Source organism: Thermobia domestica, chromosome 1, assembly GCF_964235325.1.
Source record: "Thermobia domestica chromosome 1, izTheDome1.hap1.1, whole genome shotgun sequence".
Classification (NCBI taxonomy): domain Eukaryota; kingdom Metazoa; phylum Arthropoda; class Insecta; order Zygentoma; family Lepismatidae; genus Thermobia; species Thermobia domestica.
Window position 1 is genome coordinate 137,592,372 of NC_137454.1, and position 135,087 is coordinate 137,727,458.

The 135,087-nt window shown below is 35.9% G+C and overlaps 2 protein-coding genes across 3 annotated transcripts in view; one reads left to right on the plus strand and one right to left on the minus strand.

The window, feature by feature from the left end:
• The window catches only part of LOC145689489 (A-type potassium channel modulatory protein KCNIP1), a 398,897-nt gene extending 394,776 nt beyond the window's left edge, over window positions 1-4,121 (minus strand). The window contains exon 1 of the mRNA XM_081763662.1: window positions 3,368-4,121. Coding sequence (XP_081619788.1) covers window positions 3,368-3,523 — 156 coding nt within the window. The 5' untranslated portion in view covers window positions 3,524-4,121. The remainder of the gene's footprint in view (window positions 1-3,367) is intronic.
• Window positions 4,122-46,717: 42,596 nt separating this feature from the next.
• Window positions 46,718-115,353, plus strand: Noc3 (Nucleolar complex protein 3). Of its 2 annotated transcripts, none has more exons than XM_081763666.1 (14): window positions 46,718-46,931; window positions 63,336-63,625; window positions 66,669-66,844; window positions 67,959-68,161; window positions 69,284-69,440; window positions 72,744-72,877; window positions 75,050-75,250; window positions 78,507-78,695; window positions 85,766-85,947; window positions 90,941-91,149; window positions 95,973-96,154; window positions 104,900-105,031; window positions 105,449-105,546; window positions 115,054-115,353. In XM_081763666.1, exons 1-14 carry the CDS (start codon window positions 46,923-46,925, stop codon window positions 115,274-115,276), a joined length of 2,385 nt encoding a protein of 794 aa, XP_081619792.1. In that variant the 5' UTR covers window positions 46,718-46,922; the 3' UTR covers window positions 115,277-115,353. The 2 variants fall into 2 exon arrangements, with proteins under 2 accessions (XP_081619792.1, XP_081619789.1); XM_081763663.1 differs by having other exon boundaries at window positions 46,719-46,931; window positions 67,956-68,161.
• The last annotated feature ends 19,734 nt before the right edge of the window (window positions 115,354-135,087 follow it).

The window sequence follows — 135,087 nt, forward strand, 5'->3', positions numbered from 1 at the left end:
TGAAGGAAGTATGTTATATCTTACATAATCAGTTAAGATAGCAATACTGTTGTTATCTCAGTAATATTTCTGGTGTATCTCAGATATTGCTCAATATAATACAATAGGATACTGTCAAATTTACTAGACGACAAATTAGATATGTAGAAGTATTCCCAATACTTCCTTTTAAACAAGCTGATATTCTATTGTTATTTTAGATGTTAAATTATTGCCATTAAAGAAATGTTACATTCATTTTAGAATAATCTTTTCTTACTTTTATCAATTTCTTGAAAACATCAATTTGATCACTTTTCTGTGTATTTATTACTGCAAGTGTATTTTTTATCGTATCTCCAAGAGCAATGGTATATGATATGGCAAAGACAATTATTCATAACAGAGACAGCAAAGGATCAGATGACCTAGAGAAGAGTAGGGCAAAAGCATTTGTGAGTAAAATCAACTATTTGGCCAAAAGCCAATCTATTACAGCTACGAGTAAACTGAAGCTATGAATGCGTGAAATTATATTTAACAGTGAGTAGGTTACAATTCTATGCAGAGTATTATAATCCAAGAATTCAAACATTCAGTATACACTCATCAGTGTTTTACCATCAACACTAACATGTTCGTCATTGTCAATTGAGAAGTTTCCACACATTTCGCTCTTCTGTCAATATTTTGGTTTCGCTTTTTTTTGCTTTGCTTTCTTTGAAATACATTATACGAGATTATTTTTAAAGTAAAGTACATTTATGAATAGCTTGGGTTGGGAATGAGTGCGCGCACAGGCTCCCGGCATCCCTTGGATACAATCAGATACAATTTACATTTACAGTCTCACTTCGTACTGTGAGATTAGTATATTTATGAAAACCGAGAGGCCTGCCCACTGTGAAATATGGTCGGTCATCCTATTCCTAACACCAAGAAACATGGTAGCTGCGAACATTCCTTGCCATATTATGTGAGGTATGCGGTGATAATACAATGAGTGACACTAAAGTGTGAAAATGGGTGAGATTGATCAAAGAAGGTCGAGAAATGTTCAAGGAAACTCTGATCAACTATTTTGACTGGGACAAATTGGAACATCTGCCATATAGTGCAGTGCTTGCAAATAGCGACTAGTCTTCGCTTCTTTCGCCTTCTAAAGATCTTCCTGGGTGCAGCAAACGTTTAAACACTGATGATATCACCATAGGTCGCAGAGTTCAATGAAGAAGGTATTCCAAACCTCTTCCTTCGACAATAAATGTTTAAGTCGGCAAGGAAATTACGTAGAAAAATTAAGAATTGTATGGAAATTCAGAAAATGAATGTTTTTTTTAATACGTAATAGACGAAAGACACTGAAATTTTGCATCATGCCAATATCGTCAAAGGAACATGTATGGCATAGTCTGTAATACAACAAATTTAACAGTGTTTCCAATCCAACACAAAGTTGTATTTTTTTTTAAAAATCGAACTACGTCAGGTTATTACATACTCCAAACCTACATATTAAACAAAATCTGCATATTATAATGTTACATTTTTATTCAGTGTTGCAAACAAAGGCCGCTACAGTACCTCAAACATCTAAAATTTGGTGACCTCCACAGCGGCAATAACACAAATGAGACCTTTGTAGTATTCAACCTTAAAGTACTTTTGATGTGTATTACCCCGTTCCTCTCACTTGCATGGTTGTTGTAGAATCCTCCAAAATTTAGTTGATTTTCGATGTTTGTGATACTGTAGTGTTCTGAGTTTTCAACACTGCATGATAAGTGTTGTATTGTAAGTTTTCATTTATATGTGATTTGAAAAATGTAATAACCTAACGTAGTACCATTTAGAAAAATAATTCTTTATGTTAGGTTGGCACCACACTGTTGATTTTGTGGTATTACAGAATATGCCAAACAATTTCCCTTGACGATATTTGCATGGTAAAAAAATTTAATATTTGTTACCCATTAGTTTAAAAGTTATATACATATTTTATATACATATATTATATAACTTTTAAAGTAAGAAGAAGAGTGTATCAAGATAAATGGTCCACCCTATATATATATATATATATATATATATATATATATATGTGTGTGTGTGTGTGTGTGTGTGTGTGTGTGTGTGTGTGTTTCAAAACAACACCGACAACGTTTGGGAGGTAATTTCTGACACCAAAATAAGACAAAAAGTATAGAGCAACTTGGGTGCACAAATGTTTCCTTTCGGAGTTATAGGCTGCCGGAAACATGAAAAAATGAACTTCAAAGATTCATAGCTCCAAAACTATGGGACCTACCGTAGTCAGGTCAAGACTTCACTCAGGAACTAGTATGTGTCCTATCCAAAATACATATTTCAGAATTCTAAGGTACTTACACAACATTTTTTATAGAGTGAGTTTGGCTACAAGCATAACGGGCATATAATTTGAAGTGCTCTCCAACTACCTGTACAAAATTTTTGCAGAAGTACAGAGGATTCTGAAACTTGGATATTTTGATAGGGCACATACTAGTTCCTATGTAGTCTTGACCTGACTACGGTAGGTCCTATAGTTTTGGAGCTATGGACCTTCAAAGTTCATTTTTTCATGTTTTCGGCAGCCGTTAACTCCAAAAGAAACCATTTGAGCACCCAGGTTCGCTTATATATTTTGCCTTATCTTGGTGTCAGGAATGACCTCCCAAACGTTGTCGGTGTTGTTTTGAAACACGCTATATATGTTCAACATGCTCAATCTTTTAATTCGCTACATACTTACTTTTGCCTTCTCTTAGAGTCTATTCTAATAGACGCTTGTAATTAGCACATGCCATTTCTAACTCCTGATTGCGATCCTGTCTATAAGTAAGTTTTTCCAATGGGAAGATCCCATAGATTTGAATTGAATTGAATTGATTTTGAGTTTAACGTCCCGTTCAGCAGCGAGGCTATATGAGACGTGGACCTACTGATTAAGGTGGAATCCGAACCACATGAACTCCCGCTGGGAATCGAACCCGGGTCTCGCACGCCAAAGGTGTAAATTTGTATTTGTGTGTGTAATCATTTTGCTATTGCAGTATTTCTTGTAATACTTATTTCTATTGGGATTGGACGTTAGAATAATTTTATATTAAAACAAATACTTAATTTTCTCTATGGAACTTTCAGCATTCTTTACTAAAAAGAGAATTCTACGATAAAAATATCCTTGTTTAAATAGACGTTCAGTGTTAAAAAAGGTAATAAATAAGAATAAATATAGTTCTAAATTACATGTATTAAGTCAACATTTCAAACCGAACATTTCCAATTTACAAGTGCGGATAACTATAACAGAAAATTGCTTGTTCCTATAGCAGAAATGTCAGTAATGTATAAACTATTTTCTTACCTGCTTGAAGCCACGATACATCACCCGAATCTCTTGTCGAGTAAATTTTGTCTGTCGACAAAGATCTTCCAACGCTACAGGTCGGTGTTTCGGAACCCGGCTGGGTTCAATTTCAAATACCATCTCATCGATGGGGCTGTCCGGAGGAGTAGCCATGGTTGAAGCTTATGGGTACACTTCTCACCAAAGAAAGAGGACACTAAACTAAGGAGAACTTCGCAACACTTTATCCGATTATTGGAGGGACAGTGAGAGAAAAGAAATAACCTAATGGATCACCAGATGATGCAGGATAATGCCACAGCACACGAAGGAACGTTAATGAGAGACAAACAGCACTCACGCACACACATACAAACACACTAAGCAAAATTTTCTGCTGATAATGCGGCGAAACTAGCATTCAATACAACAAATATTTTTTTTTACAGATAATGATCGGTCATCTCTCAGCATCTGGGGTCATTTACCGACTTGTTTCAGGATAAGGTAAGATTACAATACACGCTAAAGATGTAATCCATTCGCTTTTTTATCTCACGTGAACAAATGATACGTAGATACGTCCCATCGTGACGAAAAATTAAGAACTATCCCCTGTCCCCTCCACTCTCTTTTCTAGTTCAATAGTAAAAACCCGCCTTTTCTCCCCCGTTTCTCTCTCTCTCTTTCTATGTAGAAAGCTCCTCTCGATAAGCGAGTTGCGACGACCGTGCGACTGCCTTGCTTCTGCTCGCTCGCTGCAGACAGCGACTAAAACCAATCCTGCTCTCTTCCTAGCAATATTTCGTCCGGGCTTTTCACAGAGTTTTTCGTAACCGTCGCTAGATGTCACAGAGCTTCAGAGTGCTCAGAGCACACAGCTCGTAGTTGGTCGGTCTGTCCTCGGTGTTCTCAACTAGCGTAAAATTTAATTCCATATTTGTATCTCACTCTTTCAAGTAATAAAGCTTGACCTGATAAATTTCCTATTCAGTATTTTCTCGAATTGTTTTATATTTATTTATTTTATTTATATTTAGTTTCACATTGATTATTACATGGAAACACAATACAACTACATTAAAACTGCAAGTTTGATGTATATACAGGGTGTTTCAAAACAACACCGACAAGATTTGGGAAGTGATTGCTGACACCAAGATAAGACAGAAAGTAGGGCCTATAGACCATCCTGGACCTGGGCCATCCAAATGCTTCCTTCCGGAGTTATAGGCAGACGAAAACATGAAAAAATTAACTTTAAAGGTTTGTAATTCTAAAACTATGGGACCTACTGCAGTCGGATTAAGACCACTTAGGAACTAGTATGTGTCCTATACAAATACCCAAGTTTCAGAATCCTGCGGTATTTCAGCAAGAATTTTTATAGAGGTAGTTTGAGAGTACTTCAAATTATATGCCCGTAACCAAACTTCCTCTATAAAAATTGCTTCGTGAGTACCTTAGGATTCTGAAACATGGATTTTTGGATAGCGTACATATTAGTTCCTAAGTGAAGTCTTGACCTGACTACGGTAGGTCCCATAGTAGTTATTGGAGCTATTTACCTTTAAAGTTCATTTTTTTATGTTCCCAGCAGCCTATAAGTCCAAAAGGAAGCATTTGAGCACTTAGGTTGGTCTATACCTTTTGCCTTATCTTGGTGTCAGCAATCACCTTCCAAACGTTATCGGTGTTGTTTTGAAACACCTTGTATATTGAGGAGCGAACACGTAATATATTACATTTGCTCTAGCGTTTACAAAAATCAGAAGAAGTTACGTGTCTTCAATCTGTATTAGAAAAATGTCTGTGCCGAAGCTTTTTTCTAGAATAATTTCTTCTTTTCGCTTTGTGCTTTACAAATGGAAAACAAACAGAAATAAAGCTTAAATTAATTTATAAAAAGTACGGGCCACCGCACTAAACTTTCTCGCTCCAATTCCTTACACTAAATCATGTTGTGCTGCAGTTATTAATAAAATACCGGTATTTTCTTGTGCAATACGAATAAAATTATAAGGCGTTTTCGGCGAAGAAAGCTCATTATCAAAAGTAAACTATCCCTTGTAGGTTTTCCATACGAAATAACTTATACCATATGTTAAGGTTATTAATGAAATATTTGTGTATAAAATAACAACAAAATTGCATAAATGTTATTTACAAAATTGTCGAAAAAAGATCTCACATCACTTTTATGAGATTTCAAACCCCTTTTGGATAATCTCATGAAACTGACGTAGGCAACATTATAAAAATCATAATGAAATACTTATTTATGAAATATGACCAAAACCACTTTTTTTTTTTTTTTTTTTTTGGAAAGTGCTTTAAAAACGAACTCATCTCCAAGAGGAAACTATCCCTCGTCAATTTTTCCTAAAAAGAAACAATTTACATGGCATTATAATGTTATTAATGAATTATCTGTTTATGAAATACAAACAAAACAGCCTGAATCATGTTTGAGTACCGAGCTTGATTATGAGCCTCGTTCAACAGTTAAACTTCGTTGGTGCACACGGCCGAAAATCGTTTGAAAAAACTGACCCCCAAGAACAAAATACACCTCGTAGATTTTTTCAGGACAAATAAGTGATGCCATATTGTCAAGTTGTTAATTAAATATTTATTTATGAAATATGAACAAAATAGCCTAAATTGTTTTTGAGAAAATCATCGGGAAAAACTCACTCCAAAAAATAAACTACCCCTTCTCAATTTTTCCGAGAGAAATAACTTATACGACTTATACCACATGATGGGATTACTTTTGAAAAAATGATTTAAAAAATATATACAAAATCCTTAGAGCTGCTTTTGAGGATATCGTAATTTTTAAATGTTTATCTTTAAATAAGCTTCCCTTTTTTAGGAAGTAGGAAGAAATTCGAAAAACTCCTCTAAATAATCAGATAAAAACCTTAAATCCAAAATTTGGTCGAGATACGTTAAACAGTATGGCCTATAGGTGAGTGTACATCAGGACGAACGAACGAGCGGACGAACACACATATAAATGTCGAAAAATTACTTTTTCGGTATCTATGGGCCATGAAATATATAAATCTGTTGAAATATTTTATTCGATTTTTTTAAGGACCATACCTTCTTCTCTGCTTTCTTCGTTTGAAAGTAATGAAAATTAGTACATCAGTATTATCAGTATAGTACTTTCTGTGAAACAGGACCAAAAATACAAATCCTCAGAATATTTCGATGCAGAAGCGCCGGTTTTTGTAAATTAGTAGGGGACCTTTAATTAACTGTTCAAGACCGGGAATCTACGGGTACGGAAACCACTCAGGCTTATAGGAGTGCCCTTTCCCAGATAATTCTGGAAATTGACTCTCCTAAAACTGCAATTTTAGGTATTTTGAACGAATGTATTCTTTTCGTGTTTCTCCTTTTTTCTACAGTGGAAAATATGTATTCTTGGATGAGAGTATTGCGGGATATTCTAACTAGGGATATTCTAAGATTCTATCCCCCAACCTTAGTTCTCCCCACGCCATTTGCAACGTCTGTGGTTTGTGATATATGAATCATAAAAATTATAGTTCAATCTGTCATTTAAAGAAATCGCAAAAGAAAGACTTCGTTGAGAAAATACAGTGAAGATGTTTTTTGCTGTCTTTCATTATCAACACCACAATTTCGGACTTTCCATTCCTGCTTAAATTTCAGCACAAATTTTATATATCTTTTGTCACCCTTAGAAAACGTCGGTTCCTACTATCATTTGGAGTGTTCAGAGCACAAAGGATTCGTTCAATTATCAAAGCTGTGAGAAAAAATGACAAAGTTTGTATACATGAAAAAAGGAGCACTGTTTTCTATAATATAAGAAGTATTTACAATACCTGGATATGAATTTTTCAAGCACTGAAAGAAGCTTCATATAAAGATCTTAACATAAAATATCACCAAACCAGTAGCGTAGAGTGCTATGAGACATTGAGAAACTGTCTACCCTTTCACATTAAAAGAACATAGCTTTAGAATGTCCTTATTAATAAGAACTAATATACATTTCATGTTGAAGAAGAATATAAAAATACTAGGGCCTGCGATAGCTTGGTTAATAAGATTAGTAGTAGAGTCAAATTTCTAAATAATTTTACTTTTCAAAACTCGGGAAGAAAAATTCTATCTCCGTCAAACTGGCTGCACAGAGACAACAAGAAATATGTCTCAAACGCGGCTGCAACAAAGGGTTACATGCACAGGACCGACACGGCGTAGGGCCGACACGGCATAGGATCGACACGGCGTAGGATCGACACGGCATAGGATCGACACGGCACAGAACCGAAACGGCATAGGATCGACACGGCACAGAACCGAAACGGCACAGGATCGACACGGCATAGGATCGACAGCAGAACTTTCATACGATCGAAATAATAAAAAATACATTATTTTATAATTACGCAATATTAAGTAACAATTATTTTCTTAAGGATATATAGGAGAGAACCGTCATACGATCGAAACGGCATAGGAACGAAACGGCGTAGGATCGACACGGCATAGGACCGAAACGGCACAGGGCCGACACGGCATAGGACCGAAACGGCACAGGATCGACACGGCACAGGACCGAAACGGCACAGGATCGACACGGCACAGGACCGAAACGGCATAGGATCGACATTCTGTAGGGTGGTCAACACTTTCTGAATATATCAATATCGCATATCCCTCACCTTGAATTTGTGGATATTTATTTATTTATTTATTTATTTCGGAAAAACAACAGGCAAATGCCTAATTACAGTTTTCCCTTATTGTGAAGTGTATTTAATACACTTTAAAATACACATATAATATTATACTAATATGACCTCAATTCTATCGTAATACACACTAAAATACACATATAATAAAATAATAATATGAAAGCAAAATATACGTTAAAATACAAATAGCACGATATATAGAATACAACAAATTTATGTAAAATGAAAATTTTGTTTGCAACTAAAAATATCTATATCTGGGTGTTCTTGTGACATCTTATTATACAATATACACATTTTTCTGACAGGCGATACATCTAATGCATTAGTCCTTTGCGCTGAGAGAATTTTTATTTCTGATAACAAATATTCTGATCTATTGCACCATGAATTATTTTATGTAAGAAAGATAATATGAAATGACTTCTTCTGCTTTCAAGAGATTGTAATGAATATTTCTTTCGAAGACCTTCGTAGTTCTCAAATTTTGGATATATACCTGTTTCTTTATATGTCAAAAAGCGCACAAATTTATTTTGAATGTTTTTGATTTTATTTATATATTTCTTACTATTAGAACCCCATATTATCGCTGCATATTCCACCTTAGACCGTACATAGGCAGTGTATAATGTTTTGAGAGCATTAGTATTAGAAAAATCACCTCCTAATCTTATCACAAAGCCAAGATTCCTAAAGGCCTCACCAATTACTCTGTTGACATGAATATCGAATGATACGTTTGACTGCAGAGTGACTCCAAGATCAGTAACATTATCCACTCTCTCAATTGGCGTTTGATTAATAGTATACATATTGCGTACATAGTTTATTTTCCTGGTGTATGATACTACTTTACATTTTCTAATATTTAGTAGCAACTTGTTTGATTCACACCATTGGGAAATAGCATTAATGTCATTTTGCAAAGAAATTGCGTCCAATTCCGTGGAGATACTGCGATAGATTTTTAGATCGTCAGCAAACAAAAGTTTGTGGGAAGATGTTATTACAGATGGTAAATCGTTAACAAATAGTATAAATAACAGAGGTCCTAAGTTCGATCCCTGAGGCACACCAGAGTCTACGACATACTCCTTAGTTAAAATATTCTTGTATCGAACGCGATGTTTCCGTTGGTAAAGATAGGATGCTATAAGTTGTTGAAGATTTTGTGAAAAATTGAAAGTCACAAGTTTGCTTAGAAGTATATCGTGATTAATTACGTCGAACGCCTTGGAGAAATCTGTATAAATTACATCTACTTGTTCCTTTTTATCAACTTGATTAGCTATAAAATGTGTAAGCTCTGAGAGATTAGTTACGGTTGACCTCTTTGGCATGAAACCATGTTGAAAGGGAGATATTACTGACCGTACATGTGAGTAAATTTTTTCGATATAAAAAATTGTAAGGATAAATAATTCTAAATGGTCTATTTTTAAAAAATTATGTATATATATATATATATATATATATATATATATATATATATATATATATATATATATATATATACAAATTGTATAAAAATACTGTTCGTAATATATCCATGTCCCACACCTTTAATTTTGTGATATTAAAAAAAATGACGCTAAATAACTCCAATAGTTGATTCGAGGTTTTCAATACCGAATAAATAATATTATTTGTCAGATATTTTTATAATGTTGTAATTTTTTATGTATACTAAGTTGAAGTATGTACATGTAACTGCAATTTTAAAACTGTAGGCTTAGAATTTGCGTTTGGAAATTTGGAATTTTTTAAGGGAATCAATGCACCTATGTGAAGTTGCCTCCTTTCAAATTTCAAATTGAAATCGGAAGCCAATCGTTTGTTTTTCGTTTGTTATTGACTTTTTTAAAAAAAATAGTAAAAATCGTATCTTTCTTAAAACATAAAGAGATGTTTACAAAATAAAGTTGGTATATGGCCAAATTTACCCTTGTTCCTCCACTTAAAATTTTGATTGAAAATCAAAATCAATTGTTTGATATGCGTATGCTATTAATTATTTTGAAAAAGAATAGTCTGTTTCGAAAAACATAAAGAGTCTTTTCAAGAGAAATGGGTGATGGAATTTCATATTGGCTCCACTTTAAAGTCTCGAATCAAAACCGAAGCCAAGCATTTCTTATTGGTTGTTTTTAAGAGCAAATCGCTTGTTTCGAAAAAATAGAGAAAGAGATTTACAAAATAAATTTAGAATGTGATCAAATTCAATCTGATTCCTTTACTTACAAATTTCGATTCAAGATCAAAATCAATCGTTTGATATTGATTTGTTGTTGCTTGTTTGGAAGAAAAGTAATTTGATTCGAAAAACATAAGAATATAATTAAGAAATAATGTTGATGAAGGTGATTTGTTTCGGGGCGGGTTGCGTATTTTGAAGAAAAAATCACTTGTTTCAAAACAACCAGTAAAATATATCTATTTGCAGGATACATTTGGTGGTCAACTTCATACTGTTTTCTCTGCTCTTAAATATCGATTCAATACTCAAGCTAATAACGTGCTTTCCTTTCTTATTGATTGGTTTGAAGAGAAAATAGTTTGTTTTGAAAATTATTAAGAGGCATTTACAAAATAAGGTTGGGTGGGCCAACTTTTTGGTGGTATTTCAAATTTCGATTCAAAATCAAACTCAATCATTTATTTTTCGTTCTTTACTGATTGTTTTGAAGAAAAACTGAGAACCATTAAAGAAATTTTGATAGTAAAGGTGGTAACCTTCACAGGGTCCCTGCACTTCAAATTTCGTTCAAAGCATAAAACGGTTAAAATAATAAGAAAAACACAATCAGTACTCTACGCAAATGTTTAGGGGGTTCAGGGGCTTTAGGAACACAAGTTTATATAATATCAAGTGTTTATATATATAAACGTGCTAATATGATAAACATGCTTAATTTTGCATAATACCTTACTCAAGGGGGGTTTCAAAGTCCTTAATCCCTTTCCTTCAGTACGCCACTAAACATCAATTATAAATCATTCGTTATCCAAATTGTACTTGTACTGATTCAATTCTTAATTTCAAAGTTTAAAATTATATGAGCACTTATTATGCTATTGGAAAAGAGCACATATTTTATGACAGTGCAAGGAAGTTTCTTGTTTTAACAATTGAAAGAAAGGAAAACACCAATAAAAGTAATAATAATACCTGACACGAATTCCGATAGTAAATCATATTTCATTATCTTATTTGAAACTTTGAGAAAATCGAAGCTCTACACCGAATACAAATTGGATAATAAGCAATGCTTTATAATTGCTTGATACATTTCAAATTGAGAACAAAGAGAGTGATACTGTTTAAAAGAAAGATTGGATAAAAACAAGAATTTTAGGAATGATCTAAAAAATAGATCAAAATATTATGATCTTGGCTAATATTAATTTTTGGATCAGTTACCATAAAATATTCGAACGGTCTCTAAATCGAGTTTTCTCCAGATATGTAGTTCTCCAGGTATATGGAGTACAAGAAAAATTTCAATTAATGAAATATTTTGGATTTTTTTTTTATAACGGGCCACAAAATTTTGGGACGGTCCCTAAATCGACTTTTCATATTTTTTACGCAATAAGCATATCACACTGAGTTAAGTGATATCTTGGGTTGGGTTACAGTATATGTAGTTCTCCATATATAAGACATACAATAAAATTATTGATTGAATGAAATATATTGGACTTTTTGGATCAGGGGCTACAAACGTTTGGACGGTCCCTAAATCAAGGTTTCGTATTTCTTTCGGAATAAGCACATCATGCTGAGTTAAGTGATAGTTTTGGTTTGGCTGCACTATATGTAGTTCTTCAGATATAAGACGTACAAGATTTATTTTTTATTGAATGAAATATATTAGATTTTTTGGATCAAGGGCAACAGAATTTTTGAATGACCCCTAAATCGAGTTTTCATATTTTTCAGGCACTAAGCACATCATACTGACAAGGAAGGGTCACGCACTGGCTCCGCTCAGATCCGAACGAGACAATTGTGTTTGCATTTGAAATGCTATAACTATATGAATCCCAAAGTTATACGTGCCACCGGGAGGAATATCGTGAGTTACAACATATTTTGTAATGTAAGAACTACAAAAAAAAATTACATGGCAGAATAGTTTGAACCGAGTCATTTGTTCGGAAACGGTTGGGTAAGTGGAAAACTCGACCAACACATATCACATCATTTTCAACAACCTTTTTGGGGTAAAAAAACTTTGTCCCAGGGTCCCCCGCAGGGTGCCAGACGGGGTCCAACTCAAAATTTTCAAATGGCAAGGGGGGTTAAGTGGCACATCATTTGAAAGCTGTTGTAAAATGAAAGAAAATGCAGCAAGTCTCAACTCTCTACAACAACCCTGTGCAAAATGACGGAGGGTCAAAATGTAAACAAAAACTTAATTGAAAAGTCCATGGTCACACCTATAAATCGGAAATGGTGAGACTTGAAAATAGGAAGGGAGTCTGGCATTATGTTCAAAGTACAACAATTTAAGTGAAAACGTCTTGTCCCAGGGTACCCACTGGGTCCCAGGTGGGGTCCAACTAAAAAGTTTCAAATGGCAAGAGAGGTTAAGAAGCTCATCGTTTGCAAGATCTTGTTAAATGAAAGTAGATGGAGCAAGTCTTGACTTTCTACGACAACCCTGTCCAAAATTGTGGCGGGTCAAAATGTAAATAAAAGCTTAATTGAAAAACTATGGCCACCTTGAATCCAAGATGGCCGCTTAAAACCTATGCCATTCATAACAGTACAAATCTAAATCTTTATTTTTCTCTATTATGTATTTAGAAATACTAGGAAGACTAAAGAACAATTGAATTTCGATTCACTTCAACTATTATTTCATTCGGTAACAACATATATATGGTTTCTTCTTAATGCACGTTCGTCACGGTTCTCTCGGCATTATTTACTTGAATATAACGATGCGATGAACACACAACTATGACTTCCTACTCATAGTAAAAAAAAAAAAAAAAAGTTGAATACCTTCGGGTATTTTTCTAATTTTGTCATACGTAGTTCATACAGAAAGAACTTGCTGCCAGTAAGTTGGGGGCTCTATTGTAACGTATTCGTGATGGTTACATTTGTATGTCATTCGTTGGTTTGATCTCAATACTTCAAACAGTACCAAATAATAATAATAATAATAATAATAATAATAATAATAATAATAATAATAATAATAATCATTTGCAAGATTGGCAAGTAGTACCAAATATATGTAAGTCATTTCAGTACATCGAACTGCGTCAGACTTTGTTGGCTTGGTCACAGTATTCCAAGAAATAACATGTTTATATACAAGCTCATTTTTCACGCTGGCAGCCATATTGGATTACAGATTATACTCTTTGATATTTTGTGGACTATTAACCATAAACGTTCACTTCTCCAACACCAGTGGTGTGAGCTGGATATGCGTTCGATACATAGTGCAGCATTTTGAACTCAAGATGTCGCGATTTTGAACATTTTGCATATTTTAGTCACTTACTAATCAACATTAATGCCAAATTTGTTTTCCTAGCTTCAGCAGTTTGGTATGCTTATCCTTTCGATACAGGTTTTAAGCGGCCATCTTGGATTGTTTTCCAATTTGTTTACATTTTGACCCACCGCAATTTTGGACAGAGTTGTCGTAGAAAATCGAGACGTGCTCCATCTTCTTTCACTTAACAAGAGCTTTCAAACGATGTCCTACCTCTCTTGCCATTTGAATTTTTTTAGTTGGACCCCACCTGGGACCATGTGGGGACCCTGGGACAAGACGTTTTCACTTAAATCGTTATACTTTGAAAATAATACCACACATCCTTTTCTGTTTTCACATTTGTCTCACCATTTCCGATTTATAGGTGTGACCATGGACTTTTCAATTAAGTTTTTGTTTACACTTTGACCCGTCGCAATTTTGCACAGGGTTGTAGAGAGTCGAGACCTGCTGTATTTTCTTTCATTTTACAACAGCTTTCTAATGATGTGCCACTTAACCCCCTTTGCTATTTAAGAAATTTTGAGTTGGACCCCGTCTGGGACCCTGCGGGGGACCCTGGGACAAAGTTTTTTACCCCAAAAAGTTTGTCGTTGAAAATGATGGAAACGTGTTGGCCGAGTTTTCCACTTACCCAACCGTTTCCGAACAAATGACTCGGTTCAAACTATTCTGCCATGTAATTTTTTTGTAGTTCTTACATTACAAAATATGTTGTAACTCACGATATTCCTCCCGGTGGCACGTATAACTTTGGGATTCATCTAGTTATAGCATTTCAAATGCAAACACAATTGTCTCGTTCGGATCTCAGCGGAGCCATTGCGTGAGCCTTCCTTGTGAGTTCAGTCAAAGTTTAGGTTTGGGTACACTATATGTTGTTCTCCAGATATAAAGCCTACAAGAAATTATTTGTCTGAAATATATTGGATCTTTTGATCCAATAATAGTCCTTCATCCTCCATTTATACATTAAGCAAGTAACAGTATAACGTGTACATTATGTGATACACTTTGTATTTTATGGTATGATGTTTAATAATAAGTTATTAACAGAATACCCGTTCTTCGCACGGGGAGAATAGTTTCATTTTGAGCATAAAGGGCAATGGTATCTGAGTATGGATTTAAATTGCATCGGAAGTGTTACTGTTCGTCTGAGTGACTCCAAATACTATTTCATCGACACTAATATCGGTATTATTTTTTATCATTATATATATAGGGTGTAACTTAATTAATGTAATGAACGTCTGGAGGTGATTCCTGGACTCGGAAGAAGAATTTAAATGAAACGAAGTCTTTAGCTTATCACAATTATAACTTCTATGCTAATGGTAACGGATGATCAATGAACGGCTTCCTGTTCAACTTAAGAGTGTGTAAAAATGGAAAAAATAACTTTGATCCAGAGTAGGTTTATAACGACTGTGCATAAGACAGTCAGGGGCAAAAGATCATGTATGATGAACTAGAGTATAAGGGATTCTTCACATAACAACAGTGATTCCCACAAATTATGTGAATATAATTTGAGCCAAAGTAAGCTGCATTAAAAGATTTCCTCCCCGTAATGCGTAAATCCGTGGAAGATAATAACTACGAGTACAGAAGGAATGAAATTCGACGATACTCAAGGTGTTGCGCGTGTTGCACAAGGAAAGAAAGAAATACAATTTCAAATTATCGATTTATTCTGTTTCGTACAAGGTAGGATAACTGTGAAATACTCAGAGGTACCTTGTACAGTATTTGTGCAATGCAGTATGTGTACACGAGACAGCTATGAAGAATAACAGTTCACAGTCTGATATTGTCGACCGTTGACCGCATTGCAAAGATGACATCGGCGAAGCAAATTTTTCCGCGTGTGGTCAAGCACATCTGAAATTTCGTAGATGATTGCCGCAGCTATATTAAATGCAGCTACAAGTTCTTCGACTGTCGTGGCCGGAGTTTCATACGTATCCCCGAAATAAAAAATCAAGCAGCGTGAGGTAGAATGAACGAGGTTGTCATAACACAGGTTTTTCTCTTCCAATCAAGCGATCTGGGAATGTTTCATTTAGGTAAGTCTGCATATTCCTGTCAAAATGTGCAGGTGTACTGTCATACTGAAATCACATCTGCTGTCTTATGTTCAAGGGCACATGTTCTATCAATTTTGGGAGAAAATTACGTAAAAATAAAAGATACGTACTCCCACACAGGCAGGCCGGTAATAAATAAGATCCTACCACAAAATTATCCACCATACTACACCAAATTTCTGTTGCTGATCGTTTACTAGAGCTGCATTTGGATTTTTACGCCATACACATGATAGTTTCAAGACGGTCTCTGATCATTCGACGTACGCTGTCTTCAAGTTCAGCTGTCCATATGGGGCTATTTCCTCCGATTTCAGGTACGAGAAACTGAAGGGACCCCTCTCTCGAAGTCGAATATGGAGCCGTGGAAAAATACAAGGAAAGTTACTCTCTTTTCAGGGCGACGGTCACGATATAAACGCCTCGCCTCTGGGCTATTGTCCCTTGCTACTCCATAAATGAGTTACATATCTGCCAGCTCGTGGACAGGGTAATCTTCCATTGCGCAGGCGTGTACAGGTTAACACAATCAATTTTACTTAAACACCAACGTCTACACTTTTACACGACCTTAAATACCTGGACACAACCCTCTACCGTTGAACGCAACACTTCCCATTCTGTTATACAGCAATTACACGTGTAACCGTAGAGCATCTGACTACGTATATCACTCACAAGTTGCGTAGATGCTTATTACAACTCAGCCATGCTAATTGATGCCATTCCACAATAAAACTGCAAGACAGCCTTCTGCAAGCCACTCGCAATTGACACACAAGGGACGATAGTTCCGTAGGTATTCCTCCGTGTAGGTATTCCATACAGCTCTAAGGTACAAATGGTGATCAGAAAAATGGAATCACCTGAACGAAATTGCAACTTACCAGATTAAAATGGTGTCAGGCCACCTTTCGCCTTCAGAACAGCCTTGATGCGACGTGGGATGGAGGCATAGAGGTCGTGAATGGTAGCAAGTGGAATTTTACACCATTCCTCGTGCAGGGCATCAGTCAGTTCTGTGAGAGAGGATGGAGCGGAAATCGCTGGAGTCGTGTTTCCAAGACGGACCACAGATGTTCAATTATGTTGAGATCTGGGGATTGGACGGGCCAGGGGAGGTGTTGAACTTCATCCCGATGTTCCTTAAACCACGCTGCAACAACGCCAGCTGAGTGAATGGGTGCATTATCATCCTGGAAGATGGCGTCATTGTCCGGGAACAACATCCGGACCATAGGATGCAAGTGGTCTCCTAAAATTGCGACATAATTGTTGGCAGTGATTCGTCCGCTAAGTGTGACCACAGGACCCAATGAAAACCATGATATGGCAGCCTACAGCATCACCGAGCCTCCGCCATGTTTCACAGTTGGGCGGAGACACTGCAGATCATAAGCTTCTTTGGGCGTTCTCCACACACAAACACGGCCCGTGGTTGGGAATAGGGTGAAGGATGACTCATCCGACCATATCACACGTTTCCAGTCCTCAACGGTCCGAGTTGCATGGTCGCGGCACCATTTGCGGCGTGCGAAAGCGTTATGGTCCCTGATGAGCGGTTTGGCCCGTGCAACACGACCCCGTAAGTTCATCTCATGTAATTCGCGGCGGACTGTGATTGTCGAAACAGGGTGGGGAAGATGCTGATTGAGTTCATCCGTCACTTGCTCCGCAGTGGCACGACGGTTCTGCGTGACAATGCGCTTTAATACCCGGCGTGACCTGTCACTCATGATTTTCTTCCGCCCACTGTACCGCTTCCCCGATGTTAGGGATGGTACCGAGACCGAGACGGACTTTTATTTACCGAGACGAGACCGAGACCGAGACGGACTTTTACATACCGAGACGAGACCGAGATCGAGACAGACCTCTATAAATCGAGACGAGACGTTGGTCAGTCTCGAAAGTATCGGTCTCTTCTCTAATATTGATAGTTATTTTGCCTTTACTCAAAATTTGTTTCGTTGCTGTGTGAGCTAATATGGGAACGGTTGACTGATGTACAGTGGCGTATTTAGGGTTTAGGTATGGGGCTCAAGCCCCTCCCGAAATATATTTATGATCATTTTTTCGCATTACACGTACAACACAAAGGTTTCTTACCCGTTCCTCAAGCCTCTCCCGAAACAAAATCCACTGCTGTTGTACATAATCTCCTCTCTCTCTCTCTCTCTCTCTCTCTCTATATATATATATATATATATATATATATATATATATATATAGGCGCAGATCTAGGATATGATAAAGGGAGAGGCTTGAGAGTCGGGAGGGGAGAGAAAGGGACCATACTTTGCCTCTTTATCCAGTGTAAAGCAGGAATGAAGCTCATTTTATTCAGTGTATACCTGAGCGTTAAGGGGGAATATAGCCCCTTGGATCCACGTATGTATATATATATTTAAAATGCTGAAATTTTGTACCATGTTGTGTGAAATATTGAAGGAAAAATTCTTCTAGATGCCCTTCAATACCACTAGATGAAGAAGCAGTGTTGCTAACGCAAAATAAAGTTTTATTTTCTCAAATTGCATTATGTAAAGTATTACCTATTTCTAATTTAGATATTAAATAAAACCACAATACCACATACATTATTCCGTGTAACAAAGGACAATACAGTATCACTAACATCAACATTTTGGAGATGACTAATAACTCAAATGGAATGGTGCAATGCTCATTATTTGTATCTTAGCGTCAAATACTATGATCATGGCATAATGCATTTCGATTGAATGAAGGAACAAAGTTATAAGAAATGAAAAAAATAAAATAACTTTTTCTGAAGATTTTACTTCGAAAACGTGCTGACATATCACGTCTCATCATGTAGATTCTTCCAAAAGACTTAAGTGATCATAATGTAATTTACAACAATTGTTATTTCAAACCGTTTCAGAGATACCAAACACTTGGATAGTGGTTGTTATACTGCTTAAAATATCGTATTTATGTTAAATTTTTATAATGATTGGTGCTTTAGTTTGCTTCTATAACATTACAACAATAGTTTCTGGTGGTTTTAATTACAAGTCGCAGTTCCATTATTTTAAGCAGTGTTGCCATCTTAAATAAATGCTAGATATTATTCTAAATACAGTGAAAATAACGTAGCTAAACTGCAAAATATTTTTAAATTACACGTAATTTGTTTTATGGTACAAGAATGTTTTCAAAAGACGATGTTTTTCAGTCTTTATAATGTTAATGTTAATGTCAAAGTTTTGGTTCCAGCAATACATGTAAATGCAAATTGTAACTGAAATTAAATGTAACTGATAACTTTCTAGTAACACTAGTTGTTCCCCTTAGCCTTAGGCCTGATATACACAAAACCATACTTAATTAAAAGTTCTAATTACACCCTACTTACATTTCACTTGTTTTTTTGTTTGACTACCGACCACCTCAAACTCGATCCATACCATACAGCTATATGCAAATTATTTAAGGACTTACAGTTAGTAATACACACTGTGTTGATTTTTGCTTTGGTTTGTTTTAGTTTAACGTCCCACGATTATGCTAGAGCGTCTAAAGCAGACGTGGAGCTAATGATTATAATGGAATCCGAACCACTTCGGTCGTTCAACTGTACCCCCACCGGAAATCGAATTCGGGACCACGCGAAACGAAGTCAAGCGTGTTAGCCGCTAGACCAAATGGAGGTCCTCATATTGTGTTGATTTAAATCATTGAGTCAGTGTTGTCAGATTCAACACAAAGATCTAAAACTAGCGTTTCAGTGCTCCAAGAGTAGCGGATTTGAACTATTTGTAGGAAAAATGTATAAAATAGAAAGAATTATTTGGCAATTAATGACTGGTACTAATAAAATTATTTTTAGCATGGGCTGGAAAATGTGCTGGACATATTGCAAGAAATTATTATCGATGGACAAAAACAATTCTAGACAGGATACCATGAGATAGAAACAGCTTAGGAAACGTCCTTATACAAGAAGGTTTGACGAAATCAAGACCAACTGGGGAGTGACCTGAAAAAGAATTGGTCAAGATAGATAGTTGTAGAGAAGACTTGGAAAGACCTTCATCCAACAGTGGATTGATAATGGTTGATTATGATTATGGCTATGACTTTATTATATCTGGACCTCAGAAGTAAACTAAACCAAGTCACTATTTCGCAATTTTACAGGAGAAGCGAAAATCCGGTTCCTTAACTAAGACCTATAGTACTGTTTTCAGACTATACTAAGCAGTTACAAAGTAATAGGTTGCTTTTAGGCTTACATTATTACACCACTGGAAAGAACATAATATATTTAAAAAAAAAAAGTATAGTTATCTCAATTTCGACCAAAAAGTGACTTAGCATAGTCTACCTCTAAAATTTAAAATTCATATATATATATATATATATATATATATATATATATATATATATATATATATATATATATATATATATATATATATATATATATATATATATATATATATATATAACTTTTACTAGGTAAGGTAGGGTAAAAACGGATCCAAAATTTAACGAAATTCGTACAGCGAAAAAAAAAATATTGTTGATCCTTCATATTGCAGCAAAACGACGAAAATTAATAGAAAAGAAAACTAGAAAGTTAAGAATCACTTCTTTTGCCGGGACAGAGAAAATAGATACAGATAGCTCGAATTACCTATATACTTATATAATATGTGAGTCCATGTTTCGCAAGTAATTTTCAATCAATATAAAATTTCAGCGTAATGAACGCATGATTAGTTTTCTCTAATAAAGATAACATGCAGCGCTGAGAGCTCAGGAATAAGCTTAATCTATGTTACGACACTGAATATATGCTTATGTAATACATTACGACATTATGAACTTGTATAAGAAATAGAATGTACTTAAAGTGAGACGCATACTATACGAAGCATCGGACTTTGAATCTAACTTGTTTGGTTATCCAACCAGAAACAACAGACAGCAAAGATGAGTGTAGTAGCTTCCACCACAAGGTTAAGGAAGTGCCTGTTTTAAAGTGTCAATTAAACACTGAGATATGAAACGGTAATAAAGCAGTTGATCAATTTGAAACAAAATATATTGTAGTAATAATTTACTCTATTTGTTAAGATAATGACCGTTATATTCTGTTTTTAAAATGACAGTCAAAGCAGAATGTATTGGATAGTAAATGAGAAATTGTAAAATTTCAATTTCGGTACGATTAAATACATTCGTGTTGCTATGTGTAGCGTTATCCGTTAGGAGGTATTGAACAACTCTGTTTCAAAGGAAGGAAATAAACTACTGTATAGTACTGGCGTTAATTTAATTATTTTAATTGTATAGGCAGTACTGAGGCTATATGAGACAAGGTCTATTACTGAAATTGAAATATGGGTTACGGGTTACTATTAGGGTTTTATCCCAGGTATATTATACCCACACTGATGATTGAACTTGGAACACACGCATGGAAAGCATTAGCGATAGCAAATTAGCTACGAAGAGGTACATCATACCATAATTCTAAATCAAGAATGAAGGCAAAAAATAAGAAGCGAAAACGACAGACTGTACGATAATAATACTTTCACAATTTTAATTTCACACTATTTATTTCGAGACTTTCGAGACGAGACCCGAGACGAGACCCGAGACGAGACCGAGACTTGGCCTTCGAGACCGAGACCGAGATCGAGACAAGCATCTGCTGACCGAGACGAGACCGAGACGGCGATTTTTGACTCGAGACGAGATCGAGACCGAGACCGCTACTTATGTACCGAGACGAGACCGAGACTGTACAAAGTCTCGTCTCGTCTCGTCTCGATACCATCCTTACCCGATGTAGTTTTCCCGTGTGTTGTGTAGGCCGTCATCAACTTCGACACTGTCCCACGCGACACACCTAACACAGTAGCCACTGCCGTCATACTCACTCCACATAACCACGCACGAATAATTTGCCCTCTTTGAAAATCTCACATTTTACACTACCTCCGTCTGCTATAGCCACTGGACACTGCTGTTCCACTGCGCCTGACGTAGTATGGAGACCGACCTAACACACCACCACCAGCGGTCCGGCGCTGCGGGCGCACGACACCACTGCCAACCCATACATCTGACGTGTTGCCAACTACAGGTGTTTCCATTTTCCTGATCACCATCTGTACATTAGAATGTCGAAAAAAGACTATCCTTTTTTTTTAATGTACTTTCAACGAGCTTTCTTTTAGAAAATTTCTCCAGCAATGACAAAATCAAAATGTAAGTGGTCTACACTAGGATAGTATTTTGGTATATTCACAATAGCAATGAAGTTTTTCATAGCTCAGGAAAAAGTTGAGGTCTGCCAACTCGAAGGAAGGGGAAAACGCCATCAAAAGTATTCCTGGGAGAAGATTAACCTAACGAATAAATCAAGGATACTGTTCCAGCGCACTTCTTGGTATCCTTATGCAACGTGTACAACATCCCTTGTTTCTCCACTTTTGTTGCTTCTGTGCACAGAAGTACCATATTCCACGGAATTACATATTACGAGGAGGAAACCGTTTAATGCAGCTTACTTTTGTCCCATATGTATTCACACAATATTTGGAATCCCTGGGTCATGTGGAGAATTCTTTATAATCAAGTGTGCAGGCGGGACATAGAGCCCGGTTCCTCTATTTACACCTAAAATTCTTTTCCTTTGCTTCAAGAGAGCTTGGTTTCTCCTTTATACCAGCGTTAGGGTCGAGTCGAGCCAAATCTGATGTGTAGTTTCGAGTATTCTCTTCAAGTATCTTGCATAGACAATATAGGTTATCAATGATACTAGTACTACTACTAGTACAACTTTTATTATTATTAATAATAATAATAATAAATACTAATTATAATTATAATTATAACAACACTGTGATTAAACATGAATGATACGCGGTCTGTATTTGAATACTAAAAAACTAGTTGATTGCTAACCTCGGTAGTCGTGAATTCTAGGAGTCAAGGATATTGTTCACGAGCTTGTGAATTTGGGTTGAGGGTTTAGGTTGAGTATTCGGGCTCAAGCCAAACATTGTTAAAAGTTATAGGGCACTGGGCAAATATCTTCAAAACTGTTCGCCCCGAGTTTACAATTGAGGGGCTTAGTGGAAAAGGGGCGTATCCCACATTTGAATGTTTTAGAGAAACAGAAGGTTTTGCGTTGCAACTGACAAAAGTTTTACTATGGAAGAAAAGTACATAAATATAACAATACATATTAGAAGAAGGTCTGATATGTTTCAGAAAAATCACCATGTATCTTACTTCTTATCTTTAAGAAGAAATAAACATAATATATGCACATGATCATGGTTGCCAAACCAATACGAGCTTTCTATATTAGTGAATCAAAATGAAAGTTCCAATACGCGAATATTGATGTAACACACAGAATAACAAAACAGTTAGACCATGTTCGTCTCTGCCAATAATGTTCACGTACTCCACTCAGTAAAACAAAAATCACACATGTTCGTATTGCCACTCAAATAACATAGTTTCGAGAACAAAAATTTTTCCTTCGTATGGCAGCACTCTAATATGCTAGAACCGAACACACTGTAAACACAACATTGCAGACGAGTATAATACACATTATATTTCACAATAAACCATTACTCAGGGCACAGTACTCGCGTCTTTGAAGAGACACTTCACTTTATACAATCACTCGATATCGCTACTGTCAATATCATCTACCCCTGCGTGGTTTGCGTTGTCATTGTTCCATTTTAGAGATATATAATATTCGTGGTGGATGGGTGGAATGTAGTTTAACATGATCATTAGATTATCATACTTAGGTTTCTGAATAGGCCTCCCTTCCGGATACTTAGATACGAAAACCATATCTTGCAGAGAGCGCGGTCGTCCTCTTTCTCGCTGCAAACTTAGAGTAGTCCAAGGCTCACATGTCGAGTATAGTGTATTTTACCTGGACTAGTTGGCTGCCTTTCAGAAATTTCATGCTAGTCGCTGCTCTCATATTAAAGACTTTTCCATCTTCTGTTTTCTTGATAATGTCAGAACAGATGTCAACGCTGATACAACCTTCATGTCTTCTGTTGTCATTTCGATGACTTGAAATGATTTCTTTTTGCGTACTGTCTTTATCAGAGTGGCCCATTGAGCGGGGGTGTACACAGATTGTGTTTTCCTTTTCGCTCTCTCAATAATACCGAAATCAGCATCGCAGGGGAGAAATGTGTGGCCAGGAACCAAAAATCTATGTTCTATTGTCTGGAGGTCAGTGACGGCTAACAAATACAGCCAGAGCCCCATAATGACAGAATTTTTATTTTGCCCGACGCACGAATCACTATACACTATTAAATTACGTCTGTTGCGAATATCCTCTGGTAGGTGCATTATCACTCGAAGAATACAGCTTCCAATTTCATCACTACCACGAGAAGCTACAGATTCTGGCCAGACACACATAACTGCAGAATCGTCATGACATAAATGGAACCCAAAACAATATGTCCACAACTGCCGCAAATAGAAAACAGTTTCCGTGCTTATCATCGGTGTTGGAAGTGCTTGTTCCAGATCCATAGCAACAACTATAGTGCTGCTATTAATATATTTGCATTCCTGTTTTGATTTTCTCAAAGATTGGTAGGCTGCTTCGGCTTTACGAATGTGTATATGATATTCAGATGGTCTAGGTTCTACATGTAGCATAGAATCACAAGTTTTGCATGTGTCGGTGCTTGGCATTTTAAATGCCATGTTAAATTCATTATTGAACACATATCGATATGTATGTAATTTCACTGGGCCGATTTCTCTTTCTTCACATTGTTTTACATACAAATCGTACATTTGTTGCACAGAATCCACCGAAACTATATATGAACGTTCAGGGTTTGCATCTCTGCTGTAGTGAGAACGGTATCTTGGAAACGACCTAATATGATTCCTGACAATATCTAGTTTTTCTTCCGAAATAGCATGGGGGCGGTTGTGATGTTTACCTCGACAGTCTTCTTTGGGAGAATGCAACGGTTTGGTAGGCATATCATTTGTATGTGTTCTAGATTCACCACGGGCTGTACGCAGTCTACGTTCTGTGATACCATGGGCATTGCAGAATGCTTGCTTGCATACATTAACTTCCATTCCTGATGATGAACGAAGAACATAATGAAAAGTATTGGCGCGCCTGGAGACATTTACATTTTTCCTGTCTTTAATGTACACACGTTCACATTCTGACCTCTTGATTAGTCCAAATAGATAGGCATTTTGAGTGTTGAAATCATGCACGTTGTAAAACGAAATGAAAATATTATCTTTGGTTTCAGAATCGATATCCTTCATATATCTACACCACTCGGTTTTACAACACCTCACATCACTTCGCATTTTATCCGGTACTTCCTTACCTGTGCGTCCAACGTAACTCTTTCCTGCGTTTCTCTTACGCTTACGTTCATTATCCTTCCATTTGTCTTCGTTTCGTTGTCTCTTTCGTGGTTTAACAGGGGAATTTCCCAGACTAGACTTACTTTCAACGTCCTGCACACAGCCATTATTACTTTCAACAGCAACATGTATTTGGTCTAGGAATTAATTCGTGCGGGTGGACAAGAGATGGCGCAACGAACGGAGCGTCCCACAGTTCCGTGTATCCACACATGTGTTGCAAACCCCTGTCATCGCGTATCGTTCGTAGTATAGGGCAGTGGATTAAAGCGTCAACAACACCAGTTTGTAGTTAAGTGAACATGGCGCAATTTGTGCCTCATAAAGTGTTTTTGAGGGGTGTCCTGCTGCATTACTTTAACATGCAGAAAAGTGCGACTGAAAGTCATCGTATTTTGGTGGAAGTGTATGGTGACCATGCTCTAGCTGAGCGAACGTGTCAGAAGTGGTTTGCACGGTTTAGAAGTGGTGATTTCGGCTTGGCAGACCAAGAGCGAGCTGGACAGCCAAAAAAAAATTCAAGACGAAGAATTGACAGCATTGCTCGAGCAGGATTCGTGTCAAACGCAGGAACAACTTGCAGCAGCATTAGGCGTTGATCAAACAACAGTCTCCAAACGCTTGAAAGCCATGGGAATGATTCAAAAGATGTCACATTGGGTTCCACATGAATTGAAAGACAGAGACGTTGAAAGACGAAAAACCATTTGCGAATTGCTGCTTCAACGACAGAGCAGAAAGGGGTTTCTGCATCGAATTATTACGGGTGATGAGAAGTGGATCCATTACGAGAACCCTAAACGAAAAAAGGCCTGGGTGAAACCAGGTGAACCAGGTCCATCACAACCAAAACGAGATATTCACTGTGCAAAGGTTATGCTGTGCATATGGTGGGATATGAAAGGTGTGGTGTACTATGAGCTGCTGCAACCGGGTGAAACTATGAATGGAGAACGTTATCGACGACAATTAATGCATTTGAAGCAAGCTCTGGCCAGAACACGACCAGAATGGGAGAACAGACATGATAAACTTATTGTTCAACATGATAACGCTCGCCCACATGTCGCAAAACCCATCAAAACCTATTTAGAAAATGTCGGATGGGAAGTTTTACCCCACCCGCCGTATTCACCAGACGTTGCTCCTTCGGACTACTACTTGTTCGATTGCATGAACAACGATTTGATTGGACAGCGGTTTACTTCTTCAGAAGATATCGAAACATGGGTCTCTGACTGGATCGCTTCCAAGGATGAGGACTTCTTTCGCCACGGAATCCGTACATTGCCTGACAGATGGGCGAAAGTGGTGGCTAGCGATGGACAATATTTTTCTTAAGGTATTTATGTATTTTGTGTTTGTACTACAGCTTCAATGTGTGCGTACCAACCGCACGAATTAATTCCTAGACCAAATATCAGCGGTCACACTTGGCTGATTTCTAGACTTACAATCAATGACAGATAGTGTTATATCACCACAAACTCACAATATAGCTGGAAGCGGGATACGTCATTTTTCCACTCAAGAGTTGCAGCTGAAAGGGGATACGTCATTTTTCCACTAACATTTTTGACACAAAAAGTTCCTCATTTTCGTCCTACGCTTATGGGATCCACAGTATACGGAGCTGAGTCATAACACTTCTTCTCAATATACCGGATAGTTCCATGTATCCAAATATGTAAATATCTCGATTTTCCAAATTTTGTGGGATACGCCCCTTTTCCACTAAGCCCCTCAATTGTCAACAACTTGAACAGCTCGGCTCACAGCGCACTCACTATCGACCCGAACCGAGAAGTGAGCCGAGCCAACAGCTTGCCGAACCGAGTCAGCTAGAGCCTTCGGCCCAGATGAGCCGAACCGAGCAGATGGCTCATCCCAACCACGCCAGCTCGAGCCGATGGTTCACCCCAAGCGAGCCGACTCGAGCCATCGGCTCAGTTATTACTTCCCAACTGAGCTTCTTATTAAAAAATCTCTTGTGGTCTCGATATCGAGACGAGAAGACATGCGAGCAGTGTTTCCTCTAGTGAGCAACATTAAAAGTATTCCATATTACTACTTAGCTTACATTTCTCATGGCTTTCGCTTTCTAGTGTAATCAGGCCATGATTTCAAAACGAGTTAAAACGTAATAATAATAATAATAATAATAATAATAATAATAATAATAATAATAATAATAATAATAATAATAATAATAATAATAATAAAAAATGTAAGTATTCCAAACATATAGAATTGCTTTTGATCAAGCACACAAGAAATTATATTTAGTCCATTTAGCACTATCATTCTTTTGTCACTCACAATTATTAATATTCATATAGTAAATATTTTATAATTCTTATATTTTAAAATCAATTGACAGGGCTCTGATTGCTTTTATGAGAAATAAATCTTTGGTTTTATAGATCCTACGCAGTGGCGATGATCGTGCGTCGTTTCGGTCCTGCGCCGCGTCGATCCTGTGCCGTGTCGATCCTGTGCCGTTTCGTTCCTATGCCGTGTCGATCCTGTGCCGTTTCGGTCCTATGCCGTGTCGATCCTGTGCCGTTTCGGTCCTATGCCGTGTCGGCTCTATGCCGTTTCGATCGTACGTATTCTATGCATATAACTTGCACAGGCATAGAATCGACAGGAGTTTATAATTTGTAAGAGCAAAGATTAAACAGATAATAAAAATATTATTTTTTAGGCACGTGATTAAATGTTAAATTATTTCAGAGCAGCGGCGTGAGAGCAAAACGGCACAGGACCGAAACGGCATAGGATCGACACGGCATAGGACCGAAACGGCACAGGATCGACACGGCACAGGACCGAAACAGGTTTCTGAGCTGAATTGTCGGTCGTATGCCGTGTCGATCCTGTGCCGCATCCCCCCGCAACAAATACAGTTGAAAGCTGCGCGCGCATGTGGCTGCAGGCTTCTCACTCGCTGAAACAACCTAGCACCAGTGTTGCCACAGTCCTAGCTCTGAAGTGGGCTGAAAAATAGTACCAAATTGAAGCAAAAGGGCTGAATTTTATACCAGTGTAATATACGGCTTTATAACAGTAAACTGAAAGAGGTAATGTTCTAACCCCCCTCTTCCAAGAGCACAAATCAACGTGTCAATATAGATCTATAAAACGCAAAAATGCTCGGATATCTTTATATTCGTCAATATGGCGTCACTAATAAACAACTTAGCCCTCTAAGCCAGCAATTATGTCAATGTATTTTTTGTGCTATTATCTTTTGGTGTAGAATCTTTGCAATGGCCAGCGGCTTATCCAGGAGGGCGATCGGGGCAATCGCCCTCCCCAGAAGGGGAGACTTTCTTATTTCATATATAAATAGAAAAAAACTAATCCCAGAGTTTGGAGCTCTTAAAAGTAGCTCTAAGTAGCAGCATTACAATCCATCGCCCCCCCCCAGAAGTCCGTCCTGGATCCGCCCCTGGTAATGACATAAATTATAGACTTACTTGAGCACACGCTGGTCTTCTTCAGAATATTCAACACTTGATTCAATGTGTTTGTGCGGTTCTATTTCTTTTTAAGGTTTGAAGATAATATCTCCACCATACTGCTACCTTCTCGTCTCCTTCATGCGTGGCGCGCATGCGCCCACCTAGCGTCATTTGTATCCCAGTATAGTTCGAATTACAAATTTCTACACAAAGTTCCTAAGGGTTAAGCGGTGCAACGCCACAGGATACAAGTTCAACAGCATTTTTTAAGTCCAACACACAGTATAAGTAACGTGAGATGCAGGAGAAATCTTACCGACACTTTAGAAAATGTGACAAGTATTTGATAAATGATGCTGAATTGGGTAGAATTGTACCAACTTTGTCACAAAAGGGGCTGAAAATGCCAGCGTGGTACCAACGGGCCGATGAATGACAAAAAGGGCTGAATTTGGTACAATTGTACCAAGTGTGGCAACACTGCCTAGCACAGAGACATCGGGCAAATTGTCTCAGTAGCAGTGATACCAATTTAGCGAAATTATACCATTTTAAATCCAAGGTACTTTTCATTCTTCCTTTTAGATGTTCAATGATATTTCAAGGAAAATTATTAAGAAATAGAAAGAAATAAAAACTTAAATTAATAATTACCTTAAGAAAGTTTTATGCATACAGTAATTCATATAAATCTTTCACGATCTAGGTTCAGCTTCTGTTTAATCGCAATACCAGAGTGTATCAACACTGGGAAAGGCAAAAGCAAGGGCAGAAGGTTTTGTAGTCTGCTATTTTGTTGTTGCTTTTAAAATCGTTAGGTAAATTTGTATTTGGGTCTATCTGAGTTAGTAATTTATTATGTGCAAATCAAATGATTGGAAATAGATTTATTGCACCAGTTGTTATTAAATGACATATAAAAGCTCTCATATAAAAATTAGTATTAACTTTCAAAATAGCCAATTTATGAGTTTACTTTTTGAATCAGGAATCGTGCAAATCTAATCGGAAGATTATACATAAAAGTAAATTATTAATTCACTTTAATGTATTTAGTGTATATACCAAGATTTGTCATAATAAATTTATATCGATATACTGGTTTAATTTAATCGTTAAGGAATGTGTTTATCGAAATTAGTTTTCTGTATATTATATATAGTAGTGCAACCTCGCGAAAATTAGTTGCTTACGAAATTTTGTTAAAAATTGTTACATTGAAAATGTTCCTTTCGGAAATTATTATTAAAACAGAGCTCCTATAATTTTATTCACTCAGAGGTTTCCATCAGGATGTAAATACCTTAAACTCAGGATTTTATTAGGTTCTGGATATCGATGCGATATTTTGAACCATGTGTCTGCTCTTTCTAATAATAGACTAAAAATGGAATGAAATCTTTGAGTTTTACGTCCCACGGTTATGTCGGCTGGGCTAAAGGAGACGGTGATAATGAGAAATGAATGAAATGGTGGAATGAACAAAATGGGAGGAAACTGCAGAACCCCAAGAAAACCCTACACACGATGTTTGTCCACCACAAAATTCACTTGGCGCGAACGGGGATCGAACCAAAGATCCCATGCACCACTGAGCCACCGCGGCCCCGAATAATAGATTATATAATTGATAATTTTCATATATATTTGGATATATGTGAAGTATAATCATGTGGCTTTTAGGTTACAGGACTCATCAAACTATCTCAATACTGATATGAGGTATTAAACTGCAATTAATTCCAAAAGAAATAAAGAAATGGTCGGGTTAAATCGAAAAGTCTAAAGCTATTGCTATTATGGGATAATGTAAATGGAACTTTTTTTAACAAGTATTTAAAGAGATACCTCTATAGCTCCGTGGTAGAGCAGTCACCTCTGACGCATAGGGTTCCTGGTTAGATTCCAAATCCCACCAAGTTGGTTTTATGCGGGACAAACACTGTGTGTGTAGATTTTCTCGAGATTCTCTCCCCTTCACTCCCAGTGTCATCATTTCACCACTATCATTCAACTCATCACCATTTGCCTTAGTCTCGGAGCATAATTGTGGACCATTGAACTCTCTCTCTCTCTCTGTGTGTATCTATATCTATATCTATCTATCTATCTATCTATCTATCTATATATATATATATATATATATATATATATATATATATATATATATATATATATATATATATATATATATATATATATATACAGGGTGTTTAATAAGTAATTGCAATTAAAAATAAATATTGTATCTATAAAAGAATTGAATGATCATATCTTTAATACACATTCATTTGCACACATCAGTTAATAAGACATTAATTATGTAAGGGAAACATATACTGGATATAATAAGAAGTGATATTATAGTAAAAAACGTTAAAGAAAGACGTCAATTTCCTTTCTCACCAAGGCCATGCAAAAAAAAAAAACGCAGACTGTACCAGGGGCGGATCCAGGGCGGATCGGGGCGATCGCCCCCTCACCAGAAGAGGAAACTTTCTTATTTTATATATATAAATAAAACGATCCCAAAGTTTGGAGCCCTTAAAAGTAGCAGTATGACAACCCACCGCCCCCCCCCAGAAGTCGGTCCTGGATCCGCCCCTGGACTGTACCCATAACATACACGTATGCATTATAACAAATGTCCTGCTCGTCAGCATTTATCTGGATTATGTATAGTCAGGATATGATTCTTTTGCCGTTATTCCTAAATTTCCCCACTGTAGCTAAGTCTTATAGGTTTAATTCCAGTAGATCTCCAATTATCTCAAGTTTCTGGATTAACGACGAACAATTTTGTGACTCATACTGGGAAACGAAGCTAGAATTACGCTTACCTAAGACAAACTACAAAATACCATGATGTAATAGACTATGCATAAAAACAAGTAGGCTAAGAGTGTTACGTGTACATCCCGTGAAGAAATTTATTTATATAACATTATATATGTTTTCAATTAATATTGAAATCGGAAGTGGTAGTAGATTTCTAAAACTTCCAGCCTTCCTAGAGATATTAGTGCTTTTAAGTTATAATATGAGTAGCTACTGTAGTTTCCAAAGGATCTTCGTTTGCGCTTATATTCACTGTCGCTTTGCGCCTACACCTTACAGGTTCAACGCTGCACAGGCCCATAAATTTCATCCAGCCATGCAGGAGTCTATTTATACAATTATTGTACAGTTGCTTCATGTTTTTTACATTAATATTTTTAAGGCATATCAGTTAGCAGCCATATTATTGATCTGTACATAGGGTTGCCATATTTCATAAATGAAAATCCGGGACGTTACTAAAGTACGAGAATCTTTGAAATGCTTAAAATAAAAAGAAGTGTTATATGCTAATTTACTAGAGTTGTTCAAGTATTACGTAATCACATTTTTAGTCATTTTAATAGACTTCTCCCTAGTTAAGCGAACGTAAGCAGATGATTTACCCCCCCCCCTACTGGTAAGCAAATTTCTTTTTTTTTTATTTCTCAGGGTCTGTTATGTTTCAGAGTCCGTTACCCCCCTACCTCATAAGCTTCTATTAAAAAAATACTCCACTATTTTCTCATTGTTGTCTGTTCAGTTTTATTAATTAAAACTTCTTGTCCTTGAACCTCCAGCGGAAAGTTACCAAAAATATAATTCAGGGATTATTGATTAGCATATATCATAAAGGAAGATGCAGATTGAAACAGAGTACTAAAGATAAGAATAAAACTAAGCAGTAAAACCTTTAGTCCCTGGTTCAATGAAACGAATGCTTCGTCCAATGTCAAAATAGTTAAATCCATATTTTTAACTTAATTAAATCCATGTTTTTTCAACTTTTGAATTGCCATACTCAGAAGTTGAAGAGAATTATTATATACTTAATCCTGTGAAGAAAGCAAACTATAATTTCCATGCCTTTCTTTTTTTGTAAAATCCAGGACATTTAAGTGTCCCGAGAAATATTTTCGGGACGCCGGGACGCAGATCTCGATTCCGTGACGGTCCTAGATTTTCCGGGACGAATGGCACCCCTATCTGTACAATTATTTGGACATATACCAAGATAATAACACTCTAGAATGAATTAAGGGGTGCTGGTGTAGTTTTGGTGCCCCCCCCCCATTTGGGAAGATTTACAAGCAAAATTGAATACATGAGAAGACATATTTGTAAGGAACAAATTTCTGCAGGCGACAGAATTAATTACAAAGTAATACAACTGTATTTTAGGTTTATAGGTAGGGTTAGTAGTGTAAAATCATTAGTAGTGCTTTATTGAGGATAAAATAAGTGAGTACATATGAAAGATGATTCTGTTAGATGCTATTTCACACCGGCGGTATATTTCTACATAGTGTACGGAAGCTGTATTTTATCTGTACAAGTGGAACGTTACTAGTATGAAACCATGGCAAATGCATTGAAACTAGTATCATTGCCAAAACCTACTTCTTTTCACTTCACTCGCTTATGAGTATACCTACTATCGCTGACGCGCCTGAGCGCGGGCACACCAGCTTCGCTCTGCTCTGAAGCGATTATATAGCATTCGTGCTTTTTAGTTCCCAACTAGCACAGGTTGGCTTGTGTTTTTTGCAGTGTAGTTTTTATGCCATATATTTAGATGCTGTATTCATACGTAAATCGTAAAAAAATTATAATTTATTTAGCAATTACTTTTGGTGCCCCCCTTGAAATTTATCAATTCTAAGTGAGATATTTTCATGTCGCCCACCGCAAATCTTTTAGGGAACAATAGAAGGAAGTTAGTGAAAGAATTATGTTTTTTCTACAATTATTTCGAATGGTACGCCAAAAGTAAACCTACACGGATTAAGATATTAAGAAAGGAAAATGAAATTAAAGATCATAAAGTAGACGACAGCTCATAAAACTGCACTCCATTATACTTAAAAAGTAATGATTAAACAAAAATGATACTTTCATATTATTCTTGAAACTGTAAATAAATAAAGAAAATACAATTTGAAAATTTGGTATCAGTTTCCTGCACTTAGTTTTAGACGGAAGCATTTATCGTAGCATTTCTCGTAGCAAAAATCGTATCATCGATATCCTGCCGTGTAAAGTAGCAAATGGTATAGCCAGTGGCGTATTTAGGGGGGCTTCAGGGCTTAAGCCCCCCACGAAATCTTACTTACTATAGTAAAGTATATGAAATATCTTGCAGAATTTTCATATTTTCAGGCAAAGCCCCCCCGAAAGTTAGCAAAGCCCCTTTCGAAACAAAATCGTAAATACGCCACTGGGTATAGCATCTCCCATGCCATGGCATATGCTATAGCATTTTTTGTCGATAGAACCTGCTCTATTTCGTAGCATTTTCCCCAGCATTTCTGCTCCGATTGCAGCGCCGTGGTATTTTGTGTCAAATATCCATGCTCTTTGGTTTGTGTGGGAAATTGATTTGTAGTAAAGAAAACGAGTTGGAGTAGGGATTATGTTGATTAAAAAATATGAGGAACATCCTTGTTTGTACAAAGTTAAAAGCGTGCAGTTTCACTATACGGATCCACACAGAAATTCATTTAAAAAAAAATACTTTTCGTTTCATTTATTGTACCTTCAGCAATCATTTATGAGGTGTACTCTTGCATTCTCCGGTGCAGGTTCACTTTAACAGGTGGCAACGTGTAGTTTTACTATACGGATCCATAGTATAAGTAGTAGTAGTAGTAGAAGGAGGAGTAAGTAGTAGTAGGTGTATTAGTAGTAGTAGTTGTTGTTGTAACAGTAATAATAGTAGAAGTAGGTAGTATTTGTAGGAGGAGAAGTAAGTAGTAGTAAGAGTAGAAGTAGGAGTACTTAGTAATAATAACAGTAGCAGTAGGTGTAGTAATAGTAAGAGTAGTAGTAGTAGTAGTAGCAGTAGTAGGCGGTTGCCAAACCTTAGTAAATTCAAGCCCCATTGAAGATACATATTTCAAGATGCCTTGTGGGGAAAAGTCAAGTTGTTCTTTAGCTTACTGAGCACAACTTAGTGAACGGATTATATCCGTACAATCCTGAAATAATTCTAAGTCATCCAGGTCATTCGGGTAGAACAAAGCCAAATCAGAGCAACATGCTTTTAGCCTTTCCTCGCTCTTATCATCTAGCTGCTGCACAAAGTTGGCCATAGAACACAGGAATCCAAATCTGTCGTTCAGGTCGTGCATCTGAGTAAAATGATCATATATTTGTTGTCTCATCTCATCTACAATTTCATTGATAGAGCGCTTTACTTCGGCCTGTGCAGTCAGGGGTTCATTCTTTGCTTCTCCAGGCATACATCTCCTCCTATTGTGTGTACCCACAGTTATGTTCCATGCCCTGCAATTCTTTCAGCTGCGGATATGATTTCCTTGCCCAGCTCATGTCTCCAGGTATCAATGGTGTCAACCATACTCTGTAACAGAATAAGAGTTTGATTGAAACTCATATCTTGAGATAGAAGGCATTTTTGGATCCGATCAATATATGAGAGATCTGCAGACCAGAAATATACTAAAGCGATGAAGTTAAATGACTGGATGTTTGCAAGAAGAAGACCAGCATCTCCTCTAGTATCAAGTGTTTCAATCGTACTGTCACGCAGATCTTCCAACAGATCAATTACTTCATCCAATTGACTAGAATTGCCTTTGAAGCTTCTGATTTTGAACTCCATCTAGTGTTACTTTCACGTTTCAGATCAATTTTTACATGATTTTGCAGCACATTCCATCGGTGAATAGATCTAGAGAAGAATACCAACCAACCAACCAAGAAGACTCTAGAGAAGAGTTCCATTGCTCCAAGGTGACCGCCAGAACGTTAACGTGCGCAGCATGAAAGCCACAAGGTTCAATGAATTATTGTTACAAGGAACGAAAATGGCCGAAGGACTTGTATTCCGTATCAAAATTTCAACTCCAGAATATTGCCCGGCCATTGTAGCCTGATTAGCACAAGACTAGCCTCTGCAATCTCGTTGATGTTTCTTCAGTATTTCAGCAGAAATACTCTCAGCAGTCTTTTCTTCGACATAGATGAAATCAATAAATGCTTCCCGAACTTAAACAGAATCATGTTGTATGTGAACAAATCGAATGATTTGTGACAACTGTTCCACATGAGAACAATCAGGAGTTGAATTAAATATAATGCTGAAGTATTTTAAATATTTAAACATTTGTTTTCTTATTGAACATTTTCTTCACTCTAAATTTGTGGGCTGAAAGTAAATTCATATGCCAAAAGCAAGAGCAGAAATGGGGAAACTAGCTAAGCAAAAGGGTTTCGCTCGCTGAAAATTCGACTTGTAAAGGAGAAAAGAAAAAAGACAGAAGGAAAACAAGTGAATCAGCGACTATGGCGTCTGCACTAAAGAACTTTTAGCTAGCAAAGATTGCTAGTACCCTAATAAAGCATTATGTACGTTGATCCCTTCTTACTACCCTTCTCTTGAACTGATATATGAATAAATAAATAAATAAATAAATAAATAAATAAACAGTGATATTTTAGGAAGCAGGTTAGCAGACGGGTCCCAATTACTTGCATCATAAGACCGTAGAATGTAAACAACACAATATACTTTGACTTTCTTTTATACATTTTAATCTACACTCAGCTTTTTCCTTTAAACTTCTCTGAGATTATTAGAGTGAAACTTTTATTCTATTCATATTTTAATCCACATACATTTTTGCTTTAAATTTCATTGGAGCCCCAAGAGAGTAAAACTTTTATTTTATTTATTTTTCATCTATATTCAAATTTTTCTTTAATTTTCTTGGGGGCCCTAAGAAGTGAAACGTTTATTATTATTATTATTATTATTATTATTATTATTATTATTATTATTATTATTATTATTATTATTATTATTATTATTATTATTATTATTATTTATCTGCATTCAGCCTTTTTCTTAGGCCCCCCAAGAGTATGAAGCGTTTACTTTATTTTTCACCTATATTCAAAGCTTTTTCCTTTAAATTTCTTTCGGGTCCCCAAGAGAGTGAGATCCGAAGCTCATAGCTTGTTTAGTTTATACGGAAATCCACCACAGTAGTATGGGCCCCACTTGAGGAAAATTTGGACTTTGACCCCGACCTTTGTGACGTCATAGGTCAAAGGTCAATGACCTTGGCCCGGGGTCAATGACCTAGGGGTACCTAGGACCACCCCCTCTAAATTTCGGTAGGGGTACCTTGGCCCACCCCCTAAATTTTGGCAGGGGTACATAGGACCACCCCCCTTAAATTTTGGAAATTGCCAAATCTAAAAATTTGGTATGGTAGCCTAGGACCATAGTATGTACCTCTATCAGTATTGGGTGTCTATGTCGTTCCCTTTCATGGGTAAAAAATTGCCAAAAAGTCAAATTTCGGGGGTTTTTGACCTAATTTATCCCCTTTGATGAGGTATTATTACCCTATATGGTTATATGGACGTATACAGGGGTTCATTACCTATCATAAGACATGGGTATATTAATGCACCCCTTGAAAAATTTGGGAGGGGTACCTTGGCCCACCCCTTAAATTTTGGAAATTGTCCAATTTAAACATTTGGTATTATAGTATAGGACCCTAATATGTATTATGATAAATTTGGGTGGTCCACCTCGTTCCCTTTTAGGGGTACAAAATTGCCAAAATATAAACGTAAGCAATACGTTGTACCACGTGTTTGGTTTTGACCTAATTTATTTCCTTGGATGAGATCCTATTATCTTATATGGTTATATGGTCATGTATAGGGGTCCATCCCCTATTATAAGACATAGGTACATTTGTGCACCCCCGGGAATGGTATCTTGGCCCGCCCCTTAAGTTTTAGAAATTGCCAAATTTAAACATTTGGTATCATAGTACTGGACCCTAATATATATTACTATAAATTTGGGTGGTCCACCTCGTTCTTTTTAGGGGCCATTTTGTTCAGCTTTAGGGGTGAACATGGATACCTTGGAATCGTCCCGAGTTCAATTCTTGGAAATGTTGAATTTAATGTCCCCGCGAAAACGATGGTGATGAAAAATGGTGAAAACATGAACTTCCTTGACTGAGGATTGAAGCAGGGACCTCATACACTAGAGACAAACGCTAAGCGACCGTACACGTGTGTTGATTACTATGCAATGGTCCCGAGTTTGATTCTTGGTGTTAGTTTCAGGAAATGTTACCGTTCCCTTAAAACGATGATGAAAATGAGAAAACATCATAAACTTACTTGCTTGCGGATTGAAGCAGAGACCTCAAACATCAGATATAAGAGCTGAGTTACCATACTCCATTGAGAAGTTCAGTTTGTTGATTACTATGTAATGGTTCCGAGTTTGATTTTTTGTATTAGTTTCAGGAAATGTTGAGTTTAACGTCCCCTTGAAACGATGATGAAAAATGATAGGAGGAAACATGAACTTACTTCGTTGTGGATTGAAGCAGGAACCTCACTCGTTAGAGACAAGCGCTGAGCCGCCGTACTCCATTTAGTGCGAACAGTTTCGCGTATGAAAAGAAGACGAACAGATTATGTTACATTACACATTTCAGTGCGAGCAGTTTACACTAGGTTTATGTTTCATATAGAAAGATAGAAGATCTGTGTTGTCATCTTTTTACTTCGTGTGCAACTTTGACCTTGAAGAAAAAACCTTTGCTGACTCAGTGCTAAGCATTGGCGTATACACACAATCTTATTGTTTAGTTGGCTGTATTTAGAGATGAATCAGACATTTAAGGTTGTTGGTTCGAATCTAGTTGTGTTCGCTGTAACTCAGTGCCTGAGCGATACTTACCGAAATTTTCCAGTGTTGCCAACACTATCAGAATGAATCGATTCATTTAGTCGGAGCAGTTTCGTGACGAAAACTGATTTTTGTTTTGTACACAAAATTTTTTTCTGAAACAGAATTTTGTTTGTACATAAAATTTTTTCTGAAACAGAATTTTGTTTGTACATAAAAATTTTTCTGAAACAGTTTTTGTTTTGTACACAAAAAATTTCTGAAACAGAATTTTGTTTTCGTACACAAAAATTTTTTCTGAAAACATTTTTTTCGTACACAAAAATTTTCTGAATCATTTTTTTTTTCGTACACAAAAAATTTTCTGAAACAAAAATTTAGTTTGATTTTTTTCCGCAAAACATTGATTTATTTTATCGGTAAACTGATTCAGAAAAAAAGAAATTGAAATCGCAGTACAGGAAAAGAATTTGATTTTAGGATGTGAAATAAAACACAGAATCATGTTTTTGTACATTTATTTTAGCATGTGAAACAGAATACAGAATTTCTTTTTCTTCAAAGGAAGACGTGTCCGTGACGGGTACAAATTCTGTAAAGAGAAAATAAAAACATATGAATATGCATGATAATATTTATTTTGTTTCCTGTGAAAGAAGAAAAACAGATTATTAACATAAACTAACTGATCAAGAGAGTAATGTGAGAAAAAGAAAAGCAAATGTGACGTACCTGAATACTTTTTTTTTCCACTGGTTTCTGCAAGGTGATGTCATCTGAGTTTGTCTCCGCTCTTGTATCGTTGAAGCATGTCCCGTGCACCGTCTTGATTCTTTGCCATCTTTGAGAGGTGATGTTGGTGGGATTAGGGAAAAATATGGCTGTTATTCTGTTCTGGCTTTTTTATACCCATAGGGCAATGTCTCGTATGTGTCTGGTATTAATCGGCGTTTTTTATAGTTGAAACTGTACTTCTTTTCTTCAGGTTTTGTGACAAGATGATGATCGTGGGTTCTGTAAATTTTGTGCGGCGTGCTAATGGAGATTTTTTCACTCGATTGATTTATGATCATTTGCTCCAGACTATTAAAATTTAACTTTTGACTTGCAGTATAATTGAGTGTAAACCCACGAATTTTGCATACATAACTGTTTGATTTCGTTTCGGGGTTGTAGATTTCCAAGGCGTATTGTTTTGGGCCACCAGACACGAATTTTTTAATGTATGCTTTTGGTCCAATTGATTCCAGTTCATTTGACATTGAACCAAGAAATACTTCTGGTTCTATTGTGGGCTGTGATGGTCGCTGCGTGAATATCACGGAATCTGTATCGAAATATAGTAATCTTTCTTGCAGCAATTCTAAATATTTGTAGAGTTCCAGACGAGCTTGACACGTTGTAAATGCTCCAAGGACAACATTAGCATTGTGATTTTGTACTGGAACATCATCTTCATACTGCCAATAAAGGTATAACAACGAATCGTTAACAGGTAAAATTTGGTTGACTTTTATATCTGGAGCAGTTAATTTCTGATACAGTTCTTTGGGATCATTAATGATGGTCGTTTGGCTGAAATTGTCTCTTATAGCGAGTCGTCCCGAGAAGGCATTCAAACAGAGTTTTGCAAGACTACGACGTGCTGAATTTGTCGCTATATTTGCTGCATCCAAAGTTATGCCTTCCCGTTGTTGTACCACTTGAATATACTGCTGCTTTTCTTCTTCGGTGACGCAATTGACAGGCCAACCAGAAGCTTCCAGCTTCGATTTCAAAAATGTGTTAATGTATTCGCTGAATAATCCGCCAGTCTTGGTTTCTGGATCATATACGGTGATGTCGTAATCCCAAATTTCGTAAATTTCAATGACTTGATACCCAAGTGCAATGGCTTTTTGAATTTCATAGGACACCCACGTTCCTGTTAGACTTCGTTCACTGTCCGAATGTGTACATTCAGAATCTTGATTTAATGCTGTGGCACAGGCAGCACAAAGTGGAAACAACAACTTCTTATTTGAGCGAAATGGCAGCACTGGATGAAACACATTTCTGCTAGGCAAAATCTTCAACTTGACCAATCCGTTGACATCTTGAATGTCGGGCATTTCTGTATCTCCCTGTAGATATATTCGTGGATGCCCTATTGGATACCGTCCACATTTATTCACATAAGGATACAGGGAAACGATATCCAAGAATTTTATTTCTTCGCCTTCATTTTCATTTGCGACGTGGTACAATTTAATGGCATTTACACGACCACCATAGAAGCTGTCTCTTGGATTTAATGGTGTCATATTAGTATAAGGATGTGTGCTTAAAGAAGAGGCCAATGCTGGATTGGATTTTAACACTTGACGAAATTCACATTCCCACATTTCATGTACTTTATATCCCATGGATCGTAATAACTTCATTTTACGCTGTGTTCTCTCGTAGCGATAGTTCATCGTTTCTTCGGAGTTCTCATAAATGGGCTGATCACGGCCTGTAGGGACACATAGAGGACAGCCATGGAATCTACAGTCATCAAATTCATACACGTGTTCCTCTTTAGTGTTGGGATCTTGGTAGTAGCCGTCCAGATGAAAACCAGCAACATAAACTTCTTTTCCTCTCGCAGCGTGCAGAATTGGATGACCCTCTTTTTCTTCCATGTAGGCAAGCCACTGCAAAGCAATCCGTGACTGATTGTTTCTGTGACGGTATCCTCGTGCAGGAAGAATGCTAATAGTATTAGGTTTTAAGAAATTTCGTCGAAATACTAAATTGCACGCACTCGCCAAAGTGATAGTCTCCAGGAAAGGATTGACGTGAGTTTCTTGTTCAAAAGTGGTCATGAAAGATATACAAGCCAATCGAAGTACGTTGACGTCCTGGACACAATAGTTCACCAATTCTTCTTGGAAAATAAACGTATCGTTCTGGTGTTCGTTGTACCATGTCATGAATTTTTCTCGTTCATCCACTTTCATTTCATCTGCACCATAATAATGGATGTCCGGTAATTTTCCCACATACGTTTGATTTGCAGCAGTATTTAAAAAGTGTGGAAAATATCCCTTGGTCGCTGGTAAATGAAATGCCTTGGATAATTTACTTAAAGCCATTGGCATGAAATTTAAGGAGTCAATAAACGATAAGTGATTCACTTTCATGCTTAAAATTTTTGCTCCGTTCAAGATCAAGGTAGGTTTCAATTCATGTTCTTCCACTAAAGATTTAAGAATAAAATGACCATCATATCCCTTACAGTTATGTGCCAAAGATACAATAAGTTTGATGTTGGGTCGTGGTTGACGTAAATACGCAAGAAAGGCACTGATCGGATCATCTTGAAAAATATGTTCTCGCTGTCCACAAACTTCACACGGATGATGTATATCTTCATCTTGAACACAGTTGTAACATACTTGTTGGGCCACCAGTAAATTGGGCTTATGAATGAACGTGTCTTCATCGAAGAAAGTATCCTGTGTGGCTTCGATATCATAGAAGACAATCATAGCCTTCTTGGCATGTAACACTGATGGAACTCCAGGTTTTAATTGAGTCGTATCAGGCTTCATGTAGCATTGGTGGGTAGACGTAACGTGTTTACGACACACATTACAAAAATAATCTGTACAATCATGTTTTCTTTCCCCTGTACGGACAAACGAATAAATGCGTAGACATTTGGCACACTGTTTCACCATCTTGCATATTGGCTGGCCCTTATGATATGGTACAGTCAGATGATTTGTATAGCATGTTTCACCATAAAATCCACGATTGCATTCTGGGCACTGCTTCTCCGTATTGGTCTTACTGCATGGCGGTTTCTGCAAACATTTCTCACACATGGCCGAACAGTTCTTGACGTGTCTATTAAGATGATCATATTTTTTGTGGCATGCAACACAGTAGTACTTAGTAGAAAAAACAGACGTTAATGACGTGATGATGTCATAATGAGAATTGATGCACATTAAATTGATTGGAATCTTGTCTTCGCCACCCGGCCCTTCATACAGAATATCTTCTTCTGAAAAGCTGGTGTATACGGTAAGTTTATAATTTGTCAAGTAGCGTTGCAATTGTCGCAATTCTTCCACGGATCCCCCATGATCTAAATTCACTGATGAACGAGACAAAAGTTCATGTACCTCAGGGAGAACAACACACTTGCACTGTTTGCGATATTGATCGTAAACTTTTTTATTTGTATCCTTATATTTCTTTAGGCCAATAGCAATCACAATCGCATAAGCCAAACATTTCTTGTCGGTGTTTTTCATTCGTAGAATGCCTTTCTTGCACTTTAATAATTCGTCGTTTGATAAAAGACCTCGACGCATTCTCCCAAATCCACGGGGCACATCCACATGATGAAAATGTACAATGAACGGTTCGTTCATGAGAAAACTATCGTTACTTTGAAGGATGCGATCAAAGGAAGCCCATAAAGTTTCCAGTGTCAAATTACTTGCACGCCGAAAAGATAAATAAAACGGTTTGTTCTTCTCATCATGAGATAAAATCGATAATCCAACCATCGATAATTCGTCGACATTTTCCAATAAGTAATCCAACATCTGTTGAAAGGAGGCCTGAACCCACTCAACAATATCGGTGCCACTGGCCGGAGCATTAATTTGAATTTCCAGCATTCGTCCTTCAAGATTAAAACGCCGATAATGTCTATTGATTTCTCGCAAGACAGTAAAGCCAGAAGTAGCCATATTCAAATAGGTAAAAGGTAAGGTAAGCAAAAAGGAATAGGCAAAGAAAACAAATATCTAAAACGAAAAAAAAGCACGAATTAAAATTGAATTCAGAGATCACTACGTTATCAAAATGACTACACGATCAATCCTAAAAGAATTATCATATCTCAAATAGTTCTACTACTGAAACGTTTTATTGTCGTCACACTGGAAATCAAACCCGGGACCAACATGTAACTGACCTAACTTTCTGTAGTGATAAAAAGAATGAATGAAATTGTTTTTCTAACTGTGTTAAGAGAATCATTGTAGTAAGCATTTTTCCTCTGACACTGAACTTTAAAACGTATAACGAACATGAAACGAAAACAAAATCTCATGCGCTTGCTTTTCTCGAGCTAAGGCAAGAAAGACTCGAATTCGTTTCTCGGCGGGAGATCAGATCCCACATTAAACTGCAAGTCCACGTCTCACGTTGTAGGGAACAAATTCGTGCGTAGTTTCTTTGTTTACGTTAATGGTAACTTTCAGAAACTGAGCTAAGTGGTTAGCGTTACGCAACTCTGGCCCGGGTTCAACACCCAGTATGCGATCAGATTCAACATTAAGCTGTATTCCTAGCCCCCCACTACTGAAGGGACGCTAAAACCAAAATCAACAAATTTCTCGTGCTTACTTCTAATGTGTGGGATGTGGCCCGGGTTCAACACCCAGTATGCGCTCAAATTCAACATTAAGCTGTATTCCTAGCCTCACTACTGAAGGGACGCTAAACCAAAATCAATAAATTTCTCGTGCCTACTTCTAATGTGTAGGATTCCCGGTCAAGTAAGTAAGGGTTATTCTTCCATTTGCTAAATATTTCATGTTAAAAATAAAAAAACAGTGATAACAATGTTATCCTCATGCAAAAACACTCCATTGATATTAAGAAACGCGGTTGATACTTACCTCAAATTCAAGGAACGGAGTAAAGTCACGCTGTCACTAGAGGTACACCTACGTTCATTCACGATCTTCGTGGAAGTAGGATTTGAAAATGAAATTAAGAATTTTATTTAGGTCTGAAACGGTTCAACTATAAAGTGACAACACTATCAGCTAATCAGAAACGAGGAAAATGAATCAATGACATCACGGAGAACCAATGAAAACACAGCTTTCATCATGTATCATGAGCCGAAACGTGATGTAAGAAACAATCTGATTGGTTGTGACATTATTCACGTTTTCTCCTTACACATCAATTGTTACGACATCTAGTATCGCAATTTTGATCATGACATCATACCGTTGACTCGTTAGTTTAATACGACATTCAAATTACCACATCTAAAAATGTGATTCATTTTCCTTAAACTTGATTGAAAAAATGTAACACTCATCGATATGTTATGAAACTGTCTTTGACATAAATGTAAAGTTGAGCTTTAAAAGTCCGTCAGCTGAGAAAAATGCTGATGTAGTAAAAGCAGATTCTGCGATTTCACAATAACAAACTTCTATGCGTAACAACGAGCAGAATATGTAGTAATGTAACATAATCTCTCCATGTTCTTTTTTCATACGCAAAACTGCTCGCACTGAATGGAGTACGGTGACTCAGCGTTTTTTTTCTGATGTGTGAGGTCTCTGCTTCAATCCGCAAGCAAGTAAGTTTATGATGTTTTCTCATTTTCATCATCGTTTCAAGGGAACGGTAACATTTCCTGAAACTAACACCAAGAATCAAACTCGGGACCATTGCATAGTAATCAACACACGTGTACGGTCGCTTAGCGTTTGTCTCTAGTGTATGAGGTCCCTGCTTCAATCCTCAGTCAAGGAAGTTCATGTTTTCACCATTTTTCATCACCATCGTTTTCGCGGGGACATTAAATTCAACATTTCCAAGAATTGAACTCGGGACGATTCCAAGGTATCCATGTTCACCCCTAAAGCTGAACAAAATGGCCCCTAAAAAGAACGAGGTGGACCACCCAAATTTATAGTAATATATATTAGGGTCCAGTACTATGATACCAAATGTTTAAATTTGGCAATTTCTAAAACTTAAGGGGCGGGCCAAGATACCATTCCCGGGGGTGCACAAATGTACCTATGTCTTATAATAGGGGATGGACCCCTATACATGACCATATAACCATATAAGATAATAGGATCTCATCCAAGGAAATAAATTAGGTCAAAACCAAACACGTGGTACAACGTATTGCTTACGTTTATATTTTGGCAATTTTGTACCCCTAAAAGGGAACGAGGTGGACCACCCAAATTTATCATAATACATATTAGGGTCCTATACTATAATACCAAATGTTTAAATTGGACAATTTCCAAAATTTAAGGGGTGGGCCAAGGTACCCCTCCCAAATTTTTCAAGGGGTGCATTAATATACCCATGTCTTATGATAGGTAATGAACCCCTGTATACGTCCATATAACCATATAGGGTAATAATACCTCATCAAAGGGGATAAATTAGGTCAAAAACCCCCGAAATTTGACTTTTTGGCAATTTTTTACCCATGAAAGGGAACGACATAGACACCCAATACTGATAGAGGTACATACTATGGTCCTAGGCTACCATACCAAATTTTTAGATTTGGCAATTTCCAAAATTTAAGGGGGGTGGTCCTATGTACCCCTGCCAAAATTTAGGGGGTGGGCCAAGGTACCCCTACCGAAATTTAGAGGGGGTGGTCCTAGGTACCCCTAGGTCATTGACCCCGGGCCAAGGTCATTGACCTTTGACCTATGACGTCACAAAGGTCGGGGTCAAAGTCCAAATTTTCCTCAAGTGGGGCCCATACTACTACCACTCTTTAGATTTATTAGACAGATATTTGTTGTTTTATCCGTTATTTGGTGTAATATTGATTGACAATTAATTGCGTTTACTTTTAGGGAAGGTGTAGATTATAAACCTTGATGCCCCTTGTACGGCTCATGCTAACAAGGTTCCTTAGTAATTATATTTTACCTACCGTCGGAGGCCCCTCACAAAATGGGGCCCTCACCCCACCCTTACGCCGCCACTGCATGTATGGTCAATGTTTTCTTTTTTCTTGCATGCAGTATGTAATAAGCAAATTAATTGAATACACAATTAATTATAATATCAGTGAAATAAGGTGTTCATTGGGCAAAACACTCCAAGCAATAAATATTCATCTTAGATTGGTTATCCTTCGTTTTTCATTATCATTTAGCCGTGAAACAAACGCCTGAGGGACATGCAACCCTTATACATAAATGTGTAGTATTTGAATGCATAACTCGTAGGACATGACGCTTTACTTTTTAAAAATTTCAACACTTCTAGTATACAACTAAAAATGTAATAAAGAAATAATTGTCATGTTTTTTTCAAGTATTCAATTAGAACTGGACAATCTACAAAAAAAATAGAAAACGGTACGTTTCTAGCACTTATGGTTTTATAGATCTCATTGTCGAAAGGATTGGAGACAAACGTATAAACTTTTTTTTGGAGACAAACATATAAACGTAGCATTTTAATATAAAGATTATACTTTTTGTTCTTTGGCAAGTTGATACCATAAATGCGTAACTTCCCCACATGCTTGGTAACACTTTGCTACACAATATAGTACTTCTAATAAAAAGAAGAAAACATTTGAAGAAAAGGAAGAAGTAAACTCTCAGAACATGCTCTCAACGCGCTGTTTAAACCGTTGTGATGGTAGATCTTGGAGTTTGGTTGTGTAAGGAGAACAGTATACGCATAAGGAACCCAAGTCCAACACTTAAATATATGTTTGAGCAGTGGCTGTAGTGCAAAGATAAAAGTTTAATATATAAGCTGAAATATTCTTCTGAAGTAATCAAATATGGGAGGGGTAAGTTTTATGTTTGAAGTATGTTTTCTAATTTTCCTATTCACCGTTAATTTGATTATTATTATTATTGTTTTAACGTCAGAGGAATATTGAAAGATCTCATGCAATAAGAATACAGTTCTGTGGAATTAATACGTAATACATTCCATTAGTTTGAACTTTCCCTTGTACTCAAACGCGTGCAGAATAAGAATACGGGGTCAAATGCATAGAAACTTGACACGTATTTCTTCGTGGAAATACTGATTCCACGAGAAGACTCTTATTTGTTAGCACCTGTGCACATATTGGTACAATTGGGCACTACTTGGTATAATTGGATCGGGTTTGAACTTTTGTACAGATTTAAAAGTTTTACTAGTGAACTCCTTGCACTTCTATGGTCGATACTAAGAGCACAAGAGGCCTATGTTTAGTGGAAGGGGTCCAGCCATTTTTTCTAGAACAAATTACGATTGCGTTATTTCTATTTACATAAGGTTACTCTACGTAGGTTAGGTTAGATTACGTTAGTTTAAAAAATGTTACAATTCCGATACACGAGTCCGCCATTTCTCAGGCTACCGTGTGCGAATCATCGTATTCATATTTCTTTGTCGTCTTCCAGTAAGCAGATGCAAAATGTACTTTTATTACGTTCCTAAAGAAGCGTAAATTATTTATGCTTCCTTATTTCAACTAATTTCTGTAAATCTTTTTTTGGACAATGTTTAGGAGACGGGGTCCAATTTTTTTTTTTCTGTAAGAAGTTACAATTTCTGTAGTTTCTGTTCACGTAACTTCGGTCAGTTTATGTTGGGTTATATTAGTGTAAGAGTACACAATAATTTCCAAAAAAAATATAGAATTTCGCTTATTTCTGTTAATATTATGTTAGTCTAGGTTATTTCAGGTTACTTTAAATTAGTTTAGTTTAGGTTAGGTTAGATTTGGTTAGGTCTAAGTACTTGCATCGGGGTATGTTTAGTACAAGGGGTCCAGAAGCTCGTAAAAAACACAAAATTTACAGAAGTGAGTGATGCAAGTACTTAGAAGTAACATAACGTACCCAAATCTAACCTAACCTAACATAAACTAACGTAAGCTAACCTGAACTAACCTAAACTAACGTAATATTAGTAGAAATAAACGAAATTCTATAATTTTTTGGACAATTATGCGGGACTCCTACACTAATATAACATAAACTAAACTAACCGAATGTGAACAGAAATTACCAAAATTGTAACATTTTTTTGAGAAAAGAGCTGGACCCCTTCTGCTAAACATAGGCCCTTGCATCTTCCATTTCTGCCATAAATTTTGTATTTTTTACGTACTTCTGACGCCCTCTGCTAAACATTTACTAATAATTTGCTCGTTTGTGTGTTTGATAATATGAAAGGAGAGTGGAAGTTATGTTTAATTTTCTTTATAAGCAGTATAAATGGAACTGTTTGGCAAGCGGAGGGAACTACTTCGCGCAAGGTTACCACATGGTTAAATTGTGAGAAAGTAACGAGCATTTGTATTCTGAATATAGCTACAGGTATACAGAGACGATCCAGATGGTATCCTTACGAAGATACGAGAAATTGCACTCTATTAATTTTAACAAAATGGGTCCAAACTTCCCTAACCCTGAGTTAACCCGACTTTACCCTACCTACCCAGGGTTGGCAAAAATCATGGTTTTTATTGAAAAAACCAGAAAACCCAGTTTTTTGGTTTAAACCAGTTTTTTTTTTTTTTTTTTTTTTTTTTTTTGTTTAAATAATTTGCTCTATGTATTTACATCACATATGGACAGAAATAAGTTTGTTTCACTTTGGTGTTATTATGCAACAACCGGGTTATGCTGGAAGGGGTCACATAAGCTTAAAGCGGGGTCCATATCCTTTCTCGACTTACATTCCAAACAAATTATCCTCCATTTAAACTTGAAACCGGGACTAATTGGCCACAAATGCGATACGTCTGCCGACTCACTCACGAAGGACTCCTGATAAAAATACGTTTTACTGATCTTTACATACTTGTTAATATAATTGTTAAGAGTCATTTCAGAAAGACAAAAAGGTAAACAATTGTACAAGTGTAACCATTATACAGAATTACATATGGACAATTTTCAAGTACTGTAGAGTACAAAAGAACGAATTTACTCCAAGTGAGTTCACTACGACTTTTATTAGTCCAAGTTAAAGAAATACAATGACTTACCTTGCATATCAGTACGAAAAGTGAATAAAGATACGAATTATTTGAGTCCACATGGGCTCTGACCCATTTATACATAAATAGATACCAAAGATACTTCTGATTTCAATAAATGCCTCTCGTAGGATTTGTATGACCCCCCCCCCCCTTTCCAAAAAAGTAGGGCATTTCGATGTATTTTATCAATAGTAAACATTGTTAAAACGAAAAAATATTTAGAATTTTCCTTTGATTGGAACTGCATAACAATAATAATAAATTATTTAAAAAATCACAAAAGAAACATTCATAAACTTATTTAAAAAAAGGTTGCTTTTGTAAAATAATCCCTTTGAGTAATGAATGGGGAATTTAGGTCTGAATATAATCCGAATAATATACGGGAGTGAAACATGATAACCCACAAATGTGTGTTCATTGAGATTTTACGAATAGTTACACTTTTACGAATATTTATCGTTTTTGGTTTAAAACATTTTTTTTTTAACGGTTTAAACCAGCCAACCCTAACCCTACCTCAATCTACTCGACCCTACTTTATTCTATTACACCCTTTTAAAGCGGTCCTAAATTGACGATCTATAAATTTACGTAGTGAATAGTACGCTTTTTTGTCGAAAGCCAAGCGGACGATCAACTTCGGAATAAATGCCGATTCTAGACCCCTTCTGCTAAACATAGCCCACACAAAATGCGCTTTTTAAACACGCTGAGAGCTCTAGTTTCATTTTAAAAAGGCAAGGTGCTCGTTTTCGTTTGAAAATAAAATTGGCCCCATTTTCTTAAGGTTTGCACAGATGGTATTGGTATTAGAACCTATCTTGTATTTCCTTCTTACATGAGGTTTATTTTTGGCATGTATGCATAATCTTTCACTGATTATGTTCTTGTTCTCCAAAAGATTTAGGCTGGCGGCATGATTTTACCCAGTTTAGCGTAGATAATATTCAAGAGGATACCATAAATAAGTTTTAAATACAATTCTTTTACGAGACATAGACCAACCTGTGCTGCGTTACACTAAGAGATATTTAACGTAGTCAGGGCATGGCGGAGTTAGTGGCGTGCGCGATAGCTAGCACGTCAGTGACGGTGGGAATATGCGTAACTGCGGGTAGTAAATGTATGATTTTCAATAGCACACATCATGATTTCACACTCACAACTCTCCACTTGAAAACATAAAATACAGCTTCTGCATACTGTGCAGAAATACACCGCTGAGGGAAAATAGTTTCTATTACAGTCATCTTTCATACGCACCCACGTATTTTATTGTTGTAAAGCACTTGTAATGATTTTACACTAGTGACCCTACACTTGTAAACCTAAAACACAGCTATATTACTTTGTATTTACTTCTGTCACCTGCAGAAATGTATTCCTTATAAATATGTGTTTTCATACAAAGTATTAAATTTTACTTGTAAATTTTCCAAAATGTAGTGTGCTAAAACTGAGCCATAATAACTTCATGTTTCACTCATGGAACATTTATCCCTCTTAGACACTACACTTGTTTTTTGTACCTTCATTTCACAGAAGGGATATAAAACGTCGATATTGATTAAGAACAGTCCATCATAAAAATGGTAATTTTACGGTTAAAATGAGTTAGAACATATGAAAGAAGATTGTGTAATATATTAAGTTTCACTATCGGGGGAATTTTTCACAATGTAGGAGACCAATATTTCATGTTTAGAAGTGTAATGGCATAAAAGTGAAACCAATACAATGTCTACAGGGTACCCCAAAAGTAGGTATACACCCGTGCAGTGATCAAATATAGCATTCTAGTTTATGGATTTATTTGCTTCGACTGTTCTGGGCTTAAGTTATAAGTAAAAAGACGTTAAGAACAAATAACAAAGAAACTAAGTCTACCTGTTTGATAACAATAAGAAATGGTATAAAATACGGGACGCCAGTGTATACCTACTTTTGGGCTACACTGTATATTAGGGTTAAAATAAATGAGTGCACATCAAAAACAACTGTGTCACAAACTAGTTTCTACCACCGGTGTATTTTATGTTTACATGTGTAGAGTTGCAAGTTTGAAATCATCACAAGTGGTTTTAACCCATGTAATATTACCCGATATCCAGTGTTTTGTAGTATCTCATTTATGCGCATATCTTCCGTCACTGACGCGCATGTTCCCTGTATTCACATGTTCCCATGTGAGCTGCATTCCCGCGCTGGCACTCAGGTCCTCCTGCTGTACTCCCTTCTGACTCGGTTAGATAGCATACTTGCTTTTAGTGGCCAGCTAGCACAAGTTGTGTTGTGTTTTTTGCACTGTGTATTTATCAGGGTTGACTGGTTTAAGCCACCTGTTAAAAAAAAAAAAAAAACTGGTTTAAGCCAAAAAAAAAAAAAATCGGAAAAGTGTAAGTGTTCGTAAAATCTTGATGAACACACATTTGTGGGTTATCGCGTGTCACTCCCGCATATTATTCGTATTATATTCAGACCTAAATTCCTCATTCATTACTCAAAGAGATTATACTACAAAAGCAACTTTTTTTTTTATAAGTTTATTAATGTTTCTTTTGTGATTTTTTTTATAGTTTATTATTATTGTTATGCAACTGCCATCGAAGAAAAATTCTAAATATTGTTTCGTTTTAATAATGTTCACTATTGATAAAATACATCGAAATATCGTACCTATTTTGGGAATCATGCAAACCACACGAGAGGCATTTTCTGAAATCAGCAGTATCTTTGGTATCTGTTTATATGTAAATGGGTCAGAGCCAAAGTGGACTCAAATAATTCCTATCTTTATTCACTTTTCGTACTGATATGCAAGGTAAGTCGTTGTATTTCTTTAACTTGGACTAATAAAAGTCGTAGTGACGTAACTTGGACTTAATTAATTCTTCTGTACTCTGCAGTATTTTGAAATTGTCCATATGTAATTCTGTATAATGGTTTCACTTGTGCAACTTTTGTCCTTCTCAAATGACTCTTGACAATTAGACAATTATATTAAAAGTATGTAAAGATCAGTAAAACGTATTTTTATCAGGAGTCCTTCGTGAGTGAGTCGGCAGACGTATCGCATTTGTGGCCAATTAGTCCCGGTTTCGAGTTCAAATGAAGGACAATTTGTTTCGGATGTAAGTCGAGAAACGGTTTGGACTCCGCTTTAAGGTTATGTGACCCCTTCCAGCATAACCCGGTTTTTGCATAATAACACCAAAGTGAAACAAACTTATTTCTGTCCATATGTGATGTAAATACATAGAGCAAATTATTTAAACAAAAAAAAAAAAAAAAAAAAAAAAAAAAAAAAAAAAAAAAACTGGTTTAAAGAAAAAAAACAGGTTTCTTGGTTTTTTCAATGAAAAGCGTGGTTTTTGCCAACCCTGGTATTTATGCACACTGTCCGACACGTATTTATACCCCTTAGGAGTTGTCCTCGTAAAGTTAATTTTCGTCAATGAATGCAACTCCTATCCTAAGAAACAATTTTTAAGACACTACAAGCGAATTTTGTGGGGAGATAATCAGGGTTTGCCCAAGTGGGCCCGGCCCGAAAAAAAACACTTTAAAACCCACCTGGGTTTTTGACCTATTTGTTAGTATATTATTGATACAACTAAGGTGATCACATTGTAAGTGATTTTTATCAGATTTTAGACTTTCCTTGGGCGTATTAGAGGCTTTCACGTTAAGGTATACAACAACATTCAACATAAGACCTTTATAAAGTTCTGAATGCACTAAATGAACTTAAAAAAAAAACTTACCTTAGCTTAAGATAGTTATAGAACAAATTAATGTATGGCTTATGCTTATAGCCTATTTGAAGTAAAATAAGCAATTTTGTACTTTAGAAAATATTTTCCGTGAATAGTATGCTCGTCGACTTGGCGACACCGAGGGACATTATCACTCATACGTTTGACGGGTTTAAGGTCATAGGTGCCGGTACTAATAGTACATATATAAATAAATTAAACTCCCAGCCCAGCACCCTGTTTGACTTGATAATGCTACTTTTTCCATTGCACTTGATGGAAACTCGAATAATCTCCAGAACAACAACAACAACAACAACAAAAAAAAAAAAAAAAAAAGGACAGCAACACGTTAGATAAGTTAACAAGAATTATAATCTTTTTCAGAGGCTAGGGGCACAGAATTGTGCTTTGGTCCAAGTCTTAGAAAAATGTAAATCTGGTCTCCTGATACACACGACACAAGGAGAAAAATCAGCTTTTCATCAGATTAAACTGACGAACGTAATTTTGGCAGATACAGCCATGTAAATAAATATTGCTAAACGCGCGAAAAATATTGAAAGTAGATTGTACCACTGATTTAAATAATTTGCATATTGTTTTCCTGTAAAGCATTTTTATAGCACATCTTAAGTTTTTAGGCATCTTCAGTCTATACAATTAATTGCAGGGTACGAACAGAGAAAAGCAGCTGCTGCTTAGTGAACTTTCACCTATTATTTTATTGAAAAAAAATTAAATAAAATGAAATATTTTAGTTTTAGTCTCACGGTTATGCCTGCTATGCTCAAGGTGGCGGTGACGATGAGAAATGAATGAAATGACAGAATGAAGAAAGTGGGAGGAAACGTGAGAATCTCGAGAAAACCCACCCACAAGGTGTTTGTCCATCACAAAGCTCACTTGGCGCTAGCTAGGATCGAACTAGGAACCCCATGCACTAGAGGTGAACGCTCTACCACTGAGCCACCGCGGCCTATTATACTTTTGTTCATAACCAGACTACAGTTCATTGCGTTGGGTTGGAAAGTTGAGGAATGGGGGATCTGAGGTGTCCCGTATTCTCATGGAGAAAATATGGCAGGTTTATTTACGCTGGAAGATGTTAATTTCATATAAGACATTTTAAAACATCTATTTATTTCATACAACAGGAATTGTACCGTTGTTTTAAATTAATACACCCCTTTTGGTATTCATATTTGGCGAACGGCAGTCAGGCTTCTGGATGTCTTGATCTACATTTGTTCGTTTGTCTGCCGAGCTCCTTCATGGCTATGCGGTTAGTGTACGTGTTTTCGGCGTGGGACCAGAGTTTGCCTCCCGGAGGGAGCTCATGTGGTTCGGATTCCACGTTAATCAGTAGGCCCCGTCTCATATAGCTTAGCTGCTGAAAGAGACGTTAAACATAAAATCAACTCAACTCGTTTGTCTGCCTCTACCACACACACTACAGGTACAACTTTTGGTCTTTTAAGTTAAAATTTTCAGAATACAAGCACGAGACACTCCTGTATAGATTTTGGCGGCATACCAACGTAAAATGTCAAAATGGCGGCCATTTTTTCAAAACAGCGAGTATCCACGCTACGAAGCGCAATTTTCAGTCTTTTAAGTTGAAACTTTGACGGTGAAAGCACGAGATATGCTAAATTTGCTGTATAGATTTTCTCGGCGATCGAATGTAAACTTTCAAAATGGTGGCCATTTTTTTCAAAACAGCAGTAAGTAGAAAATTGTTGCAAGTTGTGACAATGGTAATCTTGAAATATAAATCACACTTTAATACTTTTACCCCAAAGATATTGAAATATTTCGAAAAATCCGATTAAACCCGAAAATACCCGAAAAACCCATATGGGCCCAGGTGGGTTGGGCTTTTTCAAAAAAGCCCGGGTTTTTTCAAACCCTGGAGATAATATGATGACACGTTATCATTTCCAGGGCACATCAGTTTGCACGCATATTATCAATCTGTACCAATTGTATGGTATGCGCCAAGGTGATAATCGTAGAACGTCTTAGGTAATTATTTAAGGAAAGAAAAACCATTCTTAATCTGCACCGAAACGTTAATGATTGCATAAAATGTCAGTGTGAACTTTACGTTGCCCGCTCCACATGGTTGATTATTTTTTTAAAAATGGGTTCAAACTTCCCTACAGATAAGCTAACCCGATTTCACTCCACTCAACATTTTAAAGCGGTCCTACTTATCGATGCGCAGCTGGAGCGTGTATTGTGAAGTTTACCCTTATGTCGATAGCCTAAAATAGAAAGGTTAGGTAAGGATATGTTAGGATGGTTACTACTCTAATTGCATAAAGTGTCAATTCTGGATTCTTATGGATCACTGCTGTGAAACTTAACCCTAGTTTTTTTTCAAGATGGTACAAATGTGAATTAAAATTAAACGTTACCATTAAACATGTAACTTCTGTAAAATATAACTTGTTGGTGCTGTTTATGATAGAAATCTTTATTTCCTCGGAAATCAGCACATGCGTATATTTCATGTGTTGTTTGCTAACGTTTATTTGTGTGTCAGTGAGAAAAGCTTCTTTGCGCTGATCCTGTGTTCACACATTATGTATGTTTGCCACTTACACAAATAACTCCATTAACGCTTTCCATATTATGTGTACCAAGTGAACTTTGTGGTGGACAAACGCCGTATGCGTGGGTTTTCTCGGGGTTCTCCCGTTTCCTCCCACTTTCTTCATTCCACCATTTCCATTACTCATAATCACCGTCTCCTTTAGCTTAACCGGCATAACGTGGGACGTAAAACTCAAAGATTTCATTTCATTTTTTCCAAATCATGTGTAATACAAAATTTCAATAAACGAAATTGTAGACTCAGCTGCTACTCTTATCTTAGGTTAATGGTTCATACATCATTGTCTTTGAAATGAGCCAGTTTCTTCGACAATTTTCCCGAAAAAGCCTTTTTTAATGTTCGCTCGTAGCGGGGCTCAGGATGCAGATGCTTCCACGAAAGATACCCAAAAAATAACACATACCCGTACCTCAAGATGTTTGTCGAATTATTGAAATACGAGCAATAGATGTGAATATAAACATATTTTCAAACTATGAGTGTAGTGTAAAATTGGTGAAAAATAAAAATACTTATACTGTAGGAAGTCCTGCTCGTTCTCTGATTACCCTAAGATTCATGGCTCGTACTGCAGTGTTTCAGAAGTGAAGCAAGCTTTCGAGTGATACTACACAAACATCCTTCACGATAGAAAATTCGGAAAATTAATTAAAAAATATGTTCAGATATTTCGAATTTCACGGTCGGACATTTTAACAAATATATATATATATATAAGTTTTCTTTTTCACAGTTTCACAGGGTAAATACCAGAAATCCAGGATAATACAATCAGATGAGTTCCTGGCATCTCCTTTGCACATTGTGACGAGATCTTAAAAGTGACATATATTACCGTTTGATATTCATTGGATGACGATAATAACTGTGAATCGGGTAGTTCAACCTCAATTTGGAAATTCACCCATTAAAGGAAAGTAATTTATATTCTACTCCTATCGGTTGACAATTCGTATTATAAAAGAAAATATAACTGATTTTAATAAAAAAAAAAAAAAAAAAAAAGCGTTCGATCCTAACTTCCACCAACTGAGCTTTGTGGTGGATGAAAACAAAATTGGTTTTTCTCGTGATTCTCCTGTTTCCTACCACTTCTGACTTCCCACCATTATCATGAATCTCATCATCACTGTCTCCCTTATCCTCGGTCATAATCGTGGGACGTTAAACTAAAAAATAATTGAATAAATAAAACATTATTTTTATCCACCCTGTCTTGAATAGATTTATTATATTGACGAGTTTACATTTTGCTAGGTGTGCTTGCACAGAGATACTTTCGTGACTCACTGGGAAATGTAGGACTCTGAGCGAAAATAGCTGAACAATAGGGGCGCGCACTATTTAAAATCAGTAAATTATAAAATGCCTGAGACAAATGTGTACATACAATGCTTCTGTTACTGAAGACTATATGGTTGTCGCTAGTATATGATTTATGTTATTTTGCCTTGTTATAATAGTTCTATGTTTGCTACTTGCATAAATTATTTGTTAATCAATATTTTTTTTTTTCTTTGTGAAGCAGTAGATTTTATCCATAAAATTTCCCCTCTTGCTCTAGGTTATTTGGTCATTGTATCGAAAATCGCTCGATGGTGGTTGCACGACTATTGTTGAAAATCATAATATTTTGCACATATGTTGGTGCGTGTTTTTGAAACACAATGGTATGACTAGAAATATGGGATTCCTCTCTGTATGCCAACAGCGGCCATATTTCCAGCATGACGAGTACCAAAACATGAGAAAAATCAGGGTGCACGCGAAATGCAATATCTCAGAAACCCTCGAAAATAGTACAGACATGAGACAAATATCACTGGAAACGGAATGAAGTTACCTATAAAGCAGTACTAAAAGCTTTTTACAATCTCTGTTCCAAATGCTGCAAATAATGTCTACTAAGTCATGAATGACCATAAGCCAAATAACCTTTTTGAAGCCGTGAAAGTTTGCGAAATAGTTGAGCAAAGAATGTCCTATATGCTCTTTAATCTCCACGTAATCTGTAGTTGTACAAAATACGAGATCATAGAAATTAATAATGATTTTATAGACCATCAAATATGGAATTTTACAAATATTGGCACTTGAATATTTTTGGTGAGGAAAGTGCGAAAATTCTGAAACGTACGCTTAATGACCTTTATTTCATATTGTTATGTATAACATAAAAAGTTGACTTTTAGAGTTCGCAGTTATATATACTGTAATATTGAAAATTTATCTATAAACTAAGGTCAAGATACAGTACAATTGCATGTATTTTGTGCAGTATATAACACGTAATAAGAGAAAATTGAACTAAACATAATAGTAAGATACAATACTACAAACTAAATATTATAGAAACAAGTCTTGACAAGCACGTGTTATCAGTCTAATTACGTGCACATCATTGGAAGTCTAAACATGTAACTGTACTTCATACACTTGCATGAAGCAAGGGCCATGGTGGCCCAGTGATAGAGCGTTCACCATTGGTGCATGGTGTCCTTGGTTCGATCCCAGCTCACGCCAAGTGAACTTTGTGGTGGACAAACCGTGTGCGTGGGTTTTCTCGGGGTTCTCCCGTTTCCTCCCAGTTCCTTCATTTCAATCATTTTTCATCATCACCGTCTCCTTCAGCCTAGCCGGCATAAGTGTGGGACGTAAAACTTAAAGACTTCATTCAGGGTTTGAAAAAACCCAACCCACCTGGGCTCATATGAGTTTTTTCGGGTTTAATTGTTTTTTCGGATTTAATTGGGTTTTTTCGAAACATTTCAGTGTCTTTTGGCTAAAAATGTTAAAATGTGATTCATATTTCAAGATTGTCATTGTCACAACTTGGAACAGTTTTCTATTTACTGCTGATTTGAGAAAATGGCCACTATTTTAAAATTTTACATTGAATCACCGAGAAAATGTATACAGCAGATTTAGGATGTCTCAAAATTTCGTGCTTCTAGCCTCAAGATTTCAACTTAAACGTCCGAAAATTGCACGCTGTAGCGTGGATACCCCCTATTTCCTAAAATGGCCGCCATTTTGAAATTTTACGTTTCATCGCCGACAAAATATATACAGCTAATTTAGTGTGTCTCGTGCTTCTACTCTGGAAATTAAAACTTATAAGACCAAAAATTGCCCTTTGTAGCGTGAATACCCGCTATTTTTTAAAAAAATGACCACCATTTTGAAATTCTACGTTGGTATGCCGCCAAAATCTATACAGGAAATTTAGTGTGTCTCATGCTTGTACGCACTGAAAATTTAAACTTAACGAAAGTTGTACCCTATAGTGTGTGTGGTACAGGCAGATAAACGAACAAATGTAGACCGAGTCATCCCAGAAGCCTGAGTGACGTTCTGCAAATATGAATACCAAATATCATCACTGCGCCTCGAAGAATCGCTGTGTGTTAAAACCACAACTTTTCAGGAGAAACAAAAATCATTCTGAACTCTCAAAATTTTGTCAAATACATGGAAACACTTGAAAAATGTAACAAAATTGGTTCTGCGTATATTATGCACTGGACATTGATGCAGCTTGCTTCAACAGTATCATATTACTATTTGTGTGTTTACGCAGCACCTTTTGAGTTTTTATAAGCACATAACCGATTTGTATACATTAATCAATGCGTACGTGATGAGAACCAGAACCTTTAATTTCAATCTATAATTTTTCATTGTTATGACGAAACAATTCAATATTAACTTATGATATTATAAAGGACGCTGCCTCTGGTTTATTTGCACGACATTACTCATTTTCGACAAAAATGTCACATAACGGTTCTTCGAGGCGCAGCGACGATATATTAATTTAAAACGAAGTTATAATTCATATTTTATAAAATAAATGTTTCAAGATATCTTATATGAAATATATATTTTTCAGTGTAAGTAATCGTTTTATTATCGAAGTTCACTTCGGATACTTTGTGCGTTCAATTACGGCAGTTCCCGGGCACTTGTTGCAAGACGGTTCTTTCCCGAAAATTAATTTAAAACAATTAACAAATATATATTTATAAAGTTAATGTTTCAAAATGTCTTAAATGAAATTAAATATCTTCCTGTGTAAAATAAATAGTTTTATTGTTTAAGTTTTCACTTCATATGCTTTGTGCGTTTAATTGCGGGAATTTCCCGAGCACTTCTTACATGACAGTTTTTTGCTGAAAATGCAGCTTTCTTTACTGTACATCGAAACTTCCAGTAGTACGCACATTTGAAGTCAGCACTTGAAATAGTAAGCCTTATGTTGTCTTCGAAACTCCGAACATTAAGCTTCTTAAATTTGACAAGAATGTTTACGTTATTGCTGGTGTTGATTCTACAGAATGTTTATTTGAAGAGCAGCAACAAATAACTAAATTATTATTGTTGGAAAACCAAATTTTACTGAAGAATACTTATATTACCATCAAAAATAGGAAATAATCCGAATAGTTTTACTAATGTATTTACATATTTACTAGTAGTACCGGCTCCTATGGCCTTAAGCCCGTCAAACGTATGAAGTATATAACGTTCCTCGGCGTTGCCGAGTTGGCGAGCACACTATTCACAGAAAGTATTCCCCAAAATATAAAATTACATATTTTACTTCAAATAGGCTATAAGCATAATCCATACATTATTTTTCTCTCCCTCTCTCTCTTTCTTTCTTTCTCTCTCTCTCTCTCTCTCTCTCTCTCTCTCTCTCTCTATATATATATATATATATATATATATATATATATATATATATATATATTCATTCAGTGCATTCAGAATTTTATAAAGGTCTTATGTTGAATGTTGTTGTATACTTTAACGTGAAAGCATTTAATTTGCTCAAAATCTGATAAAAATCATTTTTAATGTGATCACCTTATTTGTACCAATAATATACTAACAAAAAGCTGAAAAACCCAAGTGGGTTTTTTCAGGTGGGTTCAACCCTAAAAAAATTACCGGGTTGTTTCGGGCTGGGCCCACTTGCGCAAACCCTCATTTCATTTCATTTCACTTGTATGAAGCAACATTGTCAATCATGAGTTTAATTTTTATGTTTATGCACATTATGGATAATAAAGAAAATAAATGCTTTTATGTACCTTGCACATTTTATTTGTATATTGGTTCTAATATTTCACTCACTTTATTTCTGCCATTATCTTCGGGGAAAATAGCCTTATGAAAATTAAATCTAGTAGAAATTTACATGTCTGTTTATTATTTCACTTCCTCATTCCTGAAAGTTCATTGCAAAAAGATATATTTACAAGTAATTAACAAAATAACGATTTTTGACTTCCGCTATTATAAATTATAGTACCCAAACCTTGAAGTGTATTCGTTTTTATGGAATTTTTTTGTACTTTTTTAATTTAGAACGTAACAAAGTAAGAACTTAACGGATGTTTCTTAGGCTTATAGTTCCAACAATTTTTTTATCTGGAGATCCGTGATCAATTTCATTTCCACTCCATGGTCCTAATAGAGTAGGATTCATACGTTGAGTTTTCTATTTGTGAAGACCAGTGTTTGTAGTGGGGGGGAAAAGCAGAGGCGGTATGTTTTATTACAATTTTGACTCGACATACCGGCTATCTAAGTGTTCAAATACAGTGAGGGTATTTTGGGTAAAAGATTGCATTTTTATTTACACAATGACTTAAAACCAATTATACACAAAAATGCTCAAAAACCTAGTTTTTGTAAGAACAATTTTTTAAATAATTTCTCGTGGGACAACTCCCGGACCTAGGGGTGTTCCAGATCCCTAAAAGGTCCCTCCTCCTACACCAGACAACTCTTAAATTTACTCATGCTCAAATTTTCAGATTTGAATGTACCCAAAGTTTCGTTCGCACTTGTACATATAGAACAAGCAAATTCTCCATTATTGTACATCAGCTACGTATATCCATTAAATTTGGTCTCGCTTTGTGCTTTAGTAAGATAATCAGGAAATGCTGCGAAATTTACGTTATGAGGATTAACTTCCTGAATGAAATTATTGGGGAAGTTTGTAAGAGTTGCTTTTGCATTTCTATTAAGAACTTCTCCATATTGAAAATATTTAACTTCCATTTACTAACAATATAAAATTGAATTAAAAGCAATCGCACAAAGATCTAAATATTAGAGATACATTCACGCACACGGGTAATCACTGCACACGCATTCACAGTGTTATCCAATTATTAGAAAAACGCAAAAATACTTCTTAATGAAAACAACAGATTTTTTTATTACATAAACTATATTATTTTGTTCGTAAATACCGGACTCAGTTATGTATTTCTTTATCATTGTAGGCACAAAAGGCCCGACGAACTCATAACATTACTTTCAGATTTCAGTTTCAGTGAGTCGCCCTAATACACTACATTTTGTTTGGATTGGGTTCATCATTCATTCCTTTCTGTCATGTGACCCTTATCTGCAACCAACACGAGTTCTTGCGTAGGAGCAAGGGGTGAACTTCTTCGTATACACTTCACTTTGAAAACAAAAGGAAGGAAAACTAACAAAAATATCTATGTTCGTGACGTAGAAATTATTTCTAAATAAATCAAATCTTTAACGTGCAGAGCTATCCAATGTGCATAAAAATGGATTTATTAAAGGTATATTAGCATCCACTTTCGAGTCACGGTAGTCTTCATCACTGAAAAACCAGACGCGGTATGGCATACCACCGCATACCGTCTCACTTCGACCACTAGCTGTATCTTTCCATTGTATGCTTTCAGGCAGGCAAATGTTTAGAGAGACCTGAGATAAAGTGATCTTGATTTGTCGAGTCCCTTATGTGTTCTTTTATTCGTGTTTTCACATTTCTGTTTGTCATACCGATAAAAGTTTGATTATAATTTTACTTTGCTTAATGTGTACAGGAAGCACTAAGATTGTTCATATAGTAAGTTTGTGTGAAGTTACTTCTGATTTCATCGGTGGCTTAAGTGTCGCATTGAACCCATGCTTGCCACTTTTCTCAATTTGTATGGGAGTTAGTGAACGAAGTCTATTTAGCATTTTTACCTACTTCCTTTACTGGACCTATGTTAAGCTTTTATAAATTTATTTACAAAATTATATAATAAATTTGTTATAAATTATTTAGTATTTATAAAATATAACTTAGCTTCAGTAAAGGATCAAAACAGCAATTGATTACGTTCCCTTTGTGGTCTAAACTCTTACACAAATTGCAAAAAGAGACAAATAAGTGAGTTTAATGTACCATTTAAATCACTGATTGATTACCTGAAGGATTGATGAACTTTCGTGTCACAAAATGCGTCTCCTATTTTCGTTTGTATTTAAATAATTCGTGGATAAGAAACCCACTATTTTAATTCTGTGCTAATAATCAAAAATGCTTACTCGGGCTCGTTCGATCTTCAATGACTGTACTTCAATGGAATAGACTAATTTATTTAAATATTAAGTTTGTACTCATATCAGCTTCAATAGTGATTCTTAAACCAACATTTTGATAACTTTTCTCTGTAATAGCGTTTTCATTCTATTTTTTTACGTACAAATAAAGTTATAAAACTAAACTGCTGAAACGTATACGAATAAATTGATAAGTACAGATGCTCAAGTGTAGTTCAAGGTCAGTAGTTCGATATTAAAATCATTTAAAAAAATAAAGTAATATTATCAGTCATGCAAATATAAAAATGAAATGCTTTAATGAAAGGTTTACGCAAGTAGCATTTACTGATTCAGAATATATTTGGTTGTTCTTGGCGTATATCTGTTCTTTTTGTTTATTATATCATGTTTCCTTTTGACTCAAGTTATGTATGTTATCTACTTTATAATTTGCAGAAAGCGAAAACGAAGACACGGAAGCTACGCATTAGTAAAGCAAAGAGGAGCAACCAAATTAGGACCAAATTAATTAAACAAGGAAAGATCAAGCCGAAAACTAAACCAAGAATTTTCCACCGTCGAAAGCCAAAAACAAATGAAAATGTGCCTCCACCGAACAAAGATTCAGAGGAGACTGTGGATGGAGAAAGGTTTCTCGAGATGATAGACCCAGATGATTTGGCCTTCCTTGAGAAAGCTGTCTCACAAAGATCCTACTCGTTGCTCAAACATATTAGATTCACAGGGTAAGAGTTTTATTATTATTTTCTATTACTATTGCGTGCTCAACTGAAGTTCGAATTTCTCTATTTAAAAAAATGGCTTCCCTTTTAGTTTCTCTAACAAGTTCTTAATATTTTATAGCAAGTAGGATTTTATTTTGTAAATTTACCAAATATTACAAGTAACTATTATGGTGTGGTCTTTCTTGCATCCAAGGTTTGGAATCAAACTTTTCTTTCAATCATAAAAGGACTTAGATCCGTCATAACGCTTTAACGTTGACCAGTAGACACTTGTCGAAAGTTTCCAAAATACAGTTACGGGTAATTCCATATCAAATCACCTAATTTTAAAACATGACCGTACTTCAGTGTCTCAGATTCCCTTCAAAAATTTTCATACATAAATACCAATGAAATTATGCTAAATTAATATTTTCCGATTTTGTGGATAAGAAATGGGCCGGGGAGAAATTTTTGAAAAATATGAATCCGGCACTCAGCATCATGGAACTAAAATTACCATAACTTCCTTCTTTTTCAAGTTATTAGGCTCATCCAGGTGTCAAATGAATGCTAAATTTTTGCTCTTTCAGAAGATCCTAAAAAACCTTGCAAAAGGTTACACTAATGGACATACAAAGCAAATTTTAGGTTTTTTTTTACAAATTGTGCCATTGCTCAAAAGCTACAACCATGAAAGTTTGGAAACTTTTGTAATAGATTCATCTTAGCACGACATGGTAATATGTAATAAGAACCAGGTTGATAATATAGAAGCAGAGAATGTATAGCATTTTTTAAAGATTATAAAAGCAGAGAAAAAGAAATATTCGGAATTTGTAATCTGATGTCAAGAGAATCGTGATAAAGAGTTTTTGCAGAGGGTTAAGGCTTCGTTAGCAAAAATCAAATAAAATATATGAGAACTGTCACTGCAGCAACCACATTTTAGAACACAAGGTAGAAATTCACGGATCTGACTCAAAGTTGGTATACAAGAAGTGATAGTAGGTGATACTGTTCCCAACATGGCATCCATGGCATATCCTAAACATATTACAAAACATGATGCGGTACTCGTTTTAATAGAGGAGGGCAGGATGAGTCAGTGGTAGAGCTCTTACCTCTAGTGCGTGTGGTCCCTGGTTCGATCTCCGGCCAAGTAAGTTTGTGGTGGACATCCTTGTATCCGTGGGTTTTCATGAGGTACTCCCGTTTCCTCCCAGATTCTCATTCCACCAATTCTTTCATCTTATTCACTTCATTTAATCATCTCTCCCTTAGCCTAAAGGGGCGTTAAGCTGAAATATTTCATTTCATTTCATTTTCGTTCTAATAGAACATGTAAAATGTTGAAGAAATGATAATGCCTGGTCACGGAATGTTGGAAAACCTTTTCTACTTTGAACCACATCCCCAACAGTTTAGAAATGAAACACTTCATTATACTTTAGGTAAAGTAGTTGCTTTGAATTATTGGAATACAGACAAAATCCCTGTCAGATTTGAACACGATTTTCCTTTAGATGTGAAACTCGTTGGTTTCTCTGGATTAGAATGGTTTTTGCGACCGCAGTCCTGACATCGCTTGACATTCACACTCATATTAGGCCATTCCTTATAAACACGTTCGACTGTTCGAATACATCAACAAATCAGACAACTTGATTCGAATATTGAAATAAGAAAATTTGTATTATTCTGTACTGCACATGAAGTTTATTTTTAAATTACTTGATAATTTCAAAACTGTAGGAATGCGTTATTCTGCGCATTCAACAATTTTTTGCACGTTAACTGTGATAGCTTATTCTGGACGTGTGTGTACTGTTCTTACACTCATCAATTCATTCACTGTGCACTACGAAATACAATGGCTCCCTACTCTCATTCTGTTGCATCTTTGCATTACTCATTTTGACAAGTTGTTTTCATACAACCAACGAACACATTCACTCCAGTTAACTGGAATGATTGTGCGCTAGTAGTGGTGGGTCATTTAGTCATTTGTGACCAGTGAAATATCATCTATACCAATGTTAGTTTTAGAACACTTGATCTTGTCCGATGAGCAGTTTCTTATTCAGGTATGATTTTTCTGTTCTTACCTGTAAAATATTCTTACACAAAGCTAACATATGGCATGTAGCTGCCTGAGAAATTTCAGACGCCACATGCTGTCGTAGAATTATAAAATATACACACCATTTTCCTCATCAGGCAGGTAGATTCTTACTTGGAGCCCTAAGCAAGCCTCTGAACGATACTTCCACCTTTATGCAGAGCTCATGAGTGTCGTGTTATACCTAAATTTCCCTTTAGGTCTTGTTTATATTTTCGAATATCTTTTTTTCTTATTGCACGACTGCACCGATAATCGAATCCAAGTTTCCGGCTTACCGTGTGTATGCGTTAATCAGTATGCTATCCAGTTCGCTCAGTGAACAGCCATTCCGTCACCTTTGAAGTTGGTGCTCAACCATTCAGACCACATGGACTGCACTACAACTCTTGATGTGCTTGGACACTGTGTCTACATTACAGAACAGAATTTTGGTGATATAAAGTAGACTATTTCCTTTATTTATCATACATAATATGCAATTCAATCGTATGAAATGTTGTGTAATATACATACTGGGCTGTCAAAGAACAACAGGAGATGTGGTAGAGTCCATGAGGTCTTGTGTGGCAGAGCACCGACTTCAAGGCGATAGAATGTATTGCTGTTCAGGGAGCGAACTGGTTAACGTGTCGGCACCTGGGTTCTTTTGTAGGTTCAGTCGTGCGTTTTTTCACTCTGTATATCATGTAAAAGGATTGTAGTATATTTTGTGTAAAATAATAATGTGAATTCTTTTTCATAGTGCAATTCTTTTTATGTTCAGCCATTATTATTTTATTCCGTTTACATCGTACAGTTGTTACTGCAAAATACGTTATCGGTATTTTGCAGTAACCACTGTATCAACAGTGAAAAATACACTGTTAATTTGTATTTTTCAGTACGTCTGCTCATTTGTTGGTAGAATGAGTTGCTTTTAATTATTTCATTATTTTTAAGACGAGAAGATCGAGGAGAGAATGTAAGAAAACGAAAATTCGATCAAATGGAGAATTCTGTAGAGAAGAAGTACGAAGAGAGTGGTCTTGGAGAAGCGAATAAGAAAGTGAAGCTTTTGTTGCCTATTAAGACTAAACATGGCATAATTGAAAGGGAAATGGAACAAGCGGAAAAAGGTAAAATTTGTATTTTATTTAACGTACAGGCTTGTTCAAAAGAAAGAAAAAAATTCTTCCGAAAGTTCTGTAAATGAAATAAAATATACAGTTTGTCACTCAAAACTAAGGAGAGAGGTGTAAGATCCAATCAGTGGCAGCACCTGAAAGAAGTCAGATTGGTAAAAATTAAACTGCTATCGCTACAAGCTACGGGAAGGAAACTTACCGAATGTTCTAATTCTTGTTTGCATAAATGTTTAGCTGTATCGATAAAAGCTTAATTTTTACCGATATGACTTCCCTCAGGAGCTGCCACTAGATCCAGTTATATGAATATATGAGAGTTGATTAGAGTGAATGTAATTTAAAGATAAAACGTCCTAAACTTGTGTCCAGGGAGCAAATATTTTTTTCCATTTCATTTCGCTGTTCTGTTCTTTGACGTCTTTTTCAATGTCTTCAACTTCGATTTTAACTGGTAGCATGTAGGTAGATGCTTTCTTTATATGAAGACCTATTTTTAAAAATAATAATAGTAATAATGATGATAGGACGTAAGTAAGTTCATAACTACTAATAAATACTCTGGGTTATATATTTAATACAAAAAAGAGCTGCAATGTTTTGATAGTTGTGTTAAAGATGGTTAGGATGGAATTAAAGGAGTGAAGATAAAAAAAAAAAAAAAAAAAGGATTAAAATTAGAATAGGAGAAATTTACAGAAATGTAATTAAAAGAGACGTTCGACAGGACAGTGACCAACGTATCTATTTAAAAGAAATATCAAGAATCCTCTAGATAGGGAACATTGTATTTCAGAAGTTAGACGAGTTAAATTATTCGTTTTACAGATGTTATGCTCCTGAACCGAAAATTAACAGGATGTCAGAAAAATTGAGAGAAAGATTTGAAGGCATTGATGGAAACGGAGGAAATTGTGTCACTATATAAGTCGGATTGAAAAGAAGGAGAACAGGTTACTAGTTGGAGGTGCATAAGTAGTATTATCAGTGAAGATCTGAAAAATCTTTTGTTTACTTGTCGCACATTATTTCTAATTTTTGATATGAAATTTTCAAATTAAACATGTCTTTCTTTAATATATTTATTAACTTTTTTTTTTTTCAGAAGAAAGCGATAATGAAGAGAAAAATAAGCAAGAACTAGAGGAAAATGACAGTGAAAATGATAGTATTGTGGATACAGGAGGTGAAATTGAAAAGAAACCTGTGAGCATGGCAGAATTGTTTGCTTGCCGTGAAGAAATTTTGCGTCAGAAGAAGTTTCAGATAGGAAATCTGGCCAGCAGTATCGTTGAAAATCCAGAAGAAAAGGTAATATGAAATAGTTTTGTAATATACTTGTAGTTCAAGACTGTTTTCAACAGTAGACATTATCTTTGTAATCGACAGTCGGCAATGTCAAATAAGCCATTCTAACACTTTCACTATAGTTTTTCATACAAATTTTTCTGTGTAGAAAAAAAGAAAAAAAAAACTTTCTGTCTAACTTTTAATGAAACGGAAAAAGTAAGATGTTTCACATCCCTTTGCAGTATTTAGGCTATATAGGATACACAGTTTAAGGGGGAATACAATAGAAGCTCTGAGAAGTGAACCCAGATCTCATATTGGTATATGCAAATAGACATATTCGTAAAGAATACACCTAAGCACATCAAGGTTGAATACTAAACTTTCAATGTGTAAAATAACGAGAGTATTCCCTTATTTTATTTTTCGACTGTAGATTTTCTCGGAAAAATGTTTGGAAGTAACATATCATGTGAATACAACTGGCCTTTTGTGCTTCCACACATGGAAAGATAGGACATTTGCCTGTATTATGAGTGCATGACAGTTAACTAGCATATTTTCCATGTAAGACAAGTTTTTGCCCCGTGAAAGGACAAAGTAACAAGGTTTTATCTTTTTCAATGGGTACCGTGACGGCTAACTGCGTACATCACACAAAGTATCTAGGGCATTATGCATTGAAAACTCGCGTTTGAGTACACTTACTGTATCTACGCTTCTTTATTTTGTAAGTTATACAAACACACAAAACACTAATAAAATAAACTAAAGCACGTACCTCTGGTGCATGGGGTCCCTGATTCGATCCCCGGCCAAATAAGTTTGTGGTGAACATCATGATGTCTGTGGGTTTACTCGGGTCTGTACTTCCTTTTCCTCCCACTTTCTCATTCTACCCATTCTTCTACCATCGTTCACTTGCTTTAATCATCGTCTTCTGTAGCCTAACCTGCATGATTGTGGGTCGTTAAACTGAAAGATTCATTTCATTTTATACTAATAAAATAAGCTTATAAATATATCGTTCGCCAATAGATTATTTAGTTACTATACAAACGAAAGAAGGAGGAAACAGAGAGAGGTAATGGCTGATAACCTGCACTATTTTGTACGATTTATTGATTTTCGTTTACTTTGCAGAGTAAGAACTTTACGTCGTTATTGGAACTGATGGAGGAAAGCAATCCTGAAATAAAAATTACAGTACGAAAACTTGCAACAGTATCTATACTGGAAATATTCAAGGATATTCTTCCCAATTACCAGATAAAACACCCAGAAAATCCAGGAGTAAAATGTAAGTTAGTGTTGTAACTTGCTTTACTTGTTTTGTTCTTCATTGTAACTTATTTTTTGCTTAGTGTTCCGCTATTATAAAATTAGGAAAACTAGACCTTTGTATGTTTAAATTATCTTTGATTTTGTTTATTTAAACCTATTCACAGCAGTTTGAAGAAGTACCTCAGAAACTGCTGCTTGGAATGCGTCAGCAGCTGCTTCAGTCTACACAAATTGCTCATCACGATCTTATTTTTCATATGTGAGGAAAAAGTAGTTATTAGGTTTTAAGTCAAGTGAATACGAACAATGAGTCATTTGTTCGACATTTTTACTGGACAAAAAAGATGGAAGCCGGCATTGTGATGGTGAAGAGCGATGCGACGATTTGGGTTTGTTTTACGCAATTCATTGATGACCTCTGGCATACAAATTGTTGTACACCGGTCAGCATTTCTAGTCCTTCGACCTTCTGAACCTATGGTTGTCCATGTCCGGTATAACCGAAGTAACAAGCTATCATTTACTTGGCATCACTCCTCGAATAAACAACTTCCGTTGGTTTTAGCTTACTTTGACACCTAAATAGTGGATTGTTGTTTACATTTGTATAAATATGTCCAGTTTTCAATGAATGGAAAGTTTCCAGTTATGAATATGACAAGTTTCGTCTCTTGTAACGATGTACAGAGGTTGTTCAGTCTACATTTGGCCAATTTCGACTTATCTAAAAATTTAGAAGAATCCATGGCGCCAGGTCTGTAAGTGCTCGATGTGTTTCCCTTGGATCCTAACAATAGCCCGACAGCGTGATTTCCACTGTAATAGACTTCTCTGAAGAACTGAGAGGGAAATCTTGTTTCATTCCCTTTGCACAGCTTTCCAAAGTCCTTCCACAGTTGTCACACGCCGTTTTCCTAAAGCCTGCTTCAGCAATCCAAATCCACATTAGTCCATAGGACTTGCATCTGGAGATTTAACAGGTACCTCATTGAAAGATATTACCTGTATACCACTTGCCTCCTCCATCTCCCTGTAGAATGCGAGGGACGATCGTGAGGTATGTGATGAGGCCTTGTCCATGTGAATGCGCACCAGATTGGCGTCATTTCCTTACATTGTTGGAATCTCATGCTCGTAGATCGGCCGCATGATCTGATCCTGAAAATACTGAGAATTTATTTTGCAGTTCTTCGCCACCCTACGAATCTTCAGTTTACCTCGGTAACAGTAGCCAGTAACGACCATGAACCCTTTTGAGAAGGGTTCTTTACAGACACGGACCCACCTTCTGAAGTTCTTGGCGCCTTTCTCTCGGTACATGATGGCTCTCGGTTTGCCGCAGTCGGAAAGGTAAATCCATGCTTCATCGAGCGTTACGACGTACAGTACATCCACCTTTGTTTTGCCAGATGCCGTTCGTACAGCTTCCGGGCGTTACACTTTCGTTCTTTTTGGTGGGCATCCGTGAGAAGATGGCCGCGAGATTTCGTGACTTTTTCCAGCTTGAATTGATAGTGTAACGTCTGGCTCACAGTCCCAAAGACACATCAAAACGATTATCCATTTACCTTTGTGTTGGCGGATTTTCTTGCATTGCCATTTTGCGAAGTTTCCTCTGCATGGTGGAGGTGGCCTTGGTGCATTCCCGCTTACTAGGCAACTTCGTTGGTGATCCAAATGGTGGAGCTTCGTTGCCCTTGTACTTTTTAATAACATTTTTTATACCACTTAAACTGATGTTGCAAGCATTCTTCTTGCACTGTTTTCTAATGACAGAAACACTAAACTGGGCGTCATAAAGAGCCGTAACATAGCCTTCCTAAACCCGGCTTAGTTTGGGCTGCATTTTGGTCACAGAGCGGAAACCCACACACTTAGAACCAAATTTAACACAACACTCACATCAATGGTCCTGTTTTGTGAGTTATTGTCGTCCGCTCGGAAAAAGAACTCCTTTCCCAGGAAGCCACTGCACAACACTGCAGGACGCCACGAGCCAGGTCGGGTGAGTCCATTCTGCCCGGGAGGGGAAAGAAACGAAATCGGTCCAACGTAGTCTGAACAACCTCTGTAGTACACAGAATTTGACTTTCCTCGGTTGAATTTTTTGAGCAATTCTCTACATCAGTTGACACGAACCTGTTTTTGGGCTTCTGTCAAGTTTTATGGAATTTAACTGTTTGAAAGTTTCCGTCAGTTCAGGTGACCGTGCACAATCATATATTACTCTCATGTCAATGTCCAGAGATGCCTGAAACTCACGATATGTCACATGCCGATCTCCCTCAATCATTTCACGAATAGCATCAACATTACTGGCACCAATAGATGTGCATGAGCAACCTTAATGAAATTCATCACTGATAAAAGTGTGACCACTCTGGAATTCGAAAAAGCAATTGTACACTGTCCTATTGAATAGTGCTTTATCCGTAAAAGCCAAACAGTCGTTCGATACATTGTTTTGGTTCAAACTACGTAGATACATTTAAAATAATTTTAAAATCATTACCTGAAAGTGTTCACGAGAAATTTCCAGTTCTCTCAGTAAACTGCTTCTTCAAACTATGTGAGAAATGAATGAATAGAGTTAAATAATCAATCAAAGATAATTTAAACAAGAAATGTTTATTCTTCCGAATTTTATAATAGCGGAACACTAGCACCACTGTTAGAAGTTTGTAGAAACTTTTCCAGCAGCCCTCATATATGATCTTGAGTTTGAGTAACTCGAAGAACTTTTCTCGCATTTCTAATAAGTTTACTTAAATAAAACTCTTAACAAAGCATTATAATTCAGTAAGTATATTCTTAATCTGTAACAAGTTTAGTTCAACTATTATTCAAATGTAGTGCTTTGTTCGGAGTTTCATTTAACTGAATATTAATTCAAACTGAAATAAAATATTAATTTTCTAGAAAGTTGACTTTTTTTTACTTCGAAAAGAACAGATGACTACAAGAAAGGAGAGGGAGTCATTTCATCCGGACACGATATATAATTTACGGTTACAGTTTAGTCTGAAATTTCTTTTCAATTTTGTTTATCTAAAAGTAATAATAGAAATAAATGCTCTAAAAATCATATGCTTGGAGAAAAAGGATACTGAATTGAAAGTTACTTTTAAATCAGTCTTTCGTTTGAGGGAGTAACTGATAAAATGGTATTTGGTTTTCATATACAAAAAAAAATAAATAAATAAATAAATAAAATAAAATAAAATAATAAATAAATAAAATAAAATAAATCAGTACCTTAGCTGAATGTTCATTTGTTTTCTAATTTTATGACATCACCACTTGTTTCGCCTCTTTTCAGTGAAAAAGGAAACGAAAAAGCTTCAGGAATTTGAAAAGAGTATTTTAAGGCACTACAAAAATTATCTTCAAAAACTGGAATCAATGGTATCTGTTGTTCAGAGGAAAAAAAGTGATAATAGGGAAATATCTCAGGTATTTTTCGTTTTATATTATTTTTACTGTTAGTAGTATTATCTTGTGCACATATTTCTTTAGTAAATGCTCTAACAAGTCAAGAATATAATTCTAGTTCACGCTTTGGACGGTATGCAGTCACGCTCAGGAATATTACCAATCATTTCATATACCTCAAATTTTAGAATGAATTGGAGAGGTTCCTATTCACTGATATTGTGTTTGCACTTTTCCATGCCGATAAGTAGGCCTTTTTATACTTCCTAGATGTCTTCATTTCTTTAACTTGTATTTTTTTTTTTTTTCGTGAACAAGGCACTAAAGGACAACCGAAAGATTGATTATTCAGAAATCAAAATTTGATGTAAATGAAATCATGGCTGTGTAAGTGGTCAAGAAAAACAGTAACTATATATTAGAACTATATTATTTTGTAGTGCAGTGGTTCTCACCCTAATTCCTGTCACGACCCCCATTTTTTATCACATCCTCTTGCCAGCGACCCCCTTATAATTTCTGGTTTGATTTTTAAACAACTCTGCACTTGTTGAAAATGTTTAAGTGGACCTATTTGTATTGCTCTTAACAGCATGTATAAAAATAAAAAATATACCTATCAGAACAAAATTCAAAATATTTAATCATCACAGTTTTCTTTAGCCTAATCGGCATAACCGTGGGACGTAAAACTTAGATTTCATTTTTTTCAAAATATTTAAAAATATTTTCCGGTATTAGACTCTAACTATATTTATCTCTTCCGCTTATCTTCGCGATACCATGAAACACTCGCGACCCCCCAGTTTGGGAAACCCTGTTGTAGTGTAATTGATGTAAAGAGAAATTTTAAATTTTATTTACTAGCCTTGTTAGTTGACGATTAGCGAACGTATTGACCAATTTATATACGGTCAGAACTGTTGAGCTAACTTAGATATCTAATTTTGATATTAGAACATAAAGATGTGTTCTTGTGTTTTTGTTTACGTTTCTACGAACTTCGAGATGATAACGGTAGGGACTTATGTTGAAGTTGGATCCGATCTCGGGCTATTATCCGAGGCGTTATGTTTCCAACAGAGTTTGAACCTGTGACTATGTGTATTTAAAATGAGCGCCACATCCATGATCTATGAGAGGAACTATTTTCTTTTAGTTATTAGGTAACTGAAGAATTCTTACAATTCTGTGTTTTCACTTTAACTAGTAGTTTGTAGTTCAGATTTCCAAAAGATATGAACTGGCTTCGCGTCTTAAGTTAGGTGATACTAGTGTTCTATCTTTTTTTTCCCCCCCTAATGTGAAAATCTTGTTTCACCTATCTTTTTTTTTTTCCGTAATATGAAAATCTTATTTCACCTACAACTTAATGAAGCTTATGTTTTAATTTTGTAATTAATGTAAATTATATTGCACTAAATTACCTGTCTTTTATATTAAGGTAAAACACAATTCAAATATAATCTCGTGACAACTAAAATCAGACATATTCTGCAAGAAGAATCGTTTCAGATTTACTCAGCATATGTAAATTCGAATGATAATCAGATCTAATTGGTCCATTTCACAAAATTGCATAATTGAGATAAGGACATGAATAACCGTAGAACGGTTGATATTCAATTTTTATCAAAAGCCAAGTCATTTAGACGTCAGTGTTGAGTTTGGCTGTATAGTTCCATTCTGCGTTACGTCCTGGAGAGAAAGAAACCAAATGGCATGTTTGGAAATAACTAATCCAAAATGTAGAACGATTATAATGTTTAGAAATTAAAAATTCTTAGTGATTTGGAAATACAGATTTACTCGAACACAATTTTCTTCTTTATGTCGATTGATTTCTAACTATATAATATCTACTTATCATCTGTTGAATAATTGCCTTAAGTTTGGATGACGTCAAGTCGTATCATCTAGTGGGTTGCAGAATATTACCTTTATGGGTTAAGGAACCCAAAGGTCTGTTTCCACAGAAGGAAAGCCCATCAGCGAATCCCACCTCGTGCCAGTTTTATCCGGGTATGATTGTTCTTTGCATTACCTTAAGAGTGTGCTTTATATCATTTCGGCCTATTCTTCGTGTTTGCAAAAAACAAATTATTTTTTATTCTTTCATGATAAAAGTAATTCTTTTTTACTTTTGAATGTATTTTTGTTCGTCTAGAATTTATGTTTATTTTTTTATTTCAGCAAGAAAAAAAGTTGGGAGAATTGGCAGTACGCACTCTGTGTGATCTGTTAGTTGCGAATCCGTATTTTAATTTTTCCCGAAATATTGTTCAACTGTTGACTCCATTTCTTAATAACAAAGATCCAGAAATTAGGAAAATATGTATGTCAGCTTTCAAGAACTTATTCAAAGATGATAAACGTGGTGAAATTACGTTAGAGGTAAGTTTATATAGTCGCTTTGTTATGTTGTATTATTTTTCTTGCTTGGAAAAGGCAGCAAAAATTAAACATTATGATAATAACAAACTTCAACATCCTGTGACGAATTGTGATCTGCTAGATAGCATACGTTCAGCTGAGTGATTCGTGGACAGTACGTCGATGTAAAGCGCCATTATTATAGGGAAATCTGTCTAAGTTGGCTACCATCGGCTCCATTGAAAAATGGCCAACTTAAAGAAAATGTGATTGATGTATTTTTAGGGTAGGATTTCTAGTATTACTTGATTGTAAAATTTTAATAAGCAATGGCACAGCAGCTGCTTTTAAGTAATATATAGAGTATATAGAGTAATCGTAACAATATACTGTACAGTGCTAGAGAAAAATTACGTATTTTATTATGGTTCATTCTAGACGTATTTCTTCTATTCTTTTTGGCACATATGCACATTCTAATTTTGTAATTCTTGTATAGTATCGTTTACTTCTTGTTAATGACCTACAAGTATTTCCCTCGGAGCAAAAGATGCTTTGAGAAAATCTTAAGGGAATTCATATCTCCAAACTTCCACTACCTTTCGACAAGACATCAGGTGCCTATAGTTCACAGTTGAGGTGGTTAGCTTTAACCTTGAGAATTTTCCGGAATTACTGAAACTACTCACTGACGAAAGGAGCCGATATAGTTAATGGTTTTACCAAAACAGACAGGGTGAACAAATACGTACAACCATTTCCTGAATTTCTGTACGTGCATTTTCTTATTCACATCTTCGTTAACCACCCCTTTCTCAGTGTAGTGTTCTGGGTCTTGACCGCCAAGAACAAACCGTGGGAATCTATGCTTCTTTGTCTCCAGTTACAAAAACAGAACATCTGGCTCCCATATGGGAATACGAAAGAGTTAAGGAAAATAACAAAACGATACTTTGCGTTGTCAAGATACACAGGTAAATTTATCATCATCATATGGTAAACATTTCTTCAATGCGGCCAACTTCCAAGATAAACAGATGGCCAACTTACAGAGTGATAAGTAACGAATATCTTATGGAAAAATGCACGTTGAAGACGAACCAGGCCAAGATGAGCAGGTGGCCGTCTTAGAGAGGTGGCCAAGTTGACAGGTTTTACTGTACTTCCTTCCGTGACCCTATCTTCTAGACGATGTTACTTATATTGCTATATATTGAAGTTGGTCCCGACTTGTTTTTGCGACCCTGGATTAAAACGAAAGAAGTTACATAAACGAAGGAGTACGTACCGAAATTGGACTTACAGCAGTAAATTCATAAACCAAGTGTAACAATACATAATTGTTATTTTTTTATGTGCATACCTAAGACTATTTCAAAATAACGTGAAAATTGGTTGAAGTTTAACTTTGAAGTAAAGATTTGGAAAGGTTGTATATTATAGTGGTTCCTAACATTTTTTGACTGACGACACATTTACTGAACACCCAGGAGATCGAGGCAAACTTGTTTATTATTTATTAATAATAATATAAATTATAATAGTGTAAGCCTGCAAGTTTGTATAAATTAGTGACTCTGTCAATTTGAGCGATGTTGCTGCCGCTGAAGGCGTTGACGGATACAGCCTGTCTCAAAATTTAACTATTATTGAATGCTCCCAAAATTAATTAGTTTAGTCGATAAATAACATAATTCATATTCTAATTCTTGTTTCGTGGACTCAGTGACATAATTACACGATGCACTTTTTCTTCAGTATTCTCGTTTTTGTCTTGTAAGCTACTGGACCCCGAGAATTGATCTTAGACCACTTACATTGTAGACAAATGTGGTAAATATTCGACTATTGCGAAATTCTGTATTGAGTTAATTTCTGTGCTTCAGATAGGCTGTTATCTTCAAGTCAAGGATGGTCATTTATTTCTGTTACAAAATAATGAGTAGTTAGTGTTAATTATCGAATTTAGAAAGAGAGCTCAAACTCAAAGTATATTTCATATCGTGAAGGTTGTATGAGCAAAGTCCAAAATTTTGAAGAATTAAAAGAAAAATCAATGGTTTGACTTCCGAACCAGAAAGCTTATTTCATGTACATTTTTCAACATAATTTGCACCGATTTTGTTACATATTTCATGTATTGCTGCTCCGACTTAAACAATATTGACAATCTTGGACACAGTTTTCTTTATCTTGAGAAAATCCTAAGTCACTGTTGCAGTGGTCTCGTGCTGGTCATGAAACTGCTTTCCATGCAGTGACTGACTTTAGGAAACACTATGAATCGCAGTTTATAAGGTTCTTGAATATATACGATCAATAACTACACTGATGCTTTTAGAAATTCCTGCTTCGTCTTGGAGCGTTGCAGGTATGTTGTACTGATAGAAGAAGCAGATAATGGTGGTGTGATTTCTGTAGACGTACTTTAGACTGTGTTCAGTAGATGCGTGTTGTGAGGTTCGTCTCTTCTTGAAGAGAACTTTATCAGCAAGGCCATTATGAACAAACGCGTCAGAAAACTTGAAAGTTGACATTCTCCACTAATCTAAGTTTTAGATCTAATAGAAAGTGATTCGCCTTTGCAGCTTCTCACTATGAACTGTTGCTTTGTGTTTTGAGTTTCATCTTTCTCATCTTCCGTTAAGTTCTTTAAACTTCCAACTATTGTCTGTTCTCAAAATTCTTGAGAAACTTTCAAAGATCAGTTTGGTGTTACGGGTATTTTCCTTATTGGTGTGTATGTGGAACGCGCAATTGGAGATTGTGTATATGTGTGTGTGAGGGAGGGGGAGTATTTTAATTAATTACAGAAATTTTCAAAATTGACGAAGTCTAGGTATTTTACTCAGCCTCTTTACGTTGATTTGGGACTTTCTACTGCATTCTTGACAGCAAGAACTTTTCCTCCTTGTTGTATGTTCGTGAATGCTCAGTACGAGTATTAAACCTTAACCAACTTGTTGTATGTCTTCTGAAATGACTACTTATCTGTGTTCTTCAAAAGAAGATAGCAAAGAATGACAAACTTCTATTCCGTAAAAAGAAACGTAATTATCTACGTGATTTACCTGTATGAAGAAAACACAAGTAGAAATTTATGCGTAACAGTTTTACAGGACAGAAATATGCGTAACAATTGATCAGTGTATTTTACAATCTTCAATCATTCACCTACACGCAAACAATCAAATCTTTCGAATTTTTGGCAACGTTTCTTATAGTAAATTTTCTTTTTAAAAATATGTTAATAATGTTCTGGTCTTATTTGTTGTAGGTTGTGAAGAAGATAAATCAAATAGTGAAAAAGAGATCCAACAATGTCCATAGAGAAATTCTTGACGTGCTATTAGCTCTAAGAATTAAAGACGTTAATTTGGACAAAGAAAAGGAAGATGAGATTAAAAAGAAGAAATTTATGACTCGCAGAGAGAAAATTATTCATATGTCTCGAAGGGAAAGAAAGGTAAATATAGTGTAATCATATAACTTTACATTTGATTTTCTTTGTTGTTTCTTCTTGGTGTAGAGTAAAGACATGCTACTTCTAAAGAGGCGTCAAAAATATACTACTTCAATCCCTCCATGTAACGGACCGTCATCGTCGGAGAGGGGGTGGAGTTGAGAGGGCGGCTTAATTTTTCATTTATATATCACCCTTCATCCGTATATTCTTGCATGCCCTCTCAGCCACGAATACCACTACTGGACTCGCTGGTGGTTGGTAAGAATATTGGCAAATGGGTGGTCTGTCTACTTCTTCCTCCATCTGGAGTTGACGTGCACCCATTTCGGCGTTCAGTATTTGTGTTCTTCGGTGTCCAAGTCTTTAAAATCACAAAAAATATCCTTAAATATATATATATATATATATATATATATATATATATATATATATATATATATATTAAAACTTAAAAAAAGTAAAAAAATAAAAGTACAAAAAGATAAAAGATCCACGTCTTTTGTTTTGTGCTGGTAAAGGTTTATTCTTTTGGTTTGACAGTTTTGTTCCGTTTAGTTCCAATTTTTGCTTTTCCGGTGCCATACGTTTTTGTCGATGGGAATGGTTTTCTTAAATACCCATTCCCCTTGACCATGGCGGCCCCACGCTGATCCTACAGTGAGGTTATGCTTATGGGATAGCGAGGGGAGTAGCGTGAGTTCTCCTCGCAAACGCCTCAGTGTGAAGTTGCGACGTTCACACGCATTTTCTGTTTATCAGTGTATATTTAATATCAACATTTCATGGGTACTAAAACAATAAAATCGGGTCCGGGCTCACTCGTAAGAAGCCCAAACCAAACTAGAGCGAGACAAAATCTCAAGTCTTCGATAGCGGAGAAAAGACAAGTATCGTAATGCTTGTAATCCGATCATGTAATTAAAGATAAAGACGCAGGGGAACGTGTCGGTAGAATCCCATCGTTTACTGGACGTCTCTAGTGGTGTAATACCATGTTGGGATCTCCTAAACGTCCTCGAGAAGGAGATTAAATCAGAGCTGGCTGATCAACATGTTGTAGAGGTAGCTCGTATCAAAAGTAAGAAAGCAAGTGAACTCATTACTGCTCAGTCACTGATTCTTACTTTCAGTTTGCCTACACTTCCGGACTACATGAGAGTTGGTTATTATCGACTTAAGGCGCTCCCCTATATTCCCAGTTCCCTGCGCTGTTTCAAATGTCAACACTTCGGGCATACCATCACGCCGTGTAAGGCGAGTTCTGTTCTTTGTGCTACTTGTGGCCAGGGTAATCATGGTGCGGGACCCTGTACAGCGATCAAGCTATTTTGTGTTAATTGCAAGGGCAAGCATTTTACTTGATCTCGAGACTGCCCAGCCTTTCAACGTAAGAAATATATCCGAGAGCTAATGGTTATTGAAAAGATCTCTGCTGACGATGCTAAGTGTCGTTTAAAAGTAAGCGTTCCTTCCTTGCTTTCTGTGTCCTTTGCTACTGTTGCAGCTACTTCTTGTAAATTTGTGGCAACCTAGACATCCGACGTTTCCACCAAAACAGATCTTGTTCCAACAGTAGTCCAGAAATTCCGACCCCAGTTGCATCGACTAGTGAACCTCCCAAAACCCCACGTGTTTTTTCTTAGTGTTGGTCTTCGGTGAACTCCAGCTCATCGCCACTCACCTTATATGGCCGGTCTGTAACTTAGCCAGTATATACGCCAACTCAATGATGCGGTCCTTTCCCCGAAAAGAACCAAATGTCCACTTGTTCGTAAGTCACTTGCAGTTTCTTTGAGATGGAAGACGACCGAATGGATACTGAGTGGACGGTAATTGGCCCACGTGGAAAGGTTCGCCTCAAATGTTGATTTTGATGCTTTTATTGTTTTTTTTTTACTATTGTTATTGTTATATATTTGGTATTCTCATATCATTATTTTATCTCCTCTTTTAGATTTTTACTTCTCTTTTGCAGCAATAATTTTTGTTGTATTTTTATATGTTGGTTTTTAAATTTTATTAAGGCACCCATGTTTGTGACGGAGACAAATAGCCTCGATGTTGACGTCCCCCATTAAACTTCAATCAATCAATCAATCAACATACTACTACTAAAAGGGCGTCATATTTGATCAAGGAAAAGTATTATTTTTCTTATATATCAAGTGGATCAAAAACGGACACTTACTACAAACCTCTTTGGATCCAAATATCACCCAATCTTTGGTCCCTTCACCGTCTCTTAATTTCACGTAATCTCATGACTTGACCGAAAAAAAGAAAGAAAGAAAAAAAAGAAAATCTCAGGTAACAACCTAATAAACAATATCAAATAAGATATAAACAACAATGGTGTTTTTTGTTTGTTTTTTTCGACGATTTTCGTGAAAACGACTCAGGCAATTTTGTTCATATTTCATAAATGAATGTTCCGTTAGTTTATTCGTGGATGAATTTTTTTCCAGACGAAGTTCTCGAAAACGACTGAAGCATTTTGTTGATATTTTATAAGTATATATTTCGTTAATAACCCTAACAAATGATGTAAGTTACTTCTTATGAAAAGTCTACAACGGGTAGTTTGCTTCTGGACGTGAGCTTTCTTTGGGCCAAGTTTTCCGAAAACTCCTTATAAAGTTACTCGTATTGGTCTGTATCTTTTATTAGCGCATGTGATTGTTTTCATTATTTCTATTTAGTAACTAATACAAATGGGCGTGTTGAAATTGAAGCACATTACAGGTTGCAATGGTATATTACCTTTCAGTGTCATGTTGGTACGCTCAACTAAGATGTATCTTTTAAAATAGCGATAATTGTTTTCGCCTTATTAACAAAATATATTTTTCCCGTAAGTATCTAGGATGAGCAATTCCTTTTCCAAACCGTACTCAACCTCAAGTTAGTGTTCGAAGTGAAAAAAAAAAAAAAAGCAGAGGCGGTATGTTTTATTACGATTTTGACTCGACATACCGGTTATCTAAATATTGAAATACAGTGAGGGTATATTGCCTAAAAGATCGCGTTTCCATTTATATAATGACTAAAAATCATTGGAGAGCTTCTCCGTAGTTACGGAGACGGACATGAAGAGACTTTGATTCCCTGTCAACAATTTTCTGTTAAAAAAAAAAAAAAAAAAAAAAAAACTAATTATAGAGGATTATACACGAAAACCCTCAAATATCACGTTTTTGTATTAACAATTTTCTGCGGGGAAACTCAGGGATCCCCACTCAACTGAGAGGTATTCCAAACCCCTGGAAGATCTGCCACCACAGCCGAGAATCCTTAAATCCGCACATGCTCAAAACATTTATATGCATTAAGGCACGAAGACACACACATACATAAGAAACAATTCAATATAGTAATTCAAACATAAACAAGATGAACTTATTTGAAGACATCTCATTTTTAAAAACAAAGGTAGGAAAAAGATAAAAATGTCAGTGTTGTCAACTTAGCAATTATTTCTACATAAGAAATAAAATCTTTCCACGAGCTAAGCTTTTCGTCAATTACTGTGTGTAAAAATGGATTTATTAAAGGTCTTTCCAGTGACGGTATGTCTTGATCATTGAAAAACCAGAGGCGGTATGCCTTCATCACTGAAACACCAGAGGCGGTATGGCATACCACCGCATCTTACCGACTGCAAAGGTGAATGAAATTACTCTTGAGCGAGTGGACATTGATTAATTTTGTGGTTTAGAAATCTAGAATTGAATGCTACTATTTTAAGGATGACCAGAAAATTTTGGATCCGAATTGCCCTAGATTTCTCTCCTATATAAAAAATGTGGAAACAGTTAACAGCATGTATGTATCTGTGTTTGCTGCGTACAGTGTGTTAAGTCCGAAAACTTGATTTGGAGAAAAATGGATTTAAAGATTTAGTGCTGACACCCGAAAACGATATTGTCAGAAAAATATTTACGTGCACAATAAGCCAAAATTATTTATTAACCAATAAAAGTAGCATGTAAGTAAGTTTCAAACTAATGACAAAGGACTAATATGCAACCAATGTTGTTATGAATAAATAGATTTAAAAAAAAAAAAAAAAGTTACACTAAACAATAATGCACTTAAGACTGTTTACACACACATTACACATTTCAAGTTGGAGTGCAGATAGAATAATTTGCAAAATAAATTATGTTTTCACTTTATTGCATTTTGAGCAGAAAATAACATGGAAATAAGACCGAATTCTTCGTAAGTTAGACAAAACAGTCTTTCTAGTCACAAACAAATGAACAACATACACTCTTGATCGCAAAGTTTCTAGGTTTCAGTCACTTCCAATTCTTTCTCCCCTTTGCCCTGTTGCTAGCTATAGTCTTAACTCTAACAAAATTATTTTTTTCTGCTGGTCCCTTTCTTATTTGTTTTGTTTGTTGCATCTTCTTCCTCATATTCTTCACAATCAGTATGGTCTGGTATACATACACGACGTCATGGGACGTTTCCGAACTCTCATAGAAGAGGTGAAAAACAGGTGAGATGAATTGAAGGAGATCTGGAAGATCAGTTTTCTTCTTATCAGAAATCAGATTAGGTTCTTTGTACCTTAATTGTGGATTCAAACATTCAGCATTCTTCCCTCTTCTTTTAAAACGGATAGTTCTGAATGGCTCCTCTTCATCCAGTGATGTTTTATAAAATATCATACCAGGCTTTTCTTTACTGTACTGAAGCCACTTCACGTGTTTCCAAACGAAAAGATTACCATCTCAACCTTCTTTGTGCTGCTGCAGATCGCTCGTGCAGACGACGTAGAGCAACTGAGCCGTTCTGTTGCAATCTCATCAAAATTATTTCAGACTACAATAATGTTAGTCACAGCTAAACCTTACTTCAACTTATTTTGGAATATTTCCGGTTTTATTCAAAATAACAATGTAAACGAAAGATCGAAAAACGAAAAGGTCGGCGTTGTTTGAAAGTGGTTCACGTAATAATGATCTTGACTTTTAATTATAATACCGATCAGAGTTAAAAATAATTTTATGAAAGCACAACAATTGCGATCTCTGTGTTTACAAGTGTTAACTATCAAAATCAATTATAGATGTCAGTTGTGAAAAAGGGGTTAAGTCATAGAAAATGTAGTGTAACACATTCTTCACTGTCGTCTTGGAATTCAAAGAAGTTTGTGTACAGTGGGATAAGTACCAAAGAAGGACTTAACACATTTTACCCTGCAGACTAAGGACTTATTACTTTTTTTTTTCAACGCCTGAGGACACAATGTTATAACTTGGCTTAGGGAGAGAATGTGACTTATCCTCTTAAACCTACATGTAGCTCTTTGAATTTTAAACCTGACTACAGTGATAACTCATTTTCCCACTTTTTGGACTTAACACACTGTACGCAGCGAACACAGATATTATGTGACGTACTTTGTAATTTTTTACTATTTTCATTAAAGTTATTCACGAAAAAGTATAGAGTATAGTGATCTTAAGTTCTGAGTTTGCCACATATACTCTCGTTCCCATAAGTGACGCTAAACTTCGAAACAATTCCTGTCTGATAAATAAAGTCAGCTGTTCAATAGGAATTTTTAAAGATATACAAAGCTCTCATGAGAAATCTGCGATGTACTACCCAACTACTTCCATGCTTATTATACAAGCATTGTGTGTAATCAGGGTGTCTACTGGTACTGGAAATATTGAAAATGTACTGGAATTTTGATCCACATACTGGAAAAATTATGAAATATACAAATTTCATTCTTTTTGTAATCTACCCTGTATTTTTGAACTCCAAAAGTCCAGGGTAATAACAATTTTGTATTATAACTAGAATAGAATAATACACAATTATTTATACAAGTTATAACATAACTTAATAATACATTTATATAATACAAATAATGCTTTTGGCTCACTGTATCAGGCGTCCGAGCAGGGTGTCGGCGGGCCATGAAAGTCATGAATTGAGGTTGTTGGTCAAAGGAAAGTAGTGAAATTGAGCTTCAGATCATGAAAAAAGTGATTTTATAGAACAACAATACTTATGTAATACAGTATAGTTACTGAAATGATAAATTGTGATTTTCACTAATGATCCGGTATTAAGAGGTGACACCATCTCTCTTAGGGTTACAGATAGTCACTAACTTCCCCCTTTCTACTAATACTGTTTTCAGTTTCCGCTTTTTTTCTTTCTTTTTTCTTTTCTTTTCTTTTTTTCTTTTTTTTTCAATACCTCACGTATAATAACAGTGGATGCATTATATTATATGCAATCCTTCAAGTACAGCGTACAAGCTGCAAACTAGTCAGTAAAGTCAGTAAAACTATTTCCAATGATGGGAAACTGAGGGCCAGTTTTAATGCTTCATATGGATGTATAACATTGCATGTGTAAAGATTTCAGCGCTTTCATGAGCAGCTACATATACCTAATCATTTGTATTTAAAACAATTCAAGGCTGACTAAATCTATTAAAAATAAAATATTTATTTGATGGTAAAACATTACGAAACCTGAAATTGTTAAGAGTATGATTATTCCTAAAGAACTTTAAAAAAAATCATTGTATTAGGTACTGGAATTTTGCTGATGGTTATACTGAATATACTGGAATTTTTAAATTGAAACTCAGTAGACACCCTGGTGATACACTGGTATTTTTTATGTCGAGAAAAATAGGAGGTTAGGAAGTGCCTGAAGATCTTTCTGAAAGTCTTTTAATAATGAAAACAACTCAGATAGCTATGACTGGTGAAAGTTGTGAAACTGACCTAAAAGTTCCTTATAATATACTTTTAACCTTGGCTGCTCGGTTTACAGGCCTTCAAATCACTCGCTGCTGAAGGTATTTAGTTAGTGTGCGTTATCCTATGTATCTTGAATTTTTCTTTCCAACATTTGTGAAACATAACTCGTTTTTCATTTTGTTGAAGAGACACGAACAGGCAGATTTTATAAATTCATTATATTGAACTTAAGATAAAAAAAGTAGTTTAAAAAAAAAGAGAGAGAAAGATGATAATTTTAATAATGTTATTTTCATAGAAAATAATATTTAAATATGTTTTGTTTTCTAGAAAAGTAAAATGTTGGAAGAACTGGAGCGAGAGCTTCTTGAAACCAAAGCTGAAGAAAATAAGCAGACTAAGTTTAAATACTTAACTGAAGTTACTAAATATGTGTTCACTATCTACTTCCGAATTCTCAAAAGAAACCCGTCTTCTTCCCTGATGAGTTGCGTTCTAGAAGGACTTGCAAAGTAAGTGGTTTATTATTATTATTATTATTATTATTATTATTATTATTATTATTATTAGTAGTAGTAGTAGTAGTAGTAGTAGTAGTAGTAGTAGTAGTAGTAGTAGTAGTAGTAGTAGTAGTAGTAGTAGTAGTAGTAGTAGTAGTAGTAGTAGTAGTAGTAGTAGTAGTAGTAGTAGTAGTAGTAGTAGTAGTAGTAGTAGTAGTAGTAGTAGTAGTAGTAGTAGTAGTAGTAGTAGTAGTAGTAGTAGTAGTAGTAGTAGTAGTAGTAGTAGTAGTAGTAGTAGTAGTAGTAGTAGTAGTAGTAGTAGTAGTAGTAGTAGTAGTAGTAGTATTATTATTATTATTATTATTATTATTATTATTATTATTATTATTATTATTATTATTATTATTAAATTTCAAGCGATCAGTCGGCATTTTTTAACCATTATTTATTCAACATTTTATTGATCTATATATTCGGTGGACTTCAATTTTGTCTGTGTACATCTTCTAAGCTTTTTCTTCTTGATGGATTTTTTTTTTTTTTTATTGTGTAAATAAAAGTCATATGAAAGAAGATTCAAGTTGTTTGGCTAATGAAGAAAAATATAATTGTTGTAGAAAGATCACAACTTTTGTAACTGACTGCAAATATTCTTTTAGTATACTCGCTTAATAATTTCGTTTTTACTTATCGTATTTGCTATATTCAGTTGTGAGAAAAAAATATTTTTATTGCCGTATTATAAAGCTTTAATTCTTGTTTTGCATCGTTTTTAACAGTGACATTTTAGCAAGAAACATAAGTGAAATTAACATAGTTTAACTTAGGTAGAATTTCACGCGCGTCTGGGAATGTGTATAGCTTATATGCGTCCAGGGAAAAGCATAAATACTATGCAATTGTAAATAAAGCAACTATATCCAAACTAAGTCATAGAGCTGCACGTAGCTGGAATGCTGTTATACACCATGAGGAAACAAGGAAGACATAAAGGAATACAAAACCGGAAATAGTTGTTGAAATCGAAATAATCAAAATATCTGTATCAGCGTATAAGACATACTATATTTTGGACATATTCTCACAAGTAAAGGTCCGTATAGTTGTGGCGCAAATCCGATGCAAATATACGGCGTCTAATTGAGCATGAAAAGAAATTGAGTCCACCAAGTGCTAAGGAAGAAAAAGCTTGAAATATCGCCGAAATGAAAGAAAGCCAGTAATGACGGTGAAAAGGCAGAAAGTACATATCTTGCAAAGAGTGAAAATAAAGAAATCAAAAGTAACCTACCGAGTATATGAAGGACACCAAGGATTATGAAAGACCATAAACACGGTTGCCATTTAAAAGACAGTGTTGCCACTCATAACTTTGATATGTCAGAAATAGCACAGTAAAATTGCAATCGGGAAAATGTATAAGTAACAAAAAACAATAAGAAAGGCTGATTACACATACGGGAATAGGGTGGACGGTATTCGTGCGTGAATGTCGAACGTGAGGGAAGACAAATGGAAATAAAGAATAGAAAACAATACTCATCCGTTGTAGTTTAGCTGCAGTTGACGTGAAGGTCGATAATGAATGTGTGGTCAACACAAACATTTCTCCCAGTGAGCACAGCAGGTGAAAGGAAGCTGTTCACACGCATCCCTGCAGCATTCTTACGTAAGTCATGTTTCGAAATAATATTAAAAGGTGTTTGGCATGTTCCGGGATGTTCACTGGAACCGCTACATTTGGAGAACGCGAAGTTGATTTTTTTTTTTTTTTTAAATTACAGAAAACTGGTACTGAATAAATGACTGAAAGTGGAGAAAAGTCTCACGTTGCAACTTTTTAATGCTGGATGATAAGAGCAATGTATTGGTGATGAACTTAACCATGTTTTGACACTGCGCTCCAAAACAAGAACGTACAAGTGTGGAAGCAGTGTGCTATCCATTCCAATCACTGACATAATCATATATGAATGCATCATGGCAAAGATTGAATCCATGGCACAAAAGATCGTGAATAATATTAAATTAGTTTCAGAAGAGGCTTGTGAAAACCACTTGTGATACTATTTTAACCAGAAAGAACAGTTCTACAGCGACGGGATTTTGATGTTGCCGGAAAAAAGATGTCAATACATAAAATGGTGCATATCTGGTTCCGTAATGTTACTTTCAAATCACATTAAATGTATTCTCAATTTTGACCTCCTAGGGCTCAATACTTTTTAGACAACCAGTAGTTGTGTATCTACTTGCCTTAGTAGATGTATATTACTCTATTTATAACTTATCTATAAATTACGTATAAATAATGACTAGAGTAATTTACATTTGTTGGGCAACAACTAGTATCGACAAAGTATAATGCACGGTATTCATTATTTTATAATTGTCAAGATACATGAACAATGTGAAGCCGTGCATTAAAAAAAAGAAACTACTTAGCCGCGTGGTCCTGATGAAAAATGTCCGAGCGAAGCATTGGAAATATTTGAAATAAATATAATTGAAAGGAACATTATTTAGGCGAATAGTCAATCAACATCCCTAGAAATACAGTAGGGAGATGGGATCAGTTTAAACAACAACAACAACAACAACAACAACAACAACAACAACAACAACAACAACAACAACAACAACAACAACAACAACAACAACAACAACAACAACAACAACAACAACAACAACAACAACAACAACAACAACAACAACAACAACAACAACAACAACAACAACAACAACAACAACAACAACAACAACAACAACAACAACAACAACAACAACAACAACAACAACAACAACAACAACAACAACAACAACAACAACAACAACAACAACAACAACAACAACAACTACTACTACTACTACTACTACTACTACTACTACTACTACTACTACTACTACTACTACTACTACTACTACTACTACTACTACTACTACTACTACTACTACTACTACTACTACTATTATTATTATTATTATTATTATTATTATTATTATCTATTCCGAGTAGTGTGAGAGTTACGATGGACAAACCAAACCATCGTAAATCGTAAAACTGTAGATTTTGTTGTTTATCATAGCTACAATGTGTTGGTTGGATAATTGCAAAAATAGTGTATTATTTTGTGCTTAGGCGCTATACGCGTAAGAAATATTAAAGCATACACAGCAATAATGGGGAATGCAAATATGCAAAGCACATAAAATAAACAACAAAATCTACATAAAATATATAAATAGTACATGCAAATATTGAACAAGGATTTTAAGTAGTAAATAGATATTGACGCGCACACACAAAAGTATTTTTAAAGCTAGAATTATTAGAAACGGTTCCAGCTCGAATCAACCACTACGAGTTATCACGCAAGATTATTTATATAAATAAAGAGCCTTATAGTAACTAAAGCAAATAAAGAACGTAAAGAATTTTGAAAACCTGTTCTGAATAATCTTTTCAAATGCTTATGGTTAGACAAACATCAATTTAGTATTTCATTTTTATGTAAACATTGGTGGAAATTTATAATGAACTGCAGGCTAGAATTAAATAAGAACCTGTATTGTATTCAATGACAATGTTGAAGCTCACGCGATGTAGGATTTAGTCTAATACGGAGTCACCACTGGAAAAGAATCCTCCAAAATATGTAATAGTTAGTTCAAGTCCAAATCCAAGTTCGTAGATTGGAAGCCAGGTATACGAAGAAAGAAACTACGCTGCCAAAATATCGATCCAGGTAAAACGAAAGTTGTTAATCTGTCATCATAATCCGAGAAGTTTCCGGAATATAAAACAAATTAAAGTCAAATTGAAATTAAGACTTATCAAATGTTACTTAACATTGGAAAATGTATTATAATGCCTTAGCATAATAGAATTGAACTTTTATATCATATACAAGTTTATATAGGACCAGTGAACAAATCAGAAGTTATAGCACAAGAAGAAAATGAAATATTGAATGTCACGTCGTAAATATCCTGAAGTAATTGAAATTAAGGCAGCATGCACATAGATAAATATAAACCCAATATACTTAAACATCAAATAGTACAATAAATTAAATACACATAGAAAATATTGTATAGACATGTATCACGTCATCAGGATAACAAACGTACAGAATTTGATATACACGGCACATATATCAGATTATATTTCGTAGCAACGAGAGAGATTTATTCTTTTCTGAATATTTATAGGAGCTAATCTTATTTTTTCTAGTTGCCAATAAAAGAGCATATAACACACACACTACACAAAAAGTAGCATAAATGAGACATTAATAGGAACACAGAAATGTCATAAATAAAACAATAAACAGTTAGAACAATTATCAAACGAAAATAACAAAACAACGTGAAACGCAAAGTGGAGCGAAGCATAAAAACTATATATTTGGTCGTTTTCCATCCCCCCCCCCCCCCTCCTGTAGCACCAGTTCACTGAGTGCGCTTAAGTCATACATTTGCGAATCTTTGTTCTGTTCTGGGTACCCTGTTTCTTGTTTCGTGCGTCTAGATTGATTAGGGTCTGATCTATGAACATTTGAAAATAACGATATGAAATTGTATTTTTCGAAAAATCGACCTGGTATCAACGGTCTTACCGTGCAGAATCTGGGTTAGTTAGCCAGAAGGTTAAAAGATTTTCACAGTTAAAAGTGAAGTATCGATTCACGTATATTATGATTGACAAGCAACACTCTTCCTATTACAGAAGGAGTAAGAAACAAATCAAAATCACACTTTTTTTTTTTTTTTCATTCTTATTTGCCCCTCGAATAAAACATACTCGCGAGGATTTTTTTTTTTTTTTTTATTTATCGATCACTGATCTAAAACAGCAGATTTTACCTGGAAACTCAAATCTGTTAAGTCCATAGGATATGGATTTTTTTTTTTTAAATCTTTCAACACTAAATTATTGTATAATATAGAAGAAAAGTTGATTCTTAAACTATGTAGCTTGTAACTTATTTTTTAATTTTTCTAGGTTTGCTCATTGCATTAATCTGGACTTCTTCCATGACTTGGTACAAATAATGGATAATCTCGTAGAGGAGGGTGTTCTTGGATATCGAGAACAATTGCATTGTGTTCAGACAGTGTTCACTATTCTTTCTGGTCAAGGTGAAGCTCTCAACATCGATCCACTGAAGTTTTATAGTCATTTGTATAAAAATCTCTTCAATGTGCACGCAGGTAATGCTTTTAGCTTTCAACATTTAATAATTTAAAATATCTTTTAATTCAAACTCTAGTAGTAAAATGGCACTTCTTATTAGTAAATCAGATCATCAGAGGAAAGTCAGGGAATTTTTATTTGTCACTGCATTCTGCGCTTTTACTCAAGTAGTAAAAGTGATAGCCTATTTTACACTATCCAAAAGTGGCGAGACGCAGAAATGAAAATGCCTGAAGAAGTATTCTGGTTTTATAGCCTAATGAAATCTACTTTGATAGCATAACTTGTATCAGGAATAGCATACAGTATGTTCTTAGAGATCGTGAAAATAAATTAAGTTAAATCCAATGTTGGTGCTCACGAACCCGGTAGTGAAACGAATTCGAATACTTTTGAAGCTGTTTAAGCATGATTTTCCAGAATTCTTCCATTGCTTAAGGAAAATAACTAGAAAAGAAGTAGAAGCTCGAGCCTTTCCTTCGTCGTCACTAGTGATTATTTCAATTTTCCCCGGGAGAATTTCAACATACTGGGGTGAAGAGTAGTATTACGAAAATCTAGGAATCTACATTAAGCACGATAAAATACAGATGGTGATCAGAAAAATGGAAACACCTGAACGAAATTGCAACTTACCAGATTAATATGGTGTCGGGCCACCTTTCGCCTTCAGAACAGTCTTGATGCGACGTGGGATGGAGGCATAGAGGTCGTGAATGGTAGCAAGTGGAATTTTACACCATTCCTCGTGCAGGTCATCGGCCAGTTCTGTGAGAGAGGATGGAGGTGGAAATCGTCGCGGGAGTCGTGTTTCCAAGACTGACCACAGATGTTCAATTATGTTGAGATCTGAGGATTGGGCGGGCCAGGAGAGGTATTGAACTTCATCCCGATGTTCCTCAAACCACGCTGCAACAACTCCAGCTGTGTGAATGGGTGCATTATTATCCTGCAAGATGGCGTCATTGTCCGGGAACAACATCCGAACCATAGGATGCAAGTGGTCTCCTAAAATTGCGACATAATCGTTGGCAGTGATTCGTCCGCTAAGTGTGACCACAGGATCCAATGAAAACCATGATATGGCGGCCCACAGCATCACCGAACCGCCGCTATGTTTCACAGTTGGGCAGAGACACTGCAGATCATAAGCTTCTTTGGGCGTTCTCCACACATAAACACGGCCCGTGGTTGGGAATAGGGTGAAGGGTGACTCATCCGACCATATCACACGTTTCCAGTCCTCAACGGTCCAAGTTGCATGGTCGCGGCACCATTTGCGGCGTGCGAAAGCGTTATGGTTCCTGATGAGCGGTTTGGCCCGTGCAACACGACCCCGTAAGCTCATGTCATGTAATTCGCGGCGGACTGTGATTGTCGAAACAGGGTGGGGGAGGTGCTGATTGAGTTCCTCCGTCACTTGCTCCGCAGTGGCACGACTTTTCTGCGTGACAATGCGCTTTAATACCCGGCGTGACCTGTCACTCATGATTTTCTTCCGCCCACTGTTCCGCATCCCCGATGTGGCTTTCCCGTGTGTTGTGTAGGCCGTCATCACCTTCGACTGTCCCACGCGACACACACACTCCACATAACCGCGCACCAACAATTTGCCCTCTGAAAATCTGAGAGGTCTCCCATTTTACACTATCTCCGTCTGCTGCAGCCACTGGACACTGCTGTTCCACTGCGCCTGACGTAGTATGGAGACCAACCTAACACACCACTACCAGCGGTCCGGCGCTGCGGGCGCCACGACACCACTGCCATCCCATACATTGACGTGTTGCCAACTACAGGTGTTTCCATTTTTCTGATCACCATCTGTATATAGTCCCAGGGGGAAGGAACTTCGTGGCCACTCCCTCAAATTATCAACGTCACCTTTTCCGGCCAAAGGCGTATTCCTAAGCTTGAAACAGGTAAAATATAGATGGTTATCAAAACAATAGAAACACTTTATATAAAGTTAAAAATACGTCGGATGTCTGGATTGACAACGGTTAGGAGAAGTCTGCAACGTCAGACTGTTATAGGTGATGTGTTAGGGCAAACTCCGTACTGCGTGAGGAACAGTACAATGGTAGTGTTCAGTGAACTCAGATCTGGCTTATCTTTCCGACCTGTCTGGAAATTACTCTTCCATTGCATGATAGTATTATAAAATGTGCAGTCACCATCATACACAAGCTTCATATGATGATGAATTTGCCGGCTACTGTAACTATTCAGATGCAGACACACTGCGTGCTCCTATTTTCTCCATCTTGCACTTACTGACACGAACAAAAGTAAATGACATACACGAATAGTTTTCACTAAATCGTACATATAAGGTCTAGTGTCTACACAGGTCAAGTTACATCAAAATCACTCAATAATTTTAGAGGATAAAAGTTTCCGATGCCCCCTCGTATATTTTAGTGTAAAATAGTGTCTTTACCTCTCTTAGAGGCTTTATTATATAGAAAAAATATTAAGTGATAAATTATTGCAAATAATAATTGTACCTACTTGAATCTGAAATTGGCGTATATAAGCATATATCGTAAATTAAATAGCGTACATTAAAGTTAAATTAATAAATTTCTAATGTCAGATTACTTTAATTTGTTTGTTGAAATGTATAATGCGTGTTGCTTAAAATTGATTTCTTTAATATAAAACAAATAAAACTTGTTCTCTAAAGTTTATATAGTTGATAATATCTGACATATGTACTTTCAAATGAAAATTTCCAATCTTTTTTCGCTCCTTCCCGGTCTCATCCGGAAATAGAATTAAAAACCCAACGGCTTTCTTAAACAAAGCTACACAAGGAATAAAAGATATGGAGACTACTCAATTTTTCGGAAAGTATTTTTCTTTTACATATATATTTGTTTAATTAAACGTAAAAAGAAAAAAAATATTTGTTCGTATTAATTTTGTAATAAGTTCTCTTAAGTAAATTACAACTTTGATACAAACTTTATAGATTTGATTGTATTAAATTATACTCCTCAATCTACTTTTGTTAGACTGTCAGTTCATTTAGCCAAGCGATCAATACCTATTCCGGAAGTGGACTTATTCGATCCCCGACCGAAGCAAAACCTAGTATTCTATCTGTCGCCAGCTTACTCGACTAGACGACTTTTTTAAAATTGCACCTAGAAGAGGACTTATTCGATCCTCTACAGATTAAAATTGAAATTTCTCTTCCATCTCTAATATGCTGTTCCTACCTAAGGTTTCTTTAAATAATAAAAATCCACAGCTGTGCATTACTCAAGATAGCTTAAAAAAAAAAAAAAAAAAAGTATCGAATGTCCCATCATTCAAGAGCCATTCAAAAATTCATATCTAAATGCGCCCTCATTTAAGAGGCAATAAGAAATACGCAGTGAATACCCCCTCATTGAAGAGACGATCAAAAAATTTAAAATAATCTCCACAGTCGACATCATTTAGCCAACTGGGTATTAAAAGAAAAAGATAAAAAACAGCACCTCCTTATTCTGAAAGCGGTTTTAAAAGAAAATCTCTATCTGGTTCGTCATATTACGGCCGCCATCACCTATATTTTTTTTTAAATAAAAAAGCTAAAGTTTCTGTATCAACTCCCTTCCAGGCTCACTTATCCCGAAAGAAGAGTTATCATTATTAGATGAAAAGAAACAGTCTCTATCACTCAAAAGAAGTGCCCAAAAAAAATTTAACAGAAAAGTTATTAATACTAAGTCTCACAAAAAAGTAGACTTCCTTATAGTAGGAATCTACAAAAAATCTTTTATATTTTATCCTAACTAAAATTGTCTTAATTTTGTAAGATTAAAAAAAAATGATAGGATATGTCTTAGAGCCGGCAACTCATTCTGTAAGTCCGGATGAGAGGTATAAAAACTTCATCTCTGCATCCCTTCATTATAGGAGGCTCAGAGGCGTAAGAATCTTTTGGAGATATGTATCATACTACTTTAGACTAAAAAGATCTTTGGCTGCTACTTCTGACTTTTAGGAAAGCAACTAAAGCACAAAATACTGTGTACGAAAAATACTAAAAAAAATATAAGAAATTAAAATTTTGAAGACTTAATAAAACCTATATGCTAGCATTACTTATGTAAATATGAAAAAAAAAATGAATGTGTGATTTTTTTTAATCAACACAAATGTTTGAAATTTATATTTGAATGAGACATTTATTTATTATAATTTAATTGTTCTTCTGTATTTAATTTTGATCTTTGGTTACGAAAACTGACAATGTTACAATGAATACATGTTTTCGTGTATTGTATCAAATGTTTAGAGAACTATACAGAATGTGTTAAGAAACCAAAAGTCACTCACACAGCACTGACACTTCCGATCACACACGCCATCCATCTGAATGAATTTTGAAATGTTATTCATAATTTCAAGAAAATAACCGAAAATCTAGTAATATATGTAGTCATTGATTTACTATCACCAAAGTACTATGGTTAACTGAAGTGGAGATTTTTGTTTGTTTGTTTTAGAAATCTAAAGAGAAAGGGAACAGTTAAGAAAGTGAGATGATGCCTTTATATATTACAAACTATATCGAATTATATTTTCTTGCTGAAACATGTCTTCGTTAGACACATTGAAAATACGTAGGACATTAGTCTTACATATGTCTTCAGTATAGGTTATTTTGCTACTGAACCCTTTGACAGACAATTTAGATTTCCTACTACATTCTTGTAATTTTATCAGATGGGAATGACTCTCGAGTACATTCAAAATATTGAAATAATAATTTTTATAAACGCAGATGCAGGTAAAATATGTTTTTTCCATTGTTTTTTAGTAATTATGTTGTTTCTTGCAGGGAAGACTCATGACGATGTTTCAATCGTAGTTCAGACTTTAGATAAAGTTTTAGTCAAACGAAGGAAAAAGATATCAATGCAGAGGTTATTGGCTTTTACCAAAAGACTAGGTACTCTAACCTTGCAGTTGCTTCCAAATGGAGTACTTGCGTGCCTTAGTATTATCAAAATTGTTATGCAGGTACGTAACTATGGAATAATAGTATAAGTAAAAGTAAATAAAATTATATGCACAGTAGTGTTGAAAAAAAGCATAGTTGTTTCTTAAGTTATAGATGTTCTTGTTCCGTTAATTACATATATCAGGTTGTTGTACATGCAATATTGGATTTAACAGTGAAACGTCAAATAAACAGAGACTCGGTGGAAAGAATCTTCTTTAATTAAAACAGGCCCTCTTAAGACTTCCCTCAAGATGATATTAGTGCATCTTTCATAGATGTTCGATAACACTGTAGTCCAGTCAATTTACACCGAAAAAAGGGTCAACCTAGAACAAATTGCAACAGAAATGTTTACTGTGGTATCGAGCTCTATGAAGTATCCTAACTAACATATCAAAAGTCTACCAAAATCCGACCAGGCAAAATCCGCCATTTTGGGCCGCTATCTTGGATATTGCTGCAAACAGTTATGATATACTTTTCTCTCAATATCTTCCCAAGGAATTGAGCTAGAAACATCGTGTTTGTGTCAAATTAAAGCTAATGAACAGTATAATCAAGGAAATGTAGAAAACCATTTACGTAATGCAGTCTTATTTAAATACGGGCGTTGAAATTTTGAAAATTTTGTTGCACATATGTATTATTGTACAGAACTTTTGTAAATTTAGCCGTTTTCAACATGTTACCATTGGCAAATAGAAATAAAATGGAAAGAAAATTTAACAGTGAAGATTTGAAATGTTTAATAAAGTATGACTACAAAGTTCGTGTAACTATTTAGTTTACTTATGGTAATGAAAAAAAATGTTAAAAAGTTCTAACATATTATTAAAGACTCTAGACTCTATTATTAAAACACAATTTTCACCTGACTTAAGCAAATACAAGAGCAGTAGTTTTACATAAAATGTTATACAATATACATGCAAAAGTATATTGTATTGTCAACAGCACAACAAAGAAAAATTATTAACCATATTAAGGAAAGGAAATAAACAGTAATCAATACAAAACAAGACATTTTCACTATCTTCATTACCGATACAGGTCATTCATGATTTTGGGCACATCTTTCTCATTCTAATTAACTCTTAACTCTAGTACTCTCCCTGACTTTTCATCATCATCATCATCATCTCCATCAGGCACTACATTTTCAGCGATACAGTTTGTACATTATATGCCTTAGCATTCTTTGCACGCTACAGAACATTCGACATCATGTTTATGACATGAACATCGTGTCGACGAACAGTCGGTTCTACAACTACAGCGAAAAAAGGAAAAAATGGCGTCTGGTGCAGACTGCATGTCTGTGAGAACCGGAAGATATTGATCACTTTGTATTTGCCAGCCCCCGTGTTTCGGTGCCAAAACTGAGCTTCCGTTCCATTCTTATACTTGAAAATAGACTGTAAGACTGTGAAACTTCGCTGAAGCAAATGTTGGTGGTAATGATCGTGGGTGTAGGGAAAACATATTTCTTGCAATTTTAGAGGAAAATCACATATCGCAGTTTATCTAATGAATCCGAGATAGTGTCATTATAAACAGCTACCAGACTTTTCTCTCCAGCTGAAATTATACTTTGCATATTAGATGTGGTGCTATTGAAAATTTTAGCGTAACATACTAGCTCAGGATACTGTTTCAATAGCTTTACTGTATTGCCTTTCCCGACGTTGAACAGTTGCGGCGTTGTGTCACAACCTAACAAAGCATGCATAAAGACTTCAAGCATGGAAGACTTGAATATACATCTTTTCCGAGGGTTATTTTTACTGTTTTGATATTCCATAACTGATGTTCATGCGTATTGGACTTTGGATCTGGATGTAAAAACACAGTATGGTTATTGACATTGACATGGTAACAAAGAAGCACCAAGATGTCTGTGTCATATGCAATAACAGTAACATTGCGATGTGTAGCTGCTTTTACAGCGGATTTCACAATTAAAATATCAGCATCACCTCTGAAGTGGAGGGCGTCGTAATCTGCTCCTTCAAATTTATTATTAAGTAGATGTAAAAACTTTTGTTTATTACTGTGGTTTGGTAAAAGTTTTCTTTCTTCAGTTGGAGTTTAATCTCTGACTTAAGATAAATATCAGGTGACTCACGTCCTTTACATCTTCTCATACAAGCCGCATCTTTCGTTGATGGTTTTCCAGAATATCCATCGAACACTACAATTTCTTGCTTATAACGTCGCTGAACATACTAAACGTAAGAACTCCAAATGTCAGAAAATATATCTCCTCGACACCATGGAATACAATATAGAAGAGAACCTCCATCAAGGATGTATAATGTATTTGATTCATGTACTTCCATTTCTCTCTGTCCAGACATTATACTTTATATGACCAAAATCCATCTGCCATGGCTGCTTTGTTAGCGACTCTAGGGAGGAGTGAATCATCAAACAAGCAAACTTGTTAGCTGCAAAGTTCATATTTGAATAGATCTTCAGAGATGATCCCCTGTGATGAAACTAGAATGGTCAAGCTTTGAAATAGAATATGGAGATCGAAGAGAATTACATCTGTTGTACAGAAATACTTGTTTTCACGCCCATTGTGACAGATGGTTGTTTTCGTTTAAATGAATATTCCCAGACGATTTCCCCTTGCATTGATATTATTATTGAATCTTCAATTTCTGCAGATTTATAAACTTCACGGAATCAAGTGCAATCATACCTGATGTTAAGCTTCTTAGTGACTCATCCATCACAAACGGGTTCATATTCTGGATGAAATGCTAAAGTTTTTCAAAGCCTAAAGTGTCCCGTATTTGTCTTGCAGTCGAAGTCTCCTTATTTGGTCACTTTATGATACTTCACGTCTGTAAAATCCTGCATTACGCTGTCCACTTCACTGCATGGCATCATGGATTGTACCCACAGTTGTCGCTGCGCTTCTGTCATTCGTCTTCCTCTTGTGAAACCTCCTGTTTCTTTAATGCTTCTCATTAGCACTTCCACAATAACCAAATCAGTAGACAATCCAGCTCAGCATTGATTCGTTCAACGTACAACACGAATCCTTTCATAAATTTCGTATGAACATGGGGATGAGTGTCCTTAAGATTCTGCATTTTTGAAGAAATGGGTAAACACTTTTTTGCGTACAGATAATGGCCAGAAGCAGCAAAGTACGGAAGCGTTTGTTTTAGGCTATGGAGGTGCAGAAGCCAATCTCCAGTTCTTTCAGTTAATGTTGAAAAGATGCAAGTTATGTCAGTTGCGTCCATGTCCACCATTGGCAGGAAAATATGGAGGATCTTGCAGGATGGTCTCCTTTATGAAGCATGTGCATGAATGCAGATCATCCTGGTCTGGGACATTTTAGAAATGATGAACATTTCCAGAGCACTGCTGGTGGGGAGTTACTGTGGCAATCATTTCTATTCCATGAAATGTGCCATGCCCATCAAGAGTCCTTATATTGTGATCGATATTATCAGCAACGTATTGTAAGAACTGGCCAGGGAGGACAGAGACGTCACACTGAGTAACCGATGAACTTCTCTCATATTTTTGGATTTCAGCATAAGAAGAACAAAACCTCTGTCTTAATTGCTTGTCCGATCGAAGCCACCTTTTGACTTTCTTTTAGCCCAATGACTGTTCCTAGAAATTCTTTCAGTGTTTCTGGAAGGTATTCAAGACACTTATCAAGAGATGACATTTCTTCTGTTGATGGGTATGCCATAACATCTATTGGGAGTTGATCGTATGTCATTTCTTATTAGTTTTACAGCTGTGACAATAACCTTCATCTTCTCTGAAACTGGGTTATCTTCTTTTGAAGTATTGTAATTGCTCTTGAAGGATAGAATCTAGAATTCTTCTAAATGTTACATTTGCTTTTCCCAGCAGATCTATAATAATATTTTCTTCACCATAATGATCCATCACGAGCTGCTTCAATTATTTCTCTGAATATGGTTCTTCTTCAGATCGTTCTTGTTCCAGATACTTTTTCATTATTTTGACTAGAACAGAGATAGTAATTTGTTCATCATTTTCTCTTAAATATCGCATAGCATTCAAAAATCCTTGTTTTCTATTTTCTCGGGGAGGTCTTCTTGTGTTCTTTGACATGATTCTTGTCTTTCCTTCGTATAACGCTAAGGCATATGCTTTCCAATCCGAAAATTAACACTGCAATTGCTGATGATATACTGCATATGCAACCGGTAAATCTGTAAATGCCAACCTACCCCTAACAGTATGGCTCCAGTAATGATTTCTTTCCTTACATACAGCTATAATTCTCTCGTAAAATCTATGCGTTGGAACTACGAAAACTTCTTTCAATTTTTCTTTGCAGTTTGTCTTTCCTACTTGCCCACATAATAAACAGAGTTCTGAAATGGAAAAATGCTTCTGAAACCTCCGCTTTGCAGAGGAATATAACGATAGTTTTACATTATTGTTGCGTTCTGACGATGAAATGTACTTTGAGTTACTCCACACTTTCCTACTATTATCATGTAGTTTTCAAATACAGTAGTTTTATTATTAAATTTTATCCATTTGAATGGTTATATGAGCCTTATTTTTTACAAAGCGTTTTTGAAAGAGGTAAATATTTCATTTCCATTCAATCTTCTCTATTTTGACACTACATTTGTGAAGATTGACTTTGTGGAAGTTGAGTTATAATAAGTTTTGTGTTCAAACACACTTTCTTGCCACTATCCAAGATGGCAGCCAAAAATGGCGGATTTTGCCTGGTCAGATTTTGGTAGACTTTTTATATGTTATTCAGAGTACTTGATAGAAACTGAAACAGCAAAAATAATTTCTGTTACAATTTGTCCTAGGTCATTCGGTATTTTGACTGCATTACTGAAGAAGCTGTTGAAATACTTAAAAAGTGGTAGCGGTTGGCGAGAGATCTGATAAGTATGGTGAATGTAGAAAATTTCGTAGTACAAGCTGTATAGGTTGTGTATTGTTGTTTTTGTGGCATCGCGTTGTCGTGAAGCAACAAAACTTCATTCCCGTTGACCAACTGAGGCCATTTCACTCATAATATTTGATACATTTCATCCAGCTGAGTACACTACTTTTAAGCATTTCCGTGTTTCACAAGTTTTGAAGAAAAGATAGACCAGTGAACAGTCAGGTTACACGATGGCTCAGTGATAGAGCACTCCCCTCCGATGTATCGGATCCCTGGTTCGATCTAACTCGCCAAGAGAGCTTTATGATGGACAAGCACATCCGAGTGCATGAGTTTTCCCGCGCTTTTTTCATTCCACAATTTCATTCGTTAAGGTAGCGGCGGAAGTATAAACCTGGTTAATGAAGAAAAATGGGAGAAGAAATCGAAAATGAAACTTAGAGCGACTAAGAAGTATGGACAGTGATGTGAAAGAACAGATTGAAGAAAAATTCCGTTCAATAGGCGGTATGATAGGCAATGTAGAAAATAGTTGGGGGAAAGTTAAGCAGATTCTACTTGACACACTCCATAACAATATTGACAGGATGGAGGAACGCAGAAGAGCGAAAACCACGGACATCAAAGAATACAGAAGGCGGAATAATAAACTGAGAAGAGAGACGGACAAAGCCAAAGAAAAGTACATGGAATAGATATGTGAAGAAATAATGGAACTTCAACGGCGCGGTAGATACGATCTGATATACCAGAAAGCACAAGGATTAGAAGGGAAAGCTAACAAAAGTGTGCTTACGTTTGAAATCGAAGATCAACAAGGTCATGTAGTCACTGACCAGCAAAGAATCCTTAAAATTTGGAATACTCAAAAAATCTGTATGATCAGAAAAACCACCCCAGAGATATTGCGATCGAAGCAGAGGAAGAGGTAGATGAAGAAGAAAAAGTATCCAGCATATTGAAAATTGAAGTAGTACAAGCCATCAAAGACATGTGGAGTAGGAAGGCCACTGGGGACGACGACATATCAGCAGATTTGCGAAAGAGATTAGGAGATAATGTAATGAAAGTACTGACTTCACTTATTAACAATATCTGTCTGAGTGGAGAATGACCAAAGGATTTTCTTTATGCTACAATGGTTGCATTACTTAAGTAAAAGCAAGCAAAGAAGTGCAGCGATCACAGAACCATTAGCCTTATTACCCACACGGGAAAGATTATTGCGCGCATTCTGAACAGGCGGCTGGAAAGTAAGATAGAAGGGATGTTGGAGGAAAATCAAATTGAATTCCGAAAAGGAAAAGGCACCAGAGATGCTGTTGAATTGATGCGAACTATATCAGAACGGGTTCTTGACGTAAAGAAAGAGTTGTGTTTGTGCTTTATCGATTAGCAGAAAGCTTTAAATTGAACCAAACTCCTGAAAATACTTAAATAAATCGAGGTCAACCGTAGAGACCGACGACTCATTCGCAATCTATACATAATAAGACCACGAGTGAAAGAAGGGGATGCCAATAGTGTGGAAATTGGAAGAGGAGTCAGGCAAGGATGTAGTATGTCGCTTCAATTATTCAACATTTGCATTGAATGTTTAATGAATTAAGCATTAATGAGAATTGGAGGTTTCAAGATTGGACGACAAATCATTAACAAAATCAGGTATGCAGATGATACGTTTACTATAGCTATAACCGAAGAAGGACTACAGGAGATGATTGACAAAATAGTTTACACTGGGAAACATGAAATGAAAATCAACATCGAAAAATCGAAAGTCATATGAATATCTCTTGGAAATGCGCCCTTACGGGTCAGAGTAGAACGAAGAAAACTTGAAGAGGTAGATAATTTCAAGTATCAAGTAGCTACCTGGGAAGTATTTTGACGAGAAACACTTACTGCACCAAAGGGACCAGGTCAAGAATTGTCATAGTCAAAGAAATATTCAACAAAGAAAATCACTTTTAACTAGCAGGCTTAATATTGGACTAAGGAAGAAGTTAGCGAGGTGCTATATATGGAGTAGTGGACTATATGGTTCAGAGACTTGGACATTACGGAAGTTAGAGAAGAAATATTTAGAGAGCTTCTAAATGTAGTGTTGGAGGAAGATGGAAAAGGTAAAATAGACAGAAAAAGTAACAAACGAAGATGTTTTAAAACAAATATGAGAGAAGAGTACGCTTTTAGCCAGCATCCTTCGTAGGAAGGCCAATTAGATTGGACACATCTTGCGAAGAAATTGTCTGCCAAAAAAGAAAAGTAAAGAATATGGGACATGGAGGTGTAACGTATATCCTGTTTCTAAATATATATATATATATATATATACTACAATTATTTTGGAAGGATATTAACACGTTACACGCACACCTGCCTCCGAAAAGACAACTTAAACGTGTACGCTGGAAGGAAGGAGAATTTAATTCCCCCACTAAAAAAATAAATTATGGTTATGTTGGTATAGTTCAATTAACTGAACTAAAGTGGGAACTTATTAAATCCAATATCTATCAGTTAAAATGCTCTCATAGCACACCAGGTAATCTAAGCTCTACATTAGTCAAATAATAAAGTTAAATCGGATATTATCAACTTTATATCTGTAAACTCGAACAATATAATTAATTGCCAAATTTTGAGAATACAAAAAATAACACAAAATGAATTTAATTTAAATCACAGAATTGCACTTAGAACTCAACTATAAAACTCATTGTCATTCAAATATCGACCAGCGATTACAGAACAGAAACAACTACAACGTTAAATGGCGTATTAACTTGGCAAGAGAAATTCTAGAAAATAATTTACTTACAGTAGGTATTCCACTTATAAACCAAAGCTTTCACAGCAATAAACTCGCATATTCACAATTTATCAAATACACTACCAACACTTAATTTAATTTGGAAGCCAATTCGGTTAAAACATATTCAATTTTGACACCAAATATAATTGTTTTCCTTCCTATTTGATAGCAGCCTGTGATCTGACGATCCCAGGTAGCGCTGCACTTGAACAAAATTATAATTCCAAAAAGTACCACCAGAGGTCATTGAAAACCATAACTTTTCTTGAAATGATGTAAATCTCAATTAGGATACTACTACTACTACTACTACTACTACTACTACTACTACTACTACTACTACTACTACTACTACTACTACTACTACTACTACTACTACTACTACTACTACTACTACTACTACTACTACTACTACTACTACTACTACTACTACTACTACTACTACTACTACTACTACTACTACTACTACTACTACTACTACTACTACTACTACTACTACTACTACTACTACTACTACTACTACTACTACTACTACTACTACTACTACTACTACTACTACTACTACTACTACTACTACTACTACTACTACTACTACTACTACTACTACTACTACTACTACTACTACTACTACTACTACTACTACTACTACTACTACTACTACTACTATTATTATTATTATTATTATTATTATTATTATTATTATTATTTAGAAAATTCAAAACCTTGACTATTAAATGACATATTACAGAGGGTAATAAGAAAGAAAGGGAAAACAATAGCTGAATAACAACTGATGACAACTGATGTTGAACCATGATGGTTCGCAGGGTTACAAACTAGTATTTCTGAGTGACGACGACACAACAGTCGACAGAAACATATCTTCTCGTTTCCTGTTGTTAATAATTTGAAAAGTTTTATTACTGTAAGTATTCTGTTCATATTTATCCATAGTTGTATAAAATACATATTTATTTAATTTATTTTTATGTATCTTATTTATTTATTTATCTTTAATTTCAGACCAATAGAGCCGTCGATGTATTACTAGATGTAGATTCTAGCGTTGGTGAAGGCACGTATTACCCAGAACTAGAAGAACCAGAATATTGTAATGCAGGCAACTCAGCGCTCTGGGAATTGACATTCTTGCAGGTAACTTACAGGAAGAAAAGGAGAAAACAAAAACAATTTCTTACGTTATATAAACCTTCAGTCAGTTTTCAGTAAATTTAAATAAGAGAGATGTGGGATAATTAAGAAGTGAAATATGAAAGAAATTAACAAATAGGCAGTTTTCTGATCGTTCTTTAGTTCAATGTAGAATTAGTAGAATTACATTTAATGGCGTAAATACCCACTTATTTACCAATATCTTTAAATGCTGAAAATATATGTAAAATTAGAGAAATTATAGTTACTTCAATTCGAATTTTGATTTCTCTGCTGTTTTCAAACTGAAACCATGTTAAATTAAAGATTTAACTCTCAAATAGACGATTTGTTTTACATTATTTACAGATACTAGTTTAAGAGGAAATGTGTTAATTTTTATTTTCTTGTTCTTCATAGAGACATTACCATCCGTCAGTGAGAAAATTTGCTCATCATATAGCATTTGGGCTTCCCACTACAGGAGAGGGCATTTTAGCTCCTGAATTGGCAACTAAGTAAGTATCTCATAAGAATATTTTGCACTTGGAAGTATCTGTAGTTAAGTTGTTAATAAAACGCGGTATATTACCATCCAAAATTATTGATATTTAAACGATAGTAAAATATTCTGTAAGGGATTAATTTTCAACGATCGAATATTCCACTAAATACTCCCGAACACACACATCTTTTTTTTCTTTTCTTTTCTTTTTAACGTGCTCAATAATTGTTATTTCTGCTGCCCTGTAACAGGTTCCCTTTCCACAAGAAAGCTTTTAGCGTCTCACAGTTTCACATGATCCGGTTATTATTATTATTATTTCTTTCTTGTTGAATCTGCAACATTAGTCTCGTGCAGAATTTTGTAAAGAATTACCATAAAGAACTCGATTCGAAACTTATGAACAATTCTAGTGAACAAGCTGCCATTGTAAAAGTAAATAGTTCGACCAAGACCTTCCACGTTTGAGGCTGATATAGAGAAAATTGAAAAATGTTGCCAGTATAACACACAGATACTCTACAGCAAGAGCGAGCCAGGAGCTTATAATTCCCCAAACAATCGTGTGGTGCGTAATGCATATTCATACCAAATGAAGTTAGTTAACCCACATCAGAGAGTAGAAGTGACTTTTTCCAAAAGGTGCTGTTGATTGATGAGATCATGTGAACAGTGAAAAACATTCGTGTTTGGGAGACTAAGAATTCCCACCAAGTTGTTGAAAATGTAGGCTCACAAGCTTCCGTGAACACATTTAACATGCCAGTTACGGAGATTATTCTACAGCTAAAACATGATCTGCTCACATGATTAAGTGGGAGGAGCCTCATGTCACAATGAATAGACATACAGGCAACAGTATTCATGATTATCATTTACTCAGGAGTTCTTCGTTGCGATTATCTCTTGTGATTGTCAAGGGCACTGTTGGAGAACCACTTACTAGATCGCATAACGCTCCATTGCAGACCATTGATATAGCTATCGTGAAACGAATTTGCCTAAAATTGGAATACTGAATTCCCGGAAAGGACCTGACATTTGCCCTTCTCGGGTAGGACCGTTATATTCTCTTATTCTGTTTCTGGTGGACTCTTTGAATGGTGTTAGTTTCAGATGTCTCAAAATCACGTATCACAATTCGTCCCTCTCGAGACAAAGGGGCGTATCTGATTTTTTCAACTTTTCAGGAGACAAGTTTAAATCTTTTCTCATTATTTATTCTATCGTGTTCTGATAAAATTTAATTTGATCTTGTAAGTTATATACCTGAAACGAAGGAGATCAGACTAAATTTTAAATGAAGACGATAGAAAAAATTATGACAAAAGGTTTAAACTTTTCTCCTGGAAAAGTTAAGAAGATGAGATACGCCCTTTAGTCTCGAGAGGGACGAATTTTTTGACCAAAACCACAGAAATAGTATAGCGACGGAATTATGGCGGTGTCGAAAAAATGACAGAAGGTCGTCGAACAAAATTGTACATGTGGATTCATAATATTATTTTTAAACCACAGTAAATATATTCTCCGTTTTGACCTCCAAAGTTTCAATACTTTTTACTCAACTTAATCAGTTGATTACTCACCTAAACAATGTTCCTTCCAATTATTTGTTTCCTATATTTCAAATGTTTAGCTCGGGAATTGTTGATCAGGACAAAATATATTGCACAGTATTCATTGTTTTATCACTGTTTAATGTGAAAACCGTGTATGCAGTCTGTTTACCATTAATCCCAGCAAAAGAAGTCGCCCTCTGGTGCGGTATCGTAAGCATCGTGACTCCTGGGCCCAGATTTAGTTCTGCTTATAGATGAATCAAACTTCAGCCTACAGATCTATTTCCGACTGACGAAAGCTAACCTCAAGATACCATTGATTCAAAATGATGTGAAAGATTATTACGATAGTGATGATAGGATTGATGGCCTCGTTTTCACCACTGAGGCTGGTTCTTCGATCGCTTCAAGTGCAGAGAAATGAGATGCTATACTACTATAGGTGGAATAGGGTGTTTTTGATTCCGAGCTTTTCATGGACAGTAATACCTGCCTACATGGAGTTGTTTTTGTCAACAACGTCATTGCCAATGAGGATGGAATGACCAGCCGAGAGTTCAAAATCTAAATCTCATCAAACATATGTGAGATGCCCTAGACAGATTGGTAGTAGAACTTAATTATCTTGCCAAAGAGCTAAAAATGGTGAAGAATGAGACTTGGTGTGCATGAGCTTGATCAGTAATCTTATTTTAAATGTGGATTGCCGCTACGAGTCCAGCATAGCAAGATCAGAGTTATCACATTTCTTATTAAGTGCAACTTTCCCAACTTGTGACACGAGACCCGGGTTCGATTCCCGGCGGGAACTCATGTAGTTCGAATTCCACGTTAATCAGTAGGTCCACGTCTCATATAGCCTCGCTTTTGAACGTGACGTTAAACTTACAATCAGTTCAACCAACTTGTGACATGGATGTGATAAAATTATTATTATTATTATTATTATTATTATTATTATTATTATTATTATTATTATTATTATTATTATTATTATTATTTGCTTTGTTTTGCTTTTATTTTTATTGGTATCAATGTGTTTCTTTCATATTGACCTTTTTGGCTTGTGATACGTACCTTATTCGTGAGAATTCCGTACTCTTCTTTTCCTTTGTCCCTTTAATTTTGCACACAAACGTAATCTCATTTTTTATAAAAGCGTTGAGTTACGCAATATAAAAGTTTGTTGAAAACGTTTTTATGAACAAGTGAAAAGTTTATTGTCTATATGTGTTACTTTTATGCCGTAGCATCATATCACATTTAAAAAAAAAAAAAAAGTTATTACATTGCGTTGATAAGAGCGGACTGGCTCAAGTTAATAAGACGAGTTCCTTCGGTTAACAAAAACAACTTTTAAAATAAATGCAGACTTTACGACCCTACAACAAAATGTATTTTTTTAAACATTTGTTAGCATATAGTTGTACCAAATCTTGAGCGAGGTTATGGTCATTATGCAATATGTAAACATCCTGCTGACCACAGAGTTGTCTATAACAGAATAATTTGTAATAATTTGTCTGTTGTGGTCAGACTGAAATGCTTAGTTGTACGATATTTAAGATACAACCAGATATTATTTATTTACATAATTTAGTGTATGATTTTTAATTATTGTCATATGAAATATACTGAATTCTGCAATGTACTATCGTAGAGTAATTGATCTCAGTGAGACACCAACTTTCATTTCTTAGAGACCTGAAGGGCAAACAGAGAGGCAGAGTTTTCCTGTGGCTATTTTTTTCGCATATCGAAAATAATACTTTTACGTTATTTGACCTATATTTCAACATGTCTGGGGAGGAGGCGTCGAAGGGATAGGCATAACCCCTGGAGGGAAATCTCTCCTTTGCCCTCTCTCTCTTGTTAGCAGTGTTGATTCTGCCTCCTTTGTGACCTTCGTGATTGTAGTCATAGTCTTCGTGATATTTTTGAAAACGAACGTTATATTCAAGTTTCAAGATTATGAGGTGCGCAGCAAAAGTAAGTGCCGTTTCGTTCTAATTTCAAAGAAGAAGGAAATACATTGAACTAATCTATGTCTGTCTAAACAAACTCTCCCACTTTATTGGTACACAGTTGCCATCGCTCCGTTCATTTTGTGTAGCATGTGGCATAGTCGTCTTTGGGGGTAAACGTTTCAGATACTGGATCCCAGGGATGATCTACTGTCAAAATGGCGTCCACGAAGAGAATCTTTGAGGTTTGGGAACAATCAGAAGTCATTCGGGGCTAAATCTGGTAAGTAGGTTGGGTGTAGCAGAAGTTCAATACCGTAGCCAGTCAAGAATTAGGTCACAACATTAGCACGGTGTGGCGGTGCATTATCCATTGCCATTTGTCATTTGCGATCGTTTCTCAGTCAATTTTGACAAAACTTCTGTATCCAAAAGTATACGAAAATACTCGCCCGTATTTGTATGACGTTTCGAAACAAAGTAGGACAATATCACTCCTTGGGAATTCCAGAAGATAGCGTACAACACCTTCTCATTGGATGCAACTGACGATATATTGGGAGGGGAGGGGTGAATCTGTGTTTCAACTGTGTCATGCCTTTTTGTTTTGGGTTGAATAATGGAATCTGTGATTCATCCATTGTCCCAACACTTTCCAAGAAATTACGCCCCTCTCTTCTGAAGCATATGAAATTTGCAACACTTGATCGTGTCCTTGTCTCTTTTTGATCGTTTTTAAGTATTTGTGGAACCTAATGATAAGGAGCTTTCCTTAGACCCAGTTCGTTCGTAATTTGTTCTACTATTTTCATTAGAACTCACGCACTCACTTCCTAACAGTCTTTTCTGCAAGACCACTATCATCACACACACCCTCCAATTGGCGATGAATATCGGCGGAATAACGTCCAGTTGGTAAGGAATTTCACAATTACCCGTTGCTCTTCAACCGAAAATTCTATGTCCGCGGACAGTATCAGAACCTCGTCTTACTCATTCAAGCACTGACTAAACTGCTGCCACCTAGTAAACAAAACCTGCACTGCTTAGAGACGAAGGATGGAGATTTTTGACGCCGCACAATGGTCAGAATGACGAGAAAAGCGGGGAAACTCTGTAGCGTGTTTTTGCTATATATTACACACCTGTAAGAAAGTAGTATTTGTAAAAATATTGCAGGTTTTCCCATCATCATCGAGAGACTTAGTTTGTGTTTTATGCCTAAAGAAGTAAGAAAAACATTATATATCACTGTACATTGAAGGTTTACGAAGGTTTTTTTTTTTTTTTTTTTTTTTTTTCAAACTCAAATCTGATTGGCCTACAATAACTTGTAGAGGATGGACGGGGATTTTGCCATATAACAATGCGAACATTATTATTTCCCGCCGCGTACAGTTGCAGTGGAACCAAATAAATCAGGAAAACATTAGAGTCGAGAAGAATATTCTCACAAGTGACATCACCCAATTGTCCGGCCCCGATTTCAATGATTTTTTTTTTTCCTGATAGAGAACATATGTGTATTATTTGTGATGACAGAAATTTTTGCCATGGTGCATGTTTTCTATTTTTCTATAATTTTAAAGAGTTGTGATGTGGTTATTAGAGGTTACTGCAGAAGTCCCTTACTACCCTTGGTAAACGGAGTGTTAATGAAAGAACAACCATGTAGATACATATAAGACCTAGGGACAAGTCGTATGGTAGGTATGACCTTGACGGCAGCCATCTTGAAATCCGCCATTTTAAATTAAGGTCAAGTTTTTTAAATGGGAATAGGGTAATATGATACATAATTTCGGGCTAGAATTTAATCAAGAAGAGAATGGTGAAGTTAGTTTTAAGATACGCCCATTTGGGAGAAGTTACAGGCATATTAATTGTTTATACTTACTACGTGCGTAAGTCCCTTACTTCCGCTTCTAACCCGCGTATTAATGCTAATAAGTAAATAAAAGCTTCGAAAATACATATTATGCCTAGAGGGAAGTAATACGGTAAGGATATCCTTGACGGCAGCCATCTTGAAATCCGCCATTTCGAATTAAAGTGAAGTTTAAAAATGAAAACCATAGCATGTAACACCTCATTTTAATAGTAAATTTTCCCAAAACCTCAATGGTATGCTTATTTTTAATCTATAGTTAACCAATATGAATTTAGGACTGCTTCTAATGTGCACCAAGCATCCATTATTCGATCTTTCAAATTGGTAACACTTCTAAGTTTCACCGCATATTTTAAGATTCCAACTGGCACTTTGCAATTGTTGTCATGGCTCATGTTTTCTAAATTTATTACCTTTTTTAAGAGTTGCGATTTATCAGTTCGTGAATAATGTTGGGATAAGCATCCAGCAATCTTTCTGAATTTTGAAGACTTGCAATGTAATTATTTATTTTAAACCAGAATACATGAAGAACCTATGGACCTATGTGACATAAAGAAATACAAATGAAATTATAACAAATTGGTGTTATACGAACACAAAATTATCAAGAAATGTAGCCTACATGTTGCGCAAACGACAAACAATAAAATATTTTTAATAAAGACAACTTTAAAGGAATAGCAACAATGATAGAAAATATCAAAGATTCATAATATGACTGTTCCCAACACGCTGTTTGTACCATGAACATAATATGAAAACAGGTAACTTGTTTATAAAGAGGTGTAACTTAATCGGGTTCCCGATCAATACTGGTTATAAATCTTACAAACATGAACCATCGACAACAATCGCTAGAAAACGAATGAGTTTGACTAGCTAAAAAATTGCCATAGAAAATAAATAAATAAATATATAAAAGTACAATAAAGAAATAAATATGAAACAAAACAAAAGACCATTAATTTACACAACAATCATATTTCGTTTTCCTTTTTGAAGTGAATTTTCATTTGATTTCTCGTCTCATCTACTATCCATTACAAGCTACGTCTTCGGTATTACCTGAATGCAAAGTTGGAGTTGTTTCGTTGTGCGATGATTCATGTCAGTAAACGAGTTTTTGAAGGGCAGGTATAGGAAATAAATAATTACATGGCAAGTCTTCAAAATTCAGAAAGATTGCTGGATGCTTATCCCAACACTATTCATGAACTGACAAATCGCAACTCTTAAAAAAACTTAATAAATTTAGAAAACATGAGCCATGACAACAATTGCAAAGTGTCAGTTGGAGTCTTAAAACATGCGGTGAAAATTAGGAGTGTTGTCAATTTGAAAGATCGAACAATGGACGTTTGGTGCACATTAGAAGCAGTCCTAAATTCATACTGGTTAACTATAGATTAAAAATAAGCATACCATTGGGTTTCTGGGAAAATGTACTATTAAAATGAGGTGTCACATGCTATGGTTTTCATTTTTCAAAATCTCACTTTAATTCAAAATGACGGATTTCAAGATGGCTGCCGTCAAGGATACCCTTACCGTATCACTTCCCTCTAGGCATAATATGTATTACCGAAGCTTTTATTTACTTATTAGCATTAATACGCGGGTTAGAAGCGGAAGTAAGGGGCTTACGCACGTAGTAAGTATAAACAATTAATATGCCTCTAACTTTTCCCCAAATGGGCGTACCTTAAAACTAGCTTCAACATTGTCTTCTTGATTGAATTCTAGCCCGAAATCATGTATCATATTACCCTATTCCCATTTTTTTTAAAAAAAACTTGACCTTAATTTAAAATGGCGGATTTCAAGATGGCTGCCGCCAAGGTCATACATACCGTACGACTTGTCCTTAGGCCTTATATGTATCTACATGGTTGTTCTTTCATTAACACTTAGTTTACAAAGGATAGTAAGGGACTTCTGCAGTAATCTCTAATAACATCTCAACTCTTAAAATTTATTAAAAAAAAAAATAGAAAACATGCACCATGGCAAAAATTTCTGTCGCCGGACAATTGGGTGATGTCCCTTGTCAGTTTCACTTTGTTGTTTCTATAGTACGTGCCAACCGCTATTATCGCAGGCCCATTTTGATATTAAACTTACTTGGCCTAAGTTATCTGGCGACAATCACGCTATCCTTTCCTGTTCTAGTTCGACTATTCTGCGTACAGTATGATTAAGAAGTGCCTGAAGTCTTACTTCTACTTCTATGTCACTCACATAGACGCTGTCTTTATTAAGATAACAATTTTGTTCGGTTCTTAAAATCTTATCATATGATGGGTAAAGTTTGCCCCTACACAAAGCGCCTTTTCTGATACATTGATCTTTCTGATACATCGGCTTCTAACGGTAGAGCAAGGGCTTCAAGTGCTTCTTCTGGTGTATAAAGTGTTATTTCTGTAATAGTTTTCTAAGATGTCCATGCACTGCTGATTTTTTAAGCTCGTATTGGGGATGTACATGGTACTTCTTTTGGTAGTCCAGCTACCAGCGATTTACCATGTGCATGAAGATTTGTTTGGGTGGCAAGACGACATCACGCAATGGGACTAGCAGTCAGTCTCTGTGAGCATTGCGCGCGCCCGGACTCATTGAAACTGGCTTTATTTGCCAGGGGGTAAGTAGGAGCAGCTAATTCTAACAAAAAGCATTAATTTAGAGACCGCAGAAAGTGTTAAAATAAAAAAAGGAACTTCGGACTTGGTAGTAAAATTTTAAAAGTTTGCAAATATATAGCAAAGCATTGACTTTTAATATAGTGTAATAATGCAAACATTGCGTATACGAAGTGCTTCAGAGGCCTGTTATTGTCCGTAGAGGATTGCTATTGTTCTGATCAACAATACCAATATTTAACATTTCATAACAATGAACATACTTGCGAGTAACAGCTCTGTCATACTACTCCACATGAAAAGCAAGTTTACAAGAACGGACAATTTTCCACTTTCGAGAGGTGTTTCTTTCATGAGCGAGTGATACCATGCAAAAAATAGATCTGTTCTATATAAAGCGGACATTGACCTACTAAAAGCCTATAGGCGTTCATTCCAGTGATGGAGTTCATTTTTATGGTTTTGCCCAGCTTTTTTGTTATTTCGACCACTATGCGTCGCAACTGTTCTTCTGAAATGACAAAGAAATCGAGACTTTAGAACAAAACGACACTTACTTTTGGTGTGCACCTTGTAAAATGTATCTCTCTCTATCCACATATTAGCCTGAGTTTCGGCTCACACATGTATGAATTAGTAAGAATCTTACCATCAGCCGGAGATAGCTAGGATATTGGTCTGCGTTCTTGATAAAATGTGTGGTTCTAAGGTACGAACTAGGATCTTCTAGTTACGAAGTGGAAGATCCTAGTGGTTGTGTACGAAATCTTATAATTCTCCTAAACTTCTAAGTTTTGCTGCCGCCTTTTAGACTCGTAAAAGTTTCAAATCGCATTGATACAAAATAAACCGAAATGTTGATAAATATTTTAAAGTTTGCACATAAACTGAACCAATTTTTTCTTCAAAGGCCAAAACCTAAAAGTGCAGAACCAGTCAATCTCCCTTCATATTACATGCCTGAAAAACAACGGAAGCAACATTATAACATATAAAATATTTTACATCAAGTGGTAAAAAGAAAGCTCCAATTTTTACAAGTTAGCCGATAAGAAGAATAAATTCTCTAATATATTATTTTTATAAAAGAAATAATAATGTAATGATCTATGTAAACATACGAGAATGTGTGTTGTATAAATACTTTTATTCATATATAGAGGGAAAGAAACTGAATAAAATCTAATTGAGTATACCGAAATTCGTAAGAATCTTTTATTATTCTATTAAAAAAAATATGAGCTATTAAAGTAAAAATAATAGTTGATAGAGTGAAAAATAGGTGAACGTTGTGGTATTCGGCTCGTTAACAGTCCGTGCGTTGCCGTTAATTCCTTTGAAACGAATTTAGTCTGTTAAAAAAGTTGATTTACTTGGTAATACTACCATAAATTAAAGTTCAATATTTAAAGATCACTGATAATTGCTGATGCTGATTTTAACATTTTTCGTTCGTATTTACAGGTCTCCTGATGATCTGCTTAATGAATATGATACGTCACAAATGGCGTTTCGTCCTGCTGTTCCTTCTCATCCTCCTGGGAAGCCAAAGAAGGGGAGCATAAAAGCTGATTTCAAGGATAGAATGTTCCAAGATGCTTTCGAGAATGTTCTTAATGAAGACTTCAATGAAAATCTCGATTTGTGGTCGGAGTGTATAACAAATATTTCCAATGGAGTTAGGTAGCAAAAGGAACTAATTAAAAGAAAAAAATGTAAATGTATGTAGAAAACAAACATGGAATAAAATGTTACTATTTGTAATGATGGGAATTGTATTTTACGTAATCAATGAAGCTAGCGTGATTATTGTTTACCAGTTGTCCTCTCCAATTTTCACGTGTAGAAAGATATTAGTGTTCCGAATTTTCTATAAAAAGCACCAGCATTATCAAGGACAAAAAGCTGAACAAACTGAAGCTTAGGACATTCTGCATAGCAAGCCGCAAAATACATTAACGATGCATGAGTCCGTATATTATTACAGTTCGGTTGAGCTCCTCAGAAACACCGTTGAAACGGACCCTCGGAAAAGTTCGTGCCATGCAGACGAGTTAGGCATAGACCATACCAATTAATGTCATTCGGCGGCTCTTTGCAGTCGATAAGGTGAAAAAGTAGAGCTCATAGGTGTCACGGAAATTGACACGCCCAACAAGTATCGCCGTCTGAAGGCGTGCAGTTCCCTGAATGTACCTGATAAGGAATAACCAGGAATGTTTATTTGCATCGGATTGTTATCTCAGATAAAAAAAAAGGGGGGGGGGCGGTTAGTATGGTAATTGTAAATTGTCAGGATCAATCAATCAACATCCAAGAAGGTTTTCCTAAAACCCCTCTACCCACAGAATGTGTTGTTGCCGGCATGTTGATCTAGGGTGGGAATTATCCATCATGTCCTTCTCAGGCGAAGTTAAAATATCAATGTAGATCGTTATAGTGTTAAATTCCATGAAATGTACCACAAACTTGTCCGCCAGAATGAAGCATTAGTCAACGGAGGTATTTCAAAGGAAGGTGCAAATTCTCCGTGACTTGCAGTATAAAACCGTTCCTCAACCGTAATATTTCTGCAACTGACTACCACCTCTTCTGGGTCTTGGTCACTTCGTGGGAGGGAATACCTTCCATGAGTATTAGCTAATGCAGCGCGTGGTTGAGAACTTATTCGCATGACAGACTCCAGACTTTTTTCGCCACGGAATCCAATCGTTGGCTAAACTACAAAAGGTATTTTAAACGGATTTCTTTCGTGTAAATGCGCAAAAAATACATTTTAAATTATTTAGTTCTCACATAAAGGAAGGAAACGCTGTCGGAAAAATGTATTTTTCTGACAATTCAGTGGTGCAACAGTTGGCAAATCAGAGACCTGGCTGTAATTTGAACCAGTTGAAGAATAAGGTTTTTTTTTTTTTTTTTTTTTTAACGTTCAGCTGGTTGTTTGGTTCTATGTTCGGTTTTCGTACTTTAATATCGAAATTTGATTCCACTTTAGTATGAAAAACTTTGAAGTTAAACTATGTTGTTTGTAGTTGCATCATTCCTGAAAATAATATTGGTTGTTACATGAAAGAAGAAGGTGATACTACTGTTTCACCCTAGGAAGATTATAAAACGGAAGCACGTCAAACCAGTGTAGCTAGTAGCAAAAAGTGCACTTTTCTGTCAGAAAAGATGAAAGACTATTGTCCCTTTATACATATGCATATAATCTCGTACAATAAGGTTACGGCCCCTACGGTTGCCTCTATTCGCAAAACAGGTGGGAAGTGATTTTTTTTTATTTTTTTTTATTTTTTTATTTTATTGCTCAGACGCGCCTCTTCGGTTTCGGCACCTGAAGATTTAAACCGAAACGGGCTATCATCATTGCAATCTTCTCTTCTTTCTTTATTTCATCATTCATTTTCCTTTTTTTTTTTTAGAGCGGGGACAAGGACAAGGACAAGGACAAGGACGAGGGCGAACCACAACACATTGAACAGAGAAAACAATCAAAACAAAACAAAATAAAATTTAAAGAAAAAAAAAACAGCAAATCCTTACTACTAACTACTATTCTCGAATGATTATCAAGTCTTCTTTATCTAATTAAACTTATCTACTCTACGTTCTGTCTCAAGTCGAGCTTAACATTCATCCTATCATAGTATCATCATTCATTGCTTTTTGCCTATACTTATCTCATCCATGCAGTATTCCCTCTTCTTCTTTGTTTCATTTCGTTCAGGTTTCCCTGTATGATTAGGTTTTTCACCTTGTACATAATTTGATTCTCTCCTGTATGTTTTTTATTAATTTACCACACTCTCCTACAAAATCACTAAGCACACACTTCACTTATCACTATTAAGCACTGTCCACACTGGTATTTATAATATTGCAATACTACACTATCACACTCCTGTGTGTGAAACACATTTTAACGACTAATTCCACTACACGCATTACACTTGTTTCGTTCCTTTTGTGCATTCGTTAAATCTTGTCTATCTCATGTAGGATGATTTTGTTTCCGATATATGTTCTTCGGTTGTTTTACGTATGTCCACGGTCCCCAATACAACGGCTTGGGATCCAGGACCCACTCGGAGCACTTAGTGCGGGCCCTGGTCAGTTGTGTCCCACCGCCGTGTGCACCGGAACCGAAAGCGGCGCGTACGCAACAAGATCGCGGACGGTCACTGTTTTCTTTTACCCGAGTTCATTTGTCTCATTTCTTAATTCTATGAGATATTAATGTGCTGTATATTAGAATGCACGATAACCCACCACCGAAACACGAAATTCACTCCGGCCCGACGCATCCGGAGTTCCAATCCGGTCTGTCCGGGGATGTGTCGAGCTCACTTTTACTCCCGCGCTTCCTTCCGGGGCATGCGGAATACCAGCAATCCTGGAGGAGGCCTCCGGTCCGAAAGGAACGCCCCATATACACGTTCTCACATTCAAACTAATTTATTCATATATCTGTTAATTTCTTATTGATTTCTGTTTGCTAGATTCCTTTCTTCATATTGTTTTTTGCTGCGTTCGGAAAATTCAGCCGTAATTCTGTTCAGCACTTTAAAGTCTTCCTCTTCGCGAATAATATCCTCTAATCTTCCTGTTCTTATATTGTTCCTCTCGTTCATTCGGTCTTCTAGTAGGGGACACCACATTATATAGTGTTCCGGAGTTCCAAACTCACCACAACCACAGTTCCCTTCTTCTTTTAAGCCAAACCTTTGAAAATATTGGCCATAGGGCCCATGTCCCGTGAGGAAGTGGACAAGGCCTGCAGATGGTTCAAAATGGTTCCATTTTAGTCTTTCATTTATGTTTGAAATTAATTTATGTGTTCTTCTTGCCTTCTCTGAGTTATTCCAGTCTTGTTGCCACTTTTCTAATATTACTTGCTCTATGTCTTGTATGTTATCTATTTCTTTCCCTATTAGGTCCTGTACCCTACTTTTGTTTCCTTTTTTAAACCAATACATTGCCGCCCGTTGGATTATTAATAAATGCATTGGTTTTAACCTCAACAATACAGCTAGTGCATTGTGGGGAGTAGTACCAAATGCCCCGCTTAGTCTGATCATTATGTTTCTTTGCGGTCTTCTATTTTCAGTTTTAGTGCATTGTTTTCTAACAACCTGTGAGCCCAAACGCTGGCAGCATAATTCATAATTGCCCCTAAAATTGAGTCGTGGTATATTTTTATTATTTTTCGTGGAAGCTTATATTTATTACTTGCTATATTTATTAGTTTATTGGTAACTTTCTGTCCTCTATCACTAATGTAATTTATGTGATGACCAAAATTTAGTTTATCATCTACCTGAATGCCAAGATATTTGAATTCGCTTACTCTTTTTATTTTTTCTTCTCCAATTTTGATGGTTGGGTCCCTTGCCAGTTTTGTTCCGAAAATCATATATTTGGTTTTTTTCTTGGATAATTTTAGTTTACTTTCTGAACTCCAATCTTGCAATATTCTTATTATTTCTTTTGAGTTTTCTTCTATTTCCCTTCTTGTGTTTGCTGATGTTATTACTGCTAGGTCATCTGCAAAAGCTATTACTCTATCTACGCATTTATTTTTGTTTAATGCTTCCAAGCATGGCTGGAATTCAATGTCCCACATCAATGGACCTAGAATAGATCCCTGTGGGCATCCTTTTTGTGTATTAATGCTAATATCCCCATTCTCTTCTTTTATTATTATTTTTCTGTCTTGAAAATAATCTTTTATTGTGTTCACTAGGTATTCTGGTATTTTTAGCTCTTTTAGTCTTCGTACCAGCGAGGGGATCCACAGATTGTCGAAAGCCCCTTCTATATCTACAAACAAGGTTAATACGTACTTTTTTGCGCTCCTGCGATCCAAAATGTTGTCCACAAAAGCATTTAGAGCGACCTCGGTTGATTTGCCCCTCCTAAAGCCGTATTGCAAGTTATCTCCTTCAATATTCCTATATTTGTGTAGTCTGGAAGCTATTGTTTTTTCATAAATTTTGGAAATATTCCGAAGGAGGCATATTGGTCTGTAGGAGCTTACATCTGTTGGGTCCCTATCTTCACTTTTCATTAATATTATTAATTTTGATTCCTTCCAAGAAAGCGGAAATTTCCTCTTCCTTAGTAGAGTATTGCATAATTTAGTTAGATAAGGTATCCATATTTCTTTCTTCTTTTTATAAATTTCATTTTTTATTCCGTCTAATCCAGGGGCTTTTCCTGATTTCAATTTCTTTATTATTTGTTCGATTTCCTCATTTGTTACTAGGTCTATTTCGTCTTCATTTTCTTTCCTGATAATTTGGTTATAGTCTTCTCTTAGTTTTCGTTGTTGATCTGTTTCTTCATTTACGTCATCTCTTGGAAAGAATTTATTTGACAGTTTAAGCATAGTTTCTTCTCTTGTTTTCGTATATGAATTATCATTATTCTTTAGTGTAGTTAGCGTTATGTTGTTAATTTTCTGCATGATTAGTTTGTAGGGAAGCCCCCATTGATCCAGTTCTATATTATTTTTTAGAAATAGTTCCCAACTCTTCTTTTTAGCAGCTAATAATTCCTCTGTATATTTTTGTTTCGCTACCCTATAATTTTCTAGTCTTCTTTCTTTAAGTATAGGAATTATTGTAGATTGGTAGCTTTTTCTTTTTGCTTTTGCTATCTTCTTTAGTCTTTCTAGTTTTGGGGACCAAAAGTCATTATATTTTTTCTTTGTCTTGACTTCTGGAATTGATTCGTCTAGAGATTTCTTTGTTTTATTTTCTATATCTGTTACCAATTTATCTAGGTCGTCGTAGTCATCAATTTGTGGTAAGCACAGGTTTTTCTCGAAAAGTTCCCAATCTATTTTTCTTATGTTATAATTCTCAACTTTTGTTCCAAGGGTAGTATCTTCAATGTTAAATGTTATTACTTCATGATCGCTTGTTGTTACATTGTCTTGAACTGTCCAGTTCACTATTTGTTCCTCTAATTGAATAGTACTTATAGTAACATCAATGAAGGACTTTCCTCTCGGGCCTGTGAATGTTGGTCTGTTACCTTTATTTATCACCCTTAAACCATTTTGTAGAACAAAATCTTCCAGGATTTCGCCTTTGTCATCTGTTATCGGTGAGCCCCACATACTTGATTTTGCGTTTGCATCTATTGTAATAATAAAATTAGTTCTTTGATTTTGCCAAATTATTGTTTGTATTTTCTGTATGAAATTATGTATATTTAAGCTGTATTGAAAGTAAGAATTTATCAGCCAAAAAGATTTGTTACCGAAGGTTACCTCCGTGCATACTGTCCATTCGTCACAATATTGCGCAATTTTTAGTACTTCAATGTTTTTATTCATGATTACTGTTATTGCTTTCGGATCGTTTCCCTCCTTTAGTGGGAAGTGAATGACACAAGTCACTTTATGTAGTTATTTATAACGGTATCTTTACTTAAATAACTTAATAGTGTGTGTAATTCAATTTTATGTATGGCCAAACGGCAGAACAGAATAAGAAGATTTTCGGTTTATATCAGAACCCAACCCCAATTGAGATGTTATCATATCACATTGATTATAATAGTATACGAAGGAGGAGTAGGGAGAGTCCGAATTTTTGCACAAAAAAATTTAGTATCTCACCAGCCGCTCAACTTAGAAAGCTGAAATTCGGCATTTAAAAAAAAAAATAAGCAGTCAACCTTGCAATTTTAGCGCTTTTGATAATTCCCTTCAGATTCTAGACCCTTCTAACAATCAATTTTCTTACACACACCCCTGGATAGAAAAGGAATCCAATTCTATCAATCAGTATCATATGTTTATTGCATCAATTTTTTTTTAAAAAAGTGTTAGGTTTGCTGATTTACTTGTTTCCTTCCAAAATACGAAATAAACACATTCTCATGTCTGGTTTTGTAAAACACATTATTTCATTGTTTCGGAGTTTCGATCAAGACATTAACAAAATAAACATGCTTAGTTCTCTTCTGGACCACAGTCTCTTCCGAGAAATAATTACAGCGTGTAATTTTTTTAAGCAAATTGATACGTATAAATGAAGGTTGAGAGGGAGGAGACCATTAAACCAGTTATTATCACTAACAGTTGAGTTACAGAATATATTGCTTTGTGAATACATCCCCTTTTATTTTGAACATCCCTCTAAGTAAAAGTTCCTGGCATATGTATTGATTCCTTTTTTAGTAGGAGGGCGCGCTTTTAGTATATGACGAGTTGGTAGTGGGTTGATATGTAAAAATAATCGAAAACGATTGTCGAATTCATAGTTTGGGGATTACTGAGATGAATAGTAACTCTCCCGAAACTGTTTAAGTCTAAGCTTAGCCCCCATCTACATGGTGTTGATGAAAATTAAAATGTCCAAACACACTAGGATTAGTATAGAACTCATAGTTTTCGGGGTCGCTAGATGAATAGTGACAATCTCCAATCTGTCCAAATAGTGTTGATCACGACATGAGAAACAAGGTTTTCTCGTCTCGTCTCAATTATGGAAGACTTATTTCTCGTTTTGATTATCGAAGGATTAGTTCCCGTGTCATGTCAAAATTTACTCGGATTGTTTTGTAAATTTATTTATGTCCTGATTTTTCTTAATTTCATCCACAATTTATGGTATCCCCCCCTCATCACGATAGGTTTATGAAAGGTGTAGAATAACAAAAAATTAAACTATGTTAATTTTTGAAGCAGTAGTATGGCGAGGGAGGATCTGCGGCTATACACCCCCCGAAAGTTTTTTTTTTTTTAATTCCTACATTATTAATTTTGTCAAAGTTTTACTTAGCCAATTTTAAAACTATCAAAATTAATAGCCTATGCTATTCTTATTTTCAGTACACTGCATTTTTTTAAATGTATTTTATTGTTATTTATGATGTAAAATGTGTTTAAACGCGTTTGCCCTTTCTCTATTGAAAGTCTTTCAGCAAAACAAAATTTGCTTGAACAAGTAATTGAAGCGGGGGGGGGATATAAAGGCTAAAATTTGTAAAAAATGAAGCCTAAAACGACGTTTACGAGGGAGGGTTCCCGGACCACTCACTATACTGTTGGTATTACATACTATTAATGCGAAAAGAAATAACAGTTTTTCGGTTTTCAAAAGAACCGACAGAGATTTTTCAATACAGTACCAATTTTCAGAGAAATTGTTTCGAATTTAAAGACTATTGAGTTTGTAACTGAATCCGATTTTTAAAAGAAAACCGAACCGTATTTAGTAGAAAAACGAACCGGTTTATAAACGAAAACGGTTTTGGTGAATTCGGTTAGTGGCGTAATTTAAAATGATTTTGAAGATTGTGGTAAAAACAAATTAAACTTTAGAGTTGACTTGCACGGTAGTTTATAATTGTTCGTGTGTCCAGCGTAGCTGGTACGTTCAGCTAGCATATAAATATAAGTACTTGCAACCCTAACTGTAGCCGACGACAAAAGGACAAGCATGATATAAGTAAGATTGTCAGATTTACTCTCAAATATCAATGTATCGAAAAACTTTTTACAATGTAGCTACTTTTGCAGTAGATACACAAAGAAAGTAAGACTGACTGTTAGAATAACAATAGAGGTATGTAAACTCATTCTCTATCAGGGGGGGCGGTGGCTCAGTGATAGAACGTTCACCTCCGGAGTTTGGGGTCCCGGGTTCGATCCCAGCTCGCGCCGTGTGGACTTTGTGGTGGACAAACACCGTGTTCGTTGGTTTTTTTCGGGGTTCTCCCGTTTCCTCTCACTTTCTTCATTCCACTCATCTCTCATCAACACCGCCTCCTTTAGCCTAACCGGCATAAGCGTGGGACGTAAAACAAAGGTTTTCATTCTCTATCAGTTAAACTTCTTACGATAAGGTAAGAAGCCGTCGGCGGCGGAAGCGGGATGCCAGTTTTGATGCATTGTGTTCTGTAATAGTTCAGTGAATTCTGTTGTATGCCTTTCTTCTGTTTTGTTTTATTTTGTTATTTTCTTCTAATAGTTATTCCGTGCGTTATTTGTGTGTTATTATTAGTGTTGTTGTTAGTTAATTTTGTGTTGAATTGCTATAATGCTTTCTTTGGAGACAATGGCTGAAAATTCCCACATTGTTATAAGAAGCAATGAAAGAAAAGGAAACCTTTTTCTACTGGTGAAAAAAAAAAAAAAAAAAACATGCTATTAAACGTTTATTCATATTTTCGAAACCAGGCAGTGAAGCTGGGAAGAGGGTTTGTCCTTAAGCGTCAGGGCACCTCTGGAAAGGGGGAGAGTAATAGTGATTCATAGCATGACTGAGGATGGGTTAATTCATGAAGCTGACCTCGTTTTTCACGGCACAAAAACAGGTGATTATCACGGAGAATTAGATGCAGCAAAATGTGAATAACATTTCCAAGAAACACTCCTTCCGAATGTACCACCAAATTCCGTGATTGTTATTGATAATGACCCCACACACTCACTAGGGATGATACCATACCGGACCAAGAACCTGGGGAAAACCTCGTCTGAAAGCTCTTGCCATGAGAAGTACGAAACCGTTTTCAAATCACGTAAACTGACTCTATGAGGGGCCAGTTTGTTGGTGTTTGTGCCCCTATGTATGGCATAAGGGCAGAAGTAAAAATAAATGTTACACGATGCATCACGCTTAAGCGCCTGAGCCCATCATGTTTCTTTTTGGCTCACTGCTAGAACGCGACTCGGGAAAGGGTTTGATAATATCACTTTGACCCAGACGTACCCATTTGGTCAGTGTTGCCAACGAATTGTAAATACAATCTGGCGGATGGTTTTTGTACCACTGGATGTATATCTATGAAACGTGGCATAAACATTATTCCTCACTAGAGAAAATATACTGTAGATGTATTCTTCTCCCAGGGACTCCAGCCTGTCAGTGTTGCCAACCAAGTGAAAGAATAAGTTGTAAAACAGGATCCGTTCGATGACACGCTTATACACCAAGCTTGGCAGAAACATTACACGACACTATACAAAAAAGACGTTGAGGGTAACCATTGGCAACACTGGAAACCGAGAATGGTTGGGAGACGGTTTGGAGCCCTTAAAGTAGCAGTATGACAACCCACCGCCCCCTTCCCCCAGAAGTCGGTCCTGGATCCGCCCCTGGTCTTCACAATTAGAAAACTGTCTGAATCACTTTATTATCCATAATACGACTAATAATGCTTGAGCTCGTAAATCCTGTTTTCAAGAATCTTTTATACGCTATTCAATTTGCATTTTCTTAGAATTAACCTACAACAGTAATTCTCAAGATTTTAGCCACAAAAACCTCCTTCTTGCTGGTCCCATATGATCCATTTTTCCTTACAAATAATAGCAATAATGAAATATATTAAAAACCGCTTTAATGGCGACCCATTGATAGTATGTCCACGATCCTTGGAAGTACGCGGCCCACCAGTTGAGAATTACTGACCAAGAAAATGCACTAACCATTTTCAAAAAAAAAAAAAAAGAATTTCACCACTTTGAGCGTTAGTACTTTTTGTACATTGGTTTATCACATAGTATTTACTTGATCGATCCATTTACTGAAATTATAGTTTTCCTTCAAAGCGAAGTGAACGGTAGCTCATGATAGAGTGCTCATTTCTTGAGTGTGGAGTCTCTCGTTTGATCTCAGACCATGAAAGTTTGTGCTGGAGAGCATTGTGTCCATGAGTTTTCTCGGGTATTTCTAATTTTCTTTTACACACTCATTTCATAATTCTTTCGCAATAATTATCTTTTATTTTTCATCAATGTCTATTAACCTAAAAGACGGAACCATGAATCGTTGAAGACTTCGTTTCACTTCATTTCATTTCTTCCTATGAGAATTTGTTCTGTACTGAGACAAAGTAGATATTTCAAACATACGTATCTCTGCTCTTTCAAATTATTCTAATTTGAACATTGTACAATTATTTTTATTCGTTGAAATATTGTACATGATTTTTGTCGATTTACCTCTTTCAACTTTTGATAAAATACCTCCAGGAATTCTTCAGTTTCTTTAGGGATCACCCTTGCACCGCCCCTGTGCCAAGTACAATTGTGCATTAATGCAATCTAGGATTAAAAACAATAGACACTCCAGGCACGTAGTCAGGATTTCGTAATAGGGGGGTCGGTGACGAAATACTGTGATACTGTGATTATCACACCAGGGGCTGGATCATTCTAAACTATTTTATTGGTAACATAGATTGGTTCATTTAGCTAGGATTTCGTAATGGCTCGGGGGGGGGGGGGTGACATAAAATACTGTGGTTATCACAACGGCCTCGATCAATCTAAATTATTTACTGGCAACATACCCATATTGATTTATTATCACAAAAAAAAAAAAAAAAAGATAGGCCTATGTAAATATTTTAATAATAAACTATGAAGAAATCTCGAGTAAAAGAATATTAAAAATATAGTTTTTCGAGGTCATTCGAACTCGGTTCTTCTTGTCTTTTTTTTTTCTATTTTTCCTATTTGCGTTTAATGCCGTCAAAGATAGCAACGAGATTTCTTTCGGCAGTGAAGACATCCTATAACATGGATTAGTGTTGCAGCGAAATTGAAAATTTCTTTAACAAGTGTAACTGGAACCTATGTTGCCAGGCTCATATTATTGGTGATTGTGAGCATTTCTTAAGTTCTACCTGAAAGACTATCTGATCGAACCGGTTTGTCGATCGTCATTTGTAGTCCATAGGATTAGCATGGAGCTATATGGAATTCGGAATGCTCTATTACAATAATACCCATTTTTAACATGACTCCCCGTTTCCTCCGCAGAAATCTCATAAGAAAGAGTAACCAAACGCTTGCTCTACCTTTATACTTTTAACGATGATTCTTCTTTTTCTTGTTTCTCTTTGTCTCATCCTTCCTTGCTTTTTTCATTTTTAGTCTCGAAGGGGGGGGCGGACCCACCCCTTGGTTACGTGCCTGGACACCCTTTTACCTGACATTTTGTTCTCGAGACATTTTGTTTTTACATTTTTTCGACAAGTTTTCGACTGCTATAGCGCCGAAAGGAAGCATTTCTACATCCTAGTTGGTCTATATTTTTTGTCTTCACTTGGTGTCAGGAATCACCCTTAAGACGTTGTGGGTGTTGTTTTGAATACTCTGTGTATAATATGTATATAATACATGTATGACAAAAGTGAGTGTGTATCGCATAATAACTGAGCACTCAAGCCTATTAGGTGGACGGTCGCCTTCACCGTTTCCCCGTGGATCCGCTACTGATTAGGATCAGGTTATATATATAAAGTGTGTGTGTGTGTGTGTAAATAAAAGAAAAACCTTCACACATATTATATAGAAAATCAATAACACAAGAATTTATTAGGTACATAAAATATAATCGTTTTCCCAAGAATAACCACATCCTGTTTTTCTTACTATTTGTTATTAAGACGCATATTGATTGACATACAGATCCACCATACAGATAAGTTCTCTTTTAACTCTTCGAGTAGTATAAGTAATGTTTCAAGCAGTATTGTTTTCCTTAACTAATTCGATGTCAAGAAAGTGTCATACCTTCAGGTAAGAACAAAGTTCCCATGTAGGAGCTAAGGAAATTTCCAGTCTTTCATGTTTGTGTCTTCTTTTTACCTTTAATGTACAAATGCACTGGTGGAAACGTACCTAAGAACGCGGAATAAGAACCTACGAGTCTAGCCAAAAGTTGATATAAATGATGATAATAGATCGTAATGATTCCAATATGATGTTCTCGGACATCCCGAATATATTACGCGATGCTCAAAAGCATGCATTCAGTGACGACGCCAGATTTAGTTTGAAAGGGGAAGTGGAGGGGTAGAGACATTTTTGAGGGACCATTAATTTTTGGATATCGAAAATGATAGTTATATACTTTTCATTTACACTAAAACATGTCTGAAGGATAGTTGAGAGGGGAGGATGATGCCAACATGGGACACACGGCTTCTACCCTCCTGTAACCTCGTCACTGCTTCGATAGTTGAAGTTTAGGGTCTATTTTCAGCACCGAGGCTATATGGTGGATCTCCTGTTAAGGCGGATTCTAAACCACCGAAATGCGCTCAAATTTCATGGATATCTCACCGGGAATCGAATCTGGAATCCCTTCCACCAAGCCACTCAATCACAGAAGACTGTTCGAGCAAGTATTCATTCGCACAAGATACTGTCTGTCTGGCACACGGTATCTCACGTTTGCAGTAGTGTTTCGTGTGATTGGGTTATGGTTATTGCTGAACCTGGTTCTAGGTCGGGCTTCGTTTTACCATGTCCCACACTTGCTCAATAGAGCTTAAGTGTATTAACCTAGAAGGTTAGGATGGAAGATGTATCCTGGTGAACAGAAGTATTTGGCCAAGTAATGGCGACTGCTTTGAAACAAATGCAGAGTAAGAGAATTAAATCTGTTATATCTGTAGTTTGATATGGAGAAGAAACAAACTTGTGAACCAAAAGTTTAAGAACAACTCAAGTTATTAATATAAACTATGCCAAAGATAATTGACTTATATCATGATAAAAGAAATACGAAAGAAGCTTTGAAACGGAGAAAAATAACATAGAACTTTGTAAACAGAGGCAAAGAAACCTAACGTAAACACACTAAAGACGTATCGTTTACCGCGTAGTGATCGTGGTTCAGTGGTCAAGACGCTCGACTAGTAATCCGGAGCTTCTCGGATCGAATCCACGTCGGGCAAGTATTTTTTTCTACTTTAGGGCTTTTTGTGGCGATTGATCGGCGATGAAACATTTTTATTATCTTCAGATATTTGAATACTCAATGTTTCAATACTTGAACTATCAAACCTTCAGGAATAATAATAGTAATAACAATAAACTAATGATAAAAATTATCTCGTAGAAGATTAAAAGTTATTAGCTTATTATCGCTGAGGTCATACCATTTCAAGCAGAAATGTGAGATTTGGTAAGAATGTTTCGGTTTTGTTTCATGTTGCCTACTTGAAGAGGAATTTCTCATCTTGTATCTAAAAAAACTAAATCGAGACGACATTTTACATTCGTGACGGAACAAAGCTAATCCAAATTATCGTCTCGCTTTGGAGACGAGACGAAAAGTATCCTAAGCTTTTCTCGTCTTATCTCAATTCTCGATATCCATTCTTTAAGCAACAATTGCTCTGTAGACTGAATCTTATACGCTGTTATGTTACTTTGTATTTCAGAGCTCATTGAATTATGGTTTGTGTACGAATTTTTGTAGCAAAGCTTTTATAATTACCTCTACATATCCTGAAAGTTAGTTTATTATATGCCTTAGTGTGCAGTGATATTTAGTTATTTTTATTACAGTTATTTTCCTTAAAACGTACAGTAGAATACTGTCTACATGAAACTTTAGTGGAACGCTTTCGTTTCAATTTGGGTACTTGCAGAGGTGTATCTTGGAGGTACGGACCCCCCTCTCGGAAATTCCGACTTTTCTGTAAGTTTTACCTAATTTTAGGGCAACTTCAAAAATTTTATTATTATTATTATTGTTTAAAAAAGCAAACTGTCTCAGTGCGAACTTTGCCTGTCATTTCTTAGTTCTTTTTCGTTTTTTCTTTTTATATGTATTGAGGTTGAAGGTGTCAACGAACCGTAATGTACTCTGGGTACGTGAACTGGCGGTAGTGCTAGAAAGGAGAAGTTGTCTCTGCTATTTTTTTGTGTTGTTAACTCTGAAGTATTTAGTAATAGAAAAGGACTGTTATGTTCAACATTATGTTATAACTAATCTTCAGATGCCTGCAAAAGGGTGCGGCACGTAAAACCGGCCCGTCGTAATATTCTGGTATATTGTGTTTTTGGCAACACTTAAATAATCTACCTTCCTACCAAGAGATGGCGTGTCGAGGAGTTTTATACACACTTGACCGAAGAGGAGCGTCAGTTATGTTACTTTCAACAGGACGGTGCAACATGCCACACATCAGCTGCATCATTGTCCCTTGTGCATGAGATGTTTACACCAGAGAGGACAATCAGCAAAGACTTGTGGCCTCCTATGTCATCAGACTTGTCCACGTGTGACTTTTACTTATGGGGACTGTTAAAGGGAAGTGTATACGAAACAAATCCACACACAATTGAAGAACTCAAGACCAGGATCCAGGATGTCACCAATAGCATTACAACACAAGAACTGACAAGGGTATATATGAATCTCCTCAATCGTGCTCACATGTGTGTTGAAGTGGGCGGAGGACACTTTCAGCACCTACTGTGAAGGCTGCTGTGAAGGTGAGTAGTCATATTCAATACACTACATTTCATTTATGTGTTGTAGTTAATCATATTCAATACATTACATTTCATTTTATGTGTTCACTTTACGGGCCGGTTTTACGTGCCGCACCCGGGTATATTTCAGATATTCAGATATTAGTTTACTTTCAAATCCTGCATTTGCTTCGTATAGAAAAACGTGCTCTGCCATCAATTATTACTGAAGTTTTGTTAATTTAATGGTTCACCCTGTTCCACTCAGTTCCCGCCCAGTGGACATTGTGCTGAATAAACGCCGTGTGTGTAGGTATTTTCGGTTTTTTACTTCCTCCCACATTCTTTATTACGAAATTTCTTTAATTCTCATCATCGACGTCTTCTTCAGCTTAGGCGGAATAACCATTACTTAAAAACAAATTTTCTTAGAGATTTTGTGAGTTCAGTAGACCTGTTTTCTACATGAAATTTGCCTGGGAACTTTTCGTTAAACATTTAGCTAGTTGCAGGGAGGTACGCAGGAGGTATGTCCTTGTGCTTCGGATACTTCTTTCCTATCCCGACTATTTTGTAACTTTTGCGTAATGTTAGATGCTATTTTACACATTTTAAAACAACCTGTCCTCATACTGAATTTGTCATTTATATTAATATTATTATTACTGAACATTTCAGATCTCAACATTACGTCCAATTCCAATGCAGATAAGCATAATCAAGGTGATAGGAAAAAGCAAAATATATTGGTTTTTGATACTGTCTAAGGGTGAATTGCCTTATAAGAGGTACTTTAGAAGGATTAGTGTCCGGAAGGGAAATAGGGGAAAAAAGAAGGTATCAGCTTCTGGATAATATGAAAATTGTAACTTCGGATGCCTTAATAGAAACTAAGTAGGATTTGTCTTCATCACGATACATAGTAACACCCTTTCTTTGGGTAAAATACGTTGGATTATGTATGCGTTATATTGATATTTTAACCAAATATACATATAAATATAAAAAAGAATAGTTCATATTTAGAAATTTTGGTTGAACGGATATATGGGACGAGTTGGAAATTGCGAACGAAAATATTATTATTTCTATTAATAGTGGAAGAATTAGAAACAATTCCACAATGAAAGAAAAACGTTTCAGACACATTTATGACTCATACTAGGTTCTAAGGATGACCCTTATGTAACACGAATTGTTTGCTAAACACATTACGTTCTCAGACAGTACAAATCAAAATTGTAGACATGTGTCATGTTGTTCGTATTTCCCCTTTAAAGAAGATCGTTTCAACTCTAACTTGTAAGACCGAGAGAAATTGAACATTGTAAATGATAAAAAATTCCTTAATTACCTCAGCGGAAATCGAAACCATGACCCCTAAATTACGAAATGAATGCTGAAGCCACTATTCTAAGACTGCTCTATTACCTTAGAGTCAAAAACACTTGTGAATGTAGCAATTCGAGCACGTTTACGATTTCAATATTTTATTAATAATGATACACTCTGGTTTCGGTCATGATAAAATACTATAGTCCAAAGAATTCAATTTTAAATTTAGAAAAATACATATAAAGACGCAAGGACATGAAAAAGAAAGTGGTCTTAAGAGGTATTCGAACCCTTAACTGGAACCTGGTGCCTCAGATCACTTTTTTATTCACCGGAAGTATATCCGTAACTTGTCTCTATTATATTCGGTTATATTCGTCTTACAGTTATTTCCTGTAATCTTGAACGACAGGACAGAAACATAGACACATCGAGGACATCTAAAATTTCAAAGACTCTTCCACGGGGAAACGAACCCGGGAGCCCGCCTACTGAACTATCTGATGTGTGGGATACCTGGTTCTCATTCCACCAATTCGTCCATTATAGTTCACTTGCTTTACTCATGATATTCCTCAACTTAACAGGCATAATTATGCGACATTAAACTCAAAGATTTCATTTCATTTCTTTTCCAAAAGTTGTATTTTCTTTTGCTCATTAACGTTTAAAAATATATAGAGAAAAAACATGGGAATCCTAATTCCATTCAAAAGTGAAACAGCAGATTCATAACACCTTAACCTGAAACAAAAGCATTACATATTTTTCGGAAGCTGTCCAAAATATGTATTGATATTCTTAAAATTGGCAACATAGTGTCTGTTTTCAAACAAAACTAAACCAAATTACGGTTCGGTTTCTGAAATAAACGGACACATTCTCTTTCAACCTTAAACCGACCCGAAACCAGTTAACCGTGTTTTGGAAGACGTCTAGTGCCTAGATTGTAGTTGATGTAGTGATTGTGATAGAGGAGACCATTCTAAGCAAAAATGCTTATGTGAACACAAGGTCTATTCCCCCTCTTTCCGAAGATAGGGGTGGGGGTACCGGTACCTTTTTGCCTCTTGCATTTGCCGATTTTCGTTTGAAACGTTCTAGCACACCCTGTAGTTGGGATTATAGTATATATTATACCTCGTTTGAATACTAATGAAACATGCTTGCAGATGGTATACAGATTGTCCCAGCATTGCATACGAGACGGAAGTAACGGAGGGAAATTTTCGAATTACCCTGTTTGTACTCTTTTTGAGTGGAAACACTGTCGCTAGAGAAATAGTATCTGATATTGTATACCAAAGATCCAGGTGAGGTGTCAAGTTTTTAACTTCATTAGAAGCCTAATAAAAGCATTCTTCCTAACTCCTTACTCTAATAACATAACGATGTTCCAAGTTTCCATAGATGACAATGGTTACGAATATTAATAAACAAATGATTTTATGCAAAAATGGAAGTACAATACTATTCCCTAGCATACGAAAGTTCCACATTTCTATACGGGAACACTAATTACAGTTCTGAACAACAGATGGCAGCGAAACAAAACCAACTTGAATTAAAATTTTCGTACAACATTCTACACGAGAACGTCCATTGCAATAGGGTTGTCGAAATCATAAATAATTACTTCTAATGCACACAAACATTTTGCTTGTATCACGTAACCCAACAGAGACATTGTCACTGTGATGTCAAATTCCCTCGAAATGTTTCTGGATTTTTCTGCTTTAAGCGGCGCACCGCAACTCATTAACTTGAAAAAGCACTTTATTAGTTATTTTGTGTTTCGTGTGTGCTAGTGATAGCAGGAGCTTCAGTAGCGTGAGGAAGTGCAAAGTGCTTGTGTTAGACTGTGAAAAAAGTTCAACAGTGTTGTAGTAGAATGCCGTTCCAACACACCCCGCTGAACAGACTCTTGAAATATTCGAGGCACTTGAAATAATAGGAACATTCAACGAGCTTGAGACACTCGAACTGTTCGTGAGTCTCGCATTGTCTGAAAGCAGCAAATACTGAAAACTCTCTGTATGATCGCAATTTATCGAATCGTTTGAATATTTTGAAAAGTTCGGGTTGTCAGAGTGTTTAGAAGAAACAATGCAATCGAGGTTATTATAAGTCTACATAATATGTATTACATATATACAGGGTGTTCATTTAAAAGTCGGCTCCCTTGCAATGAAGGGAATGAAAGTTTATACCACAGATCTTTAAGACCAATGTTTATTTACAAGTCTTAACTAGCCTATCAGGAAAAAGAAGAGAGAGAGAGGAAGAGAAAATATGGATCGCCAGAACGGGATTGGAATCCAAGATACCATTAGTCTACAAACTGTTATATACCGATTGTGCCAAAAACAGAGCAGGAAAGTATCGAATATTTATTATCCGCCACTTGAAAACCTTCGAATATTTGAGATTATCGAAATTTTGTGTAATATCTAAACTTCGATTATCATTGAAACAAACCTTGAGAATTTTGGGTGTAAAGCTCCCTATTATAGATCACACTGTCTGTCTGTTTATATGTGACGTCCTACGATAACTTTCAAATCGATTGTCCGATTTTGATGGAACTTACTTTAAAATATTCCCCTTTGCTTTCGTCATACACCTCTTGATAATATTCGAACTTTCGTTAACCAGAAACTTCGATAATACTCGAACAGTTTCGAGTAACCGATGACAACTCGATAAATTTTAATTCCCAAGTTCGATAGGTCTTCAGCCTTATGGAACACCCCTATTGTGTGCACCAGAGGTGAACGCTCTACCACTAAGTCACCGCGGACCCCTAACAGATGAAAATCGTGTAACGTTCAGTGCTGCCAATTTAGTAGAACAGAAATGGCGGGCATTTCAAAAGTTGCGTTCTTTACGGGACACTAATAGATCATTTAATTCATGCTGACTTACTAAATGTGATTCCCCCAAGGAAGACCGAATACAATATGTTTCTCATACACAGTCTGTATCAGTCTCGTTCCTTAGAACTCTGAGTCATGCTCTCTTGTCAAATTCATTTATAGCTGGTTTCTCTGGTATGGAGAGCTCTTCAGAATGAGAAATAGGACGAATTGCTGACGGTAGGCCAGGATACATAAGGGTGTGTTTCGATTTGGAAGTGTGCCCAGCAACATCTACCGAACAGAAGTAACAGTCAGGTACATGATTGTTACTAAAGACTGAAGAGACTGAAGACATGGAACATATGTGTTGTGCCCATTTTTATCTTGGTCACCAATCTCACACCTGAAGTAAAGATGATAGGATATGCCTTACTTACAGTGGGAGTAATAGTACTTCGCTGCGATCTTAACGTACACTGTTCACAAAGGTAACGAACACATGATTACTGTTTACACAACGCCTATCCTGCTCAACAATACTTTATTTTAAGGAATGAGTTTTGAAACTATCTTCGCAGTTCACAAGTTCCTTGTTTATAGTTATTTAACAAGATAAAATAATTTCAACACGTCACATCAGTACTATTCTTCTGAGATCGTTTGCAAATAATGTTACACAACACTGTAGAAGAATATCACTGTTTCTAGAAAACTTTTTTACGGTGCTCAAGTATGCTGTTTACCTACTTCAAACGATATTTTCAACGTACCATATTAACATGTAATACTAGAAACAAGATGGCTTGAAAAACTGTGCTGCTTTCATCAGTGTTGCAAATTTACGAAATTAATGATTTCATAAATACCTTATTTTTCTTACCATTTCGAGAACAAACTCGGTCGTTTCTCACAAACTGTAGTTGACACATGAAGATGTGGTTATATCTGTTTCCAAGAGATTCTGCCCTCTGCCACAAATCTAGATAAAATCTTTCCATTCCGAAAGTGAGATTTTCTGAACATTTCATTCACTCTGTGCAGTTGAGTTGTCAGTTCCAG

Bases quoted from the DNA above. Each gene is read 5' to 3' on its own strand.
- Noc3 (XM_081763663.1), top strand. The intron at 66,845-67,955 runs GTAAAATTTGTA...TTTTTTTTTCAG, and splicing joins AATGGAACAAGCGGAAAAAG to AAGAAAGCGATAATGAAGAG. The intron at 75,251-78,506 runs GTAAGTTTATAT...TATTTGTTGTAG, and splicing joins GTGGTGAAATTACGTTAGAG to GTTGTGAAGAAGATAAATCA.